The 124,275-nt window shown below is 37.2% G+C and overlaps 1 protein-coding gene across 1 annotated transcript; it reads left to right on the top strand.

The window, feature by feature from the left end:
* Positions 1-31,761: 31,761 nt before the first annotated feature.
* On the top strand, positions 31,762-121,264 carry LOC138703684 (fatty acid synthase-like). Its single transcript, XM_069831783.1, is given in 35 exon segments — positions 31,762-31,921; positions 77,208-77,497; positions 77,591-77,743; positions 78,476-78,649; positions 79,188-79,388; positions 81,583-81,821; positions 81,994-82,224; positions 83,444-83,635; positions 83,725-83,853; positions 84,060-84,290; positions 84,990-85,179; positions 86,246-86,475; positions 89,387-89,688; positions 90,512-90,656; positions 90,887-91,003; positions 91,107-91,215; positions 91,912-92,169; positions 92,250-92,426; positions 93,170-93,333; positions 95,561-95,746; positions 95,929-96,124; positions 96,127-96,248; positions 97,206-97,402; positions 97,780-98,028; positions 100,102-100,402; positions 101,696-102,074; positions 103,577-103,757; positions 103,860-104,005; positions 104,177-104,424; positions 105,392-105,878; positions 110,170-110,450; positions 113,602-113,829; positions 115,240-115,503; positions 115,614-115,853; positions 119,400-121,264. Coding segments are annotated over 34 exon segments (7,287 nt in total). The 5' UTR covers positions 31,762-31,921; positions 77,208-77,265; the 3' UTR covers positions 119,508-121,264.
* Positions 121,265-124,275: the final 3,011 nt, after the last annotated feature.

The following is a 124,275-nucleotide window of genomic DNA, read 5'->3' on the forward strand; positions in this document are numbered from 1 at the left end:
TATATTACTGGCCGGGTAGCTCAGTTGGTAGAGCAGCTGGCTACGGACTGGAAGGTCCGGGGTTCGATCCCAGGTGGTGACAGGATATTTTTTTCTCGTTGCCAAACTTTCAGAACGGCCCCGAGGTTCACTCAGCCTCATATAAAAATGAGTACCGGGTCTTTCCCGGGGGTAAAAGGCGGTCAGAGCGTGGTGCCGACCACACCACCTCATTCTAGTGCCGAGGTCATGGAAAGCATGGGGCTCTACCTCCATGCCCCCCAAGTGCCTTCATGGCATGTTACTGGGATACCTTTACCTTTTTTTATGATGAAAAGAAAAGTGCAAGTAATTTATAATAACTGTTGGCATATAATGAATATTATGTTGACGAGAAATAATTTTCTTTGTATTTATTACGTTTCAGAAGACGACAAATTAAGTTTTCAGTAGTTGGTCTATATCTGTAGGCTTCTTGTCAGTTTTGAATGATATTTATCTTGCATCTGCAAGCAGCACAGTCTGGCGCAGGTCGGCGGAACCCAACAGTCCTTTCGGGTCACTAATAGCGTATTAGTAGTAGGACTGTTTGATGTCACGTGCAACGACACTGCCTGTCTGCTTGTGAGGAAAGGTTGAAGGCAGACGCACGTAGCCCACCCACAAAGCAAAACGGGTATGGGCGAGCCTGAAAGACGGTTTGCCGGTCTCTGGTGCATATGATTGCATACCTTACTACCGGTACGTATTTATTTATGTTACATGCATATTTTTATATTTCAGTACAAAATTGCATATTCTGATTCATATTTTCTTTTTTAATATAAGAAACGGCATATTCAGCAATTCTCCGTAGCTGATTCACGCCCCGTGGAAACGCGGCATTGTGCTTATCTCGTTAAATTTGTTTCAGTAGCACGTGAACCAGCCGTAAGTGTTCTCCACTGCAGTAGTCCTTGTTCGTAGTTGGAAACGTTATTGATGCTTTGACCCCTGCAACACACGGAATTGCAAAAATCGTTCCTGAAAAACTTAAGCTTAATCAGTGCTTGCAAAATTTTCTGGATACCGTCGTTTGTAAGATAGCAGAATTGCTACGAGGTGAAGCAGCAGAATTACACAAGAAGAAACAAGGAGTTTCATCACACGCACCATTCTCTTGTGATGTGGAGAGGCTGTTCTCAATGTGCGAACGTCAGTTTTCTGATAGGCGTAGGAACTTCACCATGAAGAACAGGAAGATGACATTCATCGTTTCCTGTAATTCTCAGTTTAAATGTGAGTAAAAAAGTTTAGTTGTTTAGCCGTGTTTTATTACAACGTAGAAGGTTTCTCACAACTTTAAACAAATTGTGCTTGCATTAAGGTTTAAAGAATTGCCATCTTTTTACTTCATTTAAAAGCAAAAACCTTTACGACCTGTTCCTTTCCGAAATGTGTATCGCCTATTATAGTGCAGCCCCGGGTGTAAGAGGGATGCAGACACCCCCGTGCATGTCCTTTGTACCTACACCGCCTTCTAAACAAAAGCAGGGTAAGGTTCTGTGGTACAAGATAAAAGTGCACGTGTTGCTAACAAATAATTTATGCAGAGGCGATAGAAATATATGTAGCTGCTTTGCATAAAAAGCTTTCTTTATCAAAGTTTTGGTTGAAACCTGTACTTGTTGGAGGTCAGAACGGTAAGATACGGTATCATCAGACGGAGGTACGATGCATTATTCGTCCTCAACATGTACGTTCCTTGTCCGTCATTAGAAGATTACTGTTTTCCTTTAGGCCATGTTCCACAGAAAGGTAAAATTATTTCAGTTATACATTGCCGAGCAAAAAAAAAAAAACGCAACACTTGAATAAATTTGAAATCGAACCATAATACAAATTATAACATTACTGTGTGCTTCTATGGACCTGTTTGAGTGAGCCAAGTGTTAATTCATGTTTTGGGAAGGAAAGTATACCCATAGGGTGGCTTGTGACACCCTCTTTGCCACTTCTTGTCCCTTACTCTATATTTATTGCTGCGCCATTAAAATTTACAACCCTTAACACAAGCAGCTAAAACAAAGTTACAACACTACTGCTTTCTTTTTTGTGTATAAAGGAATTCTGTGATATTGAACTCGGTTTTAAGCAGCATTTAAGAGAGTTTAGATGCCGTTAAGCCTCGAGAACGCCGCTAGAGCAGTCGCTTTGGTAGACGATGGCCTCAGCTTACGTTATGTGGCTCAGGTGTTGCATACATGGCCCCGTAGCTCTTCAAGAGTATCTGGAGCATGGTGACGGACATTCCTTTCTAAAATGTCCCACAGATGATCAATTGGATTGAGATCCGGACTGCGTGATGGCCATTACATGAGATGGATCCCTACTTCATTGGCGTACTGGAGGACAAATGGCGCCACACGAGGACGTGTATTGTCCTGCAAGAGCATGAAATTGAGGAGCGTTTTTGCAAAAGTCGATAGATGCAGAAATTTTCTAAAGTGAGTTACATATGGATATTGTATGTTTTCTACCTCCGGAATCGATCTATGAAATCAGATTTACCAAAACTTGATTCATACCGTATGTAGAGACTACCAAACCTTGCAGGTTTTTTCAAAACTCGATAGATCCTGTCACTTAGTGTAATTTCTGTAAAATCTTGATTTCTGCATCTATCGACTTTTGCAAAAACGCTCCTCAATTGTCACCAATAAATGATGCAAAAGGAAGAACATGTTGCCCAAAGATTTCTTCAATGTAGCGATGGGCAGTAAGAGACTCACCTTCCACAAAGACAAGGTCCGTACGTACAATCAAACTGATGCTGCCCATACCATCACTGAACTGCCATGAAATGCTGTCCTTGATGAAAAGTTGCATGGAGAATACCTTTCTCCAGTCCTCCTCCACACTCTTTCTCTTCCATCTGGGGCTCTGAGGCAGAATCGGGTCTCATCTGAGAACAAAACTGTTCTCCACTGTTCCTCAGCCCATTCTTGATGTTCCCTTCCAAACTGTAAGCGAGCTTGACGATGTTGTCTTGTAAGTTCTGGGCCAAGGGCAGATCTTCTGGATATCAGGCCAGCATCATGTAACCTCCTCGTCACAGTCCAGTCACTGACATTCACATCTCGCACTTAGTCTAGTCTATTTCTGGCTTAGACCGCAGTGGTGTGACGGTTACGCAGCACTTGAAGGCGCAAGAACTGGTCATCTATAGCAAGAAGTTGATCTTGTCCTACCATATCCCGGTCTTTGAGAACATGAACGAAGTTCCCTGTACCTCTGCACTGTACGTGAAACTGTCGACGGGGTTGTGTGCTACAGCTGAGCAATATAACGTAAGCTGCGGCCACCCTCTACCAACGCGATTGATCTAGCGGCGTTCTTGAGGTTTAACGTCATCTTAACTCTCTTAAATGTTGTTTAAAACGAGTTCAGTACCACAGAATTGCATTATAAGCAAAAAAGGAAACAATAGTGTTGTAACTTTGTTGTGGCTGCTTGTGTTTAGGGTTGTAAATTTTAATGGCACAGCAATAAATACAGAGTAAGGGACAAGAAGTGACAAAGAGATTATCACAAACAGCCCTATCTATATACTTTCCTTCCCAAAACATGAATTAACACTTGCCTAACACAAAGAGGTCCATAGAAACAACACAGTAATGTTATAATTTGTATTATGGTTTGATATTTCAAATTTATTCAAGTGTTGCGTTTTTTCGCTCGGCAGTGTATTAAACAGAATTTCATAGCATTTTCGTTCCTTACAACACTGCTTGTTAGGAGATAGTTTATCGTTTCTCATATGATTGTTCTGTTTGCAAATACGCCTTGAATTTTGCGGATTTGAAGAAAGTTTGTGTCATTTGTGGATTAAAGAAGATGGAGAGTGAAGTGCAAAAAAAGCGCACTTCAGACGTACTGCATTCTTCTGTTTAATAGGGGAGCAAAGGCAGAGGAGGCGGCTCGAAACATTTGTGCAGTGCAAGGGGAGAATTCAGTCGGAGAAAGCACTGCAAGAAAATGGCTCTGTCGTTTCAACAGGAACACCCCGTACAAAGTTAGTGCCTATCCACAGAAGATGATGTTATGGATCTGGTGAGAATTGCTTCCCATGAATGTACCCATAACTGCTGACATTTATTGCCAACAACTCAGACGCCTTGCGGCCATAATTGAAGAAAAACGACCGGAAAACAGCATCAAATGCTGCTGCACGCCCGCACTCCTCTAACATGACGAAAGCAGCTGTCCAGAGCTTGGTTGGGAGGTGATTCCATATCCCCCATATTCTCAGATTGCCACCTTTTCCGTTCTCTATCCAACAGTTTCAAGGGAAGTCCTTTGATAACGAGACGATTTCTGTAACTCCAAGCCAGCAGATTTCTTCAAACGCGGAATCGGAAAAGTACCCCAGCGTTGGTAGAGTCATAGATAATGTAGGAGAATATATTACTGGTTAATTTCTGTCTTCTATTCATGTCAAACAGCAAAAAAACGCTGTGAAACTTCGAATCAACCAAGTATACGTGGGTGATGGCATTTTGTGCCCGATCTGTAGATGTATTAACCAAACTTCACTTTTTAGATTTTCTGACAATTTCCCAAACTTGGTGGTTTACAAACAGCCATGTTACTCTACAAAAGGATTCTTTTAAATGTAGTAAAGTTGCTCTGGATAGTAATCAGCATGATCAGTGCGCTGTGACGTCACTCCTCAGAGCAATCGTGCTCTCTTTTAGGAATATCGGCATGCAGGGCTCTGAATGTGTAAAGAAGGGCTGAAAAGCAGTGTTACATATATATATATATATATATATATATATATATATATCCTTGGATCCTTGAGAGGGGCAGACTGTGATTCTGACCATTATTCGGTAATTAATTGGAAAATTAAGAGAGAGACTATCAGTAGCCAACCGAGTAGAGCAACAAGATAATGTTAGGAGATTCAATATTCCGAATTTAAAAGACGAGGAAACTAAGCAACATTATCAGGTCGAAATTTCAAATAGGTTTGCTACTTTAGGAAGTTCCGACGAGGTTGAGGCGTGTGAGAAAATATCACAGATAATATCAAAATTGCAGCTGGGCAGAGCATAGGTTATTATGAAACTAAGAAAAAGAAACCGTGGTTTGATGAAGATTCCTCTGTGGTAATAGAAAGAAGGAAACAGGCAAAACTGACATTCTTGCAGGATCCAGTCCAGGCGAATGGAGATAATTATTTCAATAAAGACGGGAAGCACGTCATAAACTTAGGAATAAAAAGAGAATGTTACTTAAAATTTCAGTGATGCTCCCTGCAGTATTCCAAGTGTTCTCGTATCTTCTGCTCGACAAAGGCTATGAATCTCTCTTTTTAAAACAAATATTTAGGGCTGGAGATCTATCAACTGCAGCTCCGCACAAGGGGCCATATTATTATTCTCTTGAATAGTATTGATTTTTCTATTCAAGTCCACAGTGAAGTAAAAGGAATTACACCATGAAGCACGCAAAGGCCTTCAGTTCTCTAAGATATGGATGGGAACACTAATCGCTTCGGCTCATAAAACACAGTTTGAATTGGAAAAGGACCTCAGGAGCACCAGGTTGAGAACGCCTGGCTTAGAGGCTTCACGGTACTTGCCCCAGTTGATTTGTAACCTCAAATGGTACATAGCACAATTTCGGGAAAAAAATGACAGTTATCACCTCTGATAGGCTATTTCAAGTCCTGAGTTCTTAAATCCACCACCGGGTTCATTTTCTCCCAACTATCGAAGCAGAGACTAGCAACTTAGGGTGCTATGCATAGACATTTCGCTAGCGGTAGCCCGCGCTACGAGCGTGCTAAACTAGCCCCGGCTATCGACTGGTTACTTGTACAGGATTCATATCATATCATATCGCTAACACTGGTTTATGAATACGAAAAACGTTAGTTCGCTGATCATCCACCGGAAGCCCGCGCTAAGAATGTCTATGAATATGGCCCTTAAAGTTTTCTTCTTTGTTGGCCAATTTCCACACCAAGCAGAAAGCAAAGAACAGCCCGATTCTTTTCCTGTGATCAGCTCTCTCACGTACAGTACGCTCAACGGGATTATTGGCCTTTCATTTTCACTTTTTTGTTAGTCGTCGGCGAAAGGCTATACTGACGGTACAGACCCGTCGATACTGCTGCTGGTGTATGGGCCGCTATTGATGACTCACAACGTTACAGCTACAGATCTCAGCCGTCGCGTAGCCGTAGACAAGAGTTGCCATTATTGTTTTACTTCCGAAAATTAATAATACAAAATACGTGAGATAACTAAGAAATAATAGGCAAGTACACACAGGGGTTGGGAATTGCCAAGGACTCTTTAAATATAGACAAAATACAATCGATAATAAATGATAGTATTTATCTACGTGACGTGTTGTCGAAGTTTTGTTCAAACGCGTTGTGTAGTCGGAGCACACACAACCTTGATCAGCAGCCTGCCCAGCGAGAGATTTGCTGATGTTCACGTGAAAATATGCGTACATGGGCACGGAGTTCGCTGGGATTTATGCCGTGATGTACGTGAGAAGGCAGTTCTCGGAATCCACATCTTTGTTTGGACTGTCATGCGGCTACCACTCATACCGCATCACCTGCCCACCAGTCAGTCTCAAGGTCAAGTGTCTGGAGAGCGTCCACAATATTGGGAGCGGGGTAGCAGAAGGGGTGCAACTTGATATGCTTCTTCACTTCATGTTTTGTGCTATCCCCTTTGCGATTTCACCATTAAAATGACATTCACAGAGTCTGCATTGCCTGCCACTATCTCTTTGGTTATTTATAATTTAATACTTGCTTCGAAGTCAAGAAAGCAAAGAAACCTCCATGCCCCCATTGCGCTTTCATGTGAATAAAAGCACAAAAAAAAGGAGGAAAAGTAGAAAATTTAAAGATGAAGACAAAATAGAAGAAAGAGTGCAAAATAGACAGAATTAAAGAATTAAATGACGAAAAGCGAAGGAAGGAGGGATAAAGGATGAGATTAACATTAAAGGTTATAATTTATTTAACGACGCTCGCAGCTGCAGAGGTTATATCAGCGTCGCCGGATGTGCCGGAATTTTGTCCCGCAGGAGTTCTTTTACATGCCAGTAAATCTACTGACATGAGCCTGTCGCATTTGGGCACACTGCGCCACCCAGGGCGACTAAAGGAGAAGAAATGAAGGTGAAATGAAAGGAAGAAATACTGAACGGGGAAAAAAGACTAAAACAGGAATAAAATACACAGTAATGGAAAAATAATAAAGAGCAAAAGACAAATGAACAAAGAAATAAAAGAAAGAAGAAGGAAAGGAAGGAAAGATGGAATTAGAGAAGGGAAGAAGTGTAGAGGGGAAGAGGGATAACTAAAGAAGGAAATGAAGGAAGGAAGGAAGAAGTTGATATAAAAACTGAGACCAAAAGAATAATAAAGACCGTTCTCTGCGACATTTCTCTCCCTATTAGAATACATTGGACAATTGGAGAGATAGATGATGAAAGAGAAAGTGGTGGACGTCGGATAGAAGTTAAGGAAGGAGGACATGAAAATAAAATAAGAAAGATGAAACAAAATGTTATTGGAGGAAAATAAAAAGAGAAAGAGAAGAACAGTGAGGAAAGATATGGTATTAAATTAAAGGTAGATGCACATTGCAAATATAGAGTGAGTGATTACAGCATTAGTGGAAGCAGACACTAGCAGTGCTGGACCACGTGGCCAGCTTATGCTGCGATCGCCTCACGTGGTGTCCGTGTGCTGCCACACAGCAAGCTTTATGTAACCGGCCAACCGTTCTGAAGTCTCGTTATGTCAGTGGAACACGCACGAGCTGTCGGACCTTCCGCGGGCGTTGGTCATGTGTCGAGGAATAAGGGATCATCGTTGCTATAAGACTGTTCTGAGTTCCTTTACATTCATTTCAAGGACATGGCTTCTAATTTGTTCGTTCTCACAGACTATCTAGCTCTCGGCATCTAGGAATGCGATATCGAAACTGACATCGATACCTTAAAGCAGACTTCTCCAAAAGCGTACTCGCGAGTAAGCCCCTGAACGGAACCGAAGCCAGTACGTAATGAGCGCGCTCCGCCTCACCCATCCCCACCTGTACTGTACTCAATGTTTATGCACAAACGAAGAGCAGTGGCGGACTGCCATTATCACTGTGTTGGTCGGAGTGTTCACCGTTTCACAGTGTTTTCTAATCATGGACGTAGTACATTCAAGGATAAAAGGGAAGAGAAATATTTTTTTGTATTAGTGGGGAGAATGTGAATGCTTAATTTGTTCCAAAAATTTTAACGGTGTGTTAAAATTCAACATGCGACGACAATATTCGACTCTTCACAAAGAATATCATACAATTACAGGCATGTTGGACATGTTAAAAATAATTTATTTCGGGGCTATCTGTATAATCATTGATTATACATAATAATCAGTATATTACAATACATTACACTCAGTTCGGCATGACAAACATATAGTTTCTCGTTTAATTTTAGGTGAAATGCTTAGGCCTACAAATATTTTGATAAATATAAAACAAGAAAATACAAACAAAAATCACACACGTGTCCTCAGTCTTAAACAAAAAAGATTTTTGCTAGCTATGTTCTAGCTTGGAATATTGGAAAATCAATGAAGCCCTTTACAGATACAGAAGCATCATTTGTAAAATCGTGCATACAGGACGTTACTAAAATACTGTGTCCAGAACAAAGTCAAAGTTTAAGAAAATTAAATTGTTTCCAGTTACAGTTCAGAGAAGGAATTTCAAGATTGCAAATGTAATTGAATCTGAGGTCGAAACCACAATTAACCAGTTTGTAGCTTACTTGCATTGGACGAAAGCACAGATAGAAATGACAAAGTTTACCTAGCCATTTTCATCCGAGGAGTTATAGGTCGCGCCAGGGATTTTGGCAGATGGATTTTCTTAATGTGAACTGGAGAGCGAGTCCTCACCACTCCAAGATCGGCTGTTATCTCTGTCGCAGTGGAATGGGTAGGACATAAGAGTAAACATGCACGCCAGAGTATTTGTGCACTCTGGACAGTCACCTCCAAAAACTAAACAAATATTACAGTAGTCTATATGTGTCTTTGGTATTCCCAAGAAACTTGTTCCATTAATTAAGATGTGTCTCAATGAAATTTACAGCAGAGTCCGTATATAGGCCAGTTTCTGATGCTTTTCGAATTCACTGCGAGCTAAAGCAAGGAGATGCACGATCACCTTTACTTTTTAACTTCGCTCTAGAATATGCCATTAGGAAAGTCCAGGATAACAAAGAGGATTTGGAATTGAACGGGTTACATCAGCTTTTTGTCTATGCGGATGACGTGAATATGTTAGGAGAAAATCCACAAACGATTAGGGAAAACACGGAAATTTTACTTGAAGCAAATAAAGCGATAGGTTTGGTAGTAAATCCCGAAAAGACAAAGTATATGATTATGTCTCGTGACCAGAATATTGTACGAAATGGAAATATAATGTTATATATATATATATATATATATATATATATATATGAAAATATGTTAATCCTTAGTCAATAGATAAGACTGAGTTTTACGAAATACGAACATTACGGGATGGAAAATGGGAGGCAGTAATGATCAAAATAATTATACCGATTTATTTTTTTTAACCAGCAGACGTGCAGCCTTTAAATTTAAAACAAAGATTCACTCATAAAATTGGGTTAGACTATTCATCTCATCTCTCAGAATTGTTTCTAAAATGTATAAGGAAAGTAAAAAAATTCAATTTCATGCAGGCTACTCCCTTGAAATAACTTCGTTTTTTTTTTTCTTCCGAGTAGAGAGGAGAGAGAAAGAAAGAAGTCGACGATTTTAAAAATTCACTAAACTATATTTAACTAGAGACATAAAATTTAAAATGAAGGTTACTCTCTACAATATTCGTTAAACATTCTTAGATTTTTTAAATACTGATGAAAAGGCAGAAGGGAGTGAGAAATCTCATGTCATCCGATCTCGATGAAAGTCGATATCTGGGGATCTTTGCGATCACAGAATACGAATAAGGTATTATTTAGTCCGACTTTGTCCCTAAAGTGGTGGAGTGGGACAAAAATGGGTGAAAAATTAAATTAGATATCTTAAGGGCTTTCAAGACGAAAATTACGAATAATACAATTTGTGCGAATTCAATATGGCTGTTTCAGTACTATGAATTATATTTTAAAAAATTAAACATCGGATATCGCACAGGTAACACATGTACAGTATTTAAGGGGTTACGTAACACCTTTTGATAGTAGGCCTCTACATTTAGTAAAGTCCAAAGTGTAATTTCTACATATTCTGAATGAATGTTGTGCTGGAATTTAGTATAGTCATCAGCCAATACCTCTAGATTAATAAACAACTTTTTAGAATCCATTAAATACAGTATTTATTGTGAATGGTAATTATATTTTTCAATTGGTGCAATTTGTGCAGGGAAAATTGGTTTCTCCGATATTTTGTACGATTTGGAATATTTTAAAATGCTTTCTTCTCTGTTCTATTCACAATGTGCGTGTGAAGAAATTATTACCCTTGTAATGTCCATTACAATCCTATTTATTATACTCTTATATAAGTCTAACTTCCGCAGCATGCAATTTTATCCAATTAACCAAATTATATTTTGATTATTAAGAAGAATCGTAATTTTATTAACTTGAATTGTCGCACCACCAGTAGACGATCCCTAGATTATTACTGGACAGATCTTGTATATTGACCTGGTAAGGGTAGGATTATATATATATATATATATATGCGCAATGCAATGCTTTTTCCTTTTAATTAAGAATTAATTTAATTTAGAAAATGTAGGAGACGTATTGTAAAATCATTGCGAACGGAAGTCATTTACATTTATTAAAGGTATTCTTTGAGTAGGACTGTACCGTGGTGTGTTTCATAATAAGGATAATTGATATGAGCTGCTGTTATGAAAATATGAACGACTCAGAATGTTATCGCATCTCATTCTCGCAGTTTACACAAACAATATTGGCTCGCCTACTGGAAATGTCATCGAGGTCATCTGCCAAAATCGGTGCCTCCGACTTATAATGAACATTTTACATGTCTTCTAGATGTAATTACGAAATACAACTGGAGAAGATCTTTTCCAGGCACTGAAAGGCACCATAGAACAGAAGAGGTTGAATTTGCAATGGCTTGTGTCTATAGCAACAGACGAGGCACCAGCTTCATAGTATGTCAAAATAATATGCAAACGTATGATATTTCTTATTCTTTTGATGTTATTATTTGTAAACATAAGCAGACCGTTGCCGCGATCCCCCACTGACCACTCCCATCTGTTGAGTTACATATTACACTAGTCAGACTTCAGATGCATACAAACAATTGTTCTTCCTTTGACACATATCGTCAAGTGAGATGTACTGCCTGGTACATATCAGCCAGAACCTCAATGAAAAGGATTGTGTATATTTATGTATTAGTACATTATCTAGAAAAATGAACTTCGAGTAATATAAATGCAATAGACAAAAAATGCATTGTGTAGTAACAATAACTACCCACCAGTATTTTAGGCGTTTCCACTTTGCAGCATTTTCCTCTCATGCTCTTTCTTCTCGATAGACAGCAGCACGCACACTCAGAAGTTCCGATACTTGACGGACAGATGGCTGACCTGTCGAGGAGATGTCATACGAAGAGGGTCGTGGCCATCATAATTCACGCTACCCCAACCAGAGAGACTTGGGAATCCACGAAACACCCAACTCAGGATAGCCGGCCCCTGAGATCGAATCCCGGACCTCCTGACGTGTAAAATCTGAGAGCTTACATTGTAATCCTTCCAGATAGAAAACACTATCACTGCTGAGCTGCTTCTTCAATACCCTATACAGAGAGCAATAATTATTGTAACTGGTGGACATATTCTGTAACACAATGGATAACTAAAAGTGGTTTGTCATTTTTTATTATATCCGTTTGCTGTACGTGAATGTTTGTACCTCCTCATCTGCGATTTGTACATAGGCTATGTAGTAAGAGTTAAGACTGACAGCGAGTATACTTGAGTTCAACGTATGCTCGTATGATTATGAGTAAAGTCACGCTTACCCATGTCACATATTTCTTCAGTTAAGTCGCCCTCAGTAGCGCAGTTGGTATAGCGCTGGCCTTTTATGCTCGAGGTTGCGGGTTCGATCCCGGCCGAGGTTGATGGCATTTAAGTGTGTTTAAATGCGATAGGCTCATGTCAATAGATTTACTGGCATGTAAAAGAACTCCTGCGGGACAAAAATTCCGGCACACCGATGACGCTGATATAACCTCTGCAGTTGCGAGCGTCGTTAAATAAACCATAATAATTATTCAATTATCTTCAGTTAACCCTGTTGTGTAAACCTTCGCTCTGCAGCTTCTTTGGACACACCGCCATGTATGTTTGTTACTTTTAGATATATAATGAACAGAAAATTTAAAATTGTTGATCACTAAAAGTTGTTTACTTTTTTCACTGTAAGTCAAATGCATGACATCACTACGCAGGGTACATGAGCAACTGGATGGATATAGGCACCAACCACAAAATTTACCACAGCTAGTTTTGTGGCCAGGGACGTTGCTAGGGGGGTGCGAAAGGGTGCGCAAGCACCCCATAAAAAATCGGAGCACCCCTTTTCGCACCCCAAAGGGAAATTTATTAAAAAAAATACTGAGCATAAGTTATTTTGAAGAACAAAAACAAACAATTTCTTGGATGAGGAAAAACTACGTCCCTTAGTGTATCGTTATGGTTGTGATGAACAACAACAACAATAATAATAATAATAATAATAATTAGTAATAATAAACAGATGTATAGTATGCGCGCAAGTGCATGAAAGAACATTTTGGATTTTTATGTACCACATTTTTACACCTCGCACCCCATTTTTAAATCTCGCACCCCATCCGCACCCCCCTTGCTCTGATGCTGGCGACGTCACTGTTTGTGGCAATTAATATCTCGATCTTACAACTGTCGGGTTTTGTGGCAATTCACCCGGACCCTATAACTGGACCATGGTACAGTATATCGGAATATGATCATATAATAAAGGTATTTTCGAGGGCATGGTTCTTACAGTGTTACATACTCATCCGCGGTGTTTCGGACCGAGTTGTAGGCCTATAGGCTTGAACTGTAGGTCAGCTACAAATTATAATAGGGCATAACTCAAAACAATCGCCCTCTTTTTCTCTCTCGTACAGAAACACATGCATAGGCCTGCATAAATAAAACTACGTAGCAGTGCTAACAGAAACATTTTTATGTGAGGTTTACCTTTGATAACATGATATGAAATGCAAATTCTAATTATTTTACTTAATCTCTCGTCCTTGAGTTTACACATTACACCGGGATCACTTTCCTTTTTTCTGCATTGTTCTGCAGTATGTTATTCATATTTCTCCAAGTGGCGGCCTGAACACCTGCAGTCTTCTAACACACGAGTACAGACTGTTACAGAAGAAACATTACAGTGCTTCCCTTCCTCAAATGAGGTATAGAATTTTTTTACATTCAGAAATTTAAAATAAATATTATAGTTCAGACACGTGATCTGAAGACATTCATCAATTTAAGCATAGAAACTTAATCATAAACAGAAGGAAAAGAGATCTTTTGAATCCAATATTTTGTAACATTAATAGAAGAAAGAGCTCAGATAAACCTCCCCTCCCCCCATAACTCCGCCTATGGCGCCAGAGAAGAGCTCGTCTAGCGAGGCTCACCGAGTTCCTTGACCTCTTACATCTGTATCACGAGTAGTGTGTGTTCGCGGCGATGTTACCGGACTGCTGAAACTTCCAACTTAATTTTCTAATTAACCGTGCATTTAATCACAAAACGTAATATAGGTTTTCTATTCATTTCAGTGTCCTTATGTCCTTTAAATCTGCATTTCATTTCATTTCCACCTTGTACTACTGATATATCATTATCCTTCATTATGTTAATTTCTTTGGCCCAAATTATCTTATTTAACACTAAATTGTAATTGTGTAACTCTCAGATTACATGTAACTAAGCACATGTACATTTTGCTTTTGCTATTATTATAAATCATTGTTATTGTTATTATTACTTACTTACTTACTGGCTTTTAAGGAACCCGGAGGTTCATTGCCGCCCTCACATAAGCCCGCCATCGGTCCCTATCCTGAGCAAGATTAATCCATTCTCTATCATCATATCCCACCTCCCTCAAATCCATTTAATATTATCCTGTCATCTACATCTCGCCATTATTATTATTATTATTATTATTATTATTATTATTATTATTATTATTATTATACCATTGCTTTCTGTATTGCTGTTTATATTTGCTCTTATTTTCGTACTGGTTGAGTGAAAGAGAAGATGTTGTGGACTTAAGTCTGCCAGCAAAAATAAATGAATAATTTAAATTGTAGAAAAGGCCATCGTAGTATCAATCTTCATCACTAGAATGCATTGTGAGTAGTCTATGAGGTCTAGTTTTGAATCATGAATATAACGTCAACTGCAACACAAACAAGATGCAAGTGTTCCCTGATAGTATATGTGGCACACAACAATATAGTCTATGAAGGACTAACCCTACCTGCGTCCGTCCTTGGCCAGATACGGTCCCTAGTTATGACATCATTGAACCATGAACAATGGCCTGGATAGCAGCGTGCTGATCGACCGCTAAATAAATTAACAAAAACCATTAGTTCTTTTTTTTTTACTTTATTGCAACCAGTTCTCATAAAAGCCTATCGATAATAATTGCTTGTGCGAGATCGTTCGTATTTGCTTGCTTTCCGCACAAAACCAATACGCGGTAAGTGTGAAATACCACATTCAGTATTCCCAACCTAACACACATCACAATTTCCCTCTTCTTACCGCTTAAGCGCCATATTCATTTTACTGCTTTAGGCTTTTAACATATTATTTTTAGAGACGTTTAACATAGTAATAATTATAAATTGGAAACTTACCACTGCAATTTCACCTAAATTGCACTGTTAATTGTTGTTTTTAAATATTTGCAAAAATTAAGTAAACTCTACAACACCACAAAAGTTACTGCATTTGTAATGCAAGTAACATTAAGGAAGCCATGAAAAAATCAACAAGATTTCAGATGCCGATGTTATTACTGCAATATGTTATATAAATAATAATGTTAAAATATTAAAATGAAAAATAAATCATTACATAACCTTACCATTTTTTTAAGTTCGCATTTATAGACTGGGGGAAAAAAAAAGACAGACGTATATCACGGCCTGCTGGAATATAGTAAACACAGAAAACATTTTATAGCAACAATGTTGAAGATAGATATTTTAGTTTTTAAAAGTTGGCGTCATTGAACAGAAACCAAGATGGAGATTTCATTGCAACTAATTAGAAATTCCTCTTTCAGATATGTAATAAACGATCTTTGCACAAAATAATGTACGATACACGAGCGGTATGTTTGTTTTCATGTTCTCGGAAATTAAAAAAGCTCAACTACGTTTCGCTTTTTCAATCTTTTCCTCGAACATGAAAACATCAACATACCGCTCTTGTAACGCATATTAGGGTACTATTCTGTGTTAATACCGTTATGCAGTTTTCGTAAAATCCGAAAATAGCAAGTTACCGACATGAATTATTTTACCAGTTCGCAAGTATAATGTTATTACAGAAGTATAATAATTGTGCAGCAAGGAGACTCCTTGTCGCAGGTCACGTTCGAAGAGCAGATGGCTGGGAGGGAAGCCTCAGGTCGATCAATACACGTCACGGTCAGACGGGGCTCTCTTCGGTTCTTGCTATAAAAACGTGTTGGCTGGAGTGAAGACTTTTATAGCGGAAACTGAGAATCAGAGTGAAATCTGTGTGCGTTGTTAGAGCAGAATCTTATCTCACACCTCTCGTCATTGTTCCACTAATTATGCAGGATTATTTTCTGAGGCTCAAGACTATCGCATGACCTGTTCCTGGGAAGGACATATGTGCAGGCAGATGTTTGTGAAAACATTTTATAATCTGTCATTAGCGATATATGCAATAGAGGAGAAAAGTAACTGACCACCCGACCTCATTGTCTCCTGTCTTTGTTGCCTCATGAGCGATGTCTTATTGGTGTCACTTATGTAACGACTTAGTCTCGATTGCACGATCTAGCGAATTCTCTATTTTCATTTTCATTTTTAATTTATTTAACACTTTACACTTGAGCTACATTAGGCATTGCAGCCCGAAAGAGCAGAAGCTCGTGCTCGGGCGCAGTTCAGATCAGTTATACAAAATATATCACAAAATTAAGAGAGTTCATTGAGCACAATAACATTAATAAATAGTAAAATACATACAGCATGCAATAATAGGGTCTATATACAAATAGAAAATGCAAAAGTACATAAATATTAGAGTATCAATTTTTAAGTCAATTAGCTTAAACAATTAAATAATTAATCTGATTTGTTTCTTAAATCTGTGTGTGTTAAGTGTACTTAGCTCAGGGTAAGCTCTAATTAATGTATTATATATTTTGGGTCCAAAATTTCTGCTGTGTTTAATCCAGCAGTTGTGTGGCATTTGGGCGTATGTAGAAAGAAACTGTAGTTTTGTCCCGTATGGTATTCATGAGGATCAAATTTAAATTTATTGTGGTTTTTATGGAAGTAAATCAGCAATGTTTGTTTATAAATTTGTTCTAGATTTGATATACCAAATTCCTGAAAAATTAATTTTGTTGGGTAATAAAAAGGTTTAAATTTAAAGGATGGAGAGTCGATTTTGCCATTCCTCCCCAACCTAATATACATACTGAATTATTGATTGAAACAGAGCTAAGTACACAGTACGTAGAACATAAACAGGTAAATGAGAGCGTAGAATGGAAAATTTGTGGATTGTTTTAGTAATAATGAATGTTCAGTAGTGTGTACAAGTGAGTCATTTAAAATATTTAGGAAATTTCAATTCGTCTAAGAGATCAAAAATTCTGCTCGCATATCAGGGATACACTGCACGCAGTTCGTGAATGGAATAAATGGAGCTACGATAATACGAAGAGTTCGGACTGCAGCAAGTAATGCCCGCTGGAGTAGCAATTTAACACTTTGTTTATATAATATACTGCAACAAGTTTTGAACGTATTTATTTTTTTTATTTTACGCATTATACGCGTATTTTGGGCGTCGTGAGGAAATTATTTTTTAGACGTAACTTACCATCCCTGCTTATCACAGACCTGTCCTTTCCATTTGTGAACTGAAACAAAAATAAAACATACAAACCAAAACCGCACCTACGGCTGAGCCAGTGATTCTGAACCGGGGCCGAAGAGTAGTTCATGGGGGCCGCGAACAAACTAGTAATAATAATCTATACTAATAATAATAATAATAATAATAATAATAATAATAATAATAATAATAATGATAACAGTTGTATGATTTACACGCGTCCTATCTCTGAATGCTTCATTGTTGGCCAATTGCAAACTACATTATGGTTCACAATGGATGATTCTATATTGCACATCTTAGGCCACACTAAAGTAGTATTAGTATTTATTTATTTAACCTGGTAGAGATAAGGCCGTCAGGCCTTCTCTGCCCCTCTACCAGGAGATTCCAACATATGAAGAATAAAATTACAATTAGTATTAAATTTACAATTACAATAAAAATCAAAGTACGAAAAGATTACCTGACTAAAAGCTAGATAATTTATCAACAGTAATCTCACTAGGGGTTTTGATTTATCTGGAGAAAATCAAAACTCGAGTGGGATTTAATTGACTATTACACGATTAGAAGAAAGTATATAAAGATTAGAAGTAACGAAGTACTCCAATACAATAAAATATTAATTCACTTACGAAAATACAAAACTGTCTTCAAATTTGTACCATCTCAACATTATAAATATTACGCTAGTAGATGGCAGTAGTGTGTTATGACTAGCTCTTTTCTTGATATCAGTTGTGCCAACTATGGAATCTTCATTGAACTCTGTGGACGCTTACGGTCAAGAAGGCTTTGTTGATTCAGTTTCATTTTTATTAAAACACTTGCATTCCACTTCATTTATCCCGATCCCAGCAACCAACGTCACTTGACAGATGATTTTCAATAAATCTTAGTATTAAACAATCTCTGATACGTGACTATCCATAATATCATATAGCAGAAGCTATAACATAACCTAACTAATATAAACGAGTGTTAGAAAAGTTTTAATTAGGGATAATGAAATAAACAAGAAACATTTTAATTAATGATGATGAAATAGAAAATAAACATGAATAATTTTAGAAGAAACAATTATTGAAAGTACAATTTTCAAATTTGAATGTTTTAGTGATTGGTGGTTCAGTTGATGTTATATTGGACGTGTGCATAAAAGAAGTGGACTCGGTGATATATATGGTGTATTCCTGAACTTGTTCAGGATTTCCGAATGGTGCTCTTCATTTATTTGTAAATAGGGTTTCAGGGAAGATGCATAGCTATGACGAGTGATCTTTATTAATTCCTGTTCTTGAATGCCAATGCGAGTCACATTTGAAAGTGCTGTGCATCGACTGGAGTGGTTTGTAATTTTTTGTTTTTGACGTCCAGACCAGTGCAGTTTGAAATGTTGGCAAACAAAGAAACAAATGCTAGGGTAGTGATAAAAATAAACAAATGCTAGGGACGCGATAAAATTGTGCGATAAGCAGTCATGATTGGTTGAAAGAGTCCTTTCGTACCGTTTTATTGGTCAAAAGTAGTGTGACGTAGTAAAAGTGTAATAGTCATAGAAAAACAAATAAATATTTTATATTTACTGAATTACAAATTAAATAAAAATTAAAAATAATGAGGGGAAAAGAGGAACCTTATCGTCAAAAAGGTTGAGAACACTGGCCTAAGCTACGTCGGAATAAACTCTTCCAAATGATCAGTCAAGTGAGTTTCGACCGTGATATGGGAGCATAGACCACGCCGATGGATAGTCGTAAGGTATATGCGTGTATTTAGGCAAAATGAACATCACATTACCAATTACCATTTTGTTGTTGAATGCCGTACATCCGAACGTCACTGCACACGTTTTGAATAGCCTATTCGTTACTTTTTCCGGTGTGGAGCATTGTGTGGGTGGAGGTCTGTCAGATTATCTCCAGGAAGATCTTACGTAATCGTGATACATTGACGTCACGCAACGAGCTGGTTTTGCGATAAGGTTTATGAATTCATTAATTCCTCTTACATTATATTTGGGGCAACATTTTCATTAGCAGTCAGCTATAGTTTTACTTGTCCTCAGATCTAGAATATTGATGATTGATTACTTCTCTAAGCAGGGATCAGGAATTGCCTCCCCCCCCCCCAAACATTTGTCACGCCCCTGTCCCTTCGTCAACATTTTAATGAATGTTGAAATTCTATGATTTAAACATAGTTACTTACTTGCTGGCTTTTAAGGAACCCGGAGGTTCATTGCCGCCCTCACATAAGCCCGCCATTGGTCCCCATCCTGTGCAAGATTAATCCATTCTCTATCATCTTATCCCATCTCCCTCAAATCCATTTTAATATCATCTTCCCATCTACGTCTCGGCCTCCCTAAAGGTCGTTTTTCCTGCCCATCTCAAACGTCTGGATTTAATGTTCCTAATTATGTCAAGTGAAGAATACAATGCGTGCAGTTCTGTGTTGTGTAACTTTCTCCATTCTCCTGTAACTTCATCTCTCTTAGCCCCAAATATTTTCCTAAGCACCTTATTCTCAAACACCCTTAACCTATGTTCCTCTCTCAAAGAGAGAGTCCAAATTTCACAGCCATGCAGAACAACCGGTAATATAACTGTTTTATAAATTCTAACTTTCAGATTTTTTGACAGCAGACTGGATGATAAAAGCTTCTCAACCGAATAATAACAGGCATTTTAGCAGAAATCTTCCATGCAAAAAACGTTTTGTGAATATTTTGTTTTTTTCCTCTTTCTAAAAAATATAAAAAAGGACCGGGCGCTAGAGGGCTTACTGAACCCGGAACGGATCCTTGCACGTATGCTTGCTTTGGTCGATTGTGCGCCTTGTACATGCGATTATTGTCCAAATCTGTGGATTGGCCTGGTGTGCTGCCATCCTGCCTCAGCAAGGTCCATCCTCAGATGATGCAGCGTCTGCTTTCTCACCACAAATGCCGTCACGATCTGGTCGGGGATTGAAATCGGGCCGCATGGATGAAAGACCAGCACACTAGCACTTGAAGCACAGACGCGGCGTTATGGTGGTGATTAGTTTGCTAGCTAGCTGCAAGAGGAAGCGTAGCGAGGGAGAGAAGCTTCCCAGTTCACTTTCTTCTTTCCCTCACGCGCAAGTTGGTTTCAAGAGATAACGGATAGCCTGTTTTCTAAGAAATGTTCGCTTCGTTATAATAAGCACTCGTGCAATTATATATGAAAGCACTTAACGATTTAACTTACTGTATTTCAACATTTAAGAATATTAATACAAACTACAGAGTTTTTCTCACGCAATCAAATAGCAGCATCCGCAAGATTTAGATCCTCCTCTTAAAATATAACTTCGTTCACTTGGATCTAAGTGTGTTAATGTAACTCGCAAATATTGAACTTCGCTATGAAGTAATAAAATTGCCTTGTCCTTGTCTACAAACTCTGCGACCTCCAAATAAGGTTCTCAGGTAGCTTCCGTGTATCTGCCATGTGCTTGCTGGCGTCGTTTGATCCAGTTAGCTTCAGCGTGTAGTTTGCCTGAACGGACCGGAAATGTTAGCTGCACTCTACCGTTCCGGTTAAAATTAATATGACAACCGTTCGGGTATAAATTGCCTTTTTATTATAGCTAAATATTTATCGGTAATACGATTTGTTTTGTCTGGTTCAGTATTCCAAATACTGTTAAACAGAAACACAGATTAGCCCAACAGGGTACACGACCTCCCTGGTCTTACCCTGATGATGGAACCCGTCTGTAGTTCCGAAACGTTGGAAAAGTCAAGTGGAATACCCAGAAGTCTAAAGGCCCATTCACAATGAAAATTAAACATAACCGTAACATAAACACAGAAATTTGCGCCCAGGCTACCAAATGGGATCATTCACAATGATTCACATAAGCATTGACATAAACATTACCGTAAGACATTAACATGAAAGTTTGCAAACTCCAAACTTTCATGCTTATGCTTACGTGATTTGCAAACAGAACACAATCGTGGAGCGCTGAAGTATACGACAGAATATGAAGAAATGGCGCCGTTGTTATGTTTCCATGGTTACCAAGTATGTTTGCTGTTATGTTTATGTTCCCATCGTGAATGATGGTATGACTTCTTGATTTTACCGTAACGTTTATATTCTTAAGTTAACGCTTACGTTATGTTTAATTTTAATTGTGAATGAGCCTTAATTCTGAAATTACACTTCTTTTGGTTTGAATGTTTCATTTTTTTTTTTCGATTTGCAAATGAAAAGTAATTAATGAAGGACATGCAGTATATTTTCTCTTCATATGAAATTAGTACCAGTTCACAAAATATTTTTCACTCAAAGTGTATCGTACGCTGTAATCACTTTAATATTGCAGAACTCGCGATTGCAAATCCAACAATTGGTAGCACTGGCCTGGAGCTGCTCTCGATGCCGAGAAATTACTGACAGAGGCCGCGGCACAGCAAATTTTATGCGCAACTTCGGCGCCCTCATGGCCGTAGTGAGATAAGGTGTCGTGGTCACACAAGTTGCACTGGTTCATGGTCTAACACTGTAACTACTAATAAAATTAGCATTCAGGTGTTTTTCATAGTTTTGTTACAGTAAGCATATATGAAATTCTGCTGTCTTTTGTTTTACCATGAATTCTGGAACGGATGTCCGTTCGCGATGCAGGGAAAGGCGTCAACAGATTAGTAAAGTTGAAGTAGATGCTTATAAGGAACTACTCCGACAGTTTTTAAAACTGGACCTCTTGCTACAGTTTCATTTTACTATCTTATCGGTTATCAGGCACTCAAACAGTATTAGAAGCTGTGAGTGCTTACACTTAAGTCTAAGTTGTAGCGAATGCTTTGGCATCGTTGCTCGATTAGAAAAATCATAATAGACTAAGTTTACAGTTTTACTATATGGGTGCCGGATAATATGGGAATAAAGGGTGGATAACAATGAGTAAGCTGATTACTTCATAAAAGAGGATTTGTTGTTATTGTTTAGTCAACTGTCCTAACTGAACCTCACAAGTAACACCAAGAAGGCGCCACGTATGAGACCAGACCAATTTACCGACAGAGTCGTTGTCCAGACTGCAACGTAAGAGGATAGTCTACGCTACACCTGCGATGAGATGAGATTAAGATGGAGACAAGTTGGGATGCCGCGAGGAACCGAAGTCCCTGTGTTACTTGGGTCACGGGCTTGCCCAGCCTAAGTCATAAATTGGAAGTACGTCTAATAATTTATTATTATTATTATTATTATTATTATTATTATTATTATTATTATTATTAAGAGGGATGAGGTTATAGGAGAACGGAGAAAGTTACACAACGCAGAGCTGCACGCATTGTATTCTTCACCTGACATAATTAGGAACATTAAATCCAGACATTTGAGATGGGCAGGGCATGTAGCACGTATGGGCGAATCCAGAAATGCATATAGAGTGTTAGTTGGGAGACCGGAGGGAAAAAGACCTTTGGGGAGGCCGAGACGTAGATGGGAAGATAATATTAAAATGGATTTGAGGGAGGTGGGATATGATGGTAGAGAGTGGGTTAATCTTGGACAGGATAGGGACCGATGGCGGGCTTATGTGAAGGCGGCAATGAACCTCCGGGTTCCTTAAAAGCCAGTAAGTAAGTATTATTATTATTATTATTATTATTATTATTATTATTATTATCATCATCATCATCATCATTAAACACTCGCTCAGGTAGGGTCTTAGTCATCTGATGACGTCAGTGAGCCGTGGCTTTTTGGAAGATACTTCCTTGACCAAGAAGCCGTCTCCACCTAACTCATAATGTCTATATACAGGGTGGAAGTGAAATAGCCTTGCGGATTTCCAGAGCGAATAACTCATGTTGTATGTAACAAAAAATATAATATTATATTGGTGGAAAGTTCATAGTTTCTTTTTAGAAAGAAATGCTTTTTTCTCAAATGTTTAACAATCTCTTATTCGTTAACTATTGCGAATAGGTTCGTGATTTTTGTCCATGTCGATAGAAAATCTAATAAAGAATAATTTATTCTTCTGGCGTATTTCAATAGCGCGCACAGTTTTCGTGTAAATTTAATTTTAAAAACCCTTAAATTGAACCGTGCGACTGGCAACGTCTTGGCCGAGAGGGCTCACGTACGGAGACTCACCGAGTTCGCTGACCTCTTACATCTGTATCACGAGTAGTGTGTGTTAGCGACGATGTTGCCGGACTGCTGAAACTTCAAACTTAATTTTCTAATTAACCGTGCATTTAATCACAAAACGTAATATAGGTTTTCTATTCATTTACGTGTGCCCTATCGTCTCTTTCAATCTGCAAGGTTATTTCACTTCCACGCTGTATATTTATAACATCCGTCGTCAACAACGTGAAGGATTGCTTCTTTTTCGAGTGCGTTCAGACTCCAAACTTGTAGGCCTACCAATAATTTAAGCCTACTGGTCTCCCATCGTCCCCAATATCTCCTGTCAGTGTAGGCTTGTCTTTACTATAAAATGACACCCGGGTAGCTCAATTTGTAAAGCAACTGACTACTAATTGAAAGGTTCCGAGTTCAATCCTGAATGGCGACAGGAATTGTCTTGTTGCCAAAACTTCCAGAACAGTCATGGGGTGCACTGGGCCCTTAGTCAAATTGAACACCTGTTCTTCCTGGGAGAGAATGGCGTTCGGAGCTTGATGCCAAGAACGGAGCTGTACTTCCATGCCGCCATACGCCTTCATGACTCCTAAAGGGGATATATTTACTGTTAAAGGCTATATAATGGCAGGAAATGGGATGGAAAGTGTTAACTACAAACATATCACCGGCGGGAATGAAACCTGGGTTTGCTGCGTAATGAACTCTCGATTTATACAGAACCATCCGAAGGACAATATCTGATGCTGACTTAGAATGATTTAGAATTCTCGAGACCGCAAAATTAAGTCACGTCCGCTGCCAACCACGGAGTACGTAGCGATGCGGCCTCCAGCGTTTGTCATTGTGTTGCCCTTGCCTTGACTTCAGGATGACCAACCGATTGCTTGGAGCCCCTTTTCATCCTCCCAGCTCTCGTATTGATCTCCTAAACCTTCCGTATTTTTCTCTACCAATCAAGATTGATTGCTAATTTTTAATGTAATAATAATAATAATAATAATAATAATAATAACAATAATAATAATAATAATAATACTTACTTACTTACAAATGGCTTTTAAGGAACCCGAAGGTTCATTGCCACCCTCACATAAGCCCGCCAGCGGTCCCTATCCTGTGCAAGATTAATCCAGTCTCTATCATCATACCCCACCTCCCTCAAATCCATTTTAATATTATCCTCCCATCTACGTCTCGGCCTCCCTAAAGGTCTTTTTCCCTCCGGTCTCCCAACTAACACTCTATATGCATTTCTGGATCCGCCCATACGTGCTACATGCCCTGCCCATCTCAAACGTCTGGATTTTAAGTTCCTAATTATGTCAGGTGAAGAATACAATGCGTGCAGTTCTGTGTTGTGTAACTTTCTCCATTCTCCTGTAACTTCATCCCGCTTAGCCCCAAATATTTTCCTAAGCACCTTATTCTCAAACACCCTTAACCTATGTTCCTCTCTCAGAGTGAGAGTCCAAGTTTCACAACCATATAGAAGAACCGGTAATATAACTGTTTTATAAATTCTAACTTTCAGATTTTTGGACAGCAGACTGGATGATAAGAGCTTCTCAACCGAATAATAACAGGCATTTCCCATATTTATTCTGCGTTTAATTTCCTCCCGAGTGTCATTTATATTTGTTACTCTTGCTCCAAGATATTTGAATTTTTCCACCTCTTCGAAGGATAAATCTCCAATTTTTATATTTCCATTTCGTACAATATTCTGGTCACGAGACATAATCATATACTTTGTCTTTTCGGGATTTACTTCCAAACCGACCAAATAATAATAATAATAATAATAATAATAATAATAATAATAATAATAATATAATAATAATATGTAATGGAGGGCCTCACAAATAATAATAATAATAATACTAATAATAATAATAATAATAATGATAATAATGATAATAATAATAATAATAATATACTAGCGACATGGTTGGATTAATTGAGAACCAGACCTCCGTGAGCTTGATTTTAGTACCAACAACTTACATCATGTTGACAAGAGTTGTACCTTCTCTATACTGTGCTCTGTAATTATTCTTATGGTGAGAAAACAAATTGAAATTAGGTCATGTGCGCAAATAAAAGTATTTTAACTGCCCATTACATTTAAACTGTAGCTGTCGCAAACGTAATTTTGTACATGATTAATATATATAAGATCAAGAGTTGAATGTACAATTTTTAACCAATTTGGAGATATTAATGTTTAGCGTCAGATTGTTTTGCATGGAATTGCTCCACTGCAAATTTAACAAGAAAATCGAAGCCAAAACCTTAACAGTTCTTTTGTTTTCAAATGTATTTGTCTGCGAGACAAAGAGAAAAACAATATATTTCTTTTACTCAGAAGCCAGCCACTTCTTGAAGGGATTGAAAGGAAAGGTTGGCCGTCCGCGGAAGGACCCAAGGTCAGGAGGAAGGCTACCTGCAGCTGGTCGCACTTCAAGCCAGCCCTACCTGCATCAGCATCGGAAACCCATACCGCCCAGGCTGGTTTTACTATTGCAGATGATAGATTAAATGGTCCACACCTGTGGCCGCGAAACCAGGTGGTCCGGGTTCGAATCCCGGTCGGTGCAAGTTACCTGGTTGAGGTTTATTCCCTCAACCCAATACGAGCAAATGCTGGGTAACTTTCGGTGCTGGACCCCGGACTCATTTCACCGGCATTATCACCTTCATTTCATTCAGACGCTAAATAACCTAGATGTTGATACAGCGTCGTAAAATAACCCAATAAAATAAAAAAAATAAATAGTTTAAATGAGTGGGAGTGTGTTGGTGGATGATAGAGGGAAACAAGAGCACCCCGAGAAAATACCTGCGTCTGTTTTGTCCCTCACAACTGGTATCGAACCTCGTCCACCTCGATGGAATACCAGAGTGTTAGCACTTGAGCCAGAGACGCTGCTAAAGGATAGTGTTACTCTGTGACGTAAATCAAGATCACAAACACGAGTGCACAGTACAGGGTGGAAGCAATGTATAACTGCAGATTGAAGGGGTTATAGAATACATAAGAACCTATTATGCGTTTTGTAGTTATGTGGATGGCTGAAAGTCTGCCTACCAGTGCATCACTGGCTACGAATAAGCTACACACGCACTCTGTGTGAATAGCAGAATTGCTAGGCTTCCCAACGGCAGGAAATGACTACGTGTTAGGCTTTTTATTTAATTTTCAAGAAAGCTGTCCATTTTATTGAAAAAACTGCAAAGGAATAAATTATTTATCATGAATTTCTCCAACGATAAGAGTAAAAATCAGAATTGTGCGGATAGTGTTCATCGAACAGAATAGTGTTAACATTTAGGGAAAAATGAGAATTATGTATATTATTTATTTAATCTGGCAGAGCTAAGGCCAGTAGGCCTTCTCTTCCGCCCAGCCAGACTCTAATTCTAATTGAATACAATTGCTTACATAGTTATTACATTAATATCTAGACCATAAAACAACATGAAAGTAAATAATGAAAGTTGGATAAGTAATGTTAGTGTGACAATAATAAACATTGGTAAGAAATAGTTATAATAATAATAATAATAATAATAATAATAATAATAATAATAATAATAATAATAATAATAATGAGAAAATTTAGATATTTATCTGTGATATATATAACCATTAAACATTTAGAAACCTGAAACAGCTATTATTGTTAACAAGAATTGTTAGAAAAATATTTCGTTAGCCTATTCTTAAATTGGTTTGATGTCTGACAGTCCCTGACATTACTCGGTAGGGAATTCCAAAGCCGAGGAACAGCCACAGTGAAAGAAGATGAATATGAGGATGTTCGGTGGGAGGGAATGGATAATATTGAGGAGTATTGTGATCGTGTGTCTAGGTTATGATGGGTGGATAAATTTTGAAAACGAGACGCAAGATAGACAGGAGTGGAGAAATATATTTTTTTAACTTGAGAAAAGCATTCGTTTGGGACCAGTATGGTGTTAGAATTTTTGTTGTAGGCTACTGCAAGGATTTGCTGTTAAAATCTGCAGTTATATTACTTCCACTTCATTATCATCATCATCGCAATATAACAATAGAAGTTACAGTTACGAAATTGTGTCGTGAAAATGCCGTTCCATATTACATATCAAGTATAAGTCGGGGTGAGGAGAATGATGGTATTACAAGTATTGCAGTGTTGTTGCAGCATTATTAACCACCCTTTCCCCTCACCTCGCGCTCGTCTTCTCCCACGTGTAACAAAAATAACCACGCGCCTATTGCTGTAGGTATCTTGATTACGGAACTATAATCGCGTCGCAGTGACTCCTCCCCTTTGCTTACGCCTTAAGAAAGTGAAGGCTCTGTAAAGTCTAGGTAGCTAGTATCGTTCGCCATTTTTGTTCTTTCGTCTCCGAGCTTACGAGCTACCAGACGAAGCATCGGTAAACATTATCATGTCGTACTTCTATGATAATAAATCGACTCCCTTAGGAGCTACGTCATGATAATGTTTAACTGTGCAGCAAATAGCGCTCTCGTGTGCTTTCTTTTAACGCCAACGAAAGAACCAAAATGGCGGGCGATTATATTCATTTTATTTATCGAGTCTTAGGAAATGCATAACGTCATCAGGAGCCTCACACGTCTAAATTTTAAAACAAGTTTTAGGTAATTAAGACGGAAAGGGCAATTTTTTTTATCTTAAAAAAAGATTTTAAATGTATATGTAATTTAAGCCAAGAAATTAAAAAGTACACAGATATACAAAATGCGAAATTATGTGAATAGCATATTTAATTCTTCAGATTCCTTTCATCCTAAAAAAAATAAAGCAAACTGAAAATTTGTTTAGTTTGTAAAAAATTCCACACGCCCTGGATTTATGGTGTTCCTGCAATTTCCTGAAATTCACCGTATCTTGTTAGCACTGTGAATTGTACGGATTTCTGCTCCAATTCAAAGGCCTTGTATGAATATTAAAACCATGTGAAAAATTGTGACTTGTGCGGTTTCTGCAATTCACGATTCATTTCTCCTTGGGCTCCTCCACAGAGTACCGGAAAATTGAAAAAGTTATAACGGAATCATCAGTTCCAAGATGTTGCACACAGAGGCAGCGACGCTCAGCTCATTTACTACAATTTTTGGAATTAAGTCCTTAATGTCTCATGTAATCTTAGTTGTGTTCTAGAGGAGGCCGTGCGGCCTTAACTCTGCCAGGTTAAATAATAATAATAATAATAATAATAATAATAATAATAATAATAATAATAATAATAGTTTTATTTTCCCTGGCAGAGTTAAGGCCATCAGGCCTTCTCTTCTTCCACTCAACCAGGATCAAATTACATACAAAAAATACATACCGGTATACAAATATTAACTTAAAAATAATAATAAACATAATAGAGTAAAAAAGAGAGATTGAATGCATATACACAATCAGTATTAACTTTAAAATAATAATAATAATAATAATAATAATAATAATAATAATAATAATAATAATAATAATAATAATAATAATAATAATAATATATAATAAAAAAAGAGACTGAATACATAATCACAAACAGGAAAATACATCTAGTATACAGTATTAACAAAAAAAAAAAAGAATTAATACATATGAATATAATCTCACAACTAAAGGAATAGTACAATTAGTATGATCAGCACAGCACGTGTTACATTGAGACAATGACAATTACCTAGATATTAGTGTTAATGGAAAAATAAAGTAATGACTGTGTAAAATAATAATAATAATAATAATAATAATAATAATAATAATAATAATAATAATAATAATAATAATAGTAGTAGTAATAATAATAGTAATAATAATAATGTAATCCATTTTGATTACATAAACCATGCATGTTTTGACAATTGCCTTGTCACCTCAGTTCCAGTCCCATCAGATGCAAATAGAAATGATACAGAAAAGATTTTTTACGTTATTTATATTTAAAAAAAAACATCGTGTCGTCTTATGACAAGCAAATTTCATATAATCAGTTATTTTTTTAATTTAATTATAAAACTTTAAAATCTCGACGATTAATAAATAGCCAAATTTTACTCCATAAGACTGTTAACGGTATACTGAACAACTGTGATTTTCTTAAATTCCTTCAGTTCAATGTAAAAAGAACAGAATTACGTCATAGGCAACCTTTTATTATTCCTATTCCTAGAACTGTTTTCTTCAAGAACTCTCCATTGTTTGTTATGTGTAATACTACAACTCTCTGTCTTTAATTTTGATTCTCAATTGGATTTCAGTTTAACAGTTGACAAATTTCATACAATATTAAAAAGAATTGTATTTCCTTAGATATTTAAATTATGAAGAAGTGTTTTCACTCTAGTTTTTAAATAATTTTGCATCATTATATTGGCATTTGGCACTATATTAACTGTAATATTATATTCTAGCATCTATTACCGTTATGTATTTTCTTTCTTTCGTTTGTGTTGTTTTTTTTCTCTCATTATGTATTTTGTATATACATCTGTGTACGCCACCTATAATTGGAAGCCTGCTTCTGTAGGTGGGGATTTAAAATAAAAATAAAATAATAATGTAGAACACAGGGACAGTAAGCTAAGTCTCTGCAGGGTTTGGATTTTCATGAGCTACAGGTTGAAAATGACGCTGCATATCTCAGTGAAGCGCCTGGTTTGTGTTTTGGAATTCAAGGGTCTCTGTTCATTACTCAAGTCGGGCGCCACAGATTTTCTTCCTGTACTGTTATAATCGTTTTCTTTGCGCTCACCGTGCAGTAGACAGATTTCAATGTGTTCATCAAACCGTAACCAAGAACCGAGTGACAACGAGGACTGTACCTGAGATAGAGAAGCTGTGTACTGGCCTTGAACTACACTATGTTGCAATGCTGACTTAGGTCATAAGAATTCCAACCCTGTTTATTTAGGATCTAGATCAGCGGTCATCAGAACACTTCACTCTCGGGCTAGCGTCTCTTACAGCAGCAGCGTGCATTCGTGGCTACTGCACGAGGGTGCATGTTGCCATGCACTGCTTACTCGTAACCCATTTCAGCGAGTGCTGACGACCACTGGTCTAGTTTATCAACAAGTGAATTAACTTTGTACCTGCGAAGAGAGTTTGCTTTCATCGCAGCTCATACTAAGGCTAAGGCTAGTATAATAAGAAAACAGAATGGCAGTACTAGGTTGTGCATAGAAACCCTAGCCCTAAACAAATGTCATAGCCTACCGGTTTCTCTTTCCATTTTAGAACACAGAAATAAAATTTTTGGTAGCTGTTTTGAAGTCAGGCGGTTCCTTTTCAGTTTTGGCAGTTGGACATGTTCGCACACGTTGCATTTTGAATTTGGTGCTGCATATTAAACAGTTTGAATTGGAATTCCAGTCCAGCCTATCAGAGCAAGGCATTGATTGTATTGGATATTTCAAGGCTGCACAATTATGCAACTGTCCACTTTTATTATCGGAGTTTTCTAGTGTCGATATTGTTGTTGATGATGATAATAATAATCCCCAAAAAACGATACATTTATGAGAAAACCGATATATGGAATCAAAATTTCGATACCGATATATCGAAACGAAAATATCGGTATTTTGTAAAAACCGATATCGTTCCCATCTCTAACCACGAGGATTACTATACCAGCCTAAAGGTGGGGAATTAACAGGAAACTTTGTGACTTTCGCCGTGAATTCGTTGAAACGCTCATTCTTAACAATGCCTAACACCCAACAATTATAATATTTGAGTATTATTAGCCTTGCTCTTGGTGGACGAAGATCCAACAATTCCCAATAACAAACGTTCAAAATTAACGGCATTCCACGCTCAAAAACACTTCTTGGGGTGCAACACAAAATACAGATAGTAGTGACGTCATGACAGGCATGAATCTCCGTTTGCTTCGTCGGAAAATGCACTCAGGTCCTTTAGCTGTTGCAGCTAACGTTAGTATGCACGTGGTCCTATGTAGCTGTCCGCAGGGTCCCGCCCTCTTTCCATGACAGCTCCTAACAATTTCATGTTTTAAAGGTACTTGGTGTGTAAAATTATCCAGTTAAGTCTATTCAGGTCATAGGTTAATATTATGTTATCATGTAGTAGGCGACAGATGACTACATGATGTACAACTTTTCTTTTTTCTTAAAAGATGACAGAAGAGATGACAAAGAACAAAGACCAACCAACGATCCACCCTGCCTCGCACGAGCTGTGGGACTGACGTGCCACGCGAGTTGCGAATGAACGATGCGCAAACGTGAGTGCGCGGGGTTGGAGGGGGTGCTTTAAAGCGAGGCGCTGATTGGCCAGTTTCGCATAGTCTGACATCACACCATAGACCCGCTACAATAAAGCGGTCTGCGGCGTTTGCGGGTAGTCTTCGGAGTGCAATTGTGCAGTGTGGTAGAATTGTGGTGGAAATTGTATTAAAATTATATCGCTGCCATACGAAGAACAGTAATCGGATAAGTTTTGTGGAATTAGTTAATCGATATTCATAAAGGTAAGTTGATAACAATTGTATTGTTGTAACATTCATTGTTTAATCGTGTTTTGTTTTAGAAAAGAAGTAGCCAATAGGGAGTTACGTAGTTGCCATTTTTGTTTTTCACCGTGCGGGGGAAAAAGTTGATATTGATTAATAGCTCAGTATATTATTATTATTATTATTATTATTATTATTATTATTATTATTATTATTATTATTAAGGTGAAACTAGCGCTGAGGTAGTTCCGGTGATTTCGGGAGTGAAAATCGTTGAATTTATAAGGGTTTTTTTTTTATTGTTATGGAGATGCAGTTGATCGTATATGCAAGGCATAACAGAAGCCTGAACTAACTAAACCTAACCTGTCACAGATTCGTATATCCAAGATGTAGACTACAAACGGAGTACGAAGGAAACTATCTGAGCGCTAGTTTAGTCTGAATCACTCATGAGACAACTAAACCAGGAGATAATGGGTAGGGTGGCCAGTTCCTTTCCTCTTCCAGTGCATACATCGCCGACTAGCTACGTACATATTACAGTAAGACTTGAAATGTATATCAACAATACAATTGTTCTTCGTCTGACACAAACAGTCACGTGAGATGTACTGCCTGGTAATAGATGAGTGCGAATTAAGATTTCTGTTGAGGGGATAGAATCCTAGATACCAAATATAAAATTATTATTACCCTCATTCGATACGGCTCAACGCTTGGTCGCACCGAGTTGCTTATCTTGCATATTGATGATGATAATAATAATAATAATTATTATTATATCCGTGAACAGGCTTAAGATAAGATGTGTAATTCCTAAGTTATTGATTGTTGTCAGCTTGATGATACAGAAATATTATTTTCTTTGCTTACTTTGTACTTTTTAAATACATATACTCGTATTAAAACAATTGTGGGGGGAATAGAAGTTATTCCTGCCAGGGATGTTAATATTAATTTATGAGAGGGGGATCTTTCCAAAAGGGGAAAAAATCCCCCCATCCCCCCTCCGTTAATTCACCTGAATGTACTTATCAGCCAGAACCTCAGCCGGAGGTAAATTAAATTATATTGTTATAAAAGGAAACTTATTCTTAATTTCTAACTAAAAATACTCTTTAAGTTCCCGTAAATATTTGTGTTAGGTTTTCGAAACATAGAGTCACTTCTGTTATAAACTTAGCTATATTTGTTCGTAGTAGATGATAAAGATGATGGTGGTGAAAGTGATTATGATGATAATAGTAGTCTATTTTTTATGGCGCCATTTTAGACCAGAAATAGATTTAGGTTTGTTTTGTGAGCAGACAATTGTGGTATTATTCTACAACTTCAAATCAAATAGGCCCAATTTTCGTTTTTGAAATTCGTAATACAAGGTAAGATTGCTAAAAAAAATCATCAGAATTTATAACAAAGGCTCTGATTATGTTCACACAGACCTTTCATACTGCTTCTAATCCTGTAACCCCAATAAGATGTACGAGTTGTCTGTCTCGTGGATGTTAATGCCGCTCTTGTCGCTTACAGCACATCTATTTTGATAGTTCATCCATTTTTTGGTGGAATCGGTTCGACCCCAGTTCTTCACGAGACAACACAACAGCATAAAGCACGTGTTCAGTTCCTGATAAAACTGTAATAATGAATTATTTAATACAATCAATTGTGTTTCTGAGATTTACGGTAACACTTCAGTTGTTCAGATAAAGCCATTAATCACGAATGCTTTGTCAATATTTGATCAATAATGCACAATCTCGGTTTATGCTAAACTAACAGAACGAAACAAAGAAACAGTGATGACGTCTATGTATAAGTATTAATTATTTAAAGTTCTAGTATTTAGGCTTTATTTATTTGTTTATTTTTTTCTGATCAAATGGATTTAAGATACCGTAGCTTGACAGCAATATCGTCATTCCAAGTAACGCGTGCATCTGTCTAAATCACAAGAAGGAATATAGGCTTATAAAATATCTTTCTATTTTCAGGCAGTACATCTCACGTGACGATATGTCAGAGGAAGAACAATTTGTTTGTATGCATCTGAAGTCTGATTAGTGTAATAACTTGTGTAGCTAGACGGCGATACAGTGGAGGGGGAAAGGAACTGGGCACTCTACCCCATTATCTCCTGACATAGTTACCTGATAAGTGCCGCCTTGTTGGTATCACTTGTGAGGTTCAGACCTATCTTCGGACGGTTGACTAAACAACAAGAAAATAGTTTTACGTAGTCAACTTCCCCTTCCGGATAATCTAAATCTCATCACATATGCAAAAGGTGTGGATTTCGGGGAATTTGTAGGTTGTTAGAATCGTCAAGTCATTATGAAGTTGAACAAGAAATCCTAGAGGGAAACAGCTGAGAATGTTTGCAAGAAAAACGTTATTGATACAAATGAAAAAATGAACGTATAAACTAGGACAGTTTCCATTAATAGTACACGTGACTGCTATTTTCTGTGAGCTGCAGGACCTTACATTAAGTTCAAATCGTACGTAAGCTTAATTGAATCGCCCCATGCAGAAAGGACTTCAAGTCCATTAGACCTAGTTTTGAGAAAACTAAAAAAAACATTCTATACACTATATTACTTTCTGCATATAACCACAGTCTAGTATATACAGTAACGAAGCTTGAGTTGTGAGGGTGCTAGGAACAATAGACTGTGCCGGTACTATTTCGCATTGTCTGTAATGAGGCGATATTAGCGATCCTAGTGGCTAGCAACTATCTATGGATGCATATTTACTACGTATTGAGCTTCGTGACTGTATATACTAGACTGTGATATAACTCTTGAGCCTGACGCTTCAGTTTCTATCTTTCCAAGCATTGGACTGAATACCTTTCTGCACAGGCCGATGGAGCCACCCATGAAGATATGATTTCCATCGATATCTCTTTATTTTTTTCTCTCTCAAAATTTGTGACTGATGCCCTTTCTGCATGGAGTGATTCAGTTACGAGAATAAATGGGTAACTTAATAGTTATTCATAAATTATATTCATGCTTGACTAGCTATGAAATAGTAACTTAGCCATAATTCTGTGAAGGAGTTGCAGGTAAGACTTCCAGCATTTATCCTAGGAATGAATCAGCAGTTGAAAAAATAGTATTTTAAGCAGTACTTGTAAACGATAATATGCTTAAGCTTAAATTTAAATGCAAAAAAGAAAAATCTGTCTACGAATCCACACGTGGAATGGAAACAAGATTTCCCGATGAGAAATTTGATCGCGATCTTGTGGAAATCATATTTCTAAAACAAATTCTGCAGCATTATTACTGCGTATTATTATGCCTAGACAAGATTGGTATCATACTTGGGATTTTTCCTTTCCTTTTTATTTGAATGGCTATTGCATGACTTTCTCCCAACATGAAAGGAATCTCTCCATCATTATACTGGTTACTCACCGTTTCTTTTATCTGATCTCTGATTATTGTTAAGAATTCTGTTCTCATGGTTTAAAATTATCTTCTTTTCTACCGAATAAACCCGGCCATTTATGTTTCTAACTTGCTTAAATGTCTATAATTATAGGAGCGAAAATTCTTTTAAAAAGTTGTAAATGATAATATACTGCATACTTGAAAAGCGGTGACCAAAGCAGGAAGTTAATTGCTTCAAGGTATATAGAGACTGGCTTAATCTCACTTATGCAGAAAATTACGAAGTATACCGCGCCAGATTATGTTCCAAAATCTCATAAATACAGATTCCAGTTTAGCCATGTCAGCGTTATATTACTTCATCAAATATGTTTGTGTTAGTTGTCCAACAGAGATGTTTCCTGTAGTATCGGATATGAATCATGAACTCGTTCTTGCTCTACTGCTTGCCAGCTGATTTCTCTCCCTCGTGTGTGAACACCTGGTGAGGCTGAACCAATCACCGTCTCTGGCGGTGATCTTAAGATCATTTGTTGTTTAGAGTGGGGGAGGGGAAGGGAACTGAATGTGTTGTGTGTAGCTGCCAGACAAGGAACGCTAACCGGTCTTGCTGTATTATTTCAGGTAGGTCAGGACCAGGCGGCAAACCAGACCTGCCTATGCGAATGTTGGAGTATTTTGCTCTTCGCTCGAAAGTAACAGTCATGGCCTTTACGAATAGTCAGCTTGAAAATGTTAATATTTCATTTCACATTAAAAACAAGCGTGCATCGTAAAAATGAAAAGTAAAACCTTTACGTAAGCGGTTATTTTTATTAGTAGGCTATTTTGTTCGCGGATGTTTTCCGTGATTTCATCTTCGGGGTAGTATCGCTGAGATCTGGACCGTTTGAGCAACAGACTCAAGAAGGTAGGTACACGAATCTTTCCGATACTACCCAGAAGATGTGTATGAGTTTTTAGGCTTAAAAGACAGGTTTTCAGTCTTAACACCTAACCCTAGAATGCATACCGGGTGACAAACTTACATTTTGTTGCCTTATCTTTGGATGGCTTTCAACAGCTCTCATTACAGTTCCAAGGCAGCACACACGTTTCACGAGCTTCGTGGGGTGGTTAGTAACCCCAGGTTATACAGGCACGTTTGTAAGTTTTATAGCCGTTCTTGTCACTGTGTTAGTGATGGCTGTAAGAGGTGATGATTTAAACTCTGCTGTACGTACGTATCGAGGCATGATTGAAACAAATGAAACAAGCCAGATTTGCTTTATGTCCCGCGCTAAAACAAAACTATTATCTTGTGTGAAGTGCTACAAACCGGCGTGCTTAGAACACGGGAGAGAGATATGTGTTGAATGTGCAAATTGAGGCTACACTATTCTTTTCCTGCAAGCCTCAAAATATTACTAAGATTATTTCCAAATTATGCAATAATAGTGTATCCTATTTGTAAGTAAATTGTAGTATATTATTATATATTCCAACTATTTGTTGTACATTTTTAAAACTCGAGTGTTAAAAAATAATTGTTACTAGCAATCTATGTTTTAAATATAAAATAGTACATTATGCAACGAGCCTATAATGATAGTAATTAAGACGCAAGTATGTTTGTTTATGAAAGGAGCGCAAGCGAGTTTCATAATTTTCATACGAGCGTCTTAAGTTAATTGCCATTATAGGCAAGTTTCATACGACTTTTTATGCTCGTCATATTTCTAACTTGAAATTATTCAGAAATATTCATTTTATTTGTATCTGACAAAATCGGAAGTGACCTTGTTCATAGATCGAAATTGTGAGATGTGCGCAGACGCGAAAGTATTGATTTTTTCCGAGGGACAATAATGTCATTGACCTTGATGTAATGCAGAGAATGTATAACCTGGAAATTGATTTAGAATTGAAAAACGAGATGACAAATTGAATTTATTTGAATATTATTTACAATTAACGCTAATTATTATAGTAACAGAACATAACCTTCTGCGACAGTATTGGATTTCCAGCCTCCGTGACGTTTCCCTCGTTATCTTTCGATTGCATATCCGAGAATAATCGAAAACCTGAACTTTAATGATTAGGTGTACTTTAATGACATGCATTAAAGGACTGCTACCAGGTGTATAATTACTACATTTCGGCATGGTCGAGCATAAATAAATATGTAATTTTATAATTGGTCAGTTATCAGCAATTTTCAAACATTGAAGTTTCCATTATAGTTATTAAATTCAGAAATTTGTAATTTTGTAATGTTATAATGTTAATTTGTCTTTTCAACTTCAAATCTAACGTTTTGAAAGAGTTCCAGCAATGCCGTACAGTACAGACCTGGTGGCTAGACAACAGAATAGACTACCTAAGGCATCTCGTGAAATCTGCCCTAATCATGACCCTGATTATGGAACTTGTGATTCCGATATGTTAGAGATGTTGAAGTCCAGACAAACGGTGAAAAACTCAATTTTCCTTTACATCTACTGTCCGAAATGTTCGAGACATTAAATTTTCCACTTGTACGGTTGCAGATAGACCGCTGGTTAGGGAGATCCTTGATGGAAAAGATCTAAACGTAGACCATTTTACTTTTTTGTTCAGGTTGAACATTGAAAAAAAAATGGTCTTGTGATGCATATACAAGACACAGGAGATTTCATTCCTTTCCTTCCAGCTTTTTGCGTTGATTTCACCTTCCGAAGTAATCGGCTGGAGTGCAGTTCTGCCTTCACTTTTGTGCTGGTGCCAGATGCTCTCAAGAACCGAGGCTGTCTGGTCATGTGATCCGTATACATCACAGGGAGGATAATCGCCTCCTCTCTGCTGGTAATGAACCCAAACTCGCTGGCTTTGTAGCCTGTTTCGTTGCACTATAGATTCGCTCACCTTTGCGAGTGCAATGACAGGAATCTAGCTGGCCATGACTTCTGGAAAGTCAGTCACGGTCAATGTCTACGTGGCCTTCTTATCTCGTGGCTCCCGTCCTCGCAGCTGATGCTGTCGTGTAGCATTGCGTAACGTTATGCGAGTTGCTTCCTGAGAAAAAATGGAATGCGATATTAATGGCTTCGGTTTAATGTAAACAGAATAACATTAGCTGTACCTTGAGTTCCTGAGCTTAAATTTCTCTTTTATGAACATACATTTATTTTTTTTTTCGAGTACGTTTCTGAGCCGTTCACGTTGCACTGTTGCTTTTTATGTCATGGTCTCTAAATGTGTGTGTGTGTAAATAGGCTATATCAGTGGCGTAGCGTCAATGTAAGCTAAAAAGCTTAGCTTCCCCAGTTAATAATAATTTCATAATAAACCGGCAGTTTATGGAGAAAATTATTTTTTAATTTTAATAGAATTTATATGTACGCGTTAAATATAGTGATGCGGCAGCTCAGGATGATTTGTGATGCAGCAGTAAACAAGAAGCCTGCACACACCAGCTTCCAAGCAGACCGGTTTCTTCTGTGTAACCCACCCCGCAGATTTTCCATCCCTTTCTAACTAAACTACCCTAGTCGCAAGGCTCGCAAGAAGCTAGCTTTAACATTTAAAATAAGTAGTTTCCGAGTTATCCCTTTTCGTCAGTTGTGTTCAGTTGAAGTGTTAGTGTGCACTGTGGCTGATATAATAAATAATGAGTGAAATAACAGTTCCTGACACCAATTTACTTGAATTTTTTAGGACAATTGTATTATCAAAACTGACTTACGAACAAAAGTGTGATTTAAAAACAAATGACCGACTCCCTTGCTGTCAATGAAGGACACAACCAAAACACAGACGCATACTTACGTAATGATACTAATATTGTGATTTCTCTAAGTATGACAGGGAGTGAGCTAATGTTATACGTATACGTGTCTATTTGTTAAGAGATATGTGTAAACCGTGAAATCATATTTTACTACGTATCATTTGAGGTCATGCCTTATTGGTGTTACTTACGATGTTCCAACCAATCTTCGACTGCTGACTTGACATTGACTACTATTTATTTTAAGGCTGTATTTTTGTAATACGTTTTCTCATATTGCATGAAAGACAACTTGAGTTAGCTTCCCCTGCTCAAAATTTCATGCTACGCCACTGATATATGTATAATTATATATACACACACATTAATTACTTACTGACATATTTATTATGAGGCTTATAATTTATTATGTCAACTTCTTCGGGAATTTTTGAGACAAACATAAATAAGAAAAAATATGAAGACTCACCTAGCTAATACCACAGTCGCGAAGCTCAGTACATAGTAAATATGCAAACATTAGATAGTTGCTCACCACTAGGATCGCTAATATCGCCTCATTACAGACAATGCAAAATAGTACCGTCACAGTCTATTGTTTCTAGCACCCTCAAAAGTCAAGCTTCGTGACTATATATAGTAGACTGTGCTAATACTGCTTCATCCATGATTTTAAACATGTAAGTGCATTCACACGCTCCGAATTAAGTGCCGCTCTACGTTTAGTAGCAATGTTTACTGCATCAAGCACTTTTCCACGTTCGTTTAATTTAAATCCAAACGTTTCACCGAGTTTATCTCTCAAATTTTCATATCGTCGCCTGAATGCAAGAACTAGGTAACTCGAAATTTGCTTTTTTTAGTTACCTCTTTTATAGCATAGCAAAAATCGCACAAAATGTAATCCAGGGTCTATTTTTTTATTTTTTTATTTTATTGGGTTATTTTACGACGCTGTATCAACATCTAAGGTTATTTAGCGTCTGAATGAAATGAAGGTGATAATGCCGGTGAAATGAGTCCGGGGTCCACCACCAAAAGTTACCCAGCATTTGCTCCTAGTGGGTTGAGGAAAAACCCCGGAAAAAACCTCAACCAGGTAACTTGCCCCGACCGGGATTCGAACCCGGGCCACCTGGTTTCGCGGCCAGACGTGCTGACCGTTACTCCACAGGTGTGGACTCCAGGATCTAGGTAACTGATCGAACGAAACCAGCGACATCTATTTTCCAATATAACAAATAGGTAAAAGAAAACGAGACATATTCCTTAGTGCAATAAATAAGTAAATAGGCAATGTCACAAAATATGAAAAATCAAGTTACCTAGTTCTTGCATTCAGGCGACGATGACATAATGGAATTTACACTTTTCACTAACAACAGAAAAACTGATTTTTTTTTTTTTCTTTATCAAACTAAACAAACAACTTTCATATACAAACTCAGTACAGAAACTGCAACTGCAGAAGTACAGCGGTCGAAACAGAAAACTGGCCCCTACTGTAATCGAATTACCAGATTTTAGAAAGAGAAGTAGGTAGTTACGCTCTCACTTGCACACAGTGTAGACATGGCTATTTTATAAGGGATGAGGGGGACGAATCCCAGAAAAGTATGTATTTCATATGCTAGGAAGATGAGCTGACAACAAGGTGGAAATTTTCTTGGAAAACCATAAAACTTAATAAGGGTTTCGCATTGTCTTTCAACAGAGGCAGACTAGGGCATCCATGCTAGGGCACTGTCCTCATATCTCCATCTCTTTCTGAAGTGTTTGTGCAAAGATTTTCCCTACTCTACCTGGTTTACAGTTAGAAAATAACAGTACTATTGTGCTTTTAAGTAGGTAATTTTCCAGAGAGAAATATTGTCTGAATTTTTAGTATGAGTTTGTACTAACAAAATAATAATTAATAGGCCCTATAAACTACAACCGATTAATTTTAATCGACTCGATTATTCGATTAAATATTTTTGATCGATTAATCTTATAACAGAAATTGATCGATTAATCGATTAAATCCCCCACAACTAATATATGTGTATATACACATATAATATAACATCTATATTCGACATAATGGGAATTCAACTTCTGTTGCCATGGAAATCCTTACCTCGTATCCGATAAATTGAAGAATGTGAACGAATCCATTCCTATACAAAAGGGGAGACATCACATTATACATACTGCACATAACCTACTTCGAAGATTTTATTATGGGAGAGAGTTACAATATATTTAAAATTTATATGTATTATATAGACACACAAAATGCGCACAAACCGTGCAAAAGTGCTTTAGTTCTTGCTGTATTCGATTATTGGCTTGTCTCGCTTCTTGCACTGGCTTGTGATATCGATCGCAGGTTAGGTCGCACACACATTCTGGATTGGAATCGCGGTACATTTTTTATTTACAGAGCTTGTGGCGTTAGCCAAGCATCATTGTACATTAAATCTGTGTTATTCTGTTATATTTGACATGAACGCGAAACAGATGCTTGTGTTTAATAAAAAGTTAATAAAAGTTGAGATAAATAAAAATAACATTTACGGGATATGCTTGTATACAGTATACCAGCTAATCGTTAATTGCGTGTGGTCCAAACACAGGTTTTTCACTTGTCCTCTTAATAGTATATTCTGCTTTAATACATTATTATTATTATTATTATTATTATTATTATTATTATTATTATATTGGAGGAGGATTTACTGTTAGTCATAGCTTATTTTATTTCCCTAAAGATGCATCTATATTCTATACGGTTCAACTTTTCTTTAAACTTTAAGGCAAGCAGTGATTGCAAGAGTCAACGAAACACATGTAGTTGTGCATGCTTTTTTTCCACTAAAAATGATAGCGCATGGAACAATTGAAAGCTATCCATCACCGGTGGGTATCTTGTGCGTATTTCGTTGAACAGTAGCATGTAGCGAGCAACTGACTGTTTTAGGTGGCCGTGAATAAACTGAAAATTCTTTTGTTTGGTGATAGTGAACCTTTTAAGCTGAAAATGGCGGTAAATACGATTAACTTTATTGGAGATTATTGCAAATACGAGTGCCTATGATGTGTTTAATCATAATTATCGAATCAAGTAGGCCTAAGTATCGAATTGATATTTAGTATTTCATATATATATATATATATATATATATATATATATATATATATATATATATATATAATTTGATCTTAAATTTTGCAGGTTCTTCGTCTATGTCTATGGCATACGCAAAAACTAAAAAAAAATTCGCTCTGCGTTGAACAATATGGGAATCTTAAATCATACTTGATGCTATAATAAAATTGGAGGTCTGGAAAGAAGCGGCAGTTCAAAGAGTCGTCAGCAATTAAATAAGTCTTCATACAGTATTGGGCGCTGCATGTAGAAATGCTGTACAAGAAATAAAACAATACTTTTAATGTGAAGCAGACAGAGTAAAGCAGTTTGATGTAATGTTTTGTTTTGTTCAGTTTTTAACTTCTTTCACATAGCCTATATATTTTTTTCTGCAGTTGTGTGGAAATAACTGATCAACGTTTAAAGTTGTCATTTTGCAGTTTTTGTGGCAGCATTCTCATTTGCTTGTAGGCTAACCCTGAATTTCTGCCAACGTTCTGAAATAACGGAAGGATTCAGTCTTCATTTATTTGGAATATAATCCTCTCACAGAAACGTCACAACGAAATTTATTTCTTTATGTAACTAGCTAGTGAGTACAAATTAAAATTATAAAACAAAAATGTTTCTAGCCACTACCGTAACAGCCAGACTCGTGTACGGTGTGGTCTTAGCCAATAATATAACATAAAATTTACAAATAATAGCTTTTCATTTATAATTATTCATCACAAGATCGAGAAGTAACATGCTGAACAATGTCGTTACTTGGTGCTCCGCTTGCAGTACGTTGATGCAGACTGGCGCTGGCCAGCCAGACAAAATCGATCACGTCGCCGGGTGTGGTACGTAGTGCTGTAGTTGGATTACCCCACGTGACTCGTTTCTTATTTGTAATGACGTATATTTCCGTAGTTAAAGCAAAACTGTTCATTTTTCATACTCTGATCCATTTCATTATTGTGTGTTGTTCAAGTGGACGACCATCCATTTTTTTCTTCATATTTGGCTTTGCTATCCTCAAATGAAGAAGCTTTATGAATACTCCGATCCTTTAATACGTTTTTCAAAATTGTGACGTCATAGAAACAGACGCATTCTTGAAGGAGGATATAGTATTTAATTATGAAGGGTGTTTTTACTTGGTTATTTAACGACGCTGTATCAACAAAGAGGTTATTAGCGTTGATGGAATTGGTGATAGTGAGATGTTATTGGGCGAGATGAGGCCTAGGACTCGCCATAGATTACCTGACATTTTCCTTACGGCCAACCAGGTAATCGGCCAAAGCGGGATTCGAATCCGCGACCGAGAGCAACTCCAGACCGTGAAGGTATTGGGAGGAAAACACCGGTATTGAGAAAAACAAGTTTTAATGCCTAAACATTGTTTTTTTAACCGTCGCGCCGTACCAAATGTTTAACATTACCTTACAGTTTACACGGGCATTTTCACTTTTGAAGTTTATTTATACGCGATTTAACATCTATGGTCATATATTATATCAGCAGGCCGTTTTGGTATTGTTTCTGTTGTAGAAGGCTTGTGTTCATGTAACTGATTTTAGATTTTGATGTTTATGATATTGGTGATTGAGGCGGTGATGAATCATGTATGTAAATCTGCAATCCGGTATTTGTCTCTATGATGGAGAGAAACCATGAATAATCCCACATTAGTTTGCCGCGGGGTTTGAACCCAACACCTCCCGAATGCGAGTCTCAAACGTTACCGTCTGAGTCGGGTCGCTCATTGTTTTCACTTTTAACCTTTTTGTTACGTAGTCCCAGTTGCCATCTATAGAATGCGCTGTATAGCATAAAATCGCCGAAAATTGACTTTTTTTTTTTCATTAACCTTATAATAGTACGTTTCAGCTTACGGTAACAGTTAAGGCTGTAAAATAAATATTGATACATGTTTCTCACTCCCAGTCTCCAGGCTTCCCATAGATTTTCAGGAATATATCTATATCCTTCATTTCTTCATCTAATCCTTCTGATACGTTTTCCCTTCTTTTCCTGTCAACGGGTTTCCAGTTCGTCACTCTCTTCTGTCTCAAGAGAAAGATAAAATATCAAAATTAACCCTTAAATTGGAAGAACCGTCTCACATTGGTATTTCTTAAACCGCGACGGACTATAAAGTAAACAACACAATGTTTTATATTCTGTAATTTTGCTACCATTTATATTTTCGTACCTCGAAGCTTTGTTCACACTTTCTTGTTTTTCGCTCAGTCAGTGATTGTAAATATCATGTACAGCACTAGCCATTAGACAAATCTATACTAATAATAAATCTGTAGCCGAAATTTTTCTGGTAATTTTCGATTTTCCAAAAATAATTGGTCCTACCATATATAATTAACCACCCTGAAACCGAAAATCGCTTTTTTTTTTTTACATTTTTGTTTGTCTGTCTGTCTGTCTGTATGTTTATTACCTTTTCACGCGATAATGGATGAACGGATTTCGATGAAAATTGGAATATGAATTATGTTCGTTGTAACTTAGATTTTAGGCTCTATGGCATTCAAAATACATTATTTAAAAGGGGGGTTATAAGGGGGCCTGAATTAAATAAATCGAAATATCTCGCTTATTATTGACTTTTGTGAAAAATGTTACATAACAAAAGTTTCTTTAAAAATAATTTGCGATAAGTTTTATTCCTTGAAAAATTTTGATAGGACTGATATTTAATGAGATAAATGAGTTTTAAAATTAAAATAACTGCCATCTAAGGCCCTATAATGAAATAAAAAAACAAATGACTTCGTCTATAAGGGGCCTTGGACAGCAACAATCGAAAGCTGTGAAAGATAGCCTACAGAGAATGTTTCTGTGTTTGTATGAAGTAATATCGGAAGCTAAATTAACCGATTTGTATAATTAATTATTATTTCACCATTGAAAAGTGTAGTTTTTCTATATGGACATAATACTATAATGTTATTACAGTAATATAATGTAATGTAGTATAATATAGTATATGATATGATATGATATGATATGATATGATATATGATTTAAGTTATTTGAAGGGTTCAGAACCATAGTGGGCCAAGCGCCATTTACTGAATACGTAGAAAACAAGGGTTAAAATTAAGTTATTACCATAATTCAATGGAAACCTATAACAAGTAAAATAAAGTATACACATTAAATCTAAATGATGTCAATCTTCATTAAACTATGGTTGCATGTAATAAAAATTAGAAACATGTTAAAGGAATTGTCATTGCACCAATGAGTGGTCTCTGGACCAAAATGATCGCATTTTAATTATTTGGATGCAATTTAAATTAAGTAACATAATAAACGATTTATCCTTCTATCAAACACGAATGTTCCCTGGATCAAACGTCCTATTTTAATTATGTAATTACTTTATATTTAATTCTAACAGGTACAGCGGAGCGCACGGGTACGGCTAGTATATAAATATTTTCCTACCAATTTCTTTTCTATTGGTTTATTACAATTATAACATAAATTATTAAAATGTTGAATCCTAAAGGTATGCTATAGGTGGTTAAATATTCGAAAACCACATTTTTATAAACGCAGTTAATTGTAAATGTCAATCACTGTCACCATGGGGTACTGTGCCTTCGCCTTCTTCAGACGTGAGAATTTTAACAAATATAGGTTACACTACTCGCGAAAAAATTATAGAATTTTAGTCAGAATTATAAAATATTCCATGAATTATGCCACATGCATCTTTCTCCTCCATTCACAGGTTATCCCAGACTTTCAAGTGACCTACGTTCCCATCTTCTTTCCGTACATAATTAAGTTGGTTCTCTTTTTGATACGAATTACTATTTTTTTGTCAGAATTGAAAATTGTTCAAAATTCTTGCGTACTTGTTCAGTATTACTAACTCATATTATACACTTTAATTTAGACTAGCCTAGGTAAGAAGTGATAGAAGGAATGTGTTGATTTGCGGCAGTCCCGTTTGTAACAATTCTTGAACTCTTCCCATTCAAACAAACGTATATACTACAGTGACATACAAGCTATTGTGTGCTCTTTATCACTTGATTATCGATAGTCACTTTTGTCGTTGCTAGTGGCAACCGAGAGCGATGGATGTGGCTTGATTGCGCATTTCCTGTACAGAAGGTCTTCTTTGCAGCTTGCCCTTGGCCGTTATTCGTTGGCTTCAGCTGCCATTGATTGGCGCTATCTTTCCTCTTAATACATACCAACTCGGAACTCATCTCGCTAAAAATTGTGTAGGCCTAACTATTGGGTTGTTACATATCTTAAAGCTTCAGTGATAATCTAATAAATATTAACTTACAACTAATTATGAGAACAAATTTGCAATTAAAAGTAAGTACAATCAGTATTGTATTCAGAAACCTAATCAGAATAAAGATGTGGGAAGCGTGAAGTGGAGGTCTATTCGATGTAAAGAGACATTAATTACGAACAATTTGTAGTTGCATAATTAAACTATGGTAATCATATTTCACGTTATTCACTAGCCATGAATATCTGTTAGCATAAATTAAGATTCTTGTTTCTAACTTTGAACAGATCCATAGAGCATTTTTTCCTTGTCTAATGTTTGTAGGCATGATGGCATTTTTTAAATTATATTTTCTTGCAGCTCGTAGTTTGAACGTTTTACTTTCAATCGATCTGTGTTCAATATTGATGCATGGAACTCGTTTGATCGAATTGTTCGTTACACTTGTGTATTAAGGTACCGATATGGTTATTTTCGTTGAAAAACTGGTAATTGGCAGTTTCTAATCGTTGTAGAGTAGGCCTAATGTTTTAACTTCTGTTGAAATTTTCTGTTCTATCAAGTTGCGATTTACGTATTTAATTCAAATGTTTTTGTTGGCTTGTATCTATTCCTAAATCCCTCTTTCTCTTTTGTGGCAGATTTAACTGCGAACTTTTGTCATCACAAGAGTTCTGTACGTCCCGTAAAATACAGAAACGTCCCCGTTTTCGCTTTTGTGTCCCAAATTTAAAAAAATTGTCACTGAGGAAACAAAACTGTGAATATCAACTGTTATTTTATTATATCAGTCTGCAACATTGCAATTCGCTACATTGGCAACATTGGAGGCGATACTGGTTCTTAAAGCAGTTCGTACTAGGAAGTAACTGCTAGCAGATCAAACGTCGTTCAATATCACTTGTTAGATGAGATCATTACTGTGAAAAATGTTCCGAATTCGAAAGAAGATGGTGAATTGAAGAAATTGCCTAAATCAAAACATTTAGTTCAAGTCTGGGTGAATCTGTTCAAAAGTGAAGTTATAAGAGTTCATTATGCACATCCCTGGTACAAATACAAATGTTGGAAAATTGTTCTCCCTCGTGAACTCACTGTGAACTGATGAGAAAAATTACATATAAAGGGAGTAAAATCAATGCTTATGTGAAATCATTTTTCAGTGAGATTGTGTTGATCCCAGATTACATACACACGTGTCATACTTAATGCTTCAGAACAAACAGCTGTTACAAGAAATTCATTCTTCAGAAAAGTATTGTAGGCACAGGTGACTGATTTATAACACTGTATTCTCAGGTGTCATTTTGTAAGGAAGTACATTTTCAGTTCATTTTGTTGAATTTATCACGCAAAGTGAAGTGGGTAGGCATTACACACACACACACACACACACACACTCTTTAAGTAATAACTGCAGACATTTTGGACTTTGATTTGTGTCGAATTCGTCACTGTATAGGAAGAGACTAGTTGTCATGAGTGGACAGTATCACCTGTTAAGGTGAAGGTGCACACATCACCCGATTGCTGAAGGCCAGTCCTAAGGTTGTTTCACTGTCACCATTACAATCATAACAGTAATTGCTTAAGAATGGTAAGTAATGCATTATAAATAAAAACAATGCACTTTATTCATGGGCAAGAACTCGTCTTCAAAACGTTTGCATGATTAACAACATTATAATTACAGAATTCATATCATGTTGTGATTGTCAGCAAAGCAGTTACGGGCCGAAGGGAATTTCTAGCATTTGTTTATGGTCCCGTATGTCTGTTTCTGCAAATCTTGTTCTGTTGGCACTGTTGAATATTGCCAACTTTTAAAAAGACTTTCATTTACTTCTTACTATTCTCCTTACTAGAAGCCTAGATAATATATGTAACCAGATAGGTCGGCTTTATAGGCTTTAACGTTAACAACTTTTGTCAGGTTTACTACGCTGCCATCTAGTTGTTACATAAGGAGTCACGTCATAATTCCCATTTGAATTGCATTAGAGACTGTACTGCCATCTCATGTTTACGGCGGACGGGTGGCGATCCTGGCGGTTGTTCTCTTCAAAGTACTGCCGATTTTAACATAGCGATGAGTTATCTGTTACATATATGATCTAGGCTAGAAGGTAGGCATGCTATAGTACCCAAGAGCATTCTTGACTGCAGACGAATAGTATGCAAGGGCAGATAGCCACAATGCCAATGTTGCTTCCTTTTTTTGCTCGTGTGTGCACAGGATGTTTCGTAAGAGGAACTGTCTGTCACAAAGTTCCAGAGTTCTAGACCATTAGCATGTCACACAGGCGGTCCGAGGTCGAATCCCGACCAGGACTGAGGTATTTCATTGAAAAGTATAGTGACACTTGTGACAGACAAGATCGTAGTTGGAGTTTTCTCAAAGTTCTTCCGTTTTCCTGCGTTATGCTTTAAAATAATGCAGCAACATTCCACGATTGCCGGCTGGCGTCGCTGCTTCGAAACCTGGATACTCGGCCCATGACAATGATGACAGTAATGAAATGTGATATAAAACTTCCTATTACAAAAAGAAGATTTATTGCGGGCATTTGTCTTCTCCTTTTTTATGCTTTGTCACGTGAAATTAAAATGCTCACCATTCACATCCTCCTCATACGTAGCTCTGCTTCCTCCCAGAATAAGGTACCTACGGGTCTATTTTCTCCGTCTGAAATGAAATTCACGGATGTCGTGCGTCATTTAAATTATAAACAGCCGCCAATCCTATTCCTTCCGTGCAATGGAAGTACAACCACAGTATAAGAAGAATCAGTAGGGACAACTATTGTCGGCACCTTTGATGTTGTTGGTACTAAATTCAATTTCAGTAAGGTCTAGTTCTCAATGAATCCACTTTGTCGCTAGTATCAAACCACTATCAAAATATCAGTAAAATATTTATTTATTTTATTGGTCAGTAATACGAATAATCTTGTATGTATATTATCTATCATTAATATTATGTCGCTAGGAAGTCAAAATACTTATATCCATTGTTGACGTTTATGTTGGCACTTCACCGCAACGGACGCCATGATGTATTATGTTGTACTTGGATCAATTCTACCAACATAAGCCTCAAACAGTGACTTGAACGTTAGCGTCAGTTAGTGAATATTTTCATGATGATTGCATACGGAAGTAATTATTATTCTGGTTATATTGCCATTCCTTTGCCTCATGTCTTTAAAATTGTTAAAAGATGAGTAATGAATGTTTTCAGTTAATATTAAATTATGCCAGCCTATCGTAGATGGAGATCCATCTGGTGGAGGTTCCAGATAATACACCCGGTTTCGTGACATGCGCACTCAGAATTTGTTCCCACGAAATGGTTTTGGTGTCTTTACTGTATGTTCTCTATACTGTGGTACAACTGTGGACTGATGAGTTCAAATTAATGTTCTAGATCTTTCTGGTGCATGTCCTTCTTTGTATACCATCCTCCATTGTCTTTTGAAAACTGTTACTTATATTAAATCGCTACTCTTCTGACTTGAAACTTTCACTACTTCAGTTACGGTAGAAAATGCTGCAATGCAATGATTTCGACTTCAAGCTATACTATAGGTTACGCGAGACAGAAAATACTGCGATGTTGAGGCTGTTTATTAGTATTGAGACATTATAGCTCACACCATCTTATATTTTCAAAAGCAACAAGAACAACCCCTGAGCTAGTTACGTATGAAACTGTTTTCTTACTTTCAGTGGATGAAAGTTCCAAATAAAATTTGAAATGTAATTTATCTGAAATTCCTATACTAGTACAACACAATGAATATTTCCGAATGATAATGTGATGGTACATATTTAGTGGAACATGTTTATTACAATTGACTGTAGGGAACTGGGCTTCAGGGCGGTAGGGAAGGAAGGCGTTTATTTCTGAAGAAAATGTGACTGGGAACGAAATCTTCGTGTCTCATTCGACAGGGACGGAATGTGCACGGGAGGAACTGACCCACGTACATTCAGAAATGGAGGTAGTTGGATTTTATCTCTGAAGTGCAGTCTGTTAAAGTAGCCACGTTCAATTAGTAGGCTAGCGGTGTCAAAGAGGACGGAAGCTTTGTAGTTTCAATAATTTTAATTATGTCGCGCTGTCCATTGTCGTCAAGTCTTTTGAAGGCCGCTCCAATACTCCACGCGGAGTGTATATATAAACTCGAGTTGCAAATTTTAGCAGTGTGTCTTGTTCCGTGTTATATTAATATATAGCAGCAACAAACAAGACGTGACAACGTCGCATTTTCATTTTATTATCGGTGCATGCAATAAAGACCTACAAATCTTAAAAGGAATGCCGCTGCCTAATAATTAAACGAGGCAACTATACAACAATATACAGTGTCAGCGTCCGTTATTATTCTTACAATTAGTGGATAATTCCCAAATGCTTTAAAAGAAATTGTGCATCTCATGCCCATGATACATTAATATATGTGTAATCGAATTCGAATTTTTGTATCCAACTTTATTTATTTCGCTTGTTAGGTGCATGCTTCTTTTCCTTAAGTGCAACTGTTTGTTTGTTCTTTTGAAATCACAGTAAAAGAATGGCAGGTGAAATTCCCTCCGTTGAAACGACGTGTATTGCACTCAGATAAGTTTTTGCAATTCTTCTGTTTGTGAAGCTTATCGTTTTCAAGTAAAACATGAGTCAGTCCGCATTATCAGCTGCTTGATACGCCTCAGACGATGTTCGGACGTCAAGATCAAATACTCGAGACTAAGATGACTCACTCGAAACTTGAGGTGTATAGATTTGTTTGTTTGTCCTCATTGAGTAGGAAACCATTCATTCTGTCAGTCGATAGCAAGACTGATATAAGCCGCTATGTTATGCAGTCCCCTCGATCGATATGCAAATTAAAACCGTAATAAAGTGAAACCGTTTTCATAGAAATGTGCAATATTCTTTCCTTTAAGGCAGAAATATTTTATTTTTATTTTGCCTTTTTTATTGTCTCTCTAATAATCTTCAGGGGAAACGGGAACGTTCCAGGAAATGCTGTCGTCAACACAGTCTTGATTCATTAAATCTTTTACTTGGGCTAAAATACGGAAACTCCCCTTTTCTCGTTAATGCGCCTCGTCCCAAAAGACGTCTTCGGGACATGTTTTTATCCGTATTTAAAAGTTAGTAACTGAAAAAACAAAACTGGGACTGTCAACTGTTATTTTATTATAGATATGAATATTCATCGCTGTTGGTGACATTAGAATTCGTTACATTGGCAATATTGGAGGTGACACTGAATGTATTCAGTTCATATTTTGAAGCAAACTGCTACCAGATCGTTCATAGTGTTCTACCCGAGACTAGGTCTTCCACTGCAAATACGTCCACACCTGTGGAGTAACGGTCAGCGCGTCTGGCCGCGAAACCAGGTGGCCCGGGTTCGAATCCCGGTCGGGGCAAGTTACCTGGTTGAGGTTTTTCCGGGGTTTTCCCTCAACCCAATACGAGCAAATGCTGGGTAACTTTAGGTGCTGGACCCCGGACTCATTTCACCGGCATTATCACCTTCATTTCATTCAGACGCTAAATAACCTAGATGTTGATATAGCGTCGTAAAATAACCAAATAAAATAAAAAAAATAAATTCACTGCAAATGCAAACATAGCTTTCTCCAATCTTTGCTATTTTCTGCCTTCCTCTTTGTCTCCGCATATGATCCATATATCTTAATGTCTATTACCTGATATCTTCTTTTGTCTTGAATTCTTCTTCCGTTCACCATTCCTTCCAGTGCATCCTTCAGTAGACAGTTTCTTCTCAGCCAGTGACCCAACCAATTTCTTTTCCTCTTCGTGATCAGTTTCAACATCATTCTTTCTTCACCCACTCTTTCCAGCACAGCTTCATTTCTTATTGTCTGTCCATTTCATAAGTTCCATTTTTCTCCATATCCACATTTCAAATGCTTCTGATCCCTTCTTCACTTCGTCGTAATGCCCAAGTTTCTGCCTCATACAATGTTACAGTCCATACAAAGCACTTCACTAATCTCTTCCTTAGTTCTTTCTCCAGAGGTCCACAGAAGATACTCCCTTTTCTATTAAAAGCTTCCTTTGCCATTGCTATCCTCCCTTTGACTTCCTGGCAGCAGCTCATGTTACTGCTTATAGTACACCCCAAGTATTTGAAGCTGTCCACTTGCTCTACTGCCTCATTTAGTATTCGCACGTTTACCTTCTTTATTTTTCTTCCTATGGCCATGATCTTCGTCTTGTTTGCATTTCTCTTCATCCCATACTGCTCACAGCTATCATTTAGCTACAGTAGCATATCCCTTAGTATCATCTCCTCTTCTGCTAACAATGTCATGTCATCAGCAAATCTTGCACTTTATTATTCTTCCTCCTACTATCGCTCCTCCCATGTTCTTAAAACAGTTCTTCACTAAATCCTTAAAGTAGATGTTGAACAGGATAGGTGATAAAGGGCATCCTTGACGTCGTTCTCTCCCTATTTCACTTCTTTGACATTTCTTCTGCTATCCTGACTTTGACTCGTTCAAACTCTGTTAAATGTTGCCTGTTTGATGAGATTGTAAATTGTGAAAACTGTTTTGAATTCCAAAGAATATATCGAATTGAAGGACATTGTTCTTCCGCGTGAACATAGGCCTACTGTGTACTGATGAGAAAAACAATTGCTTATTGTGAAATAATTTTTCAGTCTGATTTTGTTGTATTTCATGCCCTAACGCTGCAAAACAAACAATTGAGTTACAAGAAATCCATTCTTCTTTGTACGAGTGACTGATTTATAACAGTGTATTCTGTTTCGTAAGCAGTACATTTTCAATACAGTTTGTTCATTTTATTCTTTAAATATTTATTTAATTTAATTTGATTTATTTGCGTTGTTTTAATGTGTTCTAAGATAACATGGATAAGAACGATGGGAAATATAATCGAAAGTTTAATTTTTTAATTCAGTGCGGAGTGAGCGTGCAGTATTTTTTCTTGATGTTACCACAGTCTAGTATATACAGTCGCGAAGCTCAATACGTAGTAAATATGCAAACATTGGGTAGTTGCTCACCACTAGGATCGCTAATATCGCCTCATTACAGGCAATGCAAAATAGTACCGTCACAGTCTATTGTTTCTAGCACCCTCAAAACTCAAGCTTCGTGACTGTATATAGTAGACTGTGATGTTACTGAGAATCCGGCTTCAACATCAATGCGTAAAGTAGGCTTGTCATAATTATGCCGCTGTCATTCATGGCGATCCCGTTCGTGACAGTGGAAGTCAGAAACTTACTTTCAAGCTTTCTTTGACACTTTTTGCAACTTCTGTGCTTATCGTAACAGTAACACATAAAATATACTGATCTAAATTGCAAATAACTTAATGAACACTAGCACACATGGACTAAATCAGACTGATATTGGGTCCTAGCATTCATTAGCATACGCGGACTAACGAATATGACGACTGGGAATATAAACAATCAGCTTATGGAGAGCCGAGGCATTCTGCTGGCCGTTGATAAAAAAAACCCTCAAGAACTCAAGAACCTTGGTTTTGTCCACCATGAATACGACTCCATCACCGGGATTGGAACCAGGGTCCTTAGTCATCGTAGTCAGTGCTTTGCCAACTGAGCCTGAGAGCTTTGATCGTTCTGGGCCCGGTTTGAACACGCAAACGTCGGCTGTAATGACGAACACTGTAAACTTCTAAGATCATCATTTTGTTGGTGTTGACATATCATTTTCAGATGGTGACCTAAAACAGCAGTAAAGACATCAAATGATCTTCGGTGATGACAGTCTTCTTTCTACAGTATTTTTATCGCGCATTTGTCTCCCTTGAAGTGTATGAGTCCCATTTTACTTTTGAACTTTCTTTGAAGACCCAGAAGCCGATATCAATCAGCAGAAAAACCAATGAGTAATAAAAGATTAGTGGCACATTGTTTCATCGGGTAATAATTCGGGAACATTCCATTTAAGACATGCCGTTATCTTGTCTTAAGACTTCGCTTTGTTATTGAATTGTAGGCCTAAATTCAGAGTATCATCCCTTCACACAATACGCAGTGACTGTAACGCGATTAAGATGGAATTCGTAACGCTGCAAGTATTCCGTCTCGGGAGTAGCCCGTTATCGAGCATAGCGTGACTGTTACGTCATATGGTCTGACTGGGTGTCATCTTGACGCACGTGTGTTTCTCGTGGAAACGCCGTAGCCAGGTGGTCTGTTCTTAATACCAGGAGTTCTACAGCAGAAGCCAGTAACATGAAAACTGTTTGACGGAGCGTATCGTGTGGTGATAACTGAAAAAGAATCAGTTTTAAAACTGCAGTACAGTTTATAAATATTTCGTAACGCGAAATCGAGTGGGTCCAAGTGATAAATTCGTATTAGAGGTACCGGTAATATATTCTGTATAAGTTTTGTTTTAATGTTTTCGACATTAGCAGCACTAATATCCTTATTTGTAGACCGTTCCGCCTCAAAGATGTTTTAAATGTTTCGCTTCTATACTTACCTGGTCCTCCCCTTACGCGTGTATTATAGTGACAAAATATTTTCTAGATTCCGATCTCTTCACATTGTTTTGCCTTTATTCATAAGCAATTAATAAACTAAAAATGTTTAATTTATCTATTTAATACATTAAAATGTTTAATTCGGTTTGATATAGTTATTTTTATACCCAGGGAAAGAAGGAATCGAATTTATACCAATTCTATTACATTTTATTTTTTGTATCTCCAGTTTATTTAAGATTGTGTTCCATATTATAACAGTGTTAATACAGCCATTTTGTGTAATCTCTGAAAGTGTGTCAGTTTTTCTTTTACTGTATAGTGTTCACTTTGCAGTGCAACCATGATATTTGAAAAGCAAGTAAAGGCTGGTTCACAATAAACCGGAAATGAGAATCGGAACGAAAACGGTGAAATTGTTAAAATGTGTACATTTAAATGTGAGCATTCACAATTAACGACAAGCTTGCCGGAGCCCGGAATCGGGAACGGAGAGTTGGCCAAGTTTCAACTTTGGCGTTCACGTTTCCGATCACAGCCTACTAGATTCATTCTATTGCCATCTAAAATCTATTTTGTCGTCGTATATTTTGTAGCAAGAAGACCGTGACATAACCTATGCATTATTTTGTTCTGTGCTGTGCATCATGGAGCAAGTTTTATTTGATGAGATTCTAATATTGAGTGTTGAGGAAAATCCTCACGTTTACGATAAGCGGCGCGCCTCGTATAAAGATGAGAAAATGAAGGAGAATACGTGGCTTTCAATAGCTGCATCTTTGAACACCGATCGGAAGTGAATCATATTTTATTACTGTATTGGTTGTATTACACACTACATATTCACGCTTCAATTCGATAACTACTGTTGTGTTCATTTTTGTTCTATTACAAATGTTTCTTCTCTAATTATTTTACGTTATGGTAGACTTAAAATAGGTTGTGATAATAAAGATGCATGGGCATATTTATAGTACCGTACCTAATGAAATGTTTCAGTTGAAATTTCGAAGTTGGTTAACCTGTGTATATGTTGGCTACCTTGTACTCAAGAGAGAACGATATTGGTCAATTATACACAGATAACATCAGAATGCGTAATATCGACTTTACATATCGTCATTGACATGCATATCGATATGCATAGTCGTCTACGTTCTCGGTTTATTGTGAATCAAAAGTTTTCATATTCACGTCATCTGCTTCTCTTTTCATTCTGGTTCTCGTCCCCGGTTTATTGTGAACCAGCCTTAATGCCCGACTTTCAGGATTTTAAAAGCCGGAACTTGCTGAATTAATTAGTCTATTCCGTTTATATATATATATATATATATATATATATATATATATATATATATATATATATATTCGTATGTGTGCGAGTTCATTGAATTTAAACAATGTGAAACTACTACAGGCCTATTTTATTGTAAGCAGTATGAGGTGATAGCTTTATTACAAATTCTGGACTATTAAGCCGCTTTCTGACGCGGAACACCTTGAGCAATTACTTTGTATGCTCTGTAATTTCGCTACACAGCTGACCGATGTTGCTCTGATTTTGTGCAACGCGAAAGAGGCTGGAATCAGCAAACAAAAGCATGAACCGCATCGGCCTGCTTACAAAAGCGGTAAACAGAATCTAGGAAAACAAAAATCTTCGTGTGATACGAGAAATTAATCTAAAATGTTGTAAATATAAATGCGAGGTGTGTTAAAAAAGACCGGAGTCTGAACGTCTCTAATTTTAATTCCAAACCTAACCTATACTTTCTCATTAAGTTTTATATAATTTTGTGTGCTTTTGGCCTCTACCCTTTTGCTGAATAATTCAAATATTAGAAAATAGACAATATTGTAATGTTATATTGACATTGTCTCTGAACTCCACCGCATTGAATAAGTATATAGAATGCAACATCCATGTTGGACTTGAGCCATGACTTGAAATCCAAACTATTTTACGTCCATGAATTGAAGCTTAGGCCGTGTCTCAAAGCTACATTTTCAGCTGAAGTGAACTAGATTGTTGACTCAATAGCCGGATGTGACGTCAGAAGTTATGATCCAAAGCTACATAGTGCATAGCAATCAAGTCCGTAGTAGCTAGTAAACGAAAATGCTTGCTTGATTGTTCACTTGTATACTAAGGCTGTGTCTCAAAGCTCAAGTCCATACTACACACTAGGGAGCTTTGGAAATGTTTGCTTGAAACACGGCCTCCTTCATAGATTATTTTTCTAAAAATCATGACATTACGGTGCAGCACTGAATTAAGAAGGCAGTGTCCTAATGCAGTTTCATTACGAGTTATATGGAAAAGATAAGGCTTAATATATCACAGTAATGTTTAAAACATTCTACAGAAGGTACTAATAATATCAGTGTTCAAAGTTAACGTGTTATTCTACATTATATTTACATTATTTCAATTCCAAAGCATTTTCAGATTTAATAACCCCAATTGCTGATGAGGTATCCTTGTTTGTTTAGTGAACAAGTCATCAATCAAGCAAGCATTTTCGTTGACTAGCTACTATGGACTTGATTGCTATGGATTATGTAGCTTTGGATCATGACTTCTGACGTCACATCCGGCTATTTAGTCAGAAATCTAGTTCATTTCAGCTGAAAATGTAGCTTTGAGACACAGCCTAAACAAACATGGATACCTCATCTGCAAATGGGGTTATGAAATTTTAAAATGCTTTGGAAGTAAAATAATGTAAATATAATGTAGAATAACACGTTAACTTTGAACACTGACATTGTTAGTACCTTCTGTACAATGTTTTAAACATTATTGTAATATATTAAGCCCTTATCTTTTCCACATAACTCGTAATGAAACTGCATTAGGACACTGCCTTCTTAATTTAGTACTGCACCGTGATGCCATGGTTTTTAGAAAAATAGTCTATGAAGAAGGCCATGTTTCAAGCATACATGTTCAAAGCTTCCTAGTTGTAGTTTACAAGTCACCTAGTTGCTAGTCATTAGTGTGTAGTATGGACTTGAGCTTTGAGACACAGCCTAATTCCAGAACTAGTTTTTGAATTGTGTTGTTTTAATATGATTGTGTTAGGTCTGTGCAAATGATTTGTTAAGTCTGTGCATATGATTTATTAAGTCTGTGCTCCTGACTCTGAAATGTACGATCGCCAATACAATCTGCAAAATTCGAACAATTTTATTATCTCTCTCGGCTTACAAAATAAAATCTATATTACACATTAATTGGAAGCAAACGATCGCCGTCTGTGTTTATAATATTCCATTACTGGTTCGGATTATGGCATAAATTTTCATTACGATGGCATTACGGAAGCGAGCCTAGTGGATGTCGATAACGCAATTCTCAGATAAGATATGTTGAGAAGAGATAGTTGTGCAACCAGGGACTTCCTTAACTGCCGTAAATTAAAACTTTTCCTGGAACACTGTAATTACATTCAAAACACGAGGAAAAGATAAATAGCAATTTCGGCATTGTGCTGAAAGTCAAATTAAGCGCAACATAAAGTTGTTCACGTAACAAAAATAAAATAAATGTAACAATTTAATTATTATCACAGCCTTTGCTGTAGCTTGGTAGCGGTTCCGGGTTCGATTCCCGGCAGGACAGTTGGGTGTGTGTCCCGTTTCTGGTATTCTACTATATACAGTCACGAAGCTTGAGTTTTGAGGGTGCTAGAAACAATAGACTGTGACGGTACTATTTTGCATTGCCTGTAATGAGGCGATATTAGCGATCCTAGTGGTGAGCAACTACCTAATGTTTGCATATTTACTACGTATTGAGCTTCGCGACTGTATATACTAGACTGTGGTATTATCTTGACTTCAGCTGTGGCCGTGCGCGGCGCTGTCTACATAACTAGGAAGGAATATTAATTAGCATTTTCACAAACGTGAGGATGGAAGATCGACCCCTGACGATGATGACGATATTTCCATAACTGAAATTGCCTAATTATATTATCGCATATGAGATTGTCAGTGTGGTCTTTGTGCTATGACGCAGTTAGCAGAGAGCTGATAAGACTATTATGTCATGAACGCTGTTTTATATTGTAACCTTGATAACCCATTTCCGATGGTCTCCAACAACGTATAGCTTCAGTTACGAAATGTTACAGTGTTTTTTTTTTTTTTTTGGGCGTTCGTTCACCTTTTTCTCCAGAAAAAATCACTCGTTATGAACGGATTTATATTCAATAGCATTAGTCAGTACACGGTATAATATTATATTATGTCATATGGGCGATCGAAGATTACGTTAGAATTACATTAGGCCTACTGCAGAAAGCCGGAAGGTCTCGGGTTCACGGAGTTTTCCATCGATCTAATCCTTTCTGCCCCACTATGGCCCTGGGTCTACAGAAATGAGTACCAGGGGCATTTCATAAGGCGGCGAGCACGTAGGATTGACACCCCTACTGCCATTAACTGCCAAAGGTGAGAGCCTAAACCCCTGGGCCGACCTGGCCTGTCGTGGGGTTACCTTTACCTACTCAACATTCGAATCTGCCCATTAAGATTTTGATGTTTGAGAGTTTTCTGAATTTAATTTAGTTACTTTTTGAACTACATAACCTCATAAAGGTGCAGGTACACGGATCAACTTTTACATATCCAAGTACTGCATGAAATAGTGCTGGAAACGTATTCAATTGAGCTGCCTTTTTGGATTAAAAATGATATGCAGCGGGAAATAAAAGCTACCCTTCGCCGATGGCTATTTTGTACGTTTTTCGTTCAACATTACCATGTACCAAGCAATTTATTGTTCTAGGTGACCATGAGCAAACTGAAAAATTGTTTCGTTTTTTTTAACACTTACTTACTTACAAATGGCTTTTAAGGAACCCGAAGATTCATTGCCGCCCTCACATAAGCCCGCCATAGGTCCCTATCCTGTGCAAGATTAATCCAGTCTCTATCATCACACCCCACCTCCCTCAAATCCATTTTAATATTATCCTCCCATCTACGTCTCGGCCTCCCTAAAGGTCTTTTTCCCTCCGGCCTCCCAACTAACATTCTATATGCATTTCTGGATTTGCCCATACGTGCTACATGCCCTGCCCATCTCAAACGTCTGGATTTTAAGTTCCTAATTATGTTAGGTGAATACAATGCGTGCAGTTCTGTGTTGTGTAACTTTCTCCATTCTCCTGTAACTTCATCCCTCTTAGCCCCAAATATTTTCCTAAGAACCTTATTCTCAAACACCCTTAACCTATGTTCCTCTCTCAGAGTGAGAGTCCAAGTTTCACAACCATACAGAAGAACCGGTAATATAACTGTTTTATAAATTCTAACTTTCAGATTTTTGGACAGCAGACTGGATGATAAGAGCTTCTCAACCGAATAATAACACGCATTTCCCATATTTATTCTGCGTTTAATTTCCTCCCGAGTGTCATTTATATTTGTTACTGTTGCTCCAAGATATTTGAATTTTTCCACCTCTTCGAAGGATAAATCTCCAATTTTTATATTTCCATTTCGTACAATATTCTGGTCACGAGACATAATCATATACTTTGTCTTTTCGGGATTTACTTCCAGACCGATCGCTTTACTTGCTTCAAGTAAAATTCCCGTGTTTTCCCTAATCGTTTGTGTATTTTCTCCTAATATATTCACGTCATCTGCATAGACAAGAAGCTGATGTAACCCGTTCAATTCCAAACCCTGCCTGTTATCCTGAACTTTCCTAATGGCATATTCTAGAGCGAAGTTAAAAAGTAAAGGTGATAGTGCATCTCCCTGCTTTAGCCCGCAGTGAATTGGAAAAGCATCAGATAGAAACTGACCTATACGGACTCTGCTGTATGTTTCACTGAGACACATTTTAATTAATCGAACTAGTTTCTTGGGAATACCAAATTCAATAAGAATATCATATAATACTTCCCTCTTAACCGAGTCATATGCCTTTTTGAAATCTATGAATAACTGATGTACTGTACCCTTATACTCCCATTTTTTTCTCCATTATCTGTCGAATACAAAAAATCTGATCAATAGTCGATCTATTACGCCGAAAACCGCACTGGTGATCCCCAATAATTTCATCTACGTACGGAGTTAATCTTCTCAAAAGAATATTGGACAAAATTTTGTACGACGTCAACAAAAGCGATATTCCTCGAAAGTTACCACAGTTGGTTTTGTCCCCTCTAGAATTAAAGTATAAATGTAGGCCCTACCGTGAAAGAATTACAGACACTGATTAAAATATCATAGTACCGGTAAATAATAATTAGGCCTACATGGAAAAAAAATTGCTGTAGTCTAGGTCTAAACCCCAACTATTATGTATTATGTGCACGATACAAAGTATAACATAACCAAAAAGTTTTATATAAATATAAGCCATACTATGAAAGAATTACGTACACTCGTTACGAATACCGTAATGGTAATTTGAGATAGATGTAGGTCTGTTTAATTTTCTGCATTTGAAACGTCATTAAATAACATCGTAAGTAATTTTATGCTCGACCATGCCGAAATGTAGTAATTATCTGGTAGCAGCCCTTTAATGGATCTCATTAAAGTACACCTATTCATATTCAATAATATTCAAATACAATTTGTCATCTCGTTTTTCAATGTCTAAATCAATTTCAAGGTTATATCAAGATTAATGTTCATTTTACTCTAGATTATGTCAAGGTCAATGCCATTTGTTTCTCGGAAAAAAAATCAATACTTTCGCGTCTGCGCACATCTCACAGTTTACGAGATATTGCACAAGGTCAGTTCCGCTCGCCAGTCAGATAAGAATAACATGAATACTTATGACTAATTTCAAGTTAGAAATATGGTCGAGCATAAAAAGTCGTGTGAAACTTGCCTATAATGGTAATTAAGACCCGAGTATGTTTATGAAACGAGCGCTTGCGCTCGTTTCATAAACATACTCGCGTCTTAATTACTGCCATTATAGGCTCGTTGCATAATGTACTATTAATTCATTGCAATGAGGTTATTAATATGCATCCAGTGCACACACATGAAATATTAGCACAGTCTAGTATATACAGTCACGAAGCTCAATACGTAATAAATATGCATCCATAGATAGTTGCTAACCACTAGGATCGCTACTGCCGCCTCATTACAGACAATGCGAAATAGTATCTGCACAGTCTGTTGTTCCTAGCACCCTCAAAACTCAAGGCTGTGATATTATCGTGATTTCTCTTGTGCTCAGTGCTTTTCTTCTGGAGAAAAAGCGGTGAATCTCTGTAGAATGCATTATAGAGATGATTACACTCCAGTAGGCCTACGTGGATATTTTGTCGTTGTTAACCTCCTTTTCGTTCACCTTTAAAACTTTCAAAACGTAAGCGGAGTTCAAAGAAAAATGATGTTAAGAACATAATTATTAATACGCTTCTCGGTTCCAAGATAAGAATTACAAAAAAAAAAAAAAGTGCCATTGTGGCGCGTTCCGCCAGAAAAAAAAAAACCAAGAACTAGCTACTGTATATTAATTAGTACAGTAATCTTTCCACATCCCATTTTGCGAATCAAGTAGGCCTAAGTATTGGGTTGATATTATTAATTATATATACGTTCAACACGACGCACCGTGTAGACGTGCATCTTAATTGAACTTTCGTTTTCAACTTGATTCTTTCAATATTCTTCTCAGATTGCTTGCTTAAGAGCATAGAAAGTTGAACCGTGCAGATGCAGCTTTATTACAGATCTGAGCATTTGAAGCACTATTCTTGGCGAACTGTAATCTGCCTTTATTCATGAGGGTTTATTTCCAGAACTTACTAATCTTATACAACCAAAACTTAGAACAATGTCGTATATTGATGTGACTTTAACTCGATCTTATCACAACTCAAAACAGGCAAAATTTTTCTTCGCGGAAAATCTTCAGAAAAAGAAAAATCAAAACGCGTAATAATCTAAAGACAATTTATGAGATTTATTTGCATGTTAACGAAAGTAATTTTAATGTATTGAACTACACTGCATGTCTTCGCCTTGATACCACTGCGAAACTCTTCTTCGAACGGACAGTGGTTTATCAATTAAGTAGTATGTGGCAAAAGTACATAATACGTATGTACTAGTTAAATGCATTACTATGACCGTTCGCACCTCCAAGCCTGAATGTTGATGTTTTAAGAAAATTCCCAAGAAAAATAACGTTGTTTGTAATAGCACTAATAAATAACAGAGCTAGAAAGTGCTGTCCATCAAAGACTTAACAGGTAGTAATTTAGTGAAGTAATAAAATGGCAATAAGATGAGCTACTTTAAAGGTCATAATGTAATGTTTAAAATGTACTTCCAATGATCATACTCTATTAGTCTTCTGAATAATAATAATAGGCTAAAATGACTACATATTTTCATTGTTGCCTTTGTATACCTAGGTTAGTTCATCTTCCCATATGGCATCGTATGTTTACATGATGACCTTTTGAAGTATCTCCTCTTATTGCTAGTTTATTACTACTACATTACTAGTTCTGTTAAGTGTTTGATATATAGCACTTTATAGTTTTCTTGTGTTATTACATAAATTGTTATTTTTCCTGGGATTTCTTTCTTAAAATATCAACATTGCACTTTTCTGCGATGCGATGCTCTATACAGAATCTCTTGAATATTTCTTGGTATGGATTTCAAATAATTATTCAGTCCTTTCGTTTACGATTTCTGGAACTTATCTTAATGGTTATGTTATCCCGATTGCGAAACGTTCAGTCTATATCCTTAATTTGTGTAACTTAGTTTCTTTCTGATCGAAATTCCACCTAAAGGATGATTATTTTATATCCATCAAAGTCATAGTCGTCGCCGACATCGTCATAAGCGAATCGGTGCCCTTGATCCGAGGCTGCAATGGGCCAGGGTTCGAATTCTCTTCGGTTGACTACCTGAGTTTTCTCAGAGGCTGTTCCAAACTGTAAAGCAATGGCTGCTTCGTTAAGTAAAGGTTACAGATCGTCTGTCCTCCGCTGCAGCTGAGCTTTTCAACGAAGTAGTCTATGGTTCGATTTCTGGTGTGGACTGGGTGTTTGTTGTACTTAACGCTGTGGCGTCTCATGCTGACCACGATTACGAAGAGCGAGTTTAGTTTGGTCCTTCCGTACATCGTATTGGGCTATAAGTTAGTACAGTATAGGGGGAAGAGACTACTTCATCACAGACAGCAGCACTTCTAGTTAAAAACGACGTCCAGTCAGTCTATATGAACTGTACAAGTGAGCTGAAGCCATTATATGCGAAATAAAATTCATATATTGATATATTCAAAGTGCCTCTGAACTAAAGGTATAGATAGCCTATAGTCAGTCGACACAAAAGTTATGACCTACGAAGTTACGAGACTTGTATTGTGTGCCTGTTACGATGTAATGGGAAACATTGCCTAGTCATTTCAGTATGAAGATGGGAAATCTATGGAAAGCACCTTGCATTGTTGTACTCACACGTCAGTAAAGAGTCTTTACTAAAGACTCACTCTTCCGAGAAGTCAATTGCAGATCTGGGCCGGTACGGACTGCGCAATCGTTGTTCATTTGTGCAATCAGATACGGAGGAGAGCAATTACCAATTTTCAGCGACTTAGTGATGGGCCTACGCTGTAACAGTTTAGTTAAGCTCTGTGCTAGAAAGATGAATTTACTGCATTGTATGGTCAGTGTGCTGTATATTGAACTCCAAAAGAATGTAATGCAGATAGACGCTTGATCATCATAATCATCCCACCCTGGAATAGACTGATTAGTGGTAGCCAATATCTTAAATAGCGCACTACGTTCAGAATTACTGTGTATTGCGCCTGTGACAATACACAACTCAGATATTATATTTCGATTAGATAAACGGGAGTTCGTAAACTTTTGCAACTCATCAACTTTTAAGTTACTCAGCACCGTAACCTTCAACTCCTCTCTGCACAAGAAAACCTGAAGTAGGCCTACAATATGGAACGATGTTATCCGGGCTAAAGAGCCGTGATCTGTTGGCATTGTTGCTACGAAACGTTTGGCCATGGAAGCCTATATTCCAAGATTAGGCCTACAATGGTTGTAAGTCGCCGACCAGAATTAGATTTGGAACTGCTAAGTGAAATGAAATACCAAAATTAAATTTCTACAATGAAATCGTTCGTGTTGGTTCCATTTCGCGTTCCACAACCTCTAAACTGGAGAATTTGTACGGTAGCTTTGAACCGTGCCGTTACGGTTATGACCAAAATTTAACTAAATACAAAATGTCGCCAACATAATAACATGACGTTGGTCTGTGGCGTTGTTAGAAGGATAAATTTGTTTTTTTTTTTCCTCCCTACCTCCTTCGTTCTGAACATTACTGAGAGGTAGCACCACTGTTACTCTCATTTATTTCAATGATTTTCCCTGGACCACCAATTTGTTTGGACATTTCTACATAGAAAATTAAGACATCTTACAAGGAATCTCCAATTACTAAGAGTATGGTCATCAAAATTGTGTGTCCATTTTATCTCGAACTAAAATCTCTATCGTATTTTCTTTTGTTTCATCACGGCCGAATCGGTTTATCTCTTCGGTATCGATGTTTCTAGACGGTCATGGCCTTTATGACAGTTTTTGTTTCGTAATATTGATAAACAGTAATATAATTAAAGCGGTGAATAATTTCATGGCCCCTAAAGCTTTTTTTATAAAAGGTTAGGTATTTAGATTAGTTCCAAATTTCAAAATTCGTTATCATCTGTTAACATGTCTCGCAATAGTCTTTTAGCATTGTGTTCTAGTAAGATATTTAAGGGAATTTCAGCTCATGCAGGCCTAAAGATTTGCAAGAAAGTTTTTATTCCTTAATTCTTTTTTAAAGATTTGAAAATATTGGCGATTTCACTTTCATATGTAATTGGATGTTGATATATTACTGTTACTGAAATTATTATCTAGTAAACATGCCATCGCCTCATCAAGGTATGACCACAGTCTAGTATATACAGTCGCGAAGCTCAATACGTAGTAAATATGCAAACATTAGATAGTTGGTCACCACTAGGATCGCTAATATCGCCTCATTACAGGCAATGCAAAATAGAACCGTCACAATCTATTGTTTCTAGCACCCTCAAAACTCAAGCTTCGTGACTGTATATAGTAGACTGTGGTATGACCTACAGGTGATGGCTTATCGAAATCAAATATATTTTTCTAACTTCAGTTGGCATGGTGGGTGTTTTATTCACTTCCTGTAACAATACATAATTGTCTTCAGGCACGCTTGGAGCTTTAAGCATAAACGCGGCCTGTTATTGAAAGAAGATAGGCTAATATTTTTATGCTAATTCATCACTTCGATCTTTCAGATTTCCCTTCGAAAGAAAGAGCAGGGCTATGCAATTCATGTCTTTGTTGATTTCCAGTTAAGAAATTCAAAATTCTTCGAAAGTCAACGAGTGTTACTAGACAGAAAATTTTCTAAGTCCCTGTAGACTTGCTGCCATTTTGTTGTGACAAAAATGTTCAGCTTTTAGTATCGAATTGTATACATAATCACCTTTATCACTGAAGTTCACTATTTGATCAGTGTTGCCAACAAATAAATTGTATCCCCGTCAGTATAACACCTGGAAATCCGTCACAACTTACCAATTCTGATTAAAATAATCATTCGTCAACATCTGACTTCATTACGAGGAAATCTGAAACAGGGAATTCTTAAACATAGTACGGAATAGGCAGGGCTGTTCAAATAAAAAGTAAAATCTCCCAAAAATTAAACAATTAAAAATGACAGCAGCAAAAAATGTCAAAAAACGATATAAATCGTAATTTCCGCCAGAAAATCCGTCACCCGTCAGAGCCATTTTTTTCCCGTCCGCTATGTTGAAATTCCGTCAATTTTGACGGAATTTCCGTCCAGTTGGCAACACTGTATTTGATACAGAGCATCCTTGTTTAATTTTGCAACTTCGTCACGTCAAGTTACTTCCCTCTTCACGCGATACTTCTCTGAAAGAATGTAAATAAAAATAACACGTAGGCGTGCAGAAGATCGCAAAACAAAAGCATTCGATCATGATCAGTGATAAACAACAATAAATTTACATTCGAGTATGAGTCAGCATATCGCGCACTGCAAGCCTTTTGAAACTTGAAACATAAATCAATAAAAACTTGAATACCTGTGTAACCTTATCAGCTCTAATATATAACAAGATATGGTTGGCATAATGAGTGAAAACGTAAGAGCATGCCTTGGTGAATGGTATCCGTGGCCAATATTGGTATATCAGTTGAACACAACATGCACGGGAAGGTAAAGCATAACATTTTAGAGAGCACGAATTTTCTGACTGGGCTTGATCAAAAGTGTCAACTTACGAGAAGGATTGCGCTAAAACGCTAATGCCATAAATATACGCTTATAAGATGCTTTAACTATCATAGATTCAATATGGAATAAATATTTTCCTAAAAAATAAAAACGATTTTTTTTTGTTTTGGCCACGAAAACAGCAGTTCCATCTATCCCGCTGTGCTGCAGTCAGTTTCAGTGCGAAATCTGTTAACGGTAACAACGATCTTCTAGTTCGACTGCTTGTCTTGCCATTAGGGAAAGTTTAAGAATAGATTTCAATTCTTGGAATAATTAACACTGAGATTTCCATGAAAATCTTTTCTCCTCTCTCTAAAATATTGCAGATAGGAACTATTTTCGTTGAAACCAATGAAGCCCTAAAGCAAGCTTAAAAATTTCAAATTAAGTGTGAATTTTTAACGTTGGTTTAAATAGGAATTTCAAGGGGAATAAACATTATTTGAATTGCCCAATAACTCGAATTAGCTAATGTCGAATTGACGAATCTCTACTATATATAGGTAATCCTATATACAGGGTGATTCACGAGGATTTAACGTCCCTTACGGAGCTTATTTCCGAAGACATTCTGAGCAAAAAAAGTGAACCACCCTGTACATGTAACTTAGGTTTCACATTGTGGCCATCTTTCAAAGGAAGGAAAGCTTAGTTTAGGTACATCGGAATATGTATGGTAAGACTTTCCTGTGTTAAATTTCAACGTACCTCGTTTACATGTTTCGACCTATTTATGGGTCATCTTCAGAACTGGTCGTTGTTGGTCTTGGCGCCACTTGTTCTGTTTCCTGTGAGGGTGTGTTCCTGTGGTATAGTGTAGAGTCAAAGAGTGTGTGTGTTTTGAAGTTGAGTTGTGTGTTGAGAATTTCGTTGGGGTGTGTTTTTGTGTGTCTGTACAATAATATATACCACACGAACACACCCTCACAGGAAACAGAACAAGTGGCGCCGAGACCAACAACGACCAGTTCTGAAGATGACCCATAAATAGGTCGAAACATGTAAACGAGGTACGTTGAAATTTAACACAGGAAAGTCTTACCATGCATATTCCGAAGTGATACAGTGTTAAAAGTTGTGTAATCAAGATGTATTAGGTACATCGTTCGATTAGATGGTACTTTCCAATCCATAGTGTTCCTCCCACAATTAAGTAGAAAACTAGAAGCCTAAAATGTCCAAGGATGGATTTAGCGGAGTTTAAAGCGCTAAGTTATAAGAAGAAAGATCGACTTCTACAATTATGAATCTTCACTGAGTATAATATCCGGATTGGAGACTTCATTAGCCGTTTTCAAGACAATTTTAAAATTCATTCATACTGTTGTGAACTGTACGAACAAGGAATTGACATGAAAACATATTTTATACATAAAGTTAATTGGTCGTCTGTGAATAGTCCTGACAAGTTTCATTGTAGGATCAAGGATGTGTAGGCTATGTCGTTGAGAGTGAATAGGGTATGGTTTATGTAACTCAGAATGAAGGGATAATGACGTGACATGCAGTATGACGTAGTTTAGAAACATAACACGCAGATTTGAGAAACCTGAAGAAATTTCGGAACAAATACATAGATGTTTTACTTAGCGTCCAAGGCTGCGTAGTCTTTGCAAAGATTATATAATGAAGCAAACAATATGTGAAAACCCATTTATTCATGAAACTTTATTACTGCGTTAATTTGTTTTTAAAATATCCATCGTCACTATTATATTTGCACTTAGTCAATGTACTAAAATACAAAAGTTGTTTAATACGTGACTAATTGGGAAGTTACTAATTCCAGGGTTAACAATATTCGAACTGTCGTGATTTCCTTCTCTCCCGTAATGTAAGCTGATAAGTTACAAATGACCACAAAATTCTGATGTCTGGTTATTAAGTAGGGTTGTTAGTTTCCACTGATTTACTACTTAAGTTAAACACATGAAGACTTCGCGGAAAAAACGATGAATGTCACGTTTCTGTTAAGGATTAGATAATGACCTAATTGAGTCTATAACTGCAAGATGTAGTGCTGTTTCTATAGAAAATAAAGGAAAGGATTACTGTATTCGTGGTGATAATTCTCCTTTCTACCATTTTTCATAAGAACAACATTAAATTTCGTAGTGATCCATTGAATTAGATAATGACATCAACCTTAAAACTGTGACATTCATCGTTTTTCCCGCGAACTCTTCGTAATGGGGATTTTTTTTAGAAGAATCCAGTAGTGAAAATTTTGAATTTAAATTATTTCATCTCGATTTGGTTCGGCTGTATGTACCAAATAAGATTTAAACATGATTTTTCAGCTTTATCGGGTACGTTCTTGAAATATGTTCAACTCGTATTTCAAATCAGTAAATAGACCTATTTCGTGTCATTATGCTCTCGCTAATTTCCTCTTACTGTCCTGTGCTATTTTTCCAATAATTTTCTAATCATGAATCGATGTTGTGCAGTATGGTGTTAATGTACGGGAAATCTGTTTCCTGAGTGTCCGTTATTGTAAGGTCATAACGAAACAGTACGGTCAGTTGGTTGCTCGGCCTCACCATAATCACATAACTGTATCTCGAGCATTTTGAACTCCTATTCCCCTTACAAATTCTTGTAACCAAATTGTATTCAGGAAATTACATCATTATATTACGAACTGTAGCTTCGGGTTAGTCTAACGACGTGTGTACTGTCTTAGAACAAAAATTGACGTAACTTACGGTGCTGGACCCCGGACTCATTTCACCGGCATTATCACCTTCATTTCATTCAGATGCTAAATAACCTAGATGTTGATACAGCGTCGTAAAAACCCCAATAAAATAAAATTATATTTCTCCTGAAAAAGCGGGACATAAAAATGTGACACTGATTTTGAATAATTCTGATAAGAATATAAGTTGTTGAAGTTGCTGTACACTAGAATCGATTTAAGAGACTCTGAGGAAGTTCCAGAAGTACACTAATCGATATTCGAAAGCTGCTTCCGCATCCTGTAATCGATATTTTTCCATGATCGAAGCATTACCGCCTGCTATATCACGGTTGTCATTCGATGTTCTTTGCTCATACTGTAGATTCGATAAAGTGTATCGCATTACAACGACATAGCGCGAAAATTTGTATTGTTATGTCCAGTAGCATTACGAAGCAGGACAATGTACGATTTTTTACAATGCCTGGCCGGACGCGGGACACACACTAAAAGGCAGGACATGTCCGGTGGAATCCGGACGTCTGATAACCCTACAAGAGAAGAATTATTTGAGGTAATAAAATTAGTTTTGTTTCGTCGTCGATGATGCGCACTGCCTCCTTTCTGGGACTTATAAAGTATCTGTGCGACAGAACTTTTTTTTGAATGTGAGTGTGCCGGGTTAATATTAATTAACCAATCATCAAAATATAAAATACATCAGGACTGTCGCTGGGCAGTAACCTGAACACACGTTTCAGCATCACATTGTTGACAAGTAACTCCATCTGTTAGCACAACAATAAAGCATCTAATAGATGCTATAGAGTTACCAACAACGAAAAAAAAAAAACAACTTTTTCTAAGACTTTACAGTACGGTACGCAGTTCATATAGTATAAAGAGCACAGCATCCAGGATATAGACGAGTCGACCGATCCTTTGCAAAGTTGCCAGAATTGTCATTATTATTATTATTATTATTATTATTATTATTATTATTATTATTATTATTATTATTATTATACAGGTTTATAATGAATTAACAGCATATTCCCGTGCCTAAAATATACAATCTTCTCTTTTCTCCGATCTTCATCTCCTCACCCCCGTTCCTGTAATCAGGGCCATATTTACACGTAGGGCAACATGGACCATGGCCCGGTGGTGCAAGTCTTGAGGAGTGGAAAATTTTTGGGACAAGCATTTTTTTTCGTACTGTACTCAAGCTGTGAACATCTTGAAACAATGTGCGCTTATGATACATTAATTTTACTGCCTATATGTTACCGTTAAAACCCGAATTCGTCAAAACTAATTTAAGCAATTACATTGGGAAGCGAGTTTTCGTAAGGACTAGCCTGGGCACCAAGAGCGAATTCTAGTCTCTCACGGGGAGCCATATGACTTCTCCAACCCCTTCCTTCCCCGTCCAACACCGCGCAGCGTCGTTGAATATTAAGCCTCCCCGTCTAGAGTTGAATAGCTTCCGGCGCCCAGCCGTGGCCTAAAGAAACCAAACTGATTCTAGACCTTACGAAAACTCGATGTTCATTGCGAAAACTCGCTATCTATATTTCCTTAAACTAGTTTTTACGAATTGAACTGGTTTTCACGGATTTCGGGTTTTAACGGTAACATATATCAAAACAATAGGTAGTTAATTAACTAATGTGTAATAAAGTTACGGTTCTTGATTGGGTCTATATTTTACAACAACCAATAGGCTATTGCTGTCGCACGAGCTTCGCAGAATTGAACCTTGTTACACGACAGCTCATGTTCTTTCAAAGCAGAGTAGCGCCTGCTGTACGCAAGCATTATGAGCCATTGATTAAATACCCGAAATTAAAAAAATGTACGTTTACTTAAAAAGAAAGTAGTTATTGTACATAGATTTTATTTACTGTACATAGATCAATGTTCAGTATTAGTATTATTATTATTATTATTATTATTATTATTATTATTAGCCGTACCCGTGCGCTCCGCTGCACCCGTTAGAAATAAATATAAAGTAATTACATAATTAAAATAGGACATTTGATCCAGGGAACATTCGTGTTTGATAGAAGGATAAATCGTTTAATATGTTACTTAATTTAAATTGCATCCAAATAATTAAAATGCGATCATTTTGGTCCAGAGACCACTCATTGGTGCAATGACAATCCTTTAACATGTTTCTAATTTTTATTACATGCAACCATAGTTTAATGAACATTGACATCATTTAGATTTAATGTGTATACTTCATTTTACTTGTTATATGTTTCATTGAATTACGGTAATAACTTAATTTTAACCCTTGTTTTCTACGTATTCAGTAAATGGCGCTTGGCCCACTATGGTTCTGAACCCTTCAAATAACTTAAGTTATATTATACTCGTAAAATATTACATATTATATTATATATTATAATATTATATTATATTATATTTTATGCTCGACCATGCCGAAATGTAGTAATTATACACCTGGTAGCAGTCTTTTAATGCATGTCATTAAAGTACACCTACTCATTAAAGTACAGGTGTTCAGCCAATGACAAGTCAGCTTTGTACCGTTATAAAACCGCAAGTATCGATTATTCTCGGATATGCAATCGAAAGAGAATTAGCGAAAAGTCACGGAGGCTGGAAATCCAATACTGTCGCAGAACGTTATGTTCTGTTACTATAATAATTAGCGTTAATTGTAAATAATATTCAAATAAATTCAATTTGTCATCTCGTTTTTCAATGTCTAATTTAATTTCAATGTCATATCAAAGTTAATATTTAGTTTACTCTGTAGGTTCTTATAGGCTGTCAAGGTCAGTGTGGACATCTGTTCCTCGGAAAAAATCAATACTTTCGCGTCTGCGCACATCTCACAATTTACGAGGTATTGCTCAAGGTCAGTTAGATACAAATAAAATGAATAATTTCAACTTAGAAATATGGTCGAGCATAAAAAGTCGTATGTAACTCGCCTATAATGGTAATTAAGAAGCTCGTATGAAAATTATGAAACGAGCGCAAGCGAGTTTCATAAACATCCATACTCGCTTCTTAATTACTATCATTAGAGGCTCGTTGCATAATGTACTAATATTATATTACATTACATTATATTATATCAGAAGTTACTGTAATAACATTATAGCATCATGTCCATCTAGAGAAACTACACTTTCCAATGGTGAAATAATAATTAATTAGACAAATCGGTTAATTTAGCTTCCGATATTACTTCATACAAACACAGAAACATTCTCTGTAGGCTATCTTTCATAGCTTTCGATTGTTGATGTCCAAGGCCCCTTATAGACGAAGTCATTTGTTTTTTATTTCATTATACGGCTTTAGATGGCAGTTATTTTAATTTTAAAACTCATTTATCTCATTAAATATCAGTCCTATCAAAATTTTTCAAGGAATAAAACTTATCGCAAATTATTTTTAAAGAACCTTTTGTTATGTAACATTTTTTACAAAAATCAATAATAAGCGAGATATTTCGATTTATTTAATTCAGGCCCCCTTATAACCCCCCTTTTAAATAATGTATTTTGAATGTCATATAGCCTAAAATCTAAGTTACAACGAACATAATTTATATTCCAATTTTCATCGAAATCCTTTCATCCATTATCGCGTGAAAAGATAAACATACAGACAGACATACAAACAAATATTTCAAAAAAGCGATTTTCGGTTTCAGGGTGGTTAATTATATATGTTAGGACCAATTATTTTTGGAAAATCGAAAATTACCAGAAAAATTTCGGCTACAGATTTATTATTAGTATAGATTCCATTGTTGATATCGTATTCTTTACAGTAATTTCAAAACCATTCCATTGTTGATTAACGTGTTCAACTTCAGAGTTTCCAACACTTTACATTTCATTTTTAAAGTGGACAGCTTCAGATACTTGGGGTGTACTGTAAGCAGGAACATGAGCTGCTGCCAGGAAGTGAAAAGGAGGATAGCCATGCCAAATGAAGCTTTTGATAGAAAAAGGAGCATCTTCTGCGGACCTCTGGAGAAAGAACTAAGAGACTAGTGAAGTACTTTGTGTGGAGTGTGGCATTTCGACGAAGTGAAGAGAAGGCACTAGAAGGACTTGAAATGTGAATATGGAGCGTGTGAAATAGACAGAAATAATAAGAAATGAAGCTGTGCTAGAAAGAGTGGGTGAAGAAAGAATAATACTGAAACTGATCAGGAAGAGAAAGAGGAATTGACTAGGTCAGTGGCTGAGAAGAAACTGCATCCTGAAAGATGTACTGGAAGAAATGGTAAACGGAAAAAAGATCGGGACAGAAGAAGATACCAGGATAGAGAATATTAAGATATATAATGGTCCGTATGCCGAGACTGAGAGGAAGACAGAAAATAGGAAAGATTGGAGAATTTGGAATACTTCACGTCCTTTTCGTTTTCGTTAAGTGTTTCGAAATATCTTAGTGTTAGTTGGGAGGCCGGAGGGAAAATGACCTTTGGGGAGGCCGAGGCATAGATGGGAGGATAATATTAAAATGTATTTGAGGGAGGTGGGATATGATGGTAGAGACTGGATTAATCTTGCACAGCATAGGGACCGGTAGCGGGCTTATGTGAGGGCGGCAATGAACCTCCGAGTTCCTTAAAAGCCATTTGTAAGTAAGTTAGTTTCGAAATACTTTAGTGCAACAAATGTTTCTTTGTATAGTCAGTATTATCTGCGGAGTTATGCAGGCCTACAGGTCCCAACATAAAAAGAATGGTGTTCTGGACTTGTTAATGTACGGAAACACTAAACGCGCTTTACGCCAGAATTTTTTTAACGTGGTATCTTGTGTTATACTACAGAATGCAAGGGTATTGCGCAATATATTAGTCTTTGGTTTTTTCAACCTAATTATATGAACTGGGAGACGCATTTGAAATGTTTATTTAGTAACATATTTGTGACCTGTTCAGTAACGAGCAAGTTGATCTAACATTATAACTATAGAGGGGGGGGGGGAAGTGAGGCAGAGTTTACAGATATGACACTCAATCTGCTGCGAGGTAAATCAGAAATATACTGTAGGTTAACCCATTACTTAAGTTTTGGACTATAACATTTTAACTTTTCCTGTCTACGTGGCACGTATTTATTTTATTGGAAATTACTATAGGATAATGATTTTAACGGAATTCATTATGACCGTTATAAAAGGCAACCCACTCAGTTCTTTGGGATAAAATGTCAAATTTCTTTGCTCTAAAGTTTTTCTTGCTAGGTCCTAAATGTCCTCAGTGCATTTATTAAGATTAGAAGCTATTTTTTTTTTAAACTGTCGTTGTCAATGAGAAGCATATCCATTGTAGGAAAAGAAATTCACACAGAAAATCTGTGTATACAACAAATTCCACAATTTGGGACATCTGGCCGAAATCTACGGCTGACCACTAGGATCCAGAATGCAAAGCAGAGGTTAAATGAAAAATACAATATGATTGCGGAGAGAATACGGAACAATGATAAATTTAAAAATAAAGTACAATTTGAGTTCAGAGAAACATGAGATGAAAATACATTGAAGAGTAATGAGATGAAGGGGGAAAAAAATTACTTACTATTATACAAGTGATTGTGTAGAATGGATAATGAATCTCTCAATACCATTAGACAAATTTTGTTAATGTCCTCATTAGAAAATTTAAGAGAAAGGAGAATGGTTTTGGTTAACTTAAATGAAGTTCCCCTAGCGCCAAAAAGAAGTCCTTTCACTTCCCATGTATTAATATTCATTTTGTATCTCTCACTGAAGTGAGGAATACATGGGTTGTAAATAGACTTCTTTTCATTGTTAACGTTGTTGGCTTGTTGATCATCCTTCTCGAAACGGATAGTGGGGTCAAGAATGAGGCATCTTTGATTCCGGCGATCGATGGCTATAATGTCTATAATAGGTATATCTTTTAGTTTTATAGTTGTTTAGTCAACTGTCCGATTCTTTATACTGTGGTCTTACTGCATGATAATAGATGCACATATGTCAGAACCTCAATCAGAGGAATAGTTTATAGAAAAACTTGAAATCATTGTATTATTAGATTTATTAAACTTCATTAAGCCGTAAGTAAATACAGTATTACAATATCGGTTTATTTGTAACATTGTATTAATCGTTGGTAATAACACTAATAACATACAACAATAGACTTCATTAAATCTCTTAAGAAATTATGAAATTAAAATTTAAAAAATATCCCTTCAAATGTTACAGAAAGAGAAATAACTTTTCCCATGTCTATTCTAAAATGGTTAATGTGTTAGTAGTGTTTAGGCCTATATGTCGGAATATGTGAAGGAAGGATTAGCAGTTAATTACATTCTAAACTAATTATTAATCGAAAATTTGTTACATTTGTTATTCAATAAATTTAAATATTTGCATAGATATTGTTTAAAATTTAGATATATTCGGAATTACGCTATATGTCAGAATACCGCGTAAGTACTTTCGTACAAAGACTGTGCAAATTAAAAGTAATAAAAAATATGTTTTTATTGATGGTACAAGGGTAGATAAATAAATAAGTACATAAAAAGAGATGTCCTTTGTACAAAAAATAAATAATTCAATAATGCAATAACGACATATTACTTACGACTGAAGTCGTTTCTCGAAATTAAATATGACTTTGTGTAAAGCAGAAAATATTTTTCTATGTTTGCCTTTGTTACAGTAAATCAGATTGGATTCAGAAGTATGTAGAGTGAGAGTGACGCATAGACATATGCTTAGCGTTTCTCTGCACATATACAAATCATCCTAATTTCAGCGAATTTCATAGTGTCCTCACTAAAATATTTTGTAAGTTGAATATATTTCTTATCATTAAACTACCGGTATGTGTTTGTCTGTTTCCCAAATTAGGTTTAAACATTTAAGCATTTCGTACGTATTGAGGAAAGTGGTCAAATTCTACATTAACACACCATGAGCGTGGTTAGGAATTAGGAAAAAAACGATGTTGAACAAATACTTAAGACAGACAGTACGATAATTATATAGCTAATATTATATTTGTAATTTCTCTAGGTGTACACCATATTACTAAACGCTTACCGTTATCTAGTACACTTGGCTTCAATATTTTGTTATAGTTGTTTTCATCATTTGTTACAGATTTGTTACGTGTACTCCAGGATCTTAATTAGCAAGAAAGAACCATATTTATAACACAATGCCTGCAAGATTCCCAGAAGTCGAAGTGCATGCCCCAGTGGGAGGACGTGGAGCCGTGGAACCCCTGGAAGTGGGAGGAACGCCTCGTGCATGGAGCAGCGGTGATGACGACGTGGTTGTCTCTGGCATTTCTGGTCGTCTCCCAGAAAGCAGTACCATCGAAGAATTCAGAGAACAGTTGTTTGCAGGTGTCGATCTAATTACAGATGATGAACGACGATGGCCATCAGGTGAGGGAGGATAACTCACTAATAGCAATAATAACAGTATCACCATTAAAGAAAAGAAGTGTATCTTATGTTTTGAACTTGTGTTTCTTCTAGGGTTATATGGTTTGCCTACACGAACAGGCAAATTAAAAGATTTGGCGCACTTCGATGCCACATTTTTTGGTGTCCATGCAAAACAGGCACATGTCATGGATCCACAACTCCGTATCCTTCTGGAACTCACACATGAAGCTCTTATAGATGCAGGTTAGTGTATATACTGTAGATTGAGGAAGTTTATTAAGTACGTTATCCTATAATTACGTTAAACTTGAAAACTAGACTACAGTGAAACCTCTCATTTACGGACATCGAAGGGACGTAACAATCTGTCCGCATCTGGGAAGTGTCCTTTATTGGGAGGGAGGCTCCACAATCTAACAGTAAATTTATAATATGTATTATGTATCTCTTCACGCTTTAAATGAAATGTATTACTGCACTTTAATGCTAAATACCGTGTACTGTATTACAGTAAATTCTTTGCAACTTTGAACTACAGTAAATAAGACCGAAAAAGGAAAATAAAGTACTGTGCCATGCAGTTTTATTCTAGATCTACAGTTATGCAATATTGTAATTTAGTTTTCAACCCAACCTTTACGTTCAGGTGCCATGTCTTTCGAAAGAGGACAACTGATTGAAGTGAAGAGAATAATCCTACTAACCCTATCATGTGTCGAATACAATTTCACGATCGTGGAAACCTTGGACCCATCCAGTACTTCAAAACAAAGTGCATAGAAACAAAATAATTTGTTGCCGATATAAAAAAGCTTTTATTATTGATATTTAATGATATTTTTTGTAATTCATTTTTTTAAGTCTTGTAAGTTCGTGTCTATTATTTTGCCTTCTATGTGTTGAAATGAATTTTTTTTTTTTTAATATTTGCAATTCAAAATAAAAAATTACACGCATACTGTTGTTATTGTTCAGGTATCAACCCATCAGATGTACGTGGTAGCAAGACTGGCGTATTCATTGGTGTATCAAGCAGTGAGTCTGACGAATATTGGACGGCAGATCCAGAAAAAGTTAATGGTTATGGTCTGACAGGTTGCTGTCGTGCCATGTTTCCCAACAGGATATCGTACACATTCGATTTCAGTGGTAAGCATTAAGCATTATATTTGGTAGGCTGCTCTTTGAAATATCATTTCTATCTGATTGATTCCCAAATTTTACTTTCTGATTTTTCACATTCTACTTACTTTACAGCTGCAAATCCGAAGGTAAATTCTAATTTCTTTTGTTGTATTGTCTCCTTAGTTGAGTGATAAACTGAGAGGTACTGTTCTTCATTACATTTTGAAGATACATTTTAAATTAGCCCCATATTAACTGGCAAAATTCGTTTTACTTTTATTTTAATGATGAATGTGAAAATACTTCGGATGATCTTCGACACAAATTTACTATTTTAAAAGCTAGTTTTTAAATGAAAACTATTCTAAAAGATAATGTAACTGGCTTAGTGCTAATTCTTGCATTTATATGAAATTTACTTTCAGTGTCTGAATTTTTTTTAAGTAAATGTTTCATTCAAATCTTATATCATTTGTTGTTCCAGTTATGACACTTCTGAATGATAATGAAGGCTTTCTCATCATTTGTGCAATGTACATTGACCTCCAATCTGTTCTTGCAGGTCCAAGCTACGCCATCGACACAGCCTGCTCCTCCAGCATGTTCGCAATGCAGCAGGCAGTGAGCGCCATCCGCACGGGCCAGTGCGACTCTGCCGTTGTGGGGGGAGTGAATCTCTTGCTGAAGCCAACATGTTCACTGCAGTTCCACCGGCTGAACATGCTCAGCCCCCAGGGCATGTGCAAAGCGTTTGATTCTTCTGGTACGTTCATATCATGTCATGTCATGGACTAGAGTGAGGAACTCGACTTAAGGAGCATTCTTTCATATGTCATTATGATTACACTGTGGAGTAACAGTCAGCGCGTCTGGCTGCGAAACCAGGTGGTCCGGGTTCGAATCCCGGTCGGGGCAAGTTACCTGGTTGAGGTTTTTTCTGGGGTTTTCCCTCAACCCAATATGAGCAAATGCTGGGTAACTTTCGGTGCTGGACTCCGGACTCATTTCACCGGCATTATCACCTTCATTTCATTCAGATGCTAAATAACCAAAGATGTTGATACAGCGTCGTAAAATAACCCATGAAATCATATGCCTTAGTTACCGTCAAATTAAGTCTAAGCAGATTGTCTCAGAGGTAGTGGGAAGTATGATAATATTTTTATCTGTTCACATTTTTATTTCTTCATGTCGTCCTTGGTTACAGTCAGGCCACAATAACAACAATTATTGTTAGTAGATCCAAGGTGTTTGAGAATAAGGTTCTTAGGAAAATATTTGAGATAAGAGGGATGAAGTTACAGGAGAATGGAGAAAGTTACACAACACAGAACTGCACGCATTGTATTCTTCACCTGACATAATTAGGAACATTAAATCCAGACGTTTGAGATGGTCAGGGCATGTAGCACGTATGGGCAATTCTAGAAATGCATATAGAGTGTTAGTTGGGAGGCCGGAGGGAAAAAGACCTTTGGGGAGGCCGAGACGTAGGTGGGAAGATAATATTAAAATGGATTTGAGGGAGGTGGGATATGATGGTAGAGACTGGATTCATCTTGCTCAGGGTAGGGACCAATGGCGGGCTTATGTGAGGGCGGCAATGAACCTCTGGGTTCCTTAAAAGCCAGTAAGTAAGATCCAACACTCTGAGTTCAAACTTTGCGGGTGATGGAAATTGGTAATGCTACATCTTCGGAAGTTGCGACTGATCTCGTAGGTTAATGGCTTGTAATGGATTTGTCTTTGAATGAAAATTTTAACCTGTTATCTCTCGCCTACATCAAAATTAAATTCCACAAGTTATCCTCCACTATCTTATCAATGCAGGTAATCCAACTTTCCCACCTCAGAAATGGAATTAAACTAGTAGAATCCAACATGATCTAGACGATGGAGGCATTTTATTCATGTGTTTAATATCACTACCGTGGCATTTGTGTTGTAACCCTGCGCTTGTTTGTTTTCCCTGTAAGAATAATAGTGTCAATCAAAGATTACTGGAGACATTTATCTGCAATTCATAGTTTTCTGCTCAAGGCGTGTCTTTCAATGCAAACCCACCATTTGCAATTTTCCCTATTTTCTACCTCCTTAGTCTCCGCATATGATACACATATCTCAGTCTTGTCTATCGTCATATCTTCTTCTGCCCTAAAGTTCTCTTCCGTTCACCATTCCTTCCAATGCATTCTTCAGTAGGCAGTTAGGCAGTTCTTTCTTAGCCAATGACCGGGCCATTTTTTTTTCTCTTCCTGATCAGTTTCAGCATTATTCTTTCTCTAGCACAGCTTCATTTCTTATTTTGTCTGCTCATTTCACATGTTCCATTCTTCTTTAATTTATCTGTAAAATATCTATAATATTCGCGATACATGTATATTAGCTTTCTAGCAAATACATTCAACATCTTTTTAGCATTATGGAGTGATTAGGAGCTATTTATATACTACATAGTGTTCCGTCCAAGAACAGGTCTTTCACTGCAAACCCGACATTATCCAATCTTTCCTATTTTCTGCCTTACTCTTACACTTCGAATATGATCCATATATCTTTATGTTGTCTATCATCTCACGTACAATATTATGTATAATGGTAAACATCTTAGCATTCATATATTAAAGAATGAATGTAATATCACTTTCCCGCCAGTTCAGTATTTAATAATAGGTAAGAACTTCTATTTTTTCTTTGATACATAAATTAAAGAAAGGATGGTTATATCATGAATCTAAAATTACATAATGGTACATATGCATTCTCAAACAACTACAAAATGCTTAACTTGTACTATTCGAATGTGGAATGTAAAACAAGACTGTCCTCTTAAACTTTCATTCAAAGTAGTCATTACTTTTAGGAGCAGCTGTGACCCTTAACGTTTTGATTCACATTCATTTGAACACACTTATTGTAACTATTACTGATTTTATTTGCAATTATGTTTAATTCAGGAAATGGTTATGTAAGAAGTGAAGCGGCAGTGGTGATCTTCCTGCAGAAAGCATCAGTAGCAAAACGTGTCTATGCAACCGTGGTAAACGCCAAAACAAATACCGATGGCAACAAAGTGCAGGGCGTCACATTCCCATCCGGTGAAATGCAGAAGAAACTGATAAAGGAAGTGTATTCCGAGGCTGGCATCAATCCTGCTGACGTTGTTTATGTTGAAGCACACGGCACTGGCACAAAAGTAAGCTTAACACATTGGTTACACAGTGGCAAAACTACGTTAAGTTATTTAATTAAGTTAATGATATTCAAGATTGCAACTTGAAGATTTAATTGAATAGCATGAAATATTCAATTTGTACGTAGTTTTCAGTGGTATTTTGTGTAAAATTATTCTAATTGTGTCATTACAGGTTGGAGATCCTCAAGAAGTGAACTCAATTGCAGATTTCTTCTGCAAAGACCGCAACACTCCGCTGTTAATAGGCTCAGTGAAGTCCAACATGGGTCATTCCGAACCTGCGTCAGGTCTCTGTTCAGTTGCCAAAGTCCTCATTGCAATGGAAGCTGGTGTGATTCCTCCCAACCTGCATTATCAGAACCCCAATCCAGACATACCGGCTCTGAGTGATGGACGTTTGCAAGTAAGTTTTATTTTCAAAGCAGGCTATGCAATAGTAGTAGTGATCACGTGACAATTACGAACTGATGTGCAGACTTGGAAATAAGTATTTCGATCGTCTAGTTCAAAAGTGCGACAACTCAAAAAAACAAGTTTTGAGATATCTTCAGTTGAAAGTTTCAAATAAATTACTTAGAAAGAACAGAGTTCTGGTTCATAACCACGACAATTAGAAATGAGTCAGTATTCAGGACGAGTATATCACAATCTTCCAGTTCATTATTAATACATTTCGAAATGTACTAATAATGAATTAGTAAAGTCCATAGTTATAATTACTTCTAAAGCAGTTTATTTAGTTTTTTTCTTTTTGGTTGTTAATATGACTTATCTCAATACTGAATCGGAAAGAGCTCCGAAAGGGGCTTTCAGTAGTATAAATAACTAGAAAATGGCAATTTTTGAGTTGTCGTGCTTTTGAACTGGACGATCGATTTCTTGCAAATTGTAACTGTATCAAATCTGTCCTACAAGAACTAGAGAAAATAGCTAACAAGTAAGTTTTAATTTAAGTATAACATAAACATGGATTTGAATTGTATACTATACTTCTATAATCAAATATGGATTAATTCTCTGAACTAACTCATCTGAAACTAAACATGTTTTTTTTTCCAAAAAAAAAAAAATGGGAAACGAGTTGTGCATAAAAAGACCATCATGTAAAAAATATTTTTCAAAACTTAGATATCTTGACTTACCTTCTGAGGACATTCTTTTTCTGATGATATTTTGTTTTAAAAATCAAGACACTGTCAGTACTAGTGAGAACATTCAAGATTTGTGCATATCTGTTCATTACTCATGTGTTCATTGCACGTCTGATTAATTAAAGCTTTAGTCAGGAGAAAAAGTTTAGAACAAAATTGACGAAATGTCTCCATATTATATTGATACTATCGACTCATCGGATGAAGTGTTCCTATTGTATTAACAGTTTTGTATTATATACATAGTTCAGAGATACAATCCCAGTGCAGGATTCGTTATTGTCCAATGACCATTAGTTGATTTGCACCATTCTTTCTCTAACTTCCCGATAAAGTGTTTCAGTGTTGTTATTCTTTCAGTTATTGGTGTTTAGTTTATCAAATTTCATTTTTGTTTCATATTGGGCAGTTTGATGTAAAGTCCGTGGGAAATCAAATAGTAAGTTGATGTGTGCATATCTTTTTTTATAGGTGGTAGATAAACCGCTGCCTTGGAATGGTGGTTTGGTGGGCATAAACTCGTTCGGTTTCGGTGGTGCCAATGCACACATTATACTCCGCTCAAATCCCAAACCAAAAGTCCCGGCTGTCCTGGACAGCGTTCCTCGTCTGGTAGCTGTGTCCGGCAGGACTGAAGAGGCGGTGAACCACTTCTTGGACCAGGTATGACTGATTAACACAGTCGTCTTATCTCAAGTAAGTATAAAAAGAGGATTTTTTTGCTTCTAATTTTAACTTTTCCTCCCTTTCAGATTGAGAGCTTGCCGAGAGATGATGATTTGATAGGTTTGCTTCATGAGATCCATAGCAGCAATGTCGTAGGCCATGCGTACAGAGGGTTCAGCATTCTTGGGGCATCCACTCCTGCGAGGGAAGTTGCTGTAAGTTTATTTTTTAATAGAATTAATTTATTAGCCTAAATACAAAAATTGTCAACTAATGCTGTATGAAGTTGATTCAGCATTTTCCATTGTCTGGTCTTCCATAATTAAATGGAATATAAGGAAATAATATTGATTTCCTTTTCAAGTTCAGTGTGTTAAATATTTATAGCAGTGTGATAAAATACATCTTTTTAATATTTCAGCAATATAACGGGGAGAAGAAACCAATATGGTTCGTGTTCTCCGGAATGGGTTCTCAATGGGCCGGCATGGGGAAAGATCTTATGCAACTAGAACCATTCGAGAAAGGAATCCGGAAGTGTGCAGAAGCTCTGGAACCGGAGGGCATCAACCTCTACGACATTATAATGAGCACAGATGAATCAACTTTCGACAAAGTCCTGAACTCTTTCATCTCCATCGCAGCTGTTCAGGTACAAATTGCTAAAATGGCTATTTTCATTTTGTGTCTCTTAAATTTAATAACAATAGTAATAGTAATTAATTACAAAAGTTTGAGATCTTTATTCAGTGTAAGAAATCATTTTTAATACCTACTTAGTAGAAAGTTGCATTGTTAACTGAACAGCTATTAATAGTTGGTTTTCCACGCTGGTAACCCACATTCGAATTCCGCTAATGCAAGTGGAATTTATGATAGACAAAGACAGTGTTTTGTTTGTTGGCAACGATACTCCTGTTTCCCTTATCGAAATGCCACCAATGTTCCATTATTCATCGCACTGATGTGTCAGGGGCAAACACTATGGCTGCAAAGAGTTGACAACATTACGGTACATGTAGAGGGTGAATGACATGTCGCATATCATGTATATGATCAGTGGATGCAATAAATGATTATAATTATAAGTACCCAAGATCTATTGAACTACGTAACTTCATTCACTTTTAGGTACTATTTCATCTTGCATATCACTGTCTGTTATGAAAGTCCATTTACGTGATTGATGTTTGTTTATGAACACATGTCTATATTGTTTCAGTGCAGAACTCTTTATCAGAAATATTTAAACAAAATATTATATTTTCTTTCGGACATTGTGTTCCGTCATATTTAGAACTTCTGCTCTCAGATTTGCGTTACGGTAGTTGATGTCCCGTGTTGGTCCCAGGTTGCACTGATAGATGTCCTGACCGCCATGGGCATCCATCCTGACGGCATCGTGGGGCACTCTGTGGGAGAGTTGGGCTGTGCGTATGCGGACGGCACGTTCACAGCTGAGCAAACCGTACTGGCTGCTTACTGGCGAGGCCGCTGCATCCTGGAGTCCAAGTTGCCACCTGGAAGCATGGCAGCTGTTGGTAGGTGCATTGTCATTAATATTGTATCGCCATAAACTGTCTGACCAGTATTCTTGTTGCAGTTGACTTAAATTAAGCCTGGAAGTTGTATATCTACTGATACACGTTAAGCACAGGTACTTGTTACTACTGTTGTATTGAGGACAAGGAGGCGCTCACTTTCGATGCAGTGTTGTTATTCTGCTGTATGAAGAACTTCGACAATTCATCAGTTTATTTTAATAAGCTATAAATACGATTTAATGGTTGAAGAATCGTCACAAGTTGATCATGCATCAAAGTGTCACTAGATGACATAACTGTCACGTTTTATGGTGCAGTAAGCTGGTTCTGCCTGCCGAAATTTGTATAAATTTAAGGGATATGTTTTGTGTTAACAAGTATATAAATACTCCTTAATCTCGTCTCAGTGTTTCTACTGGAAGCTCAATTAATGGACCATTAACTTGTAGACGGAATGAGAGACCGAGATGGCTTCAACCATTTTTCATTGTTGCCTTAAACGGTTTTTAAGGGGTTAGAAGATGTGCTTAGGCATAGGGATCTGAGGCATGGTTGTAATAAGAGGCAACGGATGCCATCCAAACCACTGCTCCCAGTTCTGACAAGTTGGGGGAAGTGCCGTCTGATAATATCTGCCAATATCACAGTTCCAGATATGCTGCCTTGTGATCAGAGTAAACTTGCTGTATTAATTTAAATTCTAAATACTTTTAGATATTGTAGAAATGGCTTCACCTCAAAGCTTCTAAACACTAGCCACAATTCGTTGCATTGAGGTTATTTTTTTATCAGAGTTTCGACAAGAAATTTGTACTGTATGATAATATAAAATATATTATAATGCTTCAGTATGATTGTTAGACAGCAGGATTAAAATCATAATTTTATGGAGGTGTTTACATCTAAGCAAGAGTGTGTAGTATGACTCTGAGCTCTGCATAAGTGACGGAATCTCTCCCACATCCACTTACATTGTTAGAAAATTCAGCATTGTTTCTCCTTTTGATAGATTCTTTGTTTATAAGCAGAAAATATCTTTAAAGTAAGAACTGTTGTGTTTCAGGTCTGACGTGGGAAGAGGCCAAGTCCAGATGTCCTCCTGAAATTATCGCAGCTTGTCACAACAGCGCTGATAATGTTACGTTATCAGGCCCTGCAGACGCTGTTTCGAAATTTGTGAAGTCCCTGCAGGCAGAAGGCATTTTCGCAAAGGAAGTGAAGAGCGGTGGCATCGCATTCCACAGCCGATACATCGCAGAGGCCGCGCCCAAGCTGCGGAAATACCTGGAGAGGGTAAGTCGAAATTTTTTTACATGGTTAATAACGTGCAAGTATAAATTTTACTTCCCATCTGAAGTAAATAATTTAAATTTCTTTATATATGTAATATATCATTCCCAAAGCAAGCATGTGCATATTGGGCACTTCACACCATTACATATCAGAACGAAAGTTACAGGTCAGCGTCCGTTATTACGAAACGGAACGACATCAGGGCAGTGAGCTGTCAGCTGGGCTGCAGCAGTGGAGATGCAATTGCAGTTATGTTATGAAAATATGTAAACTTCATCACTGGTGTAATTCATCGGACTACAATCTGCAAAGTTTCCCCAGATCATAGTGTATAATATTGGGCAATTAGTACGCAAGAAAGGGCAAAAAATGCCGTAAAATCGCATTACAGGAGATCAGTAAATATATTCACTAATGGTTAATTAATTAATTTGAGTCTGTTTCATTTTAAGTACTACATTAATATCATTTAATGAAAGATGGAGTACAATTCATTGTAATAGAGTTAAACAGTATCAGTAAAGGGATGGGCTTCCAGTTGTCATGTTTGGAACTTTTTCTATTACATATTTTACAGCGAAGCACACGTGTGTAAATACATTAACTAATGTAAATTATATTATACTGTATTTTATGCTCGACCATGCCGAAATGTAGTAATTATACACCTGGTAGCAGTCCTTTAATGCATGTCATTAAAATATACGTATTCATTAAAATTCAGGTTTTCAATTATTCTCGGATATGCAATTGAAAGACAACTAGCAAAACATCACGGAGGCTGGAAATCCAATATTGTCGCAGAAGGTTATGTTCTGTTACTATAATAATTAGCGTTAAGTAATTGTAAATAATATTCAAATAAATTCAATTTGTCATCTCGTTTTTCAATGTCGAATTCAATTTCAAGGTTATATCAAGTTTAACGTTTATCTTGGTACATTATATCAAGGTCGTAGACATTCGTTGCCCGGAAAAAATCAATACTTTCGCGTCTGCGCACATCTCACAATTTACGAGATTGCACAAGGTCAGTTCGCTTCCCAGTCACATAACCATAACATGAATACTTTCAAATTAGAAATATGGTCGAGCATAAAAAGTCATATAAAACTTTCCTATAATGGTAATTAAGACGCTTGTATGAAAATTATGAAACTCGCTTGCGCTCGTCTCATAAACATCCTCGCGTCTTAATTACTACCTTTATAGGCTCGTTGCGTAATGTACTATTATAACATAAAAATATGAAAGGGAAAAGTAGAAATCTAAAATGCAGTATTCAGATTTATTCAGCTTTCATTTATCTCTAAGCTTTCAGGCAATCGGTTTCATACACATAAATACCAGTACGAAGCTTTCACATTACTTTAAGTTTAATTTTATCAATATGAGAAAAATTATCATAAAATAGTGCCGCCACTGCAAACCTTAGACTATCTTTTCCGTCAGAACTCTGCTCGCTGAAGCGAAACAAGAGTGTAGCGGGCAGCAGGGCGAGCTGAGGTGACGTCACTGTTACAGGTCATTCGTTATGTCGTGAAACCAAATGCTTGTGTGCCGTAGCTCACAGTAAGAATCTTGTGGTGGGGTGAGTGTGTGAGTTAGCTGCTGGGAAGCTTCTTTCCTCTTGTGTGCAGGTAGGTTTCACGAGATTCCGAATGGCCTTTAGAAATAAATTAGAAAGACATAAAATGAACATATATGATGATGAGAGTACGTTATTAAGTTTTTAAGTAGTTAGTGAATTCTTTTTGCTGTCTTTTAAATGCAGAGTCTGTATAGGCCAGTTTCTATCTGATGCTTTTCCAATTCACTGTGGGCTAAAGCAGGGAGATGCACTATCACCTTTACTTATTAACTTTGCTCTAGAGTATGCCATTAGGAAAGTTCAGGATAACACAGAGGGTTTGGAATTGAACGGATTACATCAGCTTCTTGTCTATGCGGATGACGTGAATATGTTAGGAGAAAATACACAAACAATTAGGGAAAACACGGGAATTATACTTGAAGCAAGTAAAGCGATAGGGTTGGAAGTAAATCACGAAAAGACAAAGTATATGATTATGTCTTGTGACCAGAATATTGTATGAAATGGAAATATAAAAATTGGAGATTTATCCTTCGAAGAGGTGGAAAAATTAAAATATCTTGGAGCAACAGTAACAAATATAAATGACACTCAGGAGGAAATTAAACGCAGAATAAATAAGGGAAATGCCTGTTATTATTCGGTTGAGAAGCTTTTGTCATCTCGTCTTCTGTCAAAAAATTTGAAAGTTAGAATTTATAAAACAGTTATATTACCGGTTGTTCTATATGGTTGTGAAGCTTGGACTCTCACCTTGAGAGAGGAACAGAGATTAAGGGTGTTTGAGAATAAGGTTCTTAGGAAAATATTTGGGGCTAAGAGGGATGAAGTTACAGGAGAATGGAGGAAGTTACACAACACAGAACTGCACGCATTGTATTCTTCACCTGACATAATTAGGAACATTAAATCCAGACGTTTGAGATGGGCAGGGCATGTAGCACATATGGGCGAATCCAGAAATGCATATAGAGTGTTAGTTGGGAGGCCGGCGGGGAAAAGACCTTTGGGGAGGCAGAGACGTAGATGGGAAGATAATATTAAAATGGATTTGAGGGAGGTGGGATATGATGGTAGAGACTGGATTAATCTTGCTCAGGATAGGGACCAATGGCGGGCTTATGTGAGGGCGGCAATGAACCTCCGGGTTCCTTAAAAGCCAATAAGTAAGTAAGTAAGTAGTCTTTTAAATAGCTCTGTTCGGTAGTGTGCGATGTTTGAACATGTAGCAGTTTTCTCTGTCTGTCCGTCCCTCTTGTTTAAGTACAGAAAATAGATTTGTTTAATATACGTGTGTATATATTTATGTCTTTATAGATAATCCCAAGCCCAAAACAGCGCACAGCTCGCTGGATTAGTTCGTCCATCCCCGAATCAGCATGGAACACGGCTCTTGCACAGAGTTCGTCGGCCGCTTATCACGTGAACAACCTGCTGTCACCAGTCTTGTTCCAAGAGGCTCTGTCACACGTTCCTGAAGGCGCAGTGGTGATCGAAGTGGCACCCCACTGCTTGCTGCAGGCCATCCTCAAGCGATCGCTCTCCTCCACAACCAATATTGGCCTGATGAAGCGCCAGCACCCAGACAACATGCAGTTCCTGCTTTCCAGCCTCGGAAAGTGAGTACAAAGCCAAGCCGTGTGAAAACCTTACGCATATTTGTCGTAAATGAAGCTTCTTTATAACTGTACCAACTTCTTATTAACAACCACTTGAGCTCGAAATATAACACCAGAAGGTAAGGGAGTGTGAGGCTGATTGTTTGTAAAGGGGCCATGCTCTGACCCTGAAGGGCAAACTGAAAAACCCAATTGTTCAGTTCAGTAATTAATTAGGACTAGCAGTGAAGGGTTTCAATAATATGGATGGCAGTGATCATTACATTTTGTGGGAGGATTACCAGTTTGAAGAAGAGAAATTGTTTTCATTCTGCAAGTGTAGGTTCTAATTTAAATTTGGGGTCGCATTATATTCGAAATCATGCTAAATTTGGACTATATGATGCAATGCATTATGGTCTTTATGTGCCACACCGTATTTTTCTTACATCTTCCCCATTCTTATGTTTTCCATTATGTATTTTCGTCTATTTCACTTCTTAGACTCTGAAGAATTTAATGTGACATATTAATAAATTTCACATGAAAAACATACTTGTTTGAAACAGCTGTTTCGTATTCTGTCACTATTTTTATCAATAGGCCTCTCCAAAGAGTCGTTAAATCTTAGTTCATAGTAGCTCCCAGAGCTGTACAATTTTAGAACAATATTTTAATAAGAGAATCTTCATTTTGTCAACTTGAAAGCAATCCCTACCATTATTGTGACTTGGTCAGGGAGGAACTAGTATTCGCTTTACATTCAAGATAAGTACAGAAATTTCAAGATTGTATTACTTTTGTTAAAAATTCTGTATGTAACAATGTTGGTTAAATTCTGTAGACTCTACAACGCTGGATTACAACCCAAACTGTCCCGATTCCATCAGAAGGTGAACTTCCCTGTCGCACGTGGCACTCCCATGCTGCAGTCAATGGTGCAGTGGGATCACTCAACCGAGTGGAGTGTTGCAAGTTTCGGAGGAAAGGTTTGTTATTTGCTCTTTTTCTTTGGTTATGCATGCTAAATGTAAATATAATATTTTGATCAGAGAATGTGATGTCATTTTCTGGTGTAATGTAATTTTGTATTAGATTTAAGATTCAGCTCTTCTCTTTAAGGAATAAAGTGATATTTGATTACTAAACTGGTTTGTAAGATTATAAATGATGTACATTCTATTAATTGTTGATGTACTTGATTCATTATCTGTTACAGAGTGGTTCAAGGTCAGGTGAATGTGTAATTGATGTGGACTTAAGCAAAGAACAAGATGGATTCCTGAATGGTCACACAATTGATGGAAGGGTCCTCTTCCCTGCCACTGGCTACTTGGTTAGTCTTTGATTTGTAAATACATGGCATTGCTTCATAGAGGAAGCTTGCTAGTCTTATTGTGCACACTGTTCAGTTGTAAAGATGTGTTATCTTCTTACAGACTCTGGTATGGAAGACGTTTGCCAAACTTCAAGGAAATTCGTATGAAGATCTTCCTGTTGTGTTTGAAAATGTACAGTTCCATCGTGCTACTATCATGCCAAAAGAAGGTAATATAAAATTATTATTATTAAACAAAGCACGTAAACGTCGAACTATTAACCATCATCATCATCATCATCATCATCATCATCGGCACTACAGCCCGTTATGAGCCCTGGCCTCCCTCAGTAGGCGTTGCCATCTGTCTCTGTCCTGTGCAACAGTCCTCCAATTCCTGTATCCCAATCTTACAAGATCCTCCTCCACTCCATCAATCCATCGCAGATGTGGTCGTCCTCGTCTCCTTTGACCTCCAGGGTTTGTGAGAATAATTCTTTTACAAGGTTCTGATGCATCCATTCTCAACATATGTCCCACCCACCTCAATCTATTGGTTTTAATTACATTTATTATATTGGGCCCTTTAAACATGGTATATAATTCCCCATTATACCTTTTTCTCCATAATCCATTTTCAAAAACTGGACCATATATCCTTCGAAGAATGTTCCTTTCAAAAATTTCAAGTTTTCTCTCGTCATTTTTAGAAATGGTCAATGTTTCAGAGCCATATATCAGGGTTGATCTCACAAGTGTTTTGTATAAGGTGGTTTTTGTTTTCTGTGTAAGGGCATGTGATTTGAAATATTTCTTTAGTCCGAAATAAGCTCTATTCCCATATACCAACCTGTTCGAGATTTCCTTAGACATGTTACTATTAACTATAGTGATTAAATATCTACATTGCATACTTGTTTCACCAGGCTCAGTGAAATTCCTGATCAACATTTTCGATGGCACGGGGGATTTCGAACTGTGTGAAGGAGGCTCGGTTGCCGTGACGGGTCGCATCTACGTACCCGAAGATGTTGAGAAGGAGCAGCTGGACCTGCCTGCACCCGTGCAGCCCGCAGAGCCTGACCTGCTCCCACTCCGAACACCCGACATTTACAAGGATCTGCGTCTGAGAGGCTACGACTATGGGGGCATCTTCCGTGGCATTGTTGAGTCTGACAACAGAGGTACACAGCCTCATCTTGCTTAATTTTGATATGAAATTAAAATTGTAACTTTCCTCAAATACTGAATATTTTATTACTAGGTGTGAACGGTAAACTGGAGTGGCAAGGCAACTGGATCAGCTTCATGGACACCATGCTGCAGTTCTCCATCCTTGGACAGAACACGCGAGAACTCAGTCTTCCCACTAGACTGCAGAGGGCGATCATAAATCCAAAGAAACACAAGAAAATTGTCGATGCTCTGCCCGAAGGAGAAGGTAAATTACAACATAGTGTGTATATCTTAGTTGATAATTAATTTATTTAAAAAATCGCATATATACGGTACACCTTGAATTGTAATGCTGATCAAACAAGGGTACCATGCAAATTACGTAATTATTGGATTTAATTAAAAACGAAAAACTTTTCGTAACAAAGCTCTAGTATTCTTCCTCTGGAGACAAAGTTTAATATATTTGATTTTGAAATTTTGTTACTAATGATTCATTCTGCACTTTAATATTGTCTGACAATGGAAAAATTGAATAATTTCAAGGGAAAAATTGTTCTGGGGCCGGGTATCGATCCCGGGACCTCTGGTTGAACGTACCAGCGCTCTCCCAACTGAGCTACCCGGGAACTCCACCCAACACCATCTCAACTTTTCCCTTTATATCCACACAACTCGCGTGGGCTGACGAAACGCCAGAGACCCACATCGAGTGCGCACAAACTCTGTGCGACTTGGAATTGTTCCCGGGCAGCTCAGTTGGGAGAGCGCTGGTACGTTCAACTAGAGGTCCCGGGATCGATACCCGGCCCCAGAACAATTTTTCCCTTGAAATTATTCAAATCTGCTTTACAGGAAGCTTCACCTGAAATACTAGATTTGCACAATGGAAAATTTATTATTATTATTATTATTATTATTATTATTATTATTATTATTATTATTATTATTATTATTATTTGTTTTTAAAATTCTGCTCTAGTCCAATTTTGTTAAATCATCCTGCAGGAGTTCCAGTATGCATTCACCGTGACATCAACATTCTGAAGGCTGGAGGAGTGGAGCTGAGGGGCATGAAGGCCAGCCTGGCTCCACGGCGCCAGCAGACGCAGGCTGGGCCCAAACTGGAACAGTACACGTTCATTCCTTATGACAGCACCACAGCGGCAAAGGTAGGACAAGCATTTATTACACTGAATTGGAGAAATTTTCATCAATAATAAATTTGTGAGGAAAGTCTTGGAATTTAGTAGGATGATAACGAGACATCAGCTTTTAGACAGTAAGAAATTGAGTCTTAGATGCCTGATAAAAACACTTATACAAAAATAAATACTGAAATGTTGCATTTTATATACTGTCGTCTTTGTGACGTTCCTTGGAGGAAATTAATGTACAGTTGCATGTGGCAACAGTTGAGATCTAAGTTATGCTAGGCAATGCACATGTGAGTGCTTTTGTACAGCGTAAAATGTTGTACCCGTTTCAGTTCGACATTATGAGTCATGACAGTTTTAGTGTCTTTGCCATTGTAATAATGTATTTGGTTGGCAGTGATAGAAATGACTACAGAGAATTGGCTGGTACAGCTGCACTATGTACAGTGGTCATAGTCAGTGTTTCCATCTCAGCACGTCATGTTTGTATTGAGCCTCGTGTGACATCATCCATGCTTGCAGATATTTGTTCCTGTAACAAGGGAATTCTTCTTCCCATTTCTGTTACACTTGTGACTTGCACGATTTAAGAAACCGTCACTTGTTGTTCTTCAAACATTTAGCTAGAGTGCAATAACATGTTATATTTTTAATTCTGATGGATAGTAGATAACCACTGTTGACAATTCATGGAATTTCCACGTAATTTTTAAATCCTCCCTACAGTCCCAGTACCTTTCATCACGTGCTTTAGTTTTTACAGCCTTAGGGTGTCAAAAAATGCGATCCTTAGCCACATTCTCTCAGAATTGCAAAAATATAAATTTAAAAAAAGAAGAAAAAGAAAGGGCAAATAATTAATGAAGAAAGAAAAGGAATTTACATTTCAAAAGGCAAAAATAGGGAATATGAAACTTCATTAGATGGTTAATGTGTAAATACTCACGAATAGTGTATGTATGTATGTGTATGTATTTATGTATTTATTCACACTGCAAATGGATACATACCCGGTGGCAGTGGTAACTAATTACACTCAATAATGACAATTAATAATAAACACAACTAATAAAAACAGTAATTAATAATAATAAAATAATAATAACAAGGAGCATCCTAAATTAAAATGAAGCATGGTCACTTAAAATAAAGTTTAAAGTAAATCTAATTTGTATCTTAACCCTAAGCTCGAATTAAGACCCCCCCAAGTCTGACAGGTTCATACCTGCACAAGTACCTTTCGGCACTACACTTATTTCGCTGTCAACTCACTCACTGCACTGATTCTACCTGATTTCACTAACACTTCTAACCATTTCAGTGTTCAAATACTTTGCACAGCCACTTCACTAACACCAACACACTTCACTTACACAATAGACTTCACTGACACTACACACTTCACTGACACAACACACTTCCTCACTGATAGAACACTTCAAATAACAAGATATCAAATACACCCTTTAAGTAATGTGTATAATATACTACCGTCTATTAGTAAAGTCCTTAAGCCTATTTTTAAATACATTTTTGATTATTGGTAAAGCCTTTAGTAAGTCTGCAGGTAAAGCATTCCAGTTCTTGATAGTACGATTGAGAAAAGAAAACTTTCCAGTGTCCGTCCTCTGGCATTGTATGGGGCAGAAACATGGACATTACGACGAAGTGAAGAGAGGCGAATAGAAGTATTTGAAATGTGGATATGGAGAAGAATGGAACGTGTGAAGTGCACAGAAAGAATAAGAAATGAAGCTGTGCTGGAAAAGTGGGTGAAGGAAGAATGACGCTGAAACTGATCAGAAAGAGAAAAATAAATTCGTTGGGTCACTGGCTGACAAGAAACTGCCTACTGAAGGAATGGTGAACAGGAGAAGAGTTCAGGGCAGAAGATGATGATATCAGATGATAGACATCATTAAGATATATGGATCATATGCAGAGACAAAGAGGAGGGCAGAAAATAGGAAAGATTGAAGAATGCTGGATTTGCAGTGACAGACCTGACTTTGGACAGAAAAGTAGGAATGAAATTAGTAGTTTTTCTCAAGACATTCGCTTATATGAAAGTCGTTTGCCTAAACATCCGATATGTGATGATTCATAATTTTATATTATTTTTTTGTTTCTTGTGTAAAGAGGCATGTTTGCAAAATTGTTACAATTTAGAATGTTGGTGTAAGATGTATTGTTGCTTTGGATGGACGGAGGGTGATTATTGTTATTTGTATGCATTTTACAGTCTGGCTCATTTGACGATTCCGGCAAGGCACGGGCCCAGGCATTGACAGTGGTATTGCAGATCGCACTTGAGAATTCTGGAGGCGCATTGAAAATGAAAGTTGCAGAAGTTGCTGGGGACCGCCCGGCCGATCACCTCCTTGCCCCCGCCATCATCGACATTCTGGAATCTGAGCCTATGCTCAGTGTAAGTACACTTCCGACCTCTACTAAGTTTAATCGTAATAACGAATGTTACTGCACATTGAGCTTCTTCATATTCGAATTTGTATGAAAAAAAGTGTAGTCACTTGTCTGTTTCCGGAAATGGCTGTAGTATATTTCGCTGTTGGGTAGTGGTAGTGCTCAATTTCCTTGTTTGGTCCGTAGGTGGAGCTGTCTGTGGTCTCCCCAAACGTTGAAGCATATTCTCAGGCATCTAACCTCGAGCCTTTGGGCCTGAAGTTCGCAAACCTTAACCCACTGGCTGGCCCAGTGGCGCAGAACTGCCACCTGGTGGTGGGTGCTGACCTGCTAGCTGCTGGAAGTGACCCTGAACTTCTTAACAACATGGCAGAGGCTCTGAAACCGGGGGCTTTGTGCTTTTGGAAGAAGGACCGTCAGTTGGAGATGCAGCTATTAAGAGATCGGGCTTGGAGTTGGCAGCCAGGCAATTGGCTGATGGCAAGACGTACCTTCTGCTCAGAAAGGTGGGTGTACAATACTGTGAAATTGGATTACTTTTGTAACAAAGTTTCGTGTACGTACAATCTTAATCTTTGGCAGAAACATTGAGATTCATCATGGTCTTCACTACTATATATTAGATTAAGTTAAGTGCACTCTAGATAAGACAGGTGTGTTGTTTTTTTTAAGATACATATTATGTAAATAAATACAATAAATGTATTCAGCCAATAAATGTATTCATAAGTTGGTTGGGACCCCAGAAGTTTTGGCATAAACCAAACTACTTACAACATGTACTTGCTCATTCAAATTTGTGTGCATTTAAAACAATACCTACCTTGAATGTTTTGAATAATAGGTTGAAAACTACAACAATGCTTCTTTGTTTTCCACCATAAATTAATTCTATCCACTAAGCCATTCAATTGTTTTAGGCTAGTCAACTTCGGTATCTTTTTACCCAACTTTTGGTGCAGTGCTATCGTACCATGTTAATGAAGGGTCAGGGGAAAGTCGATGTCCACCTTTTGCCATTTTTGAGTTCAGTAGTACACTCTTGTTTTTCAGAGCTTGAGTCACCACGCGCTAGTGAGCAGCATAGTACTTGTAAAACAGATTTGAAAATATGTAGTGTGGGGAAAGAACGGTCTATGTCCACGCATTAAAACGCAACAGCTTATTATGGACATGAACATTACTTTCCTCTGACCCTTCAGCAATGTAGAAAGTGGAGCATACATTAAATATCATAGGATTATGTAAGCTTTATTTAAGTTTATTTCTAAAAGTGGCTGTACATTTAGTGTCTTGCAGTATTTTTCGACTACACATTAAAATTCATTAATTTGCTACCAAATATGGAATGTTTATTTTGTGTGTATGGAATTTCTCAACTTGCTCTTAAAATTTGATTTCATTTCAAATTGCACTCCTTTATTTAAATTGTGTTAAAGTAATTCCTTTCTTTGTCTTTTCAGCCAGCGGAACTTCCTGCCCCCGTGATAATCAAAGTTACAGATAAGAACTTCAACTGGGTTGAAGGACTGAAGTCTGCATTGAAGCAGAGTGAGACAGAGGGCAAGAAAGTGTTGGTGGTTTGCCAGGGCGAACCTCTGTGCGGTGTTGTTGGCATGATGAACTGCATCAAGCAGGAACCTGGCGGTAACAATGTCAGGTGGGATTTTATGTTTCCTCAGAATCAATATAATGTCTTGTCGTTTGCATATCACAGCAATATTAATTATAACTCTGAATAATGCTTGTAAAAAATGAAAGTTTGTTATTTACTTACTTCATAAATGATTGAAAATTATATCTTTATTCTTAAAATGAAAATACATTTTTAATATATATTTTGGCTTGAGTTGAATAAATATTCACTTCAGAAATACTGAATATATTCTTCACTCTTGAATACACTTCTTTAACATTTGATGTACCTACTGCTGAATTATGTTAACACAGTGAAGTCGTTATTTATGCATTCAGATAACTTAACAGTACAGTACATCAGTGACTGAATATATATTTAGAGTCCGTTCTTGTTTACAGGTGCGTTTTTATACAAAGTGCCAAGGCACCATCCTTTTCATTGACCGCTCCGTTGTATGCTGCTCAACTGAAGAAGGACTTGGTAATGAACGTTTATCAAGGAGGGGCGTGGGGTTCGTACCGCCACTTGAAACTTGAGAATCACACAGACGCAACCACACTCCAAGTTGAGCACGCCTACATCAACACACTCACTCGTGGAGATCTTGCAAGCCTTCGTTGGATTGAGGGTCCACTGACTCACTACAGGTGCGTGAAGTGCATAATAGTTGATTCTTTATACAGCGAAATCTCAAAATTACGTACTTCACTAGAACGTATTTTTTAGTTTAACGTATATTTTCAAATTCCCTGCTCAAATCACATGTCACTATGCACAGATATTTCATTTTTATGTTCTCTTTGCTTAGGAAGGTTTCATTATTACGTATAGAATTTTGAAGTTAATAAGGGTTCATTCGTTCATTTATTGTTCTGCCCAAGGGCAGTCTTTCACTGCAAACCCAGCTTTCTTCAGTCTTTCCCATTTTCTGCCTTCCTCTTTGTCTCCTCATATGATCCATATATCTTAATGTCGTCTGTTATCTGATATCTTCTTCTGCCCCGAACTCTACTCCCGTTCACCATTCCTTCCAGTGCATCCTTCAGTAGGCAGTTTCTTCTCAGTCAGTGACCCAGCCAATTCCTTTTCCTCTTCCTGATCAGTTTCAGCATCATTCTTTCTTCACCCACTTTTTTCAATACAGCTTCATTTCTTATTCTGTCTATCTACTTCACACGTTCCATTCTTCTCCATATTCACATTTCAAATGCTTCTATTCGCTTCTCCTCACTTTGTCGTAATGTCCATGTTTCTGTCCCACACTCAGTGCAAAGCACTTCACTAGTCTCCTCCTTAGTTCTTTTTCCAGAGGTCTGCAAAAGATACTCCTTTTTCTATTAAAAGCTTCCTTGGCCATTGCTATCCTCCTTTTGACTTCCTGGCAGCAGCTCATGTTACTGCTTATAGTACACCTCAAGTATGTGAAGCTGTCCACTTGCTCTACTGCCTCATTTAGAATTCGCAATATTACCTTCTTTACTTTTCTTCCTATGACAATGCTCTTCGTCTTATTTGCAATTATCTTCATCCCACACTGCTCACAGCTGTCGTGTAGCTCCAGTACCTTGCTAACAGTGCCATATCATCAGCAAACCTGATGCACTCTATTCTTCTTCCTCTGCTACCACCCCTTCCTTGCTCTGAAAACAGTGCTTCACTAAATCCTCCAAGTAGATGTTGAACAGGGTAGGTGATAAAGGACATTCTTGACGTACTTCTCTCCCAATTTCACTTTCTTCTCACATTTCTTCTCCTGTCCTAACTTTGATTCGTTTCATATGAAGATTACTGAACAACCTTCTCTTTCCAATCCACACCAGTTTTCTTCAGGATCGTTATCAGTTTATGACAATTCACTATTTTTTTTTTTTCTAACTTTTACGACTATATTATGACATAATGTGTAACAACGGTTTTTTCTTAAATAACTTATCGATTTTGAAGTTTCATTCGCCTTAACATGAAGTGTGATATCTTACTTGTTGACGATCTTTGACATGGCTCAGCAATCTCTTCTGTGAATGCAATGAAGTGTGTATGTAGACAAATTTAAAGTTTACTTGGAGAAGACTGAAAATGTTCCAGAAAGAATTCTGATGTGTTTGACAGAAGTAGAACAATGAACTACTTAAAATTGAAACAAAAATAAGTGATTTCTTCAGGTCATCCTAGTTGTTAATTTTAAAAAGTTTTTATTTTGTATTTGTGTTTTTTTTATATATTTTTTTAAACTGTTAGTGTTTTATTGTAAAGTTTAATAATTCTTTAAAGTGTACTTGTATGTTTGAATTTTATCTGTGGCACAAGAACTGTAGTCACAACTGTTAATGGTAGGTCAAAAAGCATGGTTTTCAGAATAAAGTATAAAAGATTCGATGTTCTGATGTACACTATACCCTAGATCATATATACCCAGATAGGTCAGCCTTGTAGATTTTGAAGGTAACTTTTGTCAGGTTTACTACGCTGCCTTACATAAGGAGTCGCGTCATAATTCCCATTTGAATTGCATTAGTGACTGTACTGCCATCTCATGTTCGTTTATAGCAGACAGGTGGTGATCCTGGCGGTTGTTCTCTTCAAAGTGCTGCCTATTTTAACATAGCGATGAGCTGTATGATCTAGGGTTATACTGAGATTCACTGTATTTAAAATTAGTTGATTCCATATCTGAGTTTTTCTGTAGTATCAGAGACCTTACCTATTAAATGTTTGTTTAGGCCGGAGAGATATCCGAACAGAGAACTGTGCCATGTGTACTACGCGCCACTCAACTTCCGAGATATCATGTTGGCGACAGGCAAATTGCCCCCCGATGCCCTGCCAGGCGATCTTGCTGGACAAGATTGTATCCTGGGTTTGGAGTTCTCTGGCCGTAACTCGGCAGGAAAGAGGGTGATGGGCATGATTGATGCCAGGGGCCTTGCAACAACCGTGCTGGCAGATCCAGGCTTCTTGTGGGAGGTGCCTGACAAGTGGACCCTGGAAGAAGCAGCGACCATTCCTGTAGTCTATGGCACGGTGAGTAGGCATAACAAATGGCGTCTCTGTGATCTTGAACTTCACTCCATTCCTTCAAAATTCTTTGGATTCCTTTCTCCCTAGTCTGTCAGAATCTTTCTTTAGACCTCTTTCCTTCCATTTTGGTTCAGTAGGCCATTTTAGGATATCTTTCTTAATTCATTTCGACTACATGCCCAAACCATCGTAGTTGAGCTGAATTTATTATTCTGTGAGGGAAATAATTCCTAATCTCATCTTCCATAGTTTCTCCTATTTTCCTCAAATATTTCATTTCGACTCCTGTGTTCGGAAGTTAAGTTGTTGTTTAGTCATCTGCCCGGAGACAGGCCTGAACCTCACAAGTAACACCAAGAAGACACCACTTATGAGGCAACTAGGCCAGGTGATAATGGGGTAGGGTGGCCAGTTCCATTGCATACACTAGTCAGACTTCAGATGCATGTTCTTCATCGTCACTTGAGATGTGCTGTCAAATGTTACAGTAGGTAACGCTCAGATTTATCATTGTCTGTTTCTTAGACTTGTAAAGTTTTCAGGCATGTTTATCGTTCTTTACAAGATCTTAACAGGTATCAGGATAACATAAGAAAAGTGACCCCACTGTATTCACACCAATGTACCTTACTTACAAATGGCTTTTAAGGAGCCCGGAGGTTCATTGTTGGCCTCACATAGGCCCATCATCGGCCCCTATCCTAAGCACTCCTTCCATTGCAAACTAACTTTACCCACCACTTAAAACTAAGTGATTTTTTTTTTTTTAAATCAGTAAAATACCGTGTATCGGTGGATTTAACATAATTATTTTCTCTGTAAAAATATTTAAAATTAAATGCCTGTCACTTGTTCACCAAGAAATAAGAGTGCAACAGGACAAACGTCTGCCTGGAATTACAGGCGTGTTTGCCTCTTGGTGTGGTTTCAGTTTTCTCTTGGGCTTATTATGGATTTTTGTAAGGTGAATGTCAGGCAGTCCTAGCAAATCCTTGGCCTCATCTCACTATTACCAGTTCCATGGACCATAAATAACCTAGTAGTTGATATAGTGTCGTTAAATATCCGATTAAAAGTAAAAACTAGGGAAGTAAAGTGTGGCATTGCATATGATAATGATGTTATGATGATAAAACTTGATTTGGGTTATCACACTTCTTAGGCTAAACTGACGATTGCACTTATCCATAACTCAAGAAAGTACTACCTACTTTGTACTGAACAGTGGATCATTGATGTGTGTGGCAGACTCTTTGTGGGATGCGCATTTGATTTGGGCTGAACCTCTCATTTCAGAGCTACTACGCACTTGTGGTTCGCGGTCGCATGCGGCCAGGCGAATCCGTGCTCATTCACGCCGGTACCGGTGGCGTGGGGCAGGCCTCCATCGCCGTCGCACTCCATATGGGTTGCACAGTGTTCACAACTGTTGGTTCCAAAGAAAAACGTGAATTCCTCAAGAAGAGATTCCCTCAGCTGACAGATCGCAACATTTGTAATTCTCGCGACACCACCTTCGAGCAGCAAGTGTTGGCCGAGACAAATGGGCGCGGTGTGGATCTCGTGCTCAACTCTCTGGCAGAGGAGAAGCTGCAGGCATCAGTGCGCTGCATCGCAAAGGACGGCCGGTTCCTGGAGATTGGGAAGTACGACTTGTCAAACAACTCTGCTTTGGGTGAGTCATGTTACAGCTTTGTTAGACAGGTCAAAAGTCTTAAAATGAAAATTTTTGCTATTTATGTGGAAAGCTTGAGTATAAAGATAAAGTTTGAGTAGCAGTTGTAAATCTCCGTGCCTAGAACTCGGACATACTATTACAGTATAACCGTTATAATTAGATTTCATACCTATCCACCGACTCAGAAATATAACACTGCACTGCTAACTACAAATAAGGCACTCTTGTTCATGAAATGTTTATTACGTTATTTCAGTTTGGTAAATATACTTTTTCTACGGCCAAATTGAAATGAAGTTATTATGTGATAATCATCTATATCGAAATGACATCAATTTCGATACAGGTTATCATTTCGATACAGATTTCTTATTTCAATATAGTACATTATGCAACGAGCCTATAATGATAGTAATTAAGACGAGAGGATGTTTATGAAACATGCACAAGCGAGTTTCATAATTTTCATACAAGCGTCTTAATTACCATTATAGGCAAGTTTCATACGACTTTTTATGCTCGACCATATTTCTAACTTGAAATTATTCATAAGTATTCATTTTATTCGTATCTGACCGAAGAGCAGAAGTGACCTTGTGCATAGCTCGTAAATTGTGAGATGTGCGCAGACGCGAAAGTATTGATTTTTTCCAAGGAACAATAATGTCATTGACCTTGATATAATCTAGAGAATAACATGAACTAATTTTGATATAACCTGGAAATTGATTTAGAATTGAAAAACGAGATGACAAATTGAATTTATTTGAATATTATTTACAATTAACGCTAATTATTATAGTAACAGAACATAACCTTCTGCGACAGTATTGGATTTCCAGCCTCCGTGACGTTTCCCTCGTTTCTTTCGATTGCATATCCGAGAATAATCGAAAACCTGAACTTTAATGAATAGGTGTACTTTAATGACATGCATTAAAGGACTGCTACCAGGTGTATAATTACTACATTTCGGCATGGTCGAGCATAAAATATTGTATTATGCCTTTTCATGTAAGTTCTTTGATTTTGCAGGTAATAAAGTATTGCTCACTTTTACAGCTTCCTCTATCATTTCCATTTCATCAAAATTGCTTGAATCAGACGTTAAAACTTGCAAAAAGGAACTGTGATTTCATTTATTTTCTTATCTATAGGAACTGCAAATAAGAATCACTTGAAGTCTTTTGTTTTCCACTGTCTGAAACCATATTCATACTCCCATATTGTCAATATAAAGAAGTATGTGTCTAAACTTTAATTTTAATTTTTAACGGATTAATTAATTTTTGTCTAACCTTACTACTGATCATAGAAAGAGTTGTGTGTAACTCTCATACAATGGCTATTAAGACTGATGCAGTTTCTGATGCTTGTGGATGGCACTCATGTCTCAATAGCTATCATTATATGATCGTTGATAAATACCTATTTTGGTTTTAAGTTTAAATATCAAATTGTTAAGTAATGGTACCACTAAATAACATTCGAATTTTTAGGAATGGCATTCTTCTTGAAGAACACAACGTTCCACGGTATTTTGCTTGATGCCCTTTTCGGAACAAGTAGTGAGGATAAAAAAGAAGTAGTGCGACTCATGAATGAAGGCATCAGATCTGGAGCCGTGCGGCCACTTCCGGCCACCGTGTACTCAGCGTACCAAGCAGAGCAGGCGTTCAGGTATGTGTGTCGTGTACTGATTGCATTCTGTTGAATTCTGGAATATCTCTGTGTACAAATAATTGTAAACATTATTTAAACAATATAATGCTCCATTTTCAGGTTTGTAGGAACTGGCAAGCATATTGGTAAAGTACTGCTTAAAATCCGTGATGAAGAACCCAAGAAAGTCTTGAAGCCAGCAACGAAACTAATTTCTGCAATTCCACGAACTTACATGAACCCTGATAAGTCATACATACTTGTAGGTAAGTTCAAAATAAATTCATAACAAAATCTACTTTTTCACTGTAACAAATCTGAAAAAACACACACAGTATTATGTTGCACAACATTTAGCCTATGTCTCTGATAAACATTACTGAATACTGCAAATTTGTTGTAATGCCTTGAAGCTTTTATGTAGTTAATGTTTTCAGGTGGTTTGGGTGGATTTGGCTTGGAGTTGGCTAACTGGCTTGTCCAACGTGGAGCAACCAAAATTGTTCTCACCTCTCGAAGTGGCGTCCGAACTGGTTACCAGTCACTGTGCATTAGGAGGCGGCAAGAGATGGGAATAAGCGTAGTTGTGTCAACGGCAGATGTGACCAACGAGAAGGGGGTACAACAGCTAATAAAGGAAGCATCAAAACTTGGTCCCGTTGGAGGCATCTTCAATTTGGCCGTGGTTAGTTACAATATATATCTCCTTAAAGAGTTAGAATACATCTTCGATTTCGCTGTGGTTGCTTGAGGAATATACTTCCAATGTGCCTGTTTAATTTGTCAGTAGAGCCAATAAATATTTAAATATTGACGGCTGTTGTGAAGTATGTTTTCTTCTCTTCTTCTTCTTCTTCTTCGTCTTCTTCTTCAGTCCCTTCTGCTGCTAAGCGTCGGGTTCGCCTCTCTCTGTCCATTTCATCCATTTTTCCCGGTCTCTACACATTCTCTTCATCTCTACCATTGTTTTTCCTTTCTGTTGGCCTATTCTCTCTATTGTATCCTTCCATTTAATCCTTGGTCTTCTTCTTCTCTTTCTTCCTTCCACTCTCATTTCCATCACCTGTTTAACCTTCCTTTCTTCTCCCATACGATATACATGCCCAAACCATTTCAATTGCCTTTCATTAATCACCTCTGTTAATGCTTTTCTCAGTTTAACTTCTTCTCTTATCCTGTCATTCCTTATCCTATCTCTTCTGGTCTTTCCTACAGTTCTTCTAAGATATTTCATTTCCACTGCTGTTAATTTACTTCGATGTTTATCTAAGAGTGGTCAGCTTTCGGTACTATATTGTATTATAGGTTTAATTATTGAATTATATATCTGTATTTTAGTCTTAGTGGTTATTTCTTTTTTCCCAACTATTGTATTATTTATTTGATAGTATGCTGATGTTGCTTTCTTTACCCTGTTCAGTACTTCTTGATGTACTCTTCCATGACTAGTTATTATTGTTCCTAAATATTTAAAACTTTCCACTCTCTCCAGGTTTTGTCCTTCACATTCAATGTTAAATTCTGTTTCCTGTCTATCTTCCGTAGAGATCCACATTACTTTACTCTTGTTGACATTAATCCGCATCCCTTTTCTCATTAACTCTTCGTGTGAAGTATGTCTTGTTATAGAAAACTGTATGACTGTGTTTCAGGTGCTAAGAGATGCATTTTTAGAAAATCAGACTGAGGCAGACTTCAAGACGGTCTGCCTTCCCAAGGTGACGGGAACAAAGATCTTGGACTCTGTCTCGAGACAACTCTGCCCCGAGCTGGACTACTTCGTGGCCTTCTCCAGCGTGTCCTGCGGCCGCGGCAACGCGGGGCAGTCCAACTACGGCCTCGCGAACTCTGCCATGGAACGCATTTGTGAAGACCGACAGGCTTCCGGTTTGCCTGGCGTGGCAATCCAGTGGGGAGCCATCGGAGACGTCGGTCTTGTGCTGGAGACAATGGGAGACAACGAGACAGTGGTGGGAGGCACCCTTCCCCAGCGCATGAGCTCGTGCCTGACCACGATGGACAACTTCCTGCAGCAGCCACACCCTGTGCTCGCCTCCATGGTCCTCGCTGAGAAGAGGCGAGGAGCTGGCGACGCAGCTTCTCAGGTTGGACTTCTGGACGCTGTTGGAAATATTCTTGGTAAGTTGTGTCATCATTTGTATTTCTGTGTGTGTGACGATCATTTAGTATTCATAAAAAATTGTATGTAAATAGCTACCAGATGTGGCATAAGTCAAGGTGTAGTGCAGGTATGCTCAAAATTGCAAAAGCGCCGATTACACGGATGATGCTGCACTGCATAACACACACAGTGTATGGACTGGGCTCCACAACTAGCCCGTGGCATCGCTCTCACTGTCTTACAAATACGGATAATAAACTGAATTTGAAAAAGGAAATATTCAGTTATTACATTATTTATTATATTTTATACAGTTATGATACTATTATATCATAGATAATGTTATTTTCGTATTCCACATCCAACATGTGTAGGCCTATTCTTTTCTGCAAGTAATTGGAACTCTATTTCCAACGAATTTACTGCAATGCACAAAAGATTGCCATCTCTTAATCGGGATCTATGTTTGGATTTTTGGATTTAGCAACCTTCATTCTCGAAAATAATTGTTTGCACACATAGGCTACTATATTTCGAGTGACGGCGAATAAGCTCATCTTGGGATATTGCGTTTTGTTCATTTTTTAATACTTCTATGCTTGGCAAGTCATATTCTCCGCATTTAGTTCTGAACTCTACATGACTTTGTAATTGGAGATCATCAGTGCGGTTTTCGGCGTAATAGATCGACTATTGATCAGATTTTTTGTATTCGACAGATAATGGAGAAAAAATGGGAGTATAAGGGTACAGTACATCAGTTATTCATAGATTTCAAAAAGGCGTATGACTCGGTTAAGAGGGAAGTATTATATGATATTCTTATTGAATTTGGTATTCCCAAGAAACTTGTTCGATTAATTAAAATGTGTCTCAGTGAAACATACAGCAGAGTCCGTATAGGTCAGTTTCTATCTGATGCTTTTCCAATTCACTGCTGGCTAAAGCAGGAAGATGCACTATCACCTTTACTTTTTAACTTCGCTCTAGAATATGCCATTAGGAAAGTTCAGGATAACAGGCAGGGTTTGGAATTGAACGGGTTACATCAGCTTCTTGTCTATGCGGATGACGTGAATATGTTAGGAGAAAATACACAAACGATTAGGGAAAACACGGAAATTTTACTTGAAGCAACTAGAGCGATCGGTTTGGAAGTAAATCCCGAAAAGACAAAGTATATGATTATGTCTCGTGACCAGAATATTGTACGAAATGGAAATATAAAAATTGGAGATTTATCCTTCGAAGAGGTGGAAAAATTCAAATATCTTGGAGCAACAGTAACAAATATAAATGACACTCGGGAGGAAATTAAACGCAGAATAAATATGGGAAATGCGTGTTATTATTCGGTTGAGAAGCTCTTATCATCCAGTCTGCTGTCCAAAAATCTGAAAGTTAGAATTTATAAAACAGTTATATTACCGGTTCTTCTGTATGGTTGTGAAACTTGGACTCTCACTCTGAGAGAGGAACATAGGTTCAGGGTGTTTGAGAATAAGGTGCTAAGGAAAATATTTGGGGCTAAGCGGGATGAAGTTACAGGAGAATGGAGAAAGTTACACAACACAGAACTGCACGCATTGTATTCTTCACCTGACATAATTAGGAACATAAAATCGAGACGTTTGAGATGGGCAGGGCATGTAGCACGTATGGGCGAATCCAGAAATGCATATAGAGTGTTAGTTGGGAGACCGGAGGGAAAAAGACCTTTAGGGAGGCCGAGACGTAGATGGGAGGATAATATTAAAATGGATTTGAGGGAGGTGGGGTATGATGATAGAGACTAGATTAATCTTGCGCAGGATAGGGACCGCTGGCGGGCTTATGTGAGGGCGGCAATGAACCTTCGGGTTCCTTAAAAGCCATTTGTAAGTAAGTAAGTAACATGACTTTGTAAATCAATTAGCTCGTCCTGGAACTGCACTCTCACGGATTGTACTCAATTTACTATGAAAGGATTAACAAAAAGATGAATATCACTTTCCATACGTCTAAAATCATTAAATCCATGTTCTGTGAATTCACATTTGAGCTGTTCCAGTAGTGAGATGTAATTAATTAACTATATTTTGTTCGGGCACCATAGATTTCTTTACAAGTTCACCATCCGTGAAGGGTTTTTAGTGCCGTAGCTAATTCCCAACATACTACATAACTTGCTCCTAAACGTAGTCTCTGGATTGTCCGACTCTCTTCAATGTTTGGCGTATCATGAAGTGTTTTCAATTCTTGAAACTGTAGTGCATGTTGCACCCCTGAAAAATTATTTTATCATAACATATATTTCTGTTGGAATAAAATCACCACAATAACAATAATTGTACTAGTAATAATAGTAATAATAATGTTGATATATGAATACATATTACAGAAAACAGCTTCCCTGTCACTTCGGCATGGTCTGGATGGCAGAGCGTATAATGTCATTTTATGTTGCTCAGTGGTATTCCTGACAATGCCTTACAACATAGTAAACACTTTACGTTTTCAGAACAAAAATAGTCTTCCTCCCACACTGTACGGAATGATCGTTTGCTTACTAAAGGTTTTGACTGTGTCATTGTCCCGCACTGTTCGTACGTTTACTAAGTACTTGAACTGCCTTCCGCTGCCATCCGTCGAGCTTTGAACGAGGAACAGTACGCTCTAAATTGGAAGGTTGTGATTACAGAACGTAATCGGGAGTCAGAGAATGAGCATACCTGGTGTAGTGTAACAGTAATGTTAGATTTAATTTTTGTGTTTTGTCTTTACTCTTTCTTACAAGAATTGCTCAAATTCTGTTATTGATTTTGGGCGACAAAAGCGTGCTAAGTCTTCTGTCTCCTCGAACCTTGTATTTAATTTGTAAACAGCGTGCCAGAGTACCAGGGAATCGTTGAATGAAAGCTGGCATTTGATCTCGATCTGGTTGCCACCACTTCTTCAAAACAGATTCTGTTCAGTAGAAAGTTTTCTGTTTATGTTGTATGACCTGGAACCTACAAAGTACCGCCACTTACAACAATATAATGGTTATTTATGGTTAACTGACTTACGCTGCACACCATCAGAAATGCTGCAATCATTTACAGATTCTTGGTTTTGAAATGTGACCATTTTATTACTACCGAAACTACTATTTAAAAGTCGATAAACTTAATTTCGTGTTGTCTTATTTAATTCCGCTGTAGATTATGTTTAATCAAATGACCCACCAAGTTAAACGAAACAATTTATAATGAAATTTTGAAACTCCCACAAAGGATTTATTTTTATAAGAAATTATATTTCATGACTAGTGGCTTGAGGAGCAAATGCTGCAAACTAAATTCATTAGACGTTCAAATAAACATTTTTCAGATTTATTTTCAATGAAGAATACCATTCTGAAAGTTATTTGCTTCCATAACAATGAAAGATACTCTCTCTCGAGCCAATACTGAAGAGAACCACGCATATAAATATCTACACCACACCGCCATTAAATATATGAAAAAGACCCAACCCCACTTGATTAATAACTATAAAAAATTTGATTTTTAATAATATTATTATCTTATGTAAGTTTTATAGCTTTCAGTAACGTATAGTATATATACTATATAGCTGCCACTCAGTAAAATATAGAAATCAAAATGTAATTTAAGTTATTCTCTACATCTACTTATATAACCCCAAAACGTTTCACTTTCATATTATCAGTATAGCATTAATATGTATAATTAATGAAAAATAGTCACATCATGGCATTAACTACAATAATATTTCATTTCTAATGGTAATAATGTCATCAAGCCACCTCAAGTTTTGTAGTTTTTAATATCCAATACACAGCTGTACCCAGAAAATTATACACCACAGAATCGAACCTGTAAATTATTTTTAATAAGTAAAGTTTTTAATAACCAATTTAATTTGAGCTCTAAATATGTCAGCATTCTTGCAGATCATGGCCTTCGTGTAATATTGTTTACTGTAGTGTGTGTTTTGTTTTATTCTGAAATGCAACACGGCCGACTTGATGCTTGCTTCGCTTCTTCTGAATGCAATTAGCTAGTTCTCAAAACTGACGACAGATGGATTTGGGAAAATAGGAAAATTATGTAGGAAAATTGACATTTCACTGAAAACTACTATTTTTCCAAAAAACTTTGGGTTCCAAGCTTCAAAATGATGGGCCATTTATTAAAATCCGTTCAGCCGTTTTCCCGTAATTTCCATTAGCAGTTCGAATTATATATATAGATATAATTTTATAATGTGGCTCTGTGTTTGTTTGTTTGTTTGGTACTATTTATGAGCTGCTGCTGGTTGCAGGCATCAAGGACGTGAAGACTGTGAACGCTCAGTGCACACTGGCGGACCTGGGCATGGACTCCCTGATGGGCGCGGAGATCAAGCAGACCCTGGAGAGGAGTTACGACCTGGTGCTGAGCGCACAGGAGATCCGAGGCCTCACGTTCGGCCGCCTGACGGAACTTGCTACTGGCGGAGGCGGGTCTGCACCGGCTGGAGATGTGGCCGTCCGCGCAGCTTCTCCTGAGCCGATCACCAATGGCCAAGTGAAAGATGTTTCCCCAGTACGGGATACTACACAAGTAAGAACATGCCTCAGAGACATTAATTAAATAAACTGTTTGTATGAAGGAACTTATGGTCTGTCCAAAACAACTTCCGACCTGACAAATGGCGCCTTTAGCATGTTACCATGGCAACCATTCAAATCAACCAATCACTAGAGATGCGTAACCATGGTAACGGGACGGTGTTGCCTTGTCTATGTTTACAAGTTACACGTGAATACCAGGGCCTAGTGGTGAATACAGTGGCCGGAATGACTGAGTTAGCTGGTTAACGCGTGCTTTGTGTGAATTAAAAATATTATTTAGTTGTATTATTGTTTTAGTGTATCGATAATTATTGTGTTTAAATTATATTACACTATTATCTTCGTTGGCATTGGTGGAGTGTGTGTTTTCTAATTTCTGCTAGAGTTTTTAAATAGATGACTTGTGCAATGTCGGAAGGAAGGAAGGAAGGAAAGGCAGGCGGAGAATAAAGAATATTGGGCAAGGTGCCCCGTTAAAGAGTCAAATGCGAGAGATGGTGTGTTATGTAAGAGAGTATTTTGACAGGAGAAAAGATAATGGTGGGCCTCTTTTACCTTTGGCGCAAGTCGTAATGAGAACTGTTGCTTGTGTTAAAATTAATAAGAGCACTGTTACCAATATTTGAAAAGAAAAAGGCCGTGCAGATTTTTAATTATAAATATTTTTACAGTTTACAATTTTTTCAACGCCTTTCTAACAATATTACATTGAAGAATACCGACACTCATAAAAGTAGAGGCTTCATATTAAATTAAAACTGTTTTTACAGTTTACAGTCCTTTCGACGCTTTTCTAATGGTATTTACATTGAAGAATACTGGTACTACTACTACTACTGCTACTTATTATTATTATTATTATTATTATTATTATTATTACTATTATTATTATTATTATTATTATTATTATTATTATTATTATTATTATTATTGTTGTAGGCTAATAAAAATAATAATGTACACAAATTTTAATGCCTAGTGTTCAACAAATTGGTTAGAAATGTATGTGTTCTTGTCAGCCGTTCATTACTGCACTCTATCGGCAGCGCGCTCGCTTACACGAAAAATGGGCAACATGACAACACTGCTCCCCCTTCTCTATAAGCTGTCAAGTCGGAAGTAGTTTTGGTCAAGGTATAATTTAAATACTTAAGTCTCCAAAGATATAATTCAAACCAAGCTAATTAAAAGCTAAGTAGGTGAACTGTAAGTGCATTGTGACCATGTTACTGGTCATGAGAACATAATCCCCCATCTGGAATTGCACGTTACAGCTATTAATAGTTGTGTTAAAATACGAGGAAGGGAAACAAACACTTGCAGTTATGCACGTCTGGATGCCTATGGTACAGGGACACTTCAAATTAGAAAGTAATAACTTTGGAGGAATAGCTAAATACTCGAAAAAGGAAATAAAGAAAAATAATTCAAGATAATAAACAGGATCATACCTGGTGAGAGCAACGTCTGTTGGGATGCTAGCGTCTACACTTAAATTTCAGAATTTATAGCAGAAGCCAAACGAATTTATCCAACAATAATAAACTTACGTACACATAAAGTCATCTGTTTACATTTTGACACTCGAATGTCCTCCCTCCTGTTTGTATACGGACAGACTTTGTAGTGTTGGACCGGTATTGTTAAATATTGAGGCATTTTCAATGTTATTTTTGGTCTTCTGCAATGCCAGAAATTCGTCTGCAGTACTGAAGGTGACAGTGTTGCAGTGATAGACATGACTTGCATCTTGAGTGCAATCCTGCAGATTTGAAGACATGTCACCCATCATTTGTAAAAGCATCTTGGTACGATTATCTGCAAGAGGAGTTGTCTGACTTCTGGTACACTAGTCACAACTTGCAAGACTTGGGTCTCTGATCTGTACTGGCTACATAAAACACTCTGCACACAGATAAGACAACTTTACTAGTCATTGGCTCTTCTCTGCTTAATTTATAACAATTTTCATTTTGTATTAGTGCATTGGCAGGGTTGAGAGATTATGAATTGGCACGTCCCCACTGTCTGATCAGAGATCTCAGATAGTTGCAAACTGAGAGGTGGCTGGAAGTTCAGTTTCGCATGTGTATAGCATATTCACTACATGGGTTCAATAGCTTTATTTACTACTAAAATCCATTGATCCGCGTGTACAAGACATCATGTGGGGCCTGTCACGCAGGCAGTCTGCTTTTGAATTCCAATCAGGCCCGGGATTTTCCATTGACACTTGTGGTGGACAAGTTTGCAGTTGGTGGTTTTTCTCGGGGTTCTCCTGTTTCCATATTAGACATCTACGTCATTCCATCAACTTTTTCCTTTTTAGCATCATTCCATAGCATTCCCCAAATGCCAGCTGGTGACACTCGGAGGAGGCTGGCCTAGGGATGAGTGGCGTTGCCTGGGTACGCAGCGAACCTTAGTGTAGTCAGCCAGATGGATTTGGGAATGCACCTAGCTTGAGAGTTAGTGCAATAGATCTTGAAAGGTTGCAGTGATGGGTCGTAGTGCCCCCTCCAGAAATTCCATTTCAAATCTGGGAATCGGATGGTTCTTTCAGATGGGCAGACATTATTGCTATCAGCGGACGCTTAAAACGGGCTCTTGATCTTGACCCTACTATCCGTTTCGAAAGAAACCTAAATCAGGCCACCGAGGTTGATATTGAGAAGAAGTCCATATATGAACCTTGTCTGCCGTATCTTTCTCAAAAGTACAACGTCCCTCTTAAACAATGGTCTGTCATTGGTTTGCTGTTTGGCAGTAGAGGTTCTATTTCCAAATTCACATGGAATTATCTTAAGGAACTTCACATTCCTTTTGATTATGTAATGTCTGTCCTTATAAATATTATCAAGGATTCTCTTCAAATACTACATCATCAACTCTATTTCAATTAATCCACTTCTATTTGCCTTCAACAATTAACTTTCTTTTTTCTTTAATGTATCACATCACATTATATTGTACATGTTTATTGTATTCAGGACCCTTGCGGTCACTCAAATTCTTTGAGCTGATGTCTATAATTTAGAATTTATATACATAAATTACTATAGAAAAATACGGAATTTCTAACATATTATTGTCCACAATGTAAAGAAGTGACAAAAACAGTAAATTTCCTCGCATTACAGGTGCAGTTTGAGAATATCTCGGAACTCGTGCCCTCAGAAGTGTTGGTGCAGCTTCCATCTCAAGCCGTTAAAGGCAGCAAGCCTTTATTTGTTGTGCATCCTATTGAAGGCGTAGTAACGGCTCTGAAGCCAGTAGCAGCGGAGCTGCCGTTCCCGGTGTGGGGTCTTCAGTGCACAGCAGATGCTCCACTGTCAACGATTCAAGATCTGGCCACCTTTTACGTCAAGGTAACTGATTTTTAAATGTAGTAATAAGATTTAAATTATCATCAGAGATTTTATGCAATAATCATGCATAATGAAATAATTTAGATCTTAATACAAGGAATCTCTTAATTTATTTAATTATATTAATAGAACATCTAGATATAATCAGTCAATCTTCGTAATGTACCCAGCTGTTTGCTGACAACATAAAGTCCACTATCGTCCACTGTAGTCTATTCAGTTGTTGTTTTTCACGAGAAATGAGGGGTATTTTGATCTGTGTTCATTATAGATGCTGTTGCTAGTAGCCAGAGGTGGGGTGTAGTCAATATCAGAAATGTGAAATCGGTGTAGGAACAATTGAGTGACAATGTGACCTGTTCTGGCTTTTGTTAAAAATGTTTGAACACGTCTGGGCAAGTTTTTGTACATTTGCAGGTCATTTGATTTCTTTTGTACGGACTGTAAAATAGTCCCTCAATTTAGATACAATGTTTCATAACAAATAAGGAGCCAAGTTATTTCATAAAGACAGGTGGACTTACTTTTATTTCATTTGACAAAACACTAACAAAAGTATGAACAAATTCAATCATCATCTTCTTAATTAATAGAAATAATAGAGGAAATAAGATGAAAAGTCTGGTGGGAGCGAATATCTTGTCTGTAGTGTTCTTCCAGAACATAAGGCATCAACAAAACATTGCCATCAAACTTAGTTTCCGTTCATGGAATTCACTTCCTTCCATCTCTGCTAATTCTCTTCCACTATCCCTTCCAAGTTCTTTTCGGCTTCCCCCTCTTCCTTTTTCCTTAGGATTTCAGTCTCAGTGCTTCTTTTTCTGTTGAGTTCATCTTACAGTATGCCCTATTAAGTTACATTTCTGTCTGACTCGAAATTTGTTCCTTCATCTAAGTTTTATAATCCTTTGTTTGAGTTTGTATCAGGCCAGCTGATATTCATAAAATATTGTAATTTGTTATTCATTTCCTGTGTCACTCTCCAGGTCTCATATATGAAGGGATTCATTTTACTTCACTACTGAAGATTTTTAGTTTTGTTTTTAAGGAAATTTTCTTTGATTGTCAGATTTTATATAATTGGACAGAAGCAGCAGTTGCTTTTTATATTTTAGAATTTACATCCTCTCATGATCTTCCATCCATATTTATTTTGTTATCCAGATATATAAAATCATTTACACCCTGGATGTTTTTTATCTTCTAGCTTAACTTGGGTTTTATTTTTAGGGTTTAAATACATTGGTTTTTTTTTTCTATTACTGTTGTCTGTAAAGTAATAAAATGGAAATGAGATTGATATCCTTTCTTTTCTAAGCATTGTAAGTTGAGATAATTTAGATTACTTCTTACTTGAATAAGTGTGTTTTAATTCCGGTTTGTGATAGTCCAATAATATGGTTTGTGCAGCACATCAGAAAAATGCAGCCTACTGGTCCATACACGTTGTGTGGTTACTCGTTCGGAGCTTGCGTGGCATTCGAGATGGGCCTGCAGCTAGAGAAGTTGAATGAGAGAGTACAGTTGGTAATGCTGGATGGCTCCCCCTCTTACGTGGCAGCGCACACCGGCAGCTACCGAGCCCGGCGCAGCGGCAGGCAGACGAAGCAGGACGAGGAGTCCGACGCGCTCATGTACTTCATTTCTCTCTTCAGCGATGTCGACTACCAGAAGGTACGTTAAGTTCTGGACTGGAAAGTTAGTAAGTGAAGAATCTTCATGTTCTGTATTCATTGCTGATTCTTCATTCGTAATAATGCTTTTAAATTAATTTTTTTATATAGACAAAACAGATCCTGTCAAGTTTACCCACTTGGGAAGCGAGGTTGAAACATTGTACGGAGCTTCTGAAAGGCGCAACACCATTCCCTGCAGAACAGCTGGCATCATCTGCAGAATCCTTTTACTTCAAACTAGCAGCAGCTGACCAGTACCAACCTACAAACAAATTTTCTGGAATAGTCTCACTAGTCCGAGCAAAGGATAACTTCATGAAGCTTGGAGATGACTATGGCCTATCCACTGTAAGTTGTTGTTTCATATTAGCAGAATACGTGATTATAATACGCACTTTTTTTTTTTTTACAAACTGTTTTCTTGAAAACTGGGATGTGCATCATATTCGATGGCATAATGTATTCGCACACAAACATTTAGACTACTCAAATTTAAATGAACTCTCAATTTATGTTACGAGATATAGTGGGAAACTGCTGACAGAAACGGCCATTGTGGGTTCGTCTTTTCTGCACGTTTGTTTCGCTGTTTCATGCCCATTTTTGACAACAATCATTATTTGTAATTAATTTATTGAATACTTCCCACCATTGTAGGCTGCCTACAGACAAAGTATGAAATAACATACAATACAATTCCATAGTACATACATACAAATATTCGACAAATTTTGATAAAAATGAAAATTAATAATAAAAGTCAATTCATCCTTAAAATATTAAACTAAAAATTACAAATAAACTAACTAAAAAAAACTGAAAAGAAAGTAAAAGCAAAGTTTAAATTTTATTACAATGGTTGCAATAAATTATGAGTGACTCCTTTATGGCTGTAATTTTCAGGTTCTGGCAGTCTAGGTGAAAAAGTTTCCAAATTTTGACCCGGTGTTGTGCCTGTAGCACTAATTAACGTGCTGTAGATAAGACTCCTTTTAAGGTCGTATTCTTCAACACTACAGAATTGTATGCTCTTATATTTGCCATTTTTCATTATCTACATCTTCTGGTTGACCACTGCTTTGTTCAAATCAGGCAGCAGGAAGAACCTTTTCACACACTGGCATATCAATTCGGGGATGATTTCTGTTTGTCTCTTCGAACACTGTGAAGCCTAGAATGTCGGCAATCTCTGATCGAATGCGATGATGTCTGGCATTTCGCAGTAGCTCACCGTATGGGCGAGATCCAACTTTTAACAATCGCCTGTCTTTAAATATACCAAAAGAATTTACCAACGATAAAATTACTGATGAAAGAGTCATTGTGAATTAATATTCTGACGTCAACCCAGACCTGTTGACTGGAAGTTCCAAGTGAGGTAGAACGTGATGTTCTGGATAATATAATTTTAATCTTGATTGGTTTTAGCACAGGTAGTCTATATTACCCAATAAGCCAGTAATATTTTTTCTGGATTTTATGACCAAAAAATTGGGGTGCATAATATATTCTATAAATAGAGTATGGCATAAATCAGATTACTGGCTCCTATATTTGAGTATTATTTTCCTAGTCTGTATTGAGATGCTATGGCTATACATGCACCGTGCGATATATTGGCAACATGGAGTAGTGATGGTAGGTTGAATGTAGAACAACAACAGCATTCTTGCTCTAGTTGAATTTTTCCTTAAATATCATCCATCAGGTGTTTCAATCCAAGCCGATGCTCAGTTCCTGAGCCCACAAAAGAGGACGTGGTTACATATATGGGCGAAATGAGAAGGTCGTCGGAGAACTGTATAATTCTTATACTATTGATACCTGGCAACATGACTTGTAGATTAGTTCCCCAGGACGTGAGTTTTATGTCTCTTTCAGCTCCAAAAATGAATTAGTATTTTACGTGTAATATTTTTATCACTGTTGATCAGTGGCAGCCGGTGAGGCATTCTGGTGGTGGTGCCAAAAATGAAAAAAGGTTGTACGCAAATTACCCTAGTAAAATTGATAATCGCAGTTCACGTTTACATTATGTTAAATAAAACACATTAATTAAACCAGCTATTTTACCAGATGTACAGTTAATAATGCATCTAGTAACAGTTACAATAACATTTCCGAAACTAATAACGAAATTTACAGATACAGATAATCAAAACTTTCACAGTATTGTTAGTCAAATACAAATAACTTTTATAACTAGTAAAATTACTGATGAAAACACACGAGATAAACAATGGTATAGATAATAAACAAACACGTTTGCACTTTATTTAACAGGTCGATGAATCCAAGGCAGCGGCCTAAATAACACATATTCATGTCCTGCACAGATCTCGTGTATCGTTAACAGAAGCATCAATACTATAGCAACAATGTACGATATTTAGTTGCCGCAAAATAAAACAAATATTACACAACATTAACAAACAGTTTTACATAATATATAGTTAAATGGATAATAATTTACACATTCAAATCCAAGTTATGTGCATTAGTTTTGAATTGGCAACATTACATTAACATTTGGCGCGGAACTTCAACTTGTGTTTTCGTGCAAGTCTGGGGTTGATGGTTCCCTTCCTAACGTCTCCAACAACCCTGCCATCTAGTGAAATTTCTGCATTATTGTGCTCTAGCGGACGGAATATTCATTACTGAATCAAATTGAATTCGGCTCAAAGTCTGCCATAAGAAACGTATATAAACTAGAATCAGTAGCCTTTTGTACAGTGTTATATGGACGCAGGCAGTGCCACACTGAAGTGGCTTCAACGTTCGGAAAAATGCTGCAAGAGTGCGTCCGGATATATGCGCGCGCTCGTTCAGATGAAATACGAATAAAATGTGTAGAAATAAACTATTACAACTGCTTTCTAGGATATTATTTTTTGTTTCTTTCATTGGTGGTGCCATGGCACACTGGCACTACCCCAAAAGCCGCCCCTGCTGTTGATTCAAACCTTTTGCATTGCTTGCTCGTGACAAACTTGTAACCTTGTGCCACTGCAGACATTGGGCTGTCAAAGTTAAGAGTGGAAACAGCAGTTATATTCTTTATAAAGTTTGTGCTATAACAGGTGGTTTCTGTTACTTTCTGCTTCATAGACCTGAAATGTTTCTTCAGAAGTTGGTAATACATATGGCCTTTCTTGCTACGTAGTATGGGCTCCAACCACAGTCTTCTACTGGGTGTTCATTTCAAAGTGTGTCATGACGTCACTGTTGTTGGGTCACCGATTTGAAGCGAGTTTCAGCTTATATGTTAGAGAAGTTGCCTATTATTTAAGGCGTTCTTCAATCTGAACTTGTATGTATTTCCAAACAGTTCACATCCCTGCCACTACCGGCGTTACCGTACGTATCGGTACGTACTCTTCAGAATGAACGCCGTACTTGCTAGGCAACTTCTCTGCCTCATAGGTTATACACCTCTGCGGAAGTGTAGGAAGATTGAATTCTCTAGGCTCATCTGCTAGCCACATGACGGCATACAGCGAGCCATGACACATTTTAGATTGATTGTTGAGATGAGCAGTTGTTCAGTGTTTCATCGTCCCTTCTACAAAGTTTAATGTAGGATTGCCAATAATATTAAAAAGGCGTAAGTACATAAGTGTGCTTCAGTTGCAATGTTTCCTATCCTGGTTATTGGAAGTAAAGGTTTGAGTTTTTCACACAGTTCGGGGTTGTTTGGCTAGAGGCTAGTTTGAGGAGGATGTGGTAATTTGTATGAACTTCAAATTTATTTCATATACGGGTGTTACAGGGTGGAATGCCTTATTTTATACAGGCCTGAATCAAGAGTTCACTTTCAAACTTCTGTTCAAAGTATTTAATATAATTGTAGGCTATATAAGAAATGTTTCTAACAATTTATTTTTTATGCAGGTGTGCAAGAAGAAGGTAACAGTTCACGAACTTAGTGGCGACCACAGACAGATCCTGAAAGGAGACAGTGCCAAGAAGGTTGCAGAAATTCTTAGTAAAATAAATTAAATTACTTTTTGTTACGTTGGAATGAGCATTAACTGATGGTTGTGAGAAACTATTGCTAACGACCTTCAAAGACTAATTCTGTCAATAGTAACCATGTTACATAGGTTTTTCACATTTTTATTTCCGTATATTTATTTTAATATCCGTCACATTAACGCAGTATGTTGTGTATTACTTACACAACCGGTTCTGCAATATTTCTGAATGTGTTTCACAACCATCAATTTTATTGCTAACATTTCATCGTAAGGACGTAGCTATTCCAGAATTCTGTACAGAATACAAAACCAAAGACGAAACCATTACATGTCATGTACAGGATATGATAAAGGTACACAAAATTTTAATTTCCTGAAGAAATTGTGATCTCTCTATTTCCTAACATGTCTAATTCAATTTTGACTTTAGGGTTACTTTTATTTCATGTCCTGTAGAATGTTGCATTTCAATACTTAACCCTAGTGATGACGAACTTGGAAATGTATTATACAAGACATTGTGTTTTCTGGCTTGTCATTGCTTATTTCCTTAAATTCCTGGCTGAAGGAAGTTGGTCTTTCAACTTCTACTGTGGGGGTTTGTCACATCTAGGGTTAAAGTGCCAGAATGTTCTGATAGTTGAACTCTATCAGGCTTAATACAGTACTTCAATGCGATTGCTACTGCACAATTAATTTGTATTTGATTTGTGAAATTTTTCAAAGAGGTTGATAATATGCAAGAACATAACAAACTATTTGGTAAAATGCACTCAAAGCTATTTACATGATGTAAATAAACAAGACAGTGCTGATGTACTTGTTCATATTCCTCTTTGATGAATTTCACAGCTCGATGCGAGGTCATAGTTTGTACTGTTGCTAAGTGCTATTGTGTTATTTATAATTTGACTGACAGGTGACACGTGTTCCTGCATGTATGTGCGTGCGTGCGTTTGTGTGGATGTTTTTATGTGCAATTGTTTGAACGAACGAGTGTGTTTGTGTTTGTACTGTAGACGATGTTGCATTGTATAGTTAGTATGGTTCACATGCACTAAAATGTTCCTTTCTTTTTTGTGTTCATCTTGCGTGACTGTGTTTGTAATTCGAAATGCATTTCCTTCATATAAAGTGGCGGAACTTTTTTGTATCAACATTCCCAATTTATAGTTCACGAAATTATCTTCCATTCAACTATTTAAAAAATCTTAAATTAATCTGTAATACTTAAAATGTTATTTATCACCAGGAAAAATATAGTAATGATATTAAAGTAAATTTTACTAAATGAAAAGTAATGCGTAGGATTGTTTTCCTTTAATGGTAATTTGAGATCTTTGACATGCACTAGTAACATGAAAATGGTAGTATTTCCTCTTTGGTATAAGATACATGTGCCTGTTATTGCGGTTTTTTCTTCATATAATATTTGTTGCATTTATGTAACAAGGAAAACATATATAATGTAATTTATTTGAACAATGTTGTAAATATTACTTCACAATAGTTGTAGCCCGTGATTCAGTACGAATATGCTGTACATTTGTGTAGGGGTTTTTGTTTACGTATACTAAGGTAGTATAATTCAACGCTGTGTTGGATGCATTTATATGTGTGACTGTTGTGTGTGTAGATTTCTTTAAGATGCTGATCTAAATCCTAGAAAAATCTCATGTGATATTATATGAATGATGTGATAATATATGTACATATTGTTTCTGTTAACCCTTTTGTGGTGTTTACAAAGAACCAAATAAACAAAGACCTCTATGAAAACATCGTTATTTATTTTTTTTAGGTTTAGCATCATCAATGTATTCTGCTTCCTATTTCTGTAGAAATAACTGACCTAGGACAGAATGGCTGTGTTGTCTTTTTACTTTTATTGAGAAGAGTTCACAGTCTTCGTCTTTACTGAAACACAAAATAGTGTATAGAACCGGAAGTTGAATATAAATTACGTTGTTGCAAATCAAGATTTCAGGTATAACTCCCTGTAAAGTTGATTTGAATAATTTCGAGGGGAAAATTGTTCCAGGGCCGGGCATCGAACCCGGGACCTTTGGTTTAACGTACCAACGCTCTACCACTGAACTACCTGGGAACTCTACCCGACACCGATCCAATTTTTCCTCTATAGTGCACTTAGTGTGCACTCAATGTTGGTTGCTTGACGGTTGTCAGCCCACTTTGAGGTCTGTGGATATAGAGGAAAAAATTGGATCGGTGTCGGGTAGAGTTCCCGGGTAACTCAGTGGTAGAGCGTTGGTGCGTTAAACCAAAGGTCCCGGGTTCGATGCCCGGCCCCAGAACAATTTTTCCCTCGAAATTATTCAAATTATGTTGTTTTCTGGGCCATCAGTCTTCCGGCTTCCCAATATAGCTTGGTCATATTTCCTGTAGGCTGCAAATGGATAAGTTTCATAAGGTGATCCCTGATCATAACTGAGTGCATATGGTGCAGATAGGCTACTGGAATTATAAATGTCTGTGTGCGAGTGGACCAGACGATCATGGCAGGTATTCAGGCGAAAATTGGCTGTGGTGGTGTAAGAATGCATGCGATCATCAACCCTACTCCTCTGCTCGATGATATTCTGCAGGCATTGCTGGATTATGCGTTCCATCAGTCATTCATTCATCCATATGGTGTACTATTGTTTTGTGCTTAACTGTTTTGAATAAGAATGAAGACAAGTGCGTCGACAGTCGGTTCAGGATTTAACCGCTCATGGAAGGGCTTGTGTCTTGTCTAATCTGACAACAACAATATTCAATGTTTAATATGTCATATGAATGTACAGACAAAAACGTACATTAAGCATCACATTGAATTAAACATTCTGATACCCACACTCATTATCGGTAAAGAGAGGAAGGCATTAATAACGAAACTATAGGTCGAAATGCAGTCTTCTTGTGATGAGGTAAATATCACTTCAACTAATTAAGTACTGTAAGGACAATATGATTAAATTAATGGTTAGGTTATAGTAAGTTTATTTTGAACAGTTGTCAACAAAGTATGGGAATTATTATAAAAACGTCAACAAAGTATGGGAATTATTATAAAAACGCTTGTTAAACTGTTGCAGGATTTTCTGCCCGTTTAACTATGTATTTTTTTGTATAGTGACGAAGTCATTAAGAATTAATTTTCCCTTTCTTTCGCAGCACATTGAGCAAGTTCTGAAAGAGCTGTTGTCCTAAATATCGTCAAAAGTAGCCGGCCTTTTACGGAAGGAATGTTTGTAAAGGAGTGCACGATTTAAACTTCAGAGATATTGTGTCCTTTCCAGGTGACGTTATTTGAGTCAATTATTCTCTCTCCACAAACAATCTGTTGCCGCGTGTAGGAACTTTGTGAACATTTTTGACGCTCTTTTCTGTAAATGTTGAGCAGGCTCCAGTCAAATTCCAAAGAGAATTGACAAGGCTTCAGTGTCAAACAATATTGAAAGATAGATATTACACTATACACTAAACTGTGGTTATATCACAGTACTATATACAGTCGCGAAGCTCAATATGTAGTAAAAATGCAAACATGGATAATTGCCCACCACTAGGATCGCTACTATCGCCTCATCATCGCAGATCTCTCTCCTAGTAGACGACAAAATATGTTACACTTTCGTAGTGTTCTTTTGGAAAAATTAACACCTTCCTTCCATTATTGAAATATTACATGCATAAAGTTAATTTATTATTTTAATGAAGTATATTAAATTCCACCATAAACTCGAAGATACCTGCAAGAAATAGGTTAATATTATTTTTGTTTGTGCAAAACGAACTGAAATTTACTATAATTGCTTCACTCATTCAAGATTATAGCGACAATTAGCTATGAAACCAATAAATATTAATTTTCATTTCCCTTTACAACAATAATAATGGAAATATGAATTAATGGAGTAACTTACGTGTACCGGTACTTATAGTGTAGGCTTACGTAGTTAAAGTGGGATGAGGTTAAGCAATAATAATCACACCAGAATTGGAAATAAAACGTGAGAAATAAATTTTATTGTAACAGACTTTTTCTACGTCTCTAGTAAAGTAACAAATAAAAATAGCAACAAAATTAACAGCTATAATTAAACACATATCCTTTGAAAAAAAAAAAAAAGTAGGCTTAAGCAATAATAATCCCACCAGAATTGAAAATAAAACGTGATCAATAAATTTCATTAAAACAAACTTAATTAAAATATTATTATTCCAATTATTGTATTTTAGCCATTAACATTTTCATTACAACCAATAACGAACATTTCACAAGCATCAATGTGAAATACGTAACGAGCTAGCACTCGATGGAAATACGACACAGTCCAAAGTCGACCGTGGACAGTCTATTGTTTCTAGTTGCTAACAGCTTGGAGCGCTTTATCACGAGATTTGCAAAAAATCACCTCAAGCTTCGCGACTGTATATAGTAGACTGTGGTTATATGCAGCACAAACAAGAGGCATATTTTTAATGTTTTTTTTTTTTTTTCGTAGCTTCTATCTCCGTATATAACTCGACCGAGGCCAGTGGAGTCCTGCAGCCCGGCGGCTCCACTTGCCTCGGTCGAGTACCTACATAAAGGTACGGTCACATGTCGCTACTTTTGCAGCGCTGCAATACAAAAAACTGCGCAACTCTCGTACTGCGACGTGTGAACAACGGTGCAACCCGAAAAGTAGCGGCTGCCCGCTACTTTTCCATGCTGCGCGCAGCTTAGAAGTAGTGACGTGTGAACAGGGTTCTCAGGGTTGCAGCTGCAGCATTTTTGACAT

The sequence above is a fragment of the Periplaneta americana genome, chromosome 7 (genome assembly GCF_040183065.1).
Source record: "Periplaneta americana isolate PAMFEO1 chromosome 7, P.americana_PAMFEO1_priV1, whole genome shotgun sequence".
NCBI classification, from domain to species: Eukaryota; Metazoa; Arthropoda; class Insecta; order Blattodea; family Blattidae; genus Periplaneta; species Periplaneta americana.